This window comes from Nyctereutes procyonoides, unplaced genomic scaffold (genome assembly GCF_905146905.1).
Source record: "Nyctereutes procyonoides isolate TBG_1078 unplaced genomic scaffold, NYPRO_anot_genome, whole genome shotgun sequence".
NCBI classification, from domain to species: Eukaryota; Metazoa; Chordata; class Mammalia; order Carnivora; family Canidae; genus Nyctereutes; species Nyctereutes procyonoides.
Genome location: NW_026575139.1, coordinates 28,187,399 through 28,325,522, shown reverse-complemented (window position 1 = coordinate 28,325,522; position 138,124 = coordinate 28,187,399). Strand labels below are relative to the sequence as shown.

General features: G+C 40.4%; 3 protein-coding genes and 1 long non-coding RNA gene across 4 annotated transcripts; 2 read left to right on the top strand and 2 right to left on the bottom strand.

The window, feature by feature from the left end:
* Positions 1 to 14,465: 14,465 nt before the first annotated feature.
* LOC129495930 (disintegrin and metalloproteinase domain-containing protein 20-like) lies at positions 14,466 to 16,652 on the bottom strand. Its single transcript, XM_055303712.1, has one exon. It carries the CDS (start codon positions 16,635 to 16,637, stop codon positions 14,466 to 14,468), a length of 2,172 nt encoding a protein of 723 aa, XP_055159687.1. The 5' UTR covers positions 16,638 to 16,652.
* Positions 16,653 to 53,041: 36,389 nt separating this feature from the next.
* MED6 (mediator complex subunit 6) lies at positions 53,042 to 73,112 on the bottom strand. The gene is made up of 8 exons (XM_055304075.1): positions 73,002 to 73,112; positions 71,544 to 71,703; positions 70,196 to 70,287; positions 68,051 to 68,133; positions 67,621 to 67,729; positions 66,251 to 66,366; positions 54,057 to 54,084; positions 53,042 to 53,453 (listed from the first exon to the last, which is right to left on the bottom strand). Exons 1-8 carry the CDS (start codon positions 73,021 to 73,023, stop codon positions 53,323 to 53,325), a joined length of 741 nt encoding a protein of 246 aa, XP_055160050.1. The 5' UTR covers positions 73,024 to 73,112; the 3' UTR covers positions 53,042 to 53,322.
* Positions 73,054 to 82,515, top strand: LOC129496093 (uncharacterized). Its single transcript, XR_008661657.1, has 4 exons — positions 73,054 to 73,123; positions 79,794 to 79,878; positions 81,780 to 81,889; positions 82,403 to 82,515. It is a non-coding gene; the product is annotated as an uncharacterized LOC129496093 (long non-coding RNA).
* A 24,908-nt stretch (positions 82,516 to 107,423) lies between these two features.
* On the top strand, positions 107,424 to 137,215 carry TTC9 (tetratricopeptide repeat domain 9). Its single transcript, XM_055304447.1, has 3 exons — positions 107,424 to 107,993; positions 133,883 to 134,065; positions 136,261 to 137,215. Exons 1-3 carry the CDS (start codon positions 107,594 to 107,596, stop codon positions 136,338 to 136,340), a joined length of 663 nt encoding a protein of 220 aa, XP_055160422.1. The 5' UTR covers positions 107,424 to 107,593; the 3' UTR covers positions 136,341 to 137,215.
* Positions 137,216 to 138,124: the final 909 nt, after the last annotated feature.

Below are 138,124 nucleotides of genomic sequence, written 5' to 3'. Positions count from 1 at the left end.
CTATCTTGATTAAAACTCTCCACAGTTTAGGGATAGAGGAAACATACCTCGATATCATAAAAGCCATACACAAAAAGCTCACAGGGAATATCATTCTCAATGGGGAAAAACCGAGAGCTTTTCCCCTAAGGTCAGGAACATGGCAAGGGTGTTCACTCTCACCACTGTTGTTCAACATAGTACAAGTCCTGGCCTCAGCACTCAGACAACAAAAAGAAATAAAAGTCATCCAAATCAGCAAAGAAGTCAAACTCTCCCTCTTCGCAGATGACATGATACTGTGTGTGGAAAACCCAAAGGACTCCACCCCAAAATTGCTAAAACTCCTACAGCAAGCAATTCAGCAAAGTCACAGGATATAAAATGCACAGAAATCAGCTGCATTTCTATACACTAACAATGAGACAGAAAAAAGAGAAATTAAGGAATCGATCCCATTTACATTTGCACCAAACCCCCTAAGATACCAAGGAATAAACCTAACCAAAGAAGTAAAGGATCTGGGCTCTGAAAATCATAGAACACTTATGAAAGAAATTGATGAAGACACAAAGGAATGGAAAATCGTTCCATACTCATGGATTGGAAGGGTATTGTTAAAATGTCTATGCCACCCAGAGCAATCTATACATTCAGTACAATCTCTATCAAAATACCATTGACATTATTCACAGAGCTGGAAGAAACAATCTAAAAATTTGTATGGAACCAGAAAAGACCCCGAATAGCCAAAGCAATGTTTGGGGAAAAAAAAAAAACAAAACACCCAAAGCTGGAGGCATCACAATTCCAGACCTCAAGCTATATTACAAAGCTGTGACCACCAGGACAGCATGATATTGATGCAAAAACAGATACATAAGATCAATGGAACAGAATAGAAAACCCAGAAACGGACCCTCAACTCTATGGTCAACTAATATTTGACAAAGCAGGAAAGACTATCCAATGGAAAAAGGACAGTCTTCAACAAATGGTGCTGGGAAAATTGTACACCACATGCAGAAAAATGAAACTGGACCATTTTCTTATACACAAAAATAAACTAAAAATGTATGGAAGACCTAAATGTGAGACAGGAATCCATCAAAATCCTAGAGAACACCTTTTTGGCCTCAGCCCCAGCAACTTCTTGCTATAAATGTGCATTAAAACTATCATGAGATACTACTACACACCCTTTTGGATGGTTAAAAAATAACTGATGATACTAAGTGCTAGTTGAAGATACCAAGCAATTGGAACTCTCATTGTTGGTGAAAATGCAGTTGTACACTCGGGAAGGCAGTTGGACAGTTTCTTGTAAATTTAAACATTTGCTCACCATGTAACCCAGAAATCTCCCTCCTGGGTGGGATTGGAAAGATGAAAGTCTATGTTTACACAAATTCTGTGTACTAACTAATGTTCTTGGCAACTTTATTTGTGATAGTCGAAAACTGGAAACAACCCAGATTCCACTCAAAGAGTGAATCGATAAACAAATAGTGGCACATCTATACAACAGAATACTACTCAGCAACAAGAGGTGTGAATTCTTGATACAGTCAACAGTGTGGAGCAACCTCAAAGATGTTATGCTGTGTGAAAGAATTGATTCCATTGATATGACATTCTGGAAGAGACAAAACTACAATAACAAAATAGATCCGTGGTTAGCGGGAGTTCTGGATTGGAGGAGGATATAACTCTAAGTAGCACAAGGAAGGATGCCTGGGTGGCTCAGTTGGTTATGTGTCTGCCTTCAGCTCAGGTCATGATCCTAGGGTCCTGGGATGGGGCCCCGCATCAGGCTCCTTGCTCAGCAGGAGGCCTGCTTCTCTCTCTCCCTCTGCCTACTGCTCCCCCTACTTCTGCACTTTCTCTAATAAATAAAATATTTAAAAATAAAATTTAAAAAACGTATGGAAATGTAAATGACCTACCTTAGCCAAAACAATTTTGAAAGGAACTAGACAATTATCCTCAAAAATTTTTATGCCCTCCAGCAGCTAACCCCCTTCCTTACACCTTACCTTAAGCAGCTACTGATATGTCTGTCATTCTAGAATATTACCCATTTTAGGATTTCATATAAATTCAAATAATATGTATTCTTTTTAGCTGCTTTTTTTCACTCAGCATATTTTGTTTCAAGTTTTTATTTAAATTCCAATTAGTTAAAATCGGTGTAGTATTAGTTTCAGGTGTAGAAATTAGTGATTCAACACTTCCCATACAACACTGTCTGTAAATTATACGTGAATCAAGTTGTTTAAAAATCATGAGTTCCATAAATGGAATTTAAAAAACAAAACAGGGGCAGCCCCGGTGGTGTAGCGGTTTAGTACCGCCTGCAGCCTGCAGCCCGGGGTGTGATCCTGGAGACCCGGGATCGAGTCCCACGTCAGGCTCCCTGCATGGAGCCTGCTTCTCCCTCTGCCTGTGTCTCTGCCTCTCTCTCTCTCTCTGAATAAATAAATAAAATCTTAAAAAAAAACCACCTCATTATTAAAACAAAATAAAAATAAATAAAAAACAAAACAGAGGATCATAGGGGAAGGGAAGGAAAAATAAAACAAGATGTAATCAGAGAGGGAGACAAACCATTAGAGACTGTTAACCATAGGAAACAAACTGAGGGTTGCTGGAAGGGAGGTGGGTGGGTGATGGGGTAACTGGGTGATGGGCATTAAGGAGGGCACATGTAGGGATGAGCACTGGGTGTTATATGCAACTGATCAATCATTAAGCTCCACCTCTGAAATTAATAATGCACTATATGTTAATTAATTGAATTTAAATTTTAAAAATCATGAGTTCATATTAACATTTTCTTTCAAAATCAAAGATTATGAAATGTTATTTAGCTTCTTTGATTGTTTACTTGATTGTTTTCACCAATTCCCCCCCCCCCCAACGTCCTTCTGGTAATCATCAGCTTGTTTCTATAGTTTAAAGTCTGTTTCATGGTTTTCCTTTCTACCTCCATGTTTGTTTGGTTTCTTAAGTTCCACATATGAGTGAAATCATATGGTATTTGTCTTTCTCTGATGAACTTATTTCGCTTAGCATAATACTCTCTAGCTCCTTCTATGTTGTGGCAAATGGCAAGATTTCTTTCTTTCTTTTTTTTTTTTATGACTGAGATATTACCTCACACCTGTCAGAATGGTGAAAATTAACAACACAGGACACAACTGGTGTTGGCGAGGATGTCGACAAAGGGGAATCCTTTTAACACTGTTGGTACAAATGCAAACTGGTGCAGTGACTCTGGAAAACAGTATAGACATTCCTCAAAAAGTTAAAAAGAACTACTCGGCAACTGCAACTACGAAGTTTTTACTCAAAGGATACAAAAATACTAATTCAAAGAGATTCATGCAATGTTTGTAGCAGCATTATCAACACTCAGCATATATTCTGAGATTTATCTATGAATAGGTAATATGTTACCTATTCATCAAGACTGTATAACATCAGCATAAACAAAGACACACAGATCAATGAGACAGAAGAGAGAGTTGAGAAAGAGGTCCATGCATAAATACTCCATTGATTTTTATGGCAAATTTGCTAAGGTAATTCAATGAGGAAATGAAAATCATTTTATTTTTTAAGAAGATTTTATTTATTTATTCATGAGAAACAGAGAGAGGCAGAGACATAGGCAGAGGAAGAAACATGCTCCCCCTCGGGCACCCTGATGTGGGAACTCGATCCCGAAACTCCAGGATCATGACCTGAGCCCAAGGCAAATGCTCAGCCGCTGAGCCACCCAGATGTCCCTGAAAATCATTTTAATAGTGACTCTGGCACAACTAAATATTATTGAAAAAAAACTGCCATCATCTTTCATAGCATAGAGAAATAAACTCAAGACGCATCACAGATGCAACTATAAAAGTTAAAACAGTAAGACTTCTCAAAAAAATAGGACTTCTTAAAAAAATCAACATAACATTAGCAATGACTTTTAATAGTGTCTAAAGAGCACTAACTTAAAATAACTGGTAAATGGATTTAATCAAAAGTAAAATTCTCTGCTCTTCCAAGGACACTGGTAAGAAAATGGTTGGGCGAAAATATTCAACTATACATAATGTAAAAACACTTCCAAAGGAAGACATAAAAATTGTTAACACATGAAAAAATGTTCAGCATCATTAGTCAGCAGAGAAATACAAGTTAAACCACAATCACATACCATTACATACTCATTAAAATGGTAAAGATTAGAAGTCTGAGGGTACCAGAAGTCTGGGGGATAGAGCAATTGGAGCTCTCATCCATTGCTGATGACTTTACAACCACTTTGCAATACATTTTTGGCAGTTTCTTACAAAATTAAATAGAGGCTTATTCTAGGTCCAATAATCCTCCTCTTACCTAGCAGAAATTAAATACATGTCTACAAACACCTGTATATGCAAAATACCATTACAACTTTATTCATAAAACAGCCAAAATACTGGAAACATCCCAAAGATTTTTTAACAGATGGCTGAAAAAAACAAGTTTTGTTAGAATCATATAATGGAATACTGCTCAGCATAAAAAGGGAACAAACTACGGCTATGAGCAACAACATGGTTGAATCTTAGGGGGAAGAAATTACTGAGTGAACAAAGCAAGACTCCAAAGAATACCATTTGATTGAATTTATATGAAATTCTAGAATAGGCAATATTGTATAGTGACAGAAATCATACAGTGGCTGCATAAAGCAGAAAAGAGTAGTGCTAAGGCACACAAGGAAATTTGGGGGTATGGTATCGTTCTATATCTTGATATATGTGTATACATGTGTCAAAACTCTTCATACTGTTACACTTATAATGAATGCATTCCTGATATTATATGTAAATTATGCATGAATAAAGTTGATTACAAATCATGAGTTCATATTAACATTTTCCTTCAAAATGGAAGATTATGAACTTTTATTTGGCTTGCTTACTTGTAACTTTTTTCTCTTACATTAACGTGACTATTTTTGCTTTATCTTATACTATATATCAATACAATTAAAATAATTATACCAATATTACTATCACTTATAAATAAAAAAACAGCATTTGAAAGTCACTTGAAACAATTCTTTTATATGTATGGTTATGTCATCAACATGATATGCATTTAAGTTCATGATATACATTTTGATTAACTGGTATTTTGGGAATCAATGTTTGCTTATATGTCATTTACATGATCCTAAATTGAAAGCATATAACCGAGTCTTATTTGTATCCTAGACTGTCTCTTATCTTATGCTCTCTAGTCCCTTCTAAGTAATTATGTTATTAGATTTTGATTTATTTTTCCAATCTTTTTTTTGCAAATATAAACTAATAAATGTGCCTTTTTAAAAAAGATTTTATTGATTTATTCATATTCATGAGAAACACAGAGAGATTGAGAGGCAGAGACACAGGGAGAGGGAGAAGCAGGCTCCATGCAGGGAGCCCAATGCAGGACTCAAACCAGGGTCTCCAGGATCACGCCCTGGGCCAAAGGTGGCGCTAAACCGCTGAGCCACCCAGGCTGCCCTGTGTGCCTTTCTGAATCAATCCTCTTTCTTACAAAAAAGAGTAGCAGCATATTATATATAATATCATAAATCTGGCTTTTTATCCCTAAAAATAGGTCTTGGAGATCATGTGATATCACTGTAAGGAAATCTTGCTTATTTGTTTTTAGAGTTGTATGTATCCATGGTGTGGAAATACCATATTTTATTCAATCAGTCCTCTATGGGTAGGCATTGGTGTGGCTCCTGAATCTTTTGCTATTATAATGCCATAAATAGCCTTACACCAAAGTAATTTCATAGTTTTGAAATATATCTTTGGGATAGAGTTCCAGAAGAAGAACTGCTGGGTCCAAAGCTAAATGCATGTGTTTTCACTGGCTATTAACCAATTTGACTCCATATCGGTTTCACCAGTTGCCATTACCCCCTGCACTATATGTGAGTCTATGTTCTCTGTTATCTCACCAACAAAGTATGCTACATTTGGCAGATTAAAGAAGACTGAAAATTCTTTGGCATTCCTCCCCTCAAGACGTGGAGTCTATATAACATCCCTGTGATGGTTAATTTTATGTGTCATCTTGACAGGGCTAAGAGATGCCCAGACAGCTGGTAAAATATTATTTCTGGGTGTGTCTGTGCTGGTGAGATTAGCATTTGATTCTGGAAGAGATCAGCATTTGAATCAATAAACTGAGTAAAGAAGGTCACCCTCACTAATGCAAGTGTGCATTATCCAATCACTGAGGACCTAAATAGAACAAAAAGGCAGAGAAAGGGTGAATTTGCTCTCTCTCTCTGAGCTGAGACATCCCCATTTTCTCCTGCCCTTGGATATCACTGCTCCTTCAGATTTAGATGGACTCCTAAATCATATGCTCCACTGATTCTTAGGCCTTTATACTTAGAATAAATTATACCACCAGCTTTCCTTGTTTTCAGCTTGCAAATGGCAGATCATGAGACTTCTTAGGCTCCATAATCATGTAAGCACATAGCCTGCTGGTTCTATTTCTCTGAAGGGTTCTAATACAGATTTGATACCAGGAGTGATTCTAGAGGAACAGAATTTTAAGAATGAGTTTTCTGAATTGGTTCTGGGGTTTCTGAAACTGGCTCTCTAATCTTATATAAAGACTAATAGTCAATGGCGAACTATGTATAGAGATACATAAAATATCTGCACTAGGTACTTCTGATCAACTACTAAATGAAGGAAAGAGATAAGTGATGCTGTATATGATACTTCTGAACATTTTTTGGAAACTAAGGAATAATGCCATTGGTTGGTTGCCTCTAACATTGTTGGACAAGTAGTGAAAGAAAAGGATGAACTCAGGGTTCCCATTTCTCAGCTCAAGTATCCCATAAATGACCTAAGAGCTCCTATGTGTGCCCTGAAGGAGAATCTTATCTCCTCCAGCCACAGGGCTGAAACTGGTGAAAATCAAACACAGAACCTCATTTTGTTATTAGCTGTATTACAATGTAAGCTGAACTCCCAGCTTCACAAGGTGTTTACTGTTATAGCGAAGGCATTGATTGGGGAAGAATGAGATCCTGTAAGTGGGACTAGGGACATATGGGAAGACTCTGGTGAAGCTGGGAACATTGAACCCCTGTACTCTGATGAGTCTTCTTTGCAGGGGAAGAGCTTTTTCTACCTCCACTGTAGGTGGTAGCAGCTTCTCCATCTACATTCGAGGGGCTAACCTGGTATTACCTGAGGAAACAGTAATGATTTCCCCTGATATAACCAACATGCAAGATAGTGCTGATTCTCTTCAGGATCCATCCCCATCACCCCACTTTGCTTCTAGACCTATAACTAGAGTCAAATCCCAGAGGACCCCTAATGGTGAGATACAAAACATGACCCATGAGGAGGTACAATATGCTCCAAAAGAACTATTTAAGTTTTCTAATTTATACCAACAGACGTCCAAGGAACATGGATGGATATTGAGGATGTGGGATAACATGAAAGAAGCACAAAGTTGGGTCAGGCCAAATTTATTGATATGGGATCACTAACCAGAGATTTTGCATTTAATGCTGCAGGGGAGTTAGAAAGGGCTCTAACAGTTTGTTGATTAATTGGCTGAAACATGGACCAAAAGAAGGCCAATTGTAAATGGCTGACCTGCTTTGTTTTAATATAGAGGAAGGAGTTCAGAGGTGCAGGGAGACTGTAATGTTACAGTGTACTCATTTAAGACCTACTCATCCACACTGAGGGTCCACAGGACTAATGCTTTGAGGAATAAATTTGTGAAGGGAGTCCAGCATCCTTGAAGAGCCCATTGAAGAGGGCTCTTCAGGGGCTCTTCTCTGTAGGCTAGGCTTTAGAGTGGGAACCACAGACACTCAACTGGAAAACCTTAAAGATTGGGAACATATGGATCCCAGGGCAACAGGGCAACAGGGGCCAAGTGGCAGCACTGAACCACCAAAGATGAGGTAGGCATGGTTACCATAATAAACAAAAGAGTCAAAGCAGTAATCACAATAATCCGACTCATGCACAGCTATGGTGCTGTCTAGTTAATCATGATATTCCTAGAAGTGAAACAGAAATTCTTATTTGATCTATATAAGCAAAAAGTTCTAAGTCAAGTCAACAGAGTCTAACTCAAGTCAAAAAGCAGTGAATGACAGTCCTTCAATCAATTCCCAAGTTGAATCAGTTTAGAAACCAAGAACCTCTTGAATGAATCGGAGGCCAGGTACCCTTTAGGAAGGCCCTGATACAGCAATGAAAATTTATATGGCTAATCTTTCTCCTAGCCTCCCAGAGGGACCTATGGCCTTTTAACAGGGCTGTACATTGGGGAAAAGGAGATAATCATACCTTTCAGAGACTACTAAACATTAGCTCTGAACTGACACTGATTCCAAAAGACCCATAATGTCACTGTGCCCCTCCAGTCACAGTAGGAGAGCTTGTGGAAGTCCAGTGATTAATGGGTTATTGGTCCAGGTCTGTTTCACAGTAGGTTCAGTGGCTCCCTGAACCCATCCTATGGTTATTTGCCCAGGTGTAGACTGTATAATTGGAATAGACATACTTAGCAGCTGGCAAAATCTTCACATTGGTTCCCTGACCTGTAGAATATGGGCTATTGCAGTGGAAAAGGCCAACTGGAAGCCATTTAAGTACCACATCCCAAGAAAGATTGCAGATTAGTGCCACCACTTGAAAGATACAGGGGTAGTGATTCCCATCACATTCCTATCCAACTCTCCTATTTGGGCTGTGCAGAAAACAGATGAATCTTAGAGAATGCCAATGGATTATTTTATTGTAAGCTTAACCAGGTGGTGACTCCAGTTGCAGCTGCTGTACCTGATGTTGTTTCACTGTTTGAGCAAATTAACACATCCCCTGGTTCTAGGTATGCAGTTTTTGATCTGGCAAATGCATTTTTCTTCCATACCTGTCCATAAGGCCCACCAGAAGCAGTGTGATTTCTGCTGGTATGGCCAGAAATACATATACAAATACCTCTTTAGGGTTATAGCAACCCTCCATCCCTAGGTCATGATTTAGTTTGCAGGGATCTTGATTGTCTTTCCCTCCCACAAGATATCATACTGGTCCATTACATTAATGACATTATGCTGATTAGACCTAGTGAGTGAGAAGTAGCAACTACTCAAGGCTTATTAGTAAGACACTTGCACATCAGGGTGGGAAATAAATCTAAAATTCACTTCTACCCCAAAATATTTAGGGGTCCTGTTATGAAGGGCATGTTGAGATATCCCTTCTAAGGTGAAGAATAAGTTGTAGCTGGCTCTCCTACAGCCAAGAAAGAAGCACAATACCTCTTTGGATTTTGGAGGCAACAATATTCCTCATTTGAGTGTTACTCTAGTCCATTTACCAAGTGACCTGAGAAGCTGCTAGTTTTAAGTGGGGCCCAGAAAAAGAAAAGGCTCTGCCATAGGTCCAGGCCACTATGCAAGCTGCTCTTCCACTTGGGCCTTATGATCCAGCAGACTCAATGGTGCTTGAAGTGTCAGTTTCAGATAAAGATGCTGTTTGGAGCTTTGGGAAGGTTTCTAGAGATGAACTGCAATGCAGGCTCTTAAGATTTAGGGGCAAGACTCTGCCAACACCTTTATAAAACTACTTTCCTTCTGAGAAACAACTTTTGGTCTATTACTGGGCCTCAGTAGAAGCTGAATGCTTGCTCATGGGCTACCAAGTTACCATGTGACCTGAGCTAACATCATGAACTGGGTGTTCACCAACCCAAAAGTGGGCTTGCACACCAACACTCCACCAAATAGAAGGTATATATTCAAAATCAGGCCTGAGCAGGCCCTGAAGTCCAAAGTCCCCATTCTTGCTCCACTGTCTTCTCTCTGCCAGCCTACACATATAGCCTCATGGGGAATTCCTTGTGATCAGCTGACAGGGGAAGAGAAGACTCAGGCCTGCTTTACAGATGGTTCTGTATGATATATACAAGCACACCTGGATGTGGTCAGCTGCAGCACTGCAGCCCCTCTCTAGGACATCCCTGAAGGGAGTGGTGAAGGGAAATCCTACCAGTGGGTAGAACTTGGGGCAGTGCATTTCTCCTTGGAAGGAGAAATGGCCAGATGTGGAATTACGTAACAGTTCATGGGCTGTGACTGCATAATCAGGAACATAGAAGGGACATGATTTGAAAATTAGTAACAAAGAAATTTGGAAAGGGGGTATATAGATAGACCTCTCTGAATGGCCAAAAAACACAAACAGGGATGCATGGGTGGCTCAGTGGTTGAGCGTCTGCCTTTGGCTCAGGTGTGATCCCAGGGTCCTGGGATCGAGTCCTGCATCTGGCTCCCCGCAGAGAGCTCTTCTCCCTCTGCCTCTCTCTCTATCTCTCTCTGTGTCTCTTATGAATAAATAAATAAGATCTCAAAAAAAAAAAAAAAAACAAACCACAAACATATTTGTGTCCCATGTAGTCACCAAAGGGTTACCCCGGAAGAGGATTGTAATACACAGATAGAATATGTACAATGGAGTATTACTCAGCCAACAGAAGGAATGAAATCTTGCCATTTGCAATGATGTGGATGGAACTAGAAGGTATTATGCTAAGCAAAATCAGTCATAGAAAATAAAATATCATATGGTTTCACTCATATGTGGAATTTAAGAAACAAAACAGATGAACATAGGGGAAGGCAAGGAAAAATAAAATAAGATGAAAACAGAGAGGGAGGCAAACCATAAGAGACTCTTAACTATAGGAAACAAACTGAGGGTTGCTGGAGGAGAGGCAGGAGGGGGATGGGATAAATGTGGGATGGGCATTAAGGAGGGCACATGATGTAATGAACAATGCGTGTTATATGCAACTGATGAATCACTAAATTCTACCTCTGAAACTAATAATACAGTATATGTTAAATAAATTGAATTTAAATTTTAAAAAAATAAGCAGAACGACCCATTCTCTGGGTACCGACCTCTTTCCTTAATCACCCACCATGCCCCAATGGGTCATGAACAAAGTAGCTATGGTTACAGGGTGGCAATTACACTTGAAGCAGCAACACAGATTTTCACTCACCAAGGATGACCAGACTACAGCCACCATTAACTGACCAATCTGCAGGGGCAGAGACCAACATTGAGTCACCAGTATGTCACCATTCTCTGGGGTTATCAGCCAGCTACCTGCATGTCAGAAGATGATTCATTATATTGGACTGCTTCCATTATGGAAGGGGCAACGTTTTATCCTTACTGTATTAGACACTCTGGATACAGATTTTCCTTCCTTGTACACAATAACTTCTGCCAAAACTACTACTATCCATGGACTTACAGAATGCCTTATTCACCATCATTGTAGTCTACACAGCATTGCTTCTGATCAAGGAACTCACTTCACAGCAAAAGAAGTGTGGCACTGGGCCCATGGTCATAGGATTCATTGGTCTTACCACGTTCCCCACCACCTTGAAGCAGCTGTCTTACTGGAACGGTGGAAAAGCCTTTTCAAGACTAAGTGACAGTGCCAGCTAGGTGGCAATATCTTGCAAGGCTAGGGCAAGGCTCTCCAGAAAGCTGTATATGCCCTGAATTAGTGGTCAATATATGATGCTGTTTCTCCCATAGATAAGGTTCATGGATGGGTCCAGGAATCAAGAGTTGGAAATAGGAGTGGCACCACTTACTATTAAACCTAATGACTCACTAGCAAAATTTTTGCTTCCCACCCCTATGACTCCATGCTTTGCTGCCTTAGAGGTCTTAGTCCTGGAAGGAAGAATACTTCTGCCAGGAGACAAACAATGATTCCACCGACTGGAAGCTAAGATTGCCACGTGACCACTTTGGGCTCCTCATGTCTCTGAATCAACAGGCAGTGAAGGGAGTTATGATGATGGCTGGGGTGATTGACCTTGATAATGAAAGGGAAATTGGACTACTACTTCACAGCAAGGAAGGCAGGGTAAAAAGGTAAAGAAGAGAATCTGGAATATAGCTCCCTTAGTGTGTCTCTCTGTACTACTATGCCCTGCTTCTAAGGTCAGTGGAAAACTCTAACAACCCAATCCAGGCAGGACTACTAATGGCCCAGACTCTTTAAGAGGGGATGTTTGGGTCACACCATCAGATAAAGAGTTATGATAAGATGAAGTGGTTGCCAAAGGCAAAGGGAATAGAGTGGATAGTAAAAGATGGTTACAAATACCAGCTGCAACCAGGTGGCCAGTTATAGAAACAAGGGCTGTAAGTATCATGACTATTTCCTCTTTATTTTGTTATGAATACATTTGTATTCATATATCCTATTGTCTTCTTTCCATTTTCCTCTTTCTTTCCTTATTCCCTTATCATGTAGCATGGGATAATTAAATTTATATCATAGCATTTGGATATTGTTAATTTCACATCATAGTATTTAAGTTATGGGATATCAAGAAGAGTAAAAATCACTGAAGGGCTTTACGTTTTCTTCTGGGGAAGGGGTAAATATGTAAATGCCATATCTTACTGGTTCCGTTTCTCTGGGAAACCCTAATACAAACACCATTCCAGGGTGGGTTGTATGCACTGAACCAAAGATCTTTTCTTGGGTCTGGGAACCAAGGACTAGAAGCAGAGTGGCACCACATACCACTATTCTCTATGACCCATTAGGGTGGTCTGTGCTTCCTGTCCCCTTCAACTCTCCAGGGTTAGAGGTTCTGGTCCCCAAAAGAGTCACATTTTCACCAGGGAACAAAGAGTCCTAATGGAATTATAAGCTAAAGCTGCTACCTGGGCATTTTGGGCTCCTGTGTCCCTTCATCAATAGCAAGAAGCAGTGTCAATGGTCTTGGCAGGTGTAACCATGCCTAATCACTGAGAAGAGGTAGGGCTGCCATTATATCATGAGATACAAAGAATATGTGTAGAACCCAGGTGACCTCCCTCAATGCTTCTTGGTATTCTCCAGTCCCATTGTGACTGTAAATAGATAGATTCAGCAATCCCAGTCTGAGAATGGTGACTAGACACTCAGGGGCTTTGGAAACAAGGACCTGAGTAATGACACATGGTTATCATCCAAAGCCAGCAGAATGCAATGTAAAGGTGAGGAAAATTAGAAAGGATAGTGGAGAAGAGAAATAATAAGTATCAATTTCAGCCCCAGTACCAAATACAGCAGTAGGAACTGTGTTTCATCTCATTAACCTCCCTCTTGTAAGGTTCCTCATAGGCAGAGATGCCTATTAGAATCCTGGATAAGCTGTTCCCAGAACACAAATGGAAAAGTGGATCAGGGCAATACAAAGCCTAGACCGTGGAATATCCAAATAGGCCACTTTGATTCTCCTTCAAGGAAAGTTTGCTGAGCACAGCCGCAGGGATTACAATCAACAGAGAGCCTCCAGATGTCAGCTCCTTGGAATAGCCTCAGTTGCAAAGAAGTGTGGCCAACCTCTTGCCATTCCCATGGACTCCAGATACAGTGAATGAGCAAGGGAAGGTGTGAAGATCAGGCCATTTTGGCCCAATTCAAGACAAATCTTTCAGGCAATATTTATTCCAGAGGAGCTGGCTGCTAGGTTGGCCAAGGCTGCAATGTAGTACCATTTCTCATCACACAGCCGACTTCCTCACCTTTTCACAGTGGTTCCTCCCAATCAAAATCCTGTACTCTAAACTCTCAGTGTCTGCTTCTAGAGAACTCAGACTATCACAATGAAATAACTACTGAAAGCACTTGATAGCCCTAGGGCAAGAGGAACACAGGAAAGAAAGTGAGTTTATCAGAGTGCTGGTGATTCAAGGAGACCCTCTGCAGAGCAGGGAACAAGACTTACAAGGAGCACAAGTGACCAGCTGCTGGGCAGAACTCAAATGAGGAACTGCTAACCTCAGAGCTACAAGTCAGATCTCTTGAGGGTGCTGGTACTTCTCAGCAAGAATGAAGGTGGTTCTAAAAAGCCAACAAAACTGGAGTCCAAAACCAAACATAGCTGCCAGAGTGAATGGCCCCAGCCAAAATGACAGAGAGTAATTTTTAGCACACAGGAAAGTAAACTGCCTTCTCCCCTCACCCATCACCCTAGGTTACTTCTACTGCCCCCTTTAGGCACAGTTACCCTGAAGAGAATAGGCAAAACAGAAACGGGATCTGCAGCAGCAGATTTTGTACTTTACATCCTAAAGTACAAAAATGGGAGGAGGTTTAGAACTGCTAGACATCAGCTTAAAGCCTTTGCCCAGAAAATAGACAACATCCGGGGGGGGGGGAGTAAAGTTTTAATATTGCTTATTAACACTGAAGAGTAAGAAAGTAAATGCTAGAAATCCTTTGGTGTAATATTAATGCTTATGATCCTGGTATGAGGGGTCCTTGAATTTTTCTTTAAACAGTCAGACATGCCCTAATGTTTTTCTGCTATTAAAAGAAGAACTAAGGATTTGTTTACCGAGGCAAGAGATTTAGCTTTCCTCTTCTTCTCTTTTTTTTCCCATACAAACTACGAGAAGGCAAAATAAAACGAAAGCAGTAAAAGGAATAAGCCACAATAATGACAGGTAACCCAACAATGCCTTTGCTTCGAGCGTTGCCACGTATTCCTTAGGAGGTGGCCCGCTGTCCATACTGCCTCCAAGGCCTGCGTCCTTGCAGTAGGGAGGTGCCCATCCACGCTTGCAGTGGCAATGCTGTTTATTATTACAGACTCCATGCATGTGGCAGGTCTCATTAGAATGACAGTTTCGTGGCGGATAGGTCATATTGACACACTTCTTATGGAGGCAGATCTTTTCTGGACCACATATTGTGCCATCTTTCACTTGACCAACATCAGGTATGGACATCCCTAAATGAAAATCAGTGCCCCAGCAAGTGGTATCATTGAAGTGAAGCTGATGCACTGTAGAATGTTGGATCAGATTAGGAATCATTCCTACATTTTCACACTGCACTCTCCCACACAGAATATCAGGGCCCTCACATTTCACGTATACTAGGTTGGTGATACCACAGTGACCAAATCGATTTCCTTGGGTGTTTATTTCTTTGTAGCAACTCTGAGACGCACTCCTTGCATCTTTGCCAAAAATCTCCCTGCACTGTTTGTCATGGTTATTACATCTCCCTTCATAGCAGTAGGCATTGTCACCACAGGGAATCCCATCCTGCATGTATACATCTTCTGGGCATTGATGAAAAGTCCCATTGCACCATTCTGGAAGGTCACATTCACTGATCTGATGTCTGCACAAAGTCCCTGATGGCATTAACTTGCAGTCTTGGCAACAAATTCCAAACTGACAAGCAGCTCCAGGCTTCAGAGTGCAGTTCAACAGACAACAGGGATCATTTACACACTGGTCTGTGGTCCCACAATCACACTCCTCTCCTTCTTCAATCACTAGGTTCCCACAGTACTGTACCTTAAAGACATTCCCTGGATATGGAGGTGAGTGAATACATAATCCCTTAGTGAGAATATTGTTCCAATACTCGGCATAACTGCAATTGCTGAACCGAGCTGTCACGCTCTGGGAGTCATACATTATGCACCACGGAAGCCCACACTTACATTCTTTAGTATCATGAGTCATACCCATATTATGACCAAGTTCATGGGCCACAGTAAGTGCAAAAAGATACAGACGGTCTTCTTCAAAGACATCAACTCCACTATTAAAAAGACGATGGCATATTCCTCCAACGTAGGCAACTCCAAGCTTTATACCAAAATTTTTTTTAATGAAAAGATGGGCAGTATCATGGGGCAGTCGGTCATCAAGATTGGAAAACTTCCAAGCAGAAAAATCCCCCAAAATCTGTTCTATAGTATCAGTGGAAATCAGGTTTCTTTCACTCCAGATTTCAATCCCATTCAAAACTATTTCAACCTCCAAAGGGCTATATAAGATACCTATTATATTGACAGTATCAAATACTTCACGCTGTACTAATGACACATTACTTTTACAGTAAAGGTATCGAAAATGGTCCACAACTACTACCAGCTCAACAAACCGCAAGTGGGTCCACCAGCCCATGTAAGAATTTTGCATCAGAGTAGAATTATATGATGCCCTCAACTGCAAATGGTGTGCTATTTCCTCTTCTGTTAACCCACATCTCATAGGTGGGAACTGTGTATCACCACTGTCTATCTTATACACCAGGTGTTCAAATGTGGCAGAAAAACTAATTGGCTCAATTTCATAAGCAAGGTCATTAATCTGTAGTATTCCTCGAAAACCTCCGGAACAGGTACTGAGGGCAACCAGGGACTCAGAGATTCCTTCCACATAACCATGATAGTAGCAGTCATCAGGAACAAAAGGCTGATCCTGGAGGAGGGCATGCTGGTCCGTGTAGGTGAACACCGGGAAGTGTTTGGAAAGCAAGAGCTTCTTGACCCTCATGTGGACAATGTGTCTCTGGCCCCCAAACTTCAGGCTGTAGGAGAGCCAGCCTGGAGATTTTGCACTTCTGCCCCTGCCAGTCACCTTCAAGGGGATCACCAATTCTGGGGAGAAGTGCTGGGAGGGCCTTGCCTGAGAGTGGCCAGAAATGAACAGAGACATTCCTACCCAGAATAGCAGAAGAGTGACCGTGATGTGCACCAGGGCCTCACCCAGTGCCATTATGGAGCTGTCATCATGGAGCCATCTGTCCAGGGCAGAAAAGAGGGCAGGGTGTGGGGTGCTGCTGGTCTGGCTCCTCCCTGTGAGCTGCTTAGGGTGCAGGGCTGACATTTATGGATCTATGTCCTGGAAGAGATGGACCATCAAAGTTGTAGTGCTGCAAGTGAAAATACAAAAAAAGAGCTAGGATGGGGTTGGTGGGGTAGAGAGAATGGGACAGAGAAGAAAGTAAGACAAAGGTGATTCTTCAATTGGATTGAGGCTAGAATTAATAAAATGCCTGAGACTGTCGTATACATGTACATGTACATGTACATATACATATATATGTGGACAAAGGGTTAGAGGAGCACAGGTCTCCAGAGGAGGAGATGAAGGAGGTTGGTTATGGATGGGTAATGGTTATATACTGCTTTCTAAACATGTAAACTGACATAAAATTTTCCATATTAAAAAAGACTGGTATCTGACTCCCACATTGCTTCTCCTCTCAAAAATTGACCAGTACCCTACCATCTTCAAAAAGCATGTAGACAACCCATCCAAAAAGCACTGTTTTCTAGTCTCTTTATTCTTTATTGTACTTCCCCTGTCCTGTGTGGGACATCTTATCGAGCTCCCATTCTGCCTAAGGTTCGCACTCAAAGTAAGCCTCACTTAAGGGACATATTAATTTTGGGATGCCTCTTTCAAACAAGCCAAATTTTTATTTTATAATTCATTCTTATCTGTAGAAAAACTCTGGACATCCAAAAAAGGCAGCCATAGGAAGGAGAAACAGGGAATGGGCTGCTATTTGAGGGCAAGGCAAATAGCCCAATTGCCCCAAATCACAGCGTGCAGGCAGCAGCCTTCTCTCTACCCAGCCTAGTTGCATCATCATGTTTTCATCAAAAGAGACTCATTTTAGATGTGTAAATATAGATTCTAGTCTATATTTTTTCATGTCTGGCAAATTAGCTGAGTTCTCCAGAGAAGGGTGGATTGAGGAGCTCATACCTAAAGTCAGTTCATTAAAATGTTCAAAAGCCCACAGTTCAAATGGACTTACGCCATTTCTGTTGAAAACATAAGTTTTAATTCAAGTAAAAGTTAATTTTGCTTACTCACTGACTTTAAGTTAAAAGTATCAATAATTTAGGGGTGCCTGGGTGGTTCAGTTGGTGAAGTGTCTGACTTCAGCTCAGGTCATGATCCCTGCATCAGGTTCTCTGCTCAGCAGGGAGTCTGCTTCTCCCTCTGCCTCTCCCCATGGCTTGTGCTCTCTCTCCCACTCACTCTCTCTCAAATAAATATATAAAATCTTTTTTTAAGTATCAATTTGTTTAATATTTGAAAGCAAAAGTTAAAACAAATTTGGAGACGCATTTGAACACATACTGGTTCAGAACATGACACAAATAGGATCAGTAGTATAGAGTATGAGAAATATCTTCAGCATTATAATGTTGAGAACACTTGTATACATCTGAATACTTTTTTAGAACTAATAGATAGCTACTGGAAGCCAATAATATTAGATGAATCTTCTTAGGGGAAGTAGCTCTGCTTGAGGTGAAATCCTAATTACTGGATTTCCTCTCCATTTCTCTCTTCATGATATCCTTGGTATATGCTACAGATCTGGGACTATTAAAGCGAGAATGTGTGGTTTGGAAGAGGACTATTAAAGCATTACAGAGAGGAAAATAACCTATATTAAGTTTTCTCAGAAATATGATGTGGTAATAACAGAAAAGTTCATAGCTGAGAATTTTTGAGACATACTAGTCTGTCACCATTGCATGGCTCCAAAGAGAAGCCCTGAAGGAACACTGCATGACCATGAACTATGTGAACTGCTGTCTCTCCAAAGCCTTTCCTTTCTGCCATTACCAGCACTTCAAGCAGTGTGAGATTTTCCTCTGTATGAATCCTTAGTTCTTCTATTTCCAGCAGCTGTTTCAAATTTCTCAAATCTGTATCTTGCCAAGTCTCCTCTCATGCTCAATCACAACCTCATTTCACTATTTCTCAAACTTAGGTTACAAACCACACAGGGTCATAAAATCAATTTAGTGAGCCACAACTAATTGAAACAATACTAAAATGTTACTACATATCAGAGAGCTTCACACAGATCACTGTCACCTGCTATTACCCACTACCATAGAAGCTCTAGTAGCATTCTACTGACATTTCTTATACTGATTATCAGCTATTTCCTGAACTCCAAAACTAAAATTTATACTTTGTCTATGAAGCTAGAAATGGGAATCTGCACATTATATTTCCATTGTTATTTGGCTTCCTGAAATTTTATCAAAAAGGACACAGGAGAGAGAATAAAATGCAAAAAATAAAATAAATAAAATAAAAAAGAGGATAAGGGACTTGTGATTATCTATTTGCCTGCTGTTACTTTCTATGAATCCCCAACTCTGGTGTCTTACTCTGGTGGTGAGAGTTGGTTACCACATTCCCAGAACCAGCTCCATCAGCCCTTAACAAAAGTATAAGTACTTGATGAACAGTGTGCCGTACTCAGAAGTCTGAGTACCAGATGTTCAGAGCCATTTTCCAGTACCTTGGGCAACCCATACCAGCTAGCCAGTGTCCTTTATTCAGGTATTCTGGGCACACCACAAAGAACCTCAATATAAGCCCCATGTGTGTAGCATGTGTCTCTCTGAAATGTGAGTCACAATTCTGGAGGACCTTCTTCCAAATTCCCAAGGAACCAGTACCAGTTCAGCATGACCTTGTAAGTACAGCTATTAGCTCTACAGAAACCCTTTTCTGATTTCCTGTAACCCACATGACCTAAGCAATGCCCTGTCTTCTACAGTACAGATCTATATGAGGCCCATTATCAAAGTATCTAGTTATGATAACCCCAACCTCTACCCTTTCCCCCCCAATCTTAGGGGTAGAGCTTTTTCTTGCAACTCATACCTCTAAGTACCTTGGTGTACTCTTTTCATCTTTTTGGTCCTCTAAAAACCTTTTCAATAATTTCTTTATATTAATTACTCTTGGTGGGTTTTTCTTTTCTGGACTGGATCTTGACAGATACAGGACTTCGTACCAAGAGTACTGCCAAGAGAGACAGACAAAATAGGACTCAGATTGTATGGGCATGTCCATGGCTTTACACACTGTTGAACTCCTGTCCAATAGGGAATGCGCATACAGTGGCATCACAATGAATTAAATTACCACTCAATGTTTATTATGATGAAGTGGACTACTGAACCAAATGTGTGGAGGACCAAGTGTGATAATGACCATTAAGTACCTCAAGGACTGGTCTACTGGAGACAGTAAAGCTCAAGACTAAGCTCTCAGTTCAGAGGGCTGATAATGTTAGACCTAAAAGAATTTCTCATTTATTTTAGCCACAGAGTCAGTTTTACAAAAATATCAGACTTTAATTGTGGAGTTACAGAATCACAATGTAAGCTGAAAACATAGATTTCTCAAGACTCTAGTGGGAAAGTTAGTAGGACATTGACAGAGAAGGGAAAAAATCTTGACACTTGCAAAAAAGAATTTCAGGTAGATCTGAGTATCTGATTATCTCCATCCTCCCAAGTATCCCTGAGTCTCCTTTACCAGGGGGAGAAGCCAGACTTCTCCCGTCTGAAAAGCCTAGCCAGCTAGAGCTTGACACCCTGTAATTCTCTCTTCTGGGGAAGTTACCCTGCAAGGAGATACTTAGCCTCCTCAAGACATATTCCTACCTCCTCTATTGGCTCTAGATACAAATCAGAATCTAATTCAACCTGCTCCAGAGGAACAAATTCAGCATCTGAACTAAGAGGAAGGAACCTCTACTCCAAAATAATGGTATCTTACTAACTAATGTTAGTAAAAAAAAAAAGGGGGGGGGAGGGAACAAACGATATCAATAGCAGAAAAGATAGTTACAGAGATAAAGATATATTTAGTATGATAAAATTCAACCAGGATTTGTATTTATTTAGTAAATTGCTTCAAAACATAAAACATTGAGAAATCAAAAATAAATTTAAAAACCCAAAATCTACTTGAAGATACTAACATACTTCTCTCAGTGACTGAGAAAAATCAGACAATAAAATTAATAGGAAAAAGAAGACTTAATCAAATTAACCTGACATAAAATAGTACAGTCAATTGCAGAATACCTATTAAGTTCAACTGCACATGAGATATTTAGCAAAATGGATAATATCCATGATCATAAAGGAAGTCTCAATAAATGGTAAAAATAAAAATTGCATAATATATGTTCCTTAACTACAGAATTTTTAAAAATTGTATAGGAAAAAGAACCCTGACATGGTGCTGATCTCATGACCCCGACATCATGACCTGAGCCAAAATCAGGAGTCAGATGCTCAGCTAACTGAGGCACTTAGATGCCCCCATAATAGTTTCTAGCATAAAAAAATAATGAAAATTTAAACATGGGAATAAATTCATCAGTAAATTTGAAAATGTAAGCAACATGGGAAAATTCCATAGAAAACCAAACAAAACTTTAAAAAGTAAGAAAAACGAAATAGTTCAACATTATTGAATTGCTGAATCTATACGAACATTGAATCTATATAAAAAATATAAGTTAAAAGCAATATACCTTTTCACAAAATCTCTGGTACAGTGGGTTTTCAAAGTGTTTCTGAGGTAATACAGATGACTGGATAGTAATAAATCAGAGATATATCCTAATCAAGCCTTACTAATTCAGTTTCAACAATTGCTTCAACTGTAGTAACCTAAGAGCAATGACTGAATGTTTGGGCACTACAGGTATTTGTGCCATTCAAAGGCTTCAAAGATACAGAGATAATGATAACCAATCACATCCATATTTAACTCACCTGTTTTGCATGTGCAATCGTGTTTATCTTGAAGAATGATTATTAATTTTCCTAAACTAGACAGAGGTGATTATAATCCACCTGCTATTTCAGTTGTGATTTCTTTTACTAAACAACCCAACACAGCCAAATCTATTATGCAGCAAGTTATTAAGGGTTAAAAGTAAAAAGATAAGTCATATCACCTCTAAGATATGAAAAAGTAAACACTGCATATATTAACAAAAATAAATCTGTTGAAAACATATTAGAAGATGACAAGATGAACAGAAATATTGGATCACTATATTATACACCTCAACCTAATAAAACACTACATTAATTATAATGGAATTAATTAATTTTTTTTGAGAGACAGAGAAAAAACAGGGGAGGGCAAAGGCAGAGGGTAAGAGGGAATCTTAAGCAGACTCCATGCCCAGTGTGGAGCCTGAGGCAAGGCTTGATCTCACGACTCTGAGATTACAACCTAAATCGAAATCAAGAGTCAGACAGTTTAACTGACTAAGCCCCCCAGGGCACCTCTGGAATTAAAATTTTTTTAATTAAAAAAAAGATAACAAAGGAAGTACTGGCAAAGATAAAGAGGTATTAATCAAGGTAAAGAATATATTTAATATGAGGATCATTCCATTGTATTTCATATGCACATAATAGCAGAGCTTCAAAATATATGAAGAGTTGAGAGATCAAAGAGAAGAATTTAAAAATCCAGTATCATATTTGCAGATGTTTACTCAGAACAAGCAAGTAGAAAATAAGACAGAATTAAACAACCTTTAATCAAACTGACCTAATTGATACAGAACACTATACTTAAAAATTACAGGATATACATTATTTTCAAATGCATGTAGAGCATTTACCAAAACTGATGGCTATTCGTAGCCATAAGGCAAATCTAAAAGAATACAAATTGTACAACAGATGTACTTCTGGCTTCTGCTCTGACATGTAAAGAGCTTGAAAATCATCACTCCCACCTGCGCAAAAACAAAAGGCTAAACAAACTGAAAAAAATCAATGATCTTCTTAGATGCATCTGACAAATGAGACCGCAAGACAGACTAGAGAGGCAGGTTGATAAAGAGGATATGGATGAGCTTCTCTGAAGCAGAAGTGGCTTGAGCCAATGAGACTTAAATGGTGACTTTGGTGAACTCCTGGAGTGTCGACTAACCTCATTATTAAAAACTCTTGGGGGCTCTAAGGGCAGTCTTTTTACTGTCATAAATTTGATCTCTAAAAGCCCTACCATGTTATCATAGTAAAGAAAAAAAAATCACCAAATGTTTGACCAAGAAGAGGAGAAAAGTGACTCTTGGAAATATGGTGAAGGTAACAGTAACCATCTTGAAACACACCAAGTTGTCCCCAAAACAAAGGTCTAAACCAGCCAGAGGAAAGATTTCACCAAAGCCTTATTCAAGTTGAAGGAAGTGGAATTCTCCAACTCCAGCCCCCTCTAACTTTTCTACATCACCTAAATTTGAGGGTGGGAGATAGGGGAGCTTAAATGCCCATGTGAAGTTTACAGCCCAGGGGCATAGGACCACTACTAGACTGAGACCTAATTGAAAACCAAAGAATGCTTCCTATTCTCCCACTTCTTTCACTACATCAAAAGGGCTTCTGTATAGGTGGATTACACCTGAACAAACTATAAAACACTATTAAAGATGGAGTTTCTCAGGAAATCCTAAGACAATGTAGAAGACCAAAAAAAAAAAAAAAAAAAAGGATACTAGAGGAAACTGAAACCTCTGACATTTGCAGCTACAAGAAAAAGTAAACATAGCCTAACTACTGGTCAGATAAACACTAAAGGCCTATCTACTTCAGTTTCTATTGCCCAGATACATCATGTCTGGCTTTCAACAAAAAGTTACAAAGCATGCTAAAAGGCAAGAAAAAACACAATCTTACACTGAGCAAAGTAAGTCAATCAGAGAAAGACAATTATCATATAGTTTCACTCATTCATGGAATATAAGAAACAGAGCAGAGGATCATAAGAGAAGGGAGGGAAAACTGAATGAGAAGAAATCAGAGAGGGAGACAAACCATGAGAGACTCTTAACTATAGGAAACAAACTGAGGGTTGCTGGAAGGGAGGTAGGTAGGTGGGGAAATGGAGTAACAGGGTGAGGGGCATTACAGAAGGCATGTGATGTGATGAGCACTGGGTGTGTTATATGGAACCAATGACTGTACTCTACATCCGAAACTAATGATGTGCAAAAATTAGCTAATTGAATTTTAAAAATATGGAAAACAACCTCAGTGACCAATAACAAGAATGTGGCCATTATCATAAATGTCAAAAAAAAAAACCTTATGCAAAACCACCTGATCACTGGAAAAGAAGCCTCTCATTGTATTCAATGCTTACTAGAGGATTTTATCTGGTTCTAGGTTTCACATTTAAAGGTGGATGAAGGAGAGTGAAGGGCATCCTGAGGAAAGCCACAAGGGAACTGGAAATGAGACCTTTAAAGAAAGATCAATGATGCTGAGACTGTTTAATTTAGAGAAGAACATACTGTGGGGTGATTGAGAAATTGTCTTCAAAGGCATAACCAATTGTCCTTTGTCTCCAGAGGCCAAAACAAGAGAAATGAGTTATCTTTAATATGAAAGATTTGGGATAAATATAAAGGAGCATTTCTTAACATTGAGAGCTATTAAACTTGAATGAGGGAAAAAAACATCTCACAGTCTAAAAAGAAAAAGCAAGCATTAGAACCAGACTCAGATATAGTAGAGTTTTGGGATGGGAATTTAAAATAACCATGATTCGAGGATGCAGTGAAAAGGGAACCCTCTTACTCTGTTGGTGGGAACAAAAACTGGTACAGCCACTCTGGAAAACAGTATGGAGGTTCCTCAAAAATTAAAAGATAGAGCTACCCTATGATCCAGCAATTGCACTACTAGGTATTTATCTAAAGGATACAGTGATTCAACAGGGCATATACACCCCAATGTTTATAGCAGCAAGTCCACAATACCCAAAACATGGAAAGAGTCCAGATGTCCATTGACAGGTGAAGGGACAAAGAGCACACACACACAAACACACACACACACACACACACACACACACAGAGGAATATTACTCAGCCATCAAAAAGAACAAAATTTTGCCATTTGCAATGATGTGAATGGAACTAAAGGGTATTATGCTATGAGAAATATGTTAGTCACAGAAAGACAGATACCATATGATTTCACTTATGTGGAATTTAAGAAACTAAATTAAGAAAATAAAACAGATGAACACAGGAAAAGTGAAGGAAAATTAAAATGATATAAAGACAGAAAAGGAGGCAAACCATAAGAGACTCTTAATTATAGGGAACAAACTGAGGGTTGCTGGAGGGGACATGGAGGGATGGGGTAATTGGGTGATGGAATTAAGGAGAGCACTTGATGTAATGAGCACTGGGTGTTATAAGCAACTGATGAATCACGAAATTCTATCTCTGAAACTATAATACAGTATATGTTAACTAAGTTGAATTTAAATTAAATTTTTTTTTAAAATCAAGCTTTGGGGTTTGAATAAATTCAGATCATCTTCTACTAAAATAAAATAAAATAAAATAAAATAAAATAAAATAAAATAACCATGATTAATATGCTAAGGGGTATGACAAAAAAAAAGTGGATAATATACAAGAAATAAGAAGAAATAAGCGGGGTGCCTGGATGGCTCAGTCAGTAACGCATCTACCTTCAGTTCAGGTCATGATCCCAGGGTCCTGGGATCGAGCCCTGCATTGGGCTTCCTGCTCAGTGGGGAGCCTGCTTCTCCCTCTCCTCTGCCTGCCACTCTGCCTGCTTGTGTTCTCTCTCTCTCTCTCTCTGTCAAATAAATAAATAAAATCTTTTAAAAAAGGTAAGTAATATAAGCAGAAAAATGGAAACTCTAAGAAACAATCAAAAATGTATTAATTTCAGACAGAGAAGACTTCAGGGCAGGGAAAATTATCAGGGATAAAGAGAGACATCACCTAATGATGAAGGAGTCAATTCTCCAAGAAGACATAATAAATCTTAGTGTGTATGCATCTAACAACAGAGCATTAAAATATAAGAGGCAAAGCTGATAAAATGCAATGAGAAACAGATGAATCCATGGTTACAGCTGGAGACATCAATGTCCCTCTATCAGTAATGGACAGATTCAGCAGGTAGAAAATCAGTAAGGACATATTTGAATTTTAACAATACCATCAATCCACAGGATATAATTGCCATTCATAAAACACTTCAAACAACACCAACAGAACACATATTCTTCTCATGAACATTCACCAAGATAAACCAAATCTCATGGTCATAAAACTCATCTTAACAAATTTAAAAGAATAGAAATGATATAATACATACTCTCAGAAAATAGAATTTAACTAGAATTAATAACAAAGTAACTGGAAATCCCAGATTTGTAGAGATTTCACACAATACTATTTACATTAGCCCCCCTCCAAGATAAAATGCTGAAGTATAAATCAATTAAATATATATATAATCTATATGAGGAAAAGTATGAAATTGATGAAATCAAAGAACCAAATAAATGCAGAGATATTCCATGTTTATAAATAGGACTGAAATATTGTCAGGATGTGAGTTCTTTCCAAATGATCTGTAGATTCAACACAATCCCAATAAAATCCCCTAAAATTTTTTGTGGATATCAACAAGTGATTCAACAGTTTACATGGACATGCAAAAGACCCAGAATACCCAGCACAGTGTTGGAGAAGAGAATAAAACTGGAAAACTGACACTACATGACTTCAAGAACTTATGTAAAATCATAGTAATCAAGACAGTGTGGTATTGGTAAAATAACAGAAAAGTAGATCAAACAAGCAGAATACAATGTCCAGAAAAAGGGCCATACAAATACAGCTGACCCTTGAATAACATGGTGGTTAGTGACCAAACAGTCGAACATCTATATGCAATTTTTGACTCCCTCAAACCTTTACTAAATAGTCTACTGTTGATCAGAAACCTTACTGATGACACAAACAGTTGATTAACATATACTTTGTATGTTATACATAATATGCACTTTATTCTCAGAGTAAAGTAAGCTAGAGAAAAGAAAGTGTTTTAAGAAAATAAAAAGGAAGATAATATACACTTACAGTACTATATTGCATTTGTTTTTTAAAAATCTGTATATAAGTGGACCTGTGCAGTTCAAACCTGTGTTGTCCAAGGGTCAACTATAGAGTCAATTAATATTTGGCAAAGGTGCAAAGGCAATCAATGCAGAAAAGATAGTCTTTTGAAGAAATGGTGCTGGAACAACTAGACATCCCCATGCAAAACAATGAATATATATATATATAATATATATTATATATTAATAACAGTTAACTCTAAGTGAATTATAGACCTAAATGTAAAACACAGAACTGTAACACTCCTAAAAGATAACATAGAAGAAAACCTAGATAACCTTGAGTTTGGTGATCTTGAAACTTTTTAGATACAACATCAAAGGCACAATTCATGGAAGAAAGAATTGATAAGTTAAACTTCATTAAAATTTAAATATTTTGCTCTGCAAGAGCTTGTCAAGGAAATGAGAAGAAAAGCCACAGACTGGGAGAAAATATTTACAAAATACATATCTAATAAATTAATATTATTCAAAATACACAACTGTTAAAATTAAAATATAAAAAAACAAACAATTTAAAAATAGGCAAGATATTTAAACACACATCTCACCAAAGAAGATATACAGATGACAAATAAACATATGAAAAGATGCTCAATATCATATGTCATCAGGGAATCACAAATTAAAACAACGAGATATCACTCACTGTACCTCTATTAGAATGGCCAAGATCCAAAACACTGACACCACCAAATGACACCACCATCCTGCAAAGATGTGGAGCGCAAAGTACTCCCATTTATTGCTAGTGGGAAAGCAAAATGGTATAATCACTTTGGAAGACAGTTTGGCAGTTTCTTACAAAATGAACATATTCTTATGATACAACCCAGGAATCATGCTCCTTGATATTTCCTCAAAAAGTTGAAAACATATCCACACAAAAACCTGTACACAGATGTTTATAGTAATTTAATCATGACTGTCAAAATGTGGAGGTAACTAAGATATTCTACAGTAAGTGAATGGATAAACTGTGTTATATCCAAACAACATAATATCAGTCAGCGCCTTAAAAAAAAGAGGTATAGAGACATGAAAAGACATGGAGGAACTTAAATGCATATTACTGAGTGAAAAAGTCCATCTGAAAAAGCTGTATATTTTATAACTCCAACAATATGACATTCTAGAAAAGGTAAAACTTCATACAGTAGAAAAGATCAGTGGTTGCCAAGGTCAGAGAGGAAGAGTGAACAGTTAGAGCACAGTGGATTATTAGAATAGAGACACTAATCTATATGATACTGCATGGTAAATATATGTCATTATACATATGTCCAAATCCAAAGAATTTATGACATCAAGAATGAATCCTAATGTAAACTATTGACTTTGGATGAGAACAACAGCAATGTAAGTTCATCAACTGTAAAAAATGTACCATTCCTGTGCAGGATACCAATGATGGGTGAAGCCGTGCTTGTGTAGAGGCAGTGGGTATACAGGAACAATGTACTTTTCCACTCAATTTTGCTGTGAAAAAACTTTTTAATAAACTTTTAAACAACAATAAAATAGTATTTGGAATGAAAATAAAAACATAAATCACAATATGTGAGATGCCACTAAAGCAGTATTTAGGAGAAAATTCATAGTGCTAAATGTCTATATTAAGAAATAAAGGGAGAAACAGAGAGCAATACAGTAGAGTAGGGGACTTCAATACCCCATTTCCATCAGTGGATAGATAATTGAGACAGAAAATCAATAAAGAAACACTGGGCTGAAACTACTCGTTAGACCAGATAGGTTTAACAGACAGTAACAGAACATTCCTCCAAAAGCAAAAGAATACACATTCTTCTTAAAGGCACATGTAACATTCTCTAAGGATAAATCATACAGTAGGCATAAAACCAGTCTTAATAAATTTAAGAAGACTGAAATCATATCAAGCATCTTTTCCAATCACAGCTGTATGTTTTCTTTTTTTTTATTTAATTTTTTAATTTATTTATGATAGTCACAGAGAGAGAGAGAGAGAGAGAGAGGCAGAGACACAGGCAGAGGGAGAAGCAGGCTCCATGCACCGGGAGCCTGACGTGGGATTCGATCCCGGATATCCAGGATCACGCCCTGGGCCAAAGGCAGGTGCCAAACCGCTGCGCCACCCAGGGATCCCCCAATCACAACTGTATGAAAGGAGAAATCAATTACAGGAAGAAAAGTGGAAAACCCACAAATATGTGGAGATTAAACAATAGCTACTGAACAACTAATGGTCAAAAAGAAATCAAAGGAGAAATTAAAAAAATATCTGGAGACAAACGAAAATGGAAATAAGGGCAGCCCTGGTGGCACAGCGGTTTAGCGCCGCCTGCAGCCAAGGGTGTGATCTTGGAGACCCTGGATCAAGTCCCACGTCTGGCTCTCTGCGTAGAGCCTGCTTCTTCTCCCTCTGCCTGTGTCTCTGCCTCTCTCTCTCTCTCTGCATCTCTATGAATAAATAAATAAAATCTTTTAAAAAATGGAAATAAAACATACCAAAACATATAGGATGAAACAAAAGCAGTTCTAAGAGGAAGAGTCATAGCAATAAATGCCTGCATTAAGAAACAAGAAAAATATTGGGGTGCTGGGGTAGCTTAGTCAGTTAAGCATACAACTCTTGATCTCAGTTCAGGTCTTGATCTCAGGGTCATGAATTCAAATCCTGTGCCACTTAAAAAAAGAAAAAAAAGAAACAAGAAAAAAATCTTAAACGACCACACTTTACACCTCAAGGAACTAGGAAAAAAAAAAAAAAGCAAACAAACAAAGCCCAAAGTTAGCAGAAGAAAGGAGATAACAAAGATCAGAGCAGAAATAAGTGAAATGCAAGCTAAAATGACAACAGATGATAAATGGAATGAAGAGCTGAGTTTTTGAAAACATAAACAAAACATACAGACTTTTACCTCGACTCATGGAGAAGAAAAATGACTCAAATAAGTAAAACTAGAAAGAGATGTTACAATTAATACCACAGAAATGCAAATGATCATGAGACTACTATGAACAATTATATGCCAATAATCTAGAAGAAATGGATAAATTCCTAGAAACATACAACTACAAAGATTGAATCATGAAGAAATAGAAAACTGAACAGACCAATTGCTAGTAAGAAGTTTGAATCAGTAATCAAAAACCTCCCAACAAAGAAAAGTCCAGGACCAGATGTCTTAACTGGTGAATTCTACCAAACATCTGAAGAATACCAATCCTTCTCAAGGTGTTCCAAAAACAGAAGAGGAAGGAATATTTCCAAACTCATTATACAAGACCAGCATTACCCAGTACCAAAACCAAACAAGGACACTACAAGAAAAGAAAATTACAGGCCGATATCTCTGATGAACATAGGGGGAAAAGTCCTCGACAAAATACTAGCAAACTGAATTCAACAATATATTAAAAGGTTAATACACCATTATCAGCTAAGATTTATTCCAGGCCAAGTCAGACAGAAAGATAAATACAGTATGATCTCCCTTATATGTGGATCTAAAAGAAATTCACTGATCCAGAGAATGGATTGGCCTTTGCCAGAGGCAAGAGAGGGGGTGGCTGAAATCGGTGATGAGGATCAAAAGGTACAAACTTCCAGTTATAAGATAAAATAGTCCTGGGGATGTAATATATAGCATAGTGTCTGTAGTTAACAATAGTGTGTTGCACATTTGAAAATTGCTAAAAGGGTGTATCTTAAAAGTTCTCGTCATAAGAAAAAACATTTTTTAACTATGTGTGGTGAAGGATATTAACTAAACTTATTATAGCAGTCATTTCACAATATATGTATATGTCAATTCATTATATTGTACACTTACAACTAATGCAATATGTCAATTATATCTCAATAAAAAAGAAAAATAATAAAGATCTTAAATTGATTATCTCAACTTCCACCTCAAAAAATGAGAGAAAAAAGGCAAATCCAAAGTAAGTAGATGACAAAAAATAAGATCAGAATCTAAATCAATGAAACAGATAACAAACAAAAAAAATTAGAAGAAAACCAACGCTGACTTTTTGAGAAAAGCAATAGTATTCATTACCTCTCATCATCCTGATTGGGAAAACAAAACAAAAGAGACAAAATTTACCAATATGAAGATTGGCTGAAGGAAAATACCACAGATTCTATGGTGGTATTCTATTGAAAAGATAAGTGATAATTATAAACAATTTTATGCCTTAAAAATATTTATTTATTATTTGAGAGAGAAAGAGGGTAGGAAAGGGGCAGAGGGAGAGGGAGAGAGAGAATCTCAAGGAGACTCCCCACCAAGCACAGAGCGTGATGGGGGGCTTGATCCCATGACGCTGAGATCATGACCTGAGCCAAAATCAAGAGTCGGATGCTCAACCAAGTCACCCAGAACAAAGAACAACTTTGTTTATAAATTAGACAACTTAAGGATGAAATGGATGCATTCCTTGAAAGACAAAAACTATCAAAGATTATGCAAAGAGAAATGAATAGCCTAAATAGCCCTGTATCTTTTAAAGAAGTTGACTTTAAAATTTAAAACTTTCCCACAGAGAACTCCAGGGCCACACTGATTTCACTACTGAATACTACCAAAAATATGAGGAAGAAAAGATAATTCTTTACAAACTCTCCAAGAAAATTGAAAAGGAAGGAGTATGTCCCAAGTCGTTCTTCATAGCTAGCATTACCCTGATGTGACAATTAGATAAAAACATTACTAGAAAACAAAAATTCAGACCAATGTCTCTCATGAACATAGATGGCAAAATCCTAACAAAAGTTTAGCAATTGAATTCAAGTATAATATATCAAGATCAAATGAAGTTTTTTCTATGAATACAGTATTTGTTTGAAATTCAATGTAAGTTATTAATATTAACAAACCAAAAATGAATCATCATATGATCAAATCAAAAGATCAGAAAATCATCTGACAAAATCCAATATCCATTCCTAGTAACTTTCAGAAAACTGGCAACAGAGGGAACTTTTCAATACAATAAGGGAATCTATGGAAAAAATCTTTTACCATTAAAAGCTACCACTTTTACCCCCACCCAAGATCAGGAACAAGAAAAGAATGTCTATTGCCACTACTTCTATTGAACACTATACTGCTAAAGATTTTGGCCAGTGCAATCAGGTGAAAAAGAGAAATACAAGGTATCCAGATTAGAAGGGAGACCTAAAGTTACCTTTATTTATAGGTAATACTCCTAGATCGTTATGTAGAAATCTGATAGAATTTACAAAAAATTACTAAATAAATTAGTTTAGAAAGCTCAAAGGATATAAGATGAATATATAACAATTTTGTTTTTATATACTAACAACAAGCAACTGGAGGGGATATTTATTTACTTATTTATTTATTTTTTAATTTTTTAAATTTCTTTATGATAGTCACATAGAATGAGAGAGAGAGAGGCAGAGACACAGGCAGAGGGAGAAGCAGGCTCCATGCACCGGGAGCCCGACGTGGGATTCGATCCCGGGTCCCCAGGATCGCGCCCTGCGCCAAAGGCAGGCGCCAAACCACTGAGCCACCCAGGGATCCCCTGGAGGGGATATTTATTAAAGAATAATATTACACCACAACAAAAAATATTCTGACAAAAAATTTTTTTTTTTTTGGAGTTCAATTTGCCAACATATAGCATAACACCCAGTGGTCATCCCATCAAGTAACTTCCTCAGTGCCCGTCACCCAGTCACCCCATCCCCCCACCCACCTCCCTTTCCACCACCCCTTGTTCATTTCTCAGAGTTAGGAGTCTCTCATGTTGTCACCCTCACTGATATTTCCCACTCATATTCTCTCCTTTCCCCATTATTCCCTTTCACTATTTTTTTATATTCCTTGAATGAATGAGACCATATAATATTTGTCCTTCTCCGATGGACTTGCTTCACTCAGCATAATACCCTCCAGTTCCATCCATGTCGAAGCAAATGGTGAGTATTTGTCGTTTCTAATGGCTGAGTAATATTCCATTGTATACATAAACCACATCTTCTTTATCCATTCATCTGTCAATGGACACCGAGGCTCCTTCCACAGTTTGGCTATTATGGACATGGCTGCTATAAACATTGGGGTGCAGGTGTTCTGGCGTTTCACTACATCTGTATCTTTGGGGTAAATCCCTACTAGTGCAATTGCTGGGTCGTAGGGCAGGTCTATTTTTAACTCTTTGAGGAACCTTCACACAGTTTTCCACAGTGGCTGTACCAGTTCACATTCCCACCAACAGGGCAAGAGGGTTCCCCTTTCTCCACATCCTCTTCTCCCATTCTGTAGGTTGTCTTTGGTTTTTTTGACTGTTTATTTTGCTGTGCAGAAGCTTATTATCTTGATGAAGTTCCAATAATTCATGTTTGCTTTTGTTTCCCTTGCCTTCATAGATGTATCTTGCAAGAAGTTGCTGTGGCCAAGTTCAAAAAGGGTGTTGCCTGTGTTCTCCTCTAGGATTTTGATGGATTCTTGTCTCACATTTAGATCTTTCATCCATTTTGAGTTTATCTTTGTCTCTGATGTAAGAGAGTGGTCTAGTTTCATTCTTCTGCATGTGGATGTCCAATTTTCTCAGCACCATTTATTGAAGAGACTGTCCTTTTCCAGTGGATCCTCTTTCCTGCTTTGTCGATTATTAGTTGACCATAGAGTTGAGGGGCCATTTCTGGGTTCTCTATTCTGTTCCATTGATCTATGTGTCTGTTTTTGTGCCAGTACCACATTGTCTTGATGCTCACAGCTTTGTAGTATAACTTAAAATCTGGCACTGTGATGCCCCCAGCTCTGGTTTTCTTTTTCAATATTCCCCTGGCTATTGGGGGGTCTTCTCTGATTCCACACAAATTATAGATGATTTGTTCCAGCTCTCTGAAGAAAGTCCATGGTATTTTGATAGGGATTGCATTAAATGTGTAAATTGCCCTGGGTAGCATTGACATATTCACAGTATTAATTCTTCCAATCCATGAGCATGGAATATTTTTCCATCTCTTTGTGTCTTCCTCAATGTCTTTCAGAAATGTTCTGTTTTTTTTTTTTAGGGTATGTATCCTTTACCTCTTTGGTTAGATTATTAGATTTATTCCTAGGTATTCCTAGGTATTATGCTTTTGAGTGCAATTGTAAATGGGATTGATTCCTTAATTTCTTTTGCTTCAGTCTCATTGTTAGTGTATAGAAATGCCACTGATTTCTGGGCATTGATTTTGTATCCTGCCACCCTCCCGAATTGCTGTATGAGTTCTAGCAATCTTGGGGTGGAGTCTTTTGGGTTTTCTATGTACAGTATCATGTCATCTGCGAAGAGGGAGAGTTTGACTTCTTTGCCAATTTGAATGCCTTTTGTTTCTTTTTGTTGTCTGATTGCTGAGGCTAGGACTTCTAGTACTATGTTGAATAGCAGTGCTGAGAGTGGACATCCCTGTCTTGTTCCCAATCTTAGGGGAAAGGCTCCTAGAGTTTCCCCACTGAGAATGATATTTGCTGTGGGCTTTTCGTAGATGGCTTTTAAGATGCTGAGGAATGTTCCCTCTATCCCTACACTCTGAAGAGTTTTGATTAGGAATGGATGCTGTATTGTGTCAAATGCTTTCTCTGCATCTATTGAGAGGATCCTATGGTTCTTGTTTTTTCTCTTATTGATATGATCAATCACATTGATTGCTTTATGAGTGTTGAACCAGCCTTGCATCCCGGGGATAAATCCCACTTGGTCATGGTGAATAATCTTCTTAATGTAGTGTTGGATCCTATTGGCTAGTATCTTGTTGAGAACTTTTCCATCTGTGTTCATCAGGGATATTGGTCTGTAATTCTCCTTTTTGGTGGGGTCTTTGTCTGGTTTTGGAATTAAGGTGATGCTGGCCTCATAGAACAAGTTTGGAAGTACTCCATCTCTTTCTATCTTTTGGAACAGCTTTAGTAGAATGGGTATTGTTTCTTCTTTAAATGTTCGATAGAATTCCCCTGGGAACCATCTGGCCCTGGACTTTTGTGTCTTGGAAGGTTTTTGATGACTGCTTCAATTTCCTCCCTGGTTATTGGGCTGTTCAGGTTTTCTATGTCTTCCTGTTCCAGTTTTGGTAGTTTGTGGCTTTCCAGGAATGCGTCCATTTCTTCCAGATTGCCTAATTAATTGGCGTATAACTGCTCATAATGTGTTTTTTAAGTCGTTTGTATTTCCTTAGTATTGGTTGTGATCTCTCCTTTTTCATTTGTGATTTTATTAGAGTATTTTCTCTTTTGTTTTTAATAAGGCTGGCTAATGATTTATCTATCTTATTAATTCTTTCAAAGAACCAACTCCTAGTTTTGTTGATCTGTTCTACAGTTCCTCTGGTCTCTATTTCATTGAGTTCCGCTTGAATCTTTATTAACTCTCTTCTTCTGCTTGGTGTAGGTTTTATTTGCTGTTCTTTGTCCAGTTCCTTTAGGTGCAAGGTTAGCTTGTGTATTTGAGCTTTTTCCAATTTTTTGAGGGATGCTTGTATTGCAATGTATTTTCCCCTCAGGACTGCTTTTGCTGTATCCCAAAGATTTTGAATGGTTTTATCTTTATTCTCATTAGTTTCCATGAATCTTTTTAATTCTTCCCTAATTTCCTGGTTGACCCTTTCATCTTTTAGCAGGATGGTCTTTAACCTCCACATGTTTGGATTTCTTCCAAATTTCTTCTTGTGACTGGGTTCCAGGTTCAAAGCATTATGGTCTGAAAATATGCAGGGGACATCCCAATCTTTTGGTATCAGTTAAGATGTGATTTGTGACCCAGTATGTGGTCTATTCTCGAGAAAGTTCCATGTGCACTAGAGAAGAATGTGTATTCAGTTGCGTTTGGATGTAAAGTTCTGTAAATATCTGTGAAATCCATCTGGTCCAGTGTATCATTTAAAGCTCTTGTTTCTTTGGAGTTGTTGTGCTTAGAAGATCTGTCATTTGCAGAAAGCGCCGTGTTGAAGTCTCCCAGTATTAGTGTATTATTATCTGAGTATGTCTTTACTTTGGTTATTAATTGATTGATATACTTGGCCACTCCCACATTAGAGGCATAAATATTCATGATTGTTAGGTCCTCTTGTTCGATAGATCCTTTAAGTATGATATAGTGTCCCTCTTCATCTCTTACTACAGTCTTTGGGATAAACTTTTATTTATCTGATATGAGGATTGCTACCCCTGCTTTCTTTTGAGGACCATTTGAATGGTAAATTGTTCTCCAACCTCTTATTTTCAGGCTGTAAGTGTCCTTAGGTCTAAAATGAATCTCTTGTAGACAGCAAATAGATGGGTCTTGCTGTTTTATCCAGTCTGATACCCCATGTCTTTTGATGGGATCATTAAGCCCATTCACGTTCAGAGTTACTATTGAAATATATTAATTTAGTGTCATCATAATACCTATTCAGTCCCTGTTTTTGTGGATTATTTCTTTGGGTGTCCTCTTTCTTTTACAGAATCCCCCTTAACATTTCTTGCAGAGCTGGTTTGGTGGTCACATATTCTTTCAGCTTATGCCTATCTTGGAAGCTCTTTATCTCTCCTTCCATTCTGAATGAGAGCCTTGCTGGATAAAGTATTCTTGGCTGCATGTTCTTCTCATTTAAGACCCTGAATATATCCCGCCAGCCCTTTCTTGCCTGCCAGGTCTCTGTGAAGAGTTCTGCTGTTAATCTAATATTTCTCCAGATATAAGTTAGGGATCTCTTGTCTCTTGCTGCTTTAAGGATTTTCTCTTATCTTTGGAATTTGCAAGTTTCACTATTAAATGTCGAAGTGTTGAACGGTTTTTATTGATTTGGGGGGGGGGAACCTCTCCATCTCCTGGATCTGAATGCCTATTTCCCTCCCCAAATTAGAGAAGTTCTCAGCTATGATTTTTCAAATACACTTTCTGGTCCTCTGTCCCTTTTGGTGCCCTCTTGAACCCCAATTAAACATAGACTTTTCTTTCTGAGGCTGTCATTTATTTCCCTTAACCTTTCCTCATGGTCTTTTAATTGTTTTTCTCTTTTTTCCTGTTTCCTTCCTTGCCATCAACCAGTTTTCTATGTCACTCACTCGTTCTTCTACCTCATTAACCCTGGTCGTTAGGACCTCCAGTTTGGATTGCATCTCATTTAATTGATTTTTAATTTTGGCCTGATTAGATCTAAATTCTGTAGTCATGAAGTCTCTTGAATCCTTTATGCTTTTTTCCAGAGCTACCAGTAGCTTTATAATCGTGCTTCTGAACTGGCTTTCTGACATTGAATTGTAATCCAAATTCTGTAACTCTGTGGGAGAGAGGACTGTTTCTGATTCTTTCTTTTGTGGTGAGTTCTTCTTTCTAGTCATTTTGCTCAGTGCAGAATAGCCAAAAACGAGTTGTACTGGAAAAAGGAAGGAAAAAAAAAGAAAGAAAAAACAAATAAAAACAAACAAAAAACAAGGTGGGGTATCCTCTGGTTCTATATACTGTAAATCCCTTGACTTCCCCTAGAGCTTTCCAGCGCTGCTTGGTCAAGAACTTGCTCTTCCCTTGTCCTTCCAGCTGGTCTTCTGGGGGAGGGGCTTGCTGTGCTGACGCTCAGGTGTGTGCACCTGGGGGAGCTGCCTCGCCCACTGCCAGGTACACAGCTCGGTGGAAGCTGTTGACCCGCGAGGCCCCTGTTCCCTGGCAGCCCCACTCCGTCCCTGGCACAAGGTGGCACCAGGAGGAACAACCCCACTGGCGGGCCAGCTCTCCAGCCCTGGAGTCAGCTCCCGCAGTAACTCCCGCAGCTCCCAGTCTGCAGGGGCCTGGATGCTTGGGTGGGCGGGGGGGGGCGCTGACGTGCACAGCTCGGGGCGCCCAGCAGCAGCTGCATCCTCGCTGTCCTGTGCCCTCCCCGTCTCTGCCTGTTGTGGGGGAGCACAGGATCCTGGCTGTGTCCCTCGTGCCCTGGGCTCCGGGGCCTGCGCCGCTGAAATCCAGCTCCAGCCCTGTAGGGAGCTCGGCCGGCAGGGTGTGGGTGCTCCCTGGGCGCCCCTCCTCTGTTAGTGACCCCGGTAGCCTCAGGGCTCCACTGCCCCTCCTGGGATCCTGCCCGAGTTCCCTGCGAGCGCCTTTCCCTCCAGGAAGGATCCGCTGCAGATTTTTAAAGCTCCTGCTTCTCCGGGGCTGGGCTTTCCTGTCCTGGAGGCTCTTGCCGCCCCGCCTTAGCCCAGCTCCTCACGGGGCTCCTCCCCCAGTTGATTCTTTTTTTATTTATTTCTTTTCCCCGTCTTCCTACCTTGTTAGAAATGCAACTCTCTGTAGCATTCCAGCTGTTCTTTTTAAAAATCTCAGGCCGAATTCGTAGGTTTTCAAGATGAGTTGAAAGTGATTTAGGTAAGTTGGTGGGGACAGGTGACTTGGGACCCTACTCTTCTGCCATCTTGCCGCGCCGCCCCCCCCCCCCGACAAAATGTTTTATTTTTATAAATAATTAGCAATAATCCTGACAAATGTTGTGAAAGATCTAACTGAAAACTACAAAATATCACTGAGAGAAATTAACAATAACCTAAACATGTGGAGAAACCTTATTCACTAATCTGAATAATTAACATCATTAAGATAACCATTTTCTCCAAAATGATCAAAATCCAGTATTTTTCTTACAGAACTTGACATACTTATTCTAAAATTTACATAGAAATGCAAAGGATCTAAAATAGCCAAATGAACTTTAAAAAAGAAAACTAGAGGACTACCAGTCTGATTTCAAAACTTATTAGAAAGGAACAACACTCGAGATGGTAGGGTATTTGTGTAATAATAGACAAAAAGATCAAAAGAATAGTAGAGAAAGAACAGAAATAGACCACCACAAATATGGACAACTGATTTTTGACAAAAGTGCAAAGGCAAATAAATCCCTGAAGAAAGGACAGTCTTTTTAACAAATGGTGCTGGAACAACTGAATGGAAAACAAAAGAAGACCTTCATTCAATACCTTGTACCACATTAAAAAAGTAATCCAAAATGGATCATAGATTATCATGTAAAACCAAAAACTGTAAAGCTTCTAGAAGAAAGGTTACAAGAAATCTTTTAAATATAAAGGTTAACCAAAGATTTATTAGATATGATGGAGGATATACAATATCCATAAAAAGAACAAAATAAGTTGACCTTTATCAAAATTACAAAATTATCTTCACAAAACTTTGAGAATGAAGAGTCAAGACACAGATTGGAATAAAATATTTGCAAAGTATATATGTGCTAAAAGGCTACTCAGAATATTATAACAACCACAACATTCAATAAGAACCCCTGAAGAAATGGACAGAAGATCTGAAAATAAAAAAAAAGATCTGAAAATACACTTAAGAAGATACAAAGATGATAATAAGCACAGCAAAAGACACTCAATATCACTAGTCGTAAGAAAAATGCAAATTAAAGCCATATTATGATATTATTATATATTTATTGAATGGTTAAAATAAAAAATGTTGGCTATACCAACTTATGGCAAGGATATGGCAACTTATGGCAAGGGACTAGAAATCTTAAACACTACTGACAGAAAAGTAAAAGTAACATGGTACAACCACTTTGAAAAAACAGCTCTGCAGATTCTTAAAATATTAAACATACACCTGTTATATGATCCAGTCATTCTATTCATAAAGTTTTTATTAAGAGAAAGAAAGCTCAGGCGTACACAAAGATTTGTGCATGAAGGTTGACAGTAGCTTCCAAACTGGGAACAAACCAGATGTTCATCAACAGGAGAATGAATAAGCAAATTGTGGTATATACATACAATGGAATACTACACGGCAATAAAACGGAGTGAACTATTGATATTCACAAATACATAGATAATTCCCAAAATCATTAGGCTGAATCAAAAGCCAAGAAAAGAGTATATATTGCCTAACTCCATTAATATAAAACTCCAGAAAATACTAACCTGTATTGGTCAAAGCAGATCAATAGTATCCTGAAAGGAAGGATTACTGAGGGACAGGAGGAAACTTCTAGGGGTGGCGCATATGTTCACTATTTTGATCATGGTGAGGATTTCACAACCATATACACATATGTCAACACTTAGCAAAACACACAAGTTAAATATGTGCAGTCTGTTGGTAGGTCAAATAAAAAGCAATAAAACTTTTTAAAATAAAATTTTAAAGTAATTAGGTTAAAAAAAAGTATACCGTATTAGAGAATTTACTCTCTCTCTCTCTCTCTCTCTCTCTCTCTCTCTCACACACACACACACACACACAATTTAATATTTACCCTAGGAATTTAACAAAAAGCAACAACACCCTCTTAGTCTTTCTAGAGGGAATCCAGTTGGCACTTGAGCCCCACCCAAGTGGTGATTCCTCAGAAGGCCACCACCCAGCCTGTAGCACTGGCCGAGCCTTCCACCTATCCCTTGGGGGATCACCTACAGCCTATGCTTGGAGGCCCACGCCCTTGTCCTTTGTCTATAGCCTAAGAATCTCTTGGTTTCCAGGACCTACCAGTGGTCCTCCACACGGAGATGCGTGCCCTCTACACGGATCAGTCCTTCATCCAGGATGACTGCTACCATCGTGGTTATGTTGAAGAGCCTGCTGGAGGTCCCTGATCGTCCTCAGGACCTGTTTAGGGACCTTTTGAGGGATGCTACAGATAAATGGCCACAAGGCACTCTACCACAGGGATCCCTGGGTGGCGCAGCGGTTTAGTGCCTGCCTTTGGCCCAGGGCGCGATCCTGGAGACCCGGGATCGAATCCCACGTCGGGTTCCCAGTGCATGAAGCCTGCTTCTCCCTCTGCCTATGTCTCTGCCTCTCTCTCTCTCTCTGTGACTATCATAAATAAAAAAAAAAAGGCACTCTACCACATTTGAATAATTGTATATGACAGGTAGCAATGAGACTCAATTTGCAGCCGTGAAATGCAGCTTAATGAAAAGAGGAGATAACATCATAAGCTGATGTCAAGGCAGAGAATTCACAACTGCCCCAAAGTTCCCATGGCTGGGGGACCCATTGGTCCTTCATGGAGTCAGCTATAGTGGTGGACAACTCTAGTTACAACTAGTTGAACAGAAATGTCTCAAGGGTGACAAAAGATATATTAAATGTGATCAATTTAGTAGTTTCCATCTGTCCACATGTAGACCAACCTTCGTGTTTCTTTAATTCACTTTGCGATCTGGAACCAGTCAAATTTATCAATGTTGAACAAGTCAACTTCTTGACAGTTTCAGTAACTGGTAAAGTGTTCATCTTGATCCTCGTTTGCCACACGATTCTGGGCATCTGTTTGTGGGCTAGGATTTTTCTAATATATTTGGATTGGCTTGGATCTCAGGAATATGCTACCCTCATTTGGGGGCAGCAGTTTGCAAATTCCTCAAAGAGAATTTCTTCCATTTTACAGTAGTCATTGCTCACCAACTGGACCATAATCTTGGTATGTCTCACATAAAGGAATTCTGTTTATGCAGGAAAAACTCTGCACCATGGATGCTTATAGTACAAATACCAGAGCTTTTAGCAACTACAGTTACGGAAGTTATTTTAACCTCATTAACCACAGGGGAGTCTATGTGATAAATACACCTGCTTCTGGAAATGTTATCCCATTGGGACAATGAGGTAACAAGGTAGTGAAAGGTGAGGAAGGGTATAATGGCCAGTCAGAATGTCACTGCATAAAGGATCCTTGCTGTACCTCTAATTATAAACTGAAACCTTAAGTGGTATGTGCTTTTGGACCTTGATGTATAAAATGTAAGTTTGCTTCTTCCAGAAAGCTCTGTAGAGCATCTATCAGTGAGTGTGGCTTTCTCAAGTGGTGCAATGGTGCAAAGTGGAAATTCAAGATGCTGCCCTGAGGATGCCTTGTGGTAACAGTGCCTACTGTTAACACAAAATGGGCAACAGTCACAATAAACAATGTCAATATATTTTGGCCAAACAGCAAGGAATGCCTCCCTGAGCTGCTGTAAGACAATTAACATGCAAGATCATTTTGGCCACTGTGGTATGGTTTAACACACAAAACACACCACCCTTCAAATATTTTGTGTGGGAGAGTGCAGTGTGAGAATATAGAAACAATTCCCAAACTTAAAACACAATGAAACGCCAGGACACCTGCACCCCAATGTTCATAGCAGCAATGTTCACAATAGCCAAACTGTGGAAGGAGCCTCGGTGTCCATCGACAGATGAATGGATAAAGAAGATGTGGTTTTTATATACAATGGAATATTCCTCAGCCATTAGAAACGACAAATACCCACCATTTGCTTCAACGTGGATGGAACTGGAGGGTATTATGCTGAGTGAAGTAAGTCAGTCGGAGAAGGACAAACATTATATGGTCTCATTCATTCAAGGAATATAAAAAAATAGTGAAAGGGAATAAAGGGGAAAGGAGAAAAAATGAGTGGGAATTATCAGAAAGGAAGACAGAACATGAAAGACTCCTAACTCTGGGAAACGAACTAGGGGTGGTGGAAGGGGAGGTAGGCAGGGGGTGGGGGTGACTGGGTGACGGGCACTGAGGTGGGCACTTGACGGGATGAGCACTGGGTGTTATTCTATATGCTGGCAAATTGAACACCAATAAAAAAGAAATTTATATAAAAAAACAGAATGCCATAATTCAGGTATCAGTTCATGATACCAAGTGTTGAGGAACCAACTACAACTTTGGTAGGGATATAGCTGATACTAGACAAGTAAAAGATGGCATCTTTTGTAGTCTAGGCAAGGTATATGTTTAAGCAGGAGCTGTGTCAATTACTGGGTCCTAAACTATAACTGAAAATTAGAAAAATGTTCTAAGAGAGAAGTATGCAACAATGAAGAACTATCATAGCACTTATGGGTGGCATGAATTTACAAGCTACGGGTGAAGCTCAGACAGTGGCCCACCTCCAAGAGGCAGATCCCTCCTCTGCTCTTAACAATTCCTGACACATTAATTCTACTCAAACTCTTTTTCCTTATAACTTATGCTTTTATCAGAACACTGTTTTTAATGGAATCCCTACTCAAGAAAATATTCTTAGAACTTAAAAAAGAAATAGGATTAGAGAATATTCACTGGTTCAAAGAAAAACATCTTGGGACACTTGGGTGGCCCAGTGGTTGACCATCTGCCTCTAGCTCAGGTTGCAATCCTGGGGTCCTGGGTTCAAGTCCCACATTGGGCTCCTCACAGGGAGCCTGCTTCTCCCTCTGCCTATGTCTCTGCCTCTCTCTGTGTCTCTCATGAATAAATAAATAAAATCTTAAACAAAACAAAGAAAAACATATTTGAAAGGGAAGCCAACTGAATGGTCACTGTCCAATCATCATCCAATGACGCACAGTTCTCTAATTTAGAAAGTCTGATCAAAAGCAAATTTTCTTGGTTCCTTATGTTTAACTGAAAGATTAACAGGCAGTTAACTTCTGAAATTAAATGTCTTTTGCCTTTCCTTTGTAAGTATTCAGTTCTTTAAATTTAAGGTGACATCAGTAGGAAACCCTGAAAATGTGTCCCAATGCCTTCATATTAACACTGTAGCTACCCTCCTCTAACCAGGCATAGGGAATAACTGTGTGGCTTAATCATGGAGACAAAACATTAAATGGTCCAGGCTCCCTTTGCAATATCTGAGGGAGAAACAGTACAGGAAACCAGAGGAAAGAATGGGGCTAATACATAAAATAGCCAGAAAAGAGATTAAAGAAAAAAAAAATCCTTCATAAAGAGATATAAAAAAGCAAAAGTCATGAGTCAAAGGAAAGCAAAGGAAAATCTGCTTTCTGTTTTTATGGTTTTTATGGAAGCAGGTAATGGTCTGAAAAAGTCTCCAGTGAATTATTTTACAAAGGAATCTGGTAAGGAAAAATGTAATCTAAAATAAAAATAATATATAGGCCAAACATTATAGTTACTATCCTGGCTGCTAGAAAGGAATCCTGGTGACCCTGGCTGCCTTTAGCATCCAATTGGATGTCTGTGGGCAATAGTACTGATGAATTACCTTTCAAACATATTTGTGTGTGTGTGTGTGTGTGTGTGTGTGTGTGTGTGTGTGTGTAGTGCCAAGTACACTGTAGAGAATTGTGGGGACTCTCCTCCCCTTATCTGGGTAAGTAGACATGAGAATACAAAATTACACTGGTAGGATAAATGCTATAAAGACAGTGCACAGGAGCACCTGGGTGGCTCATTTGGTTGAGCATCTAACTTCATCTCAGGTCATGATCCTATGGTCCTGGGATCGAGCCCCACATGGAGCTCCTTGCTCTGCGGGGAGCCTGCTTTTCCCTCTCCCTCTGCCTGTCACTCCTCCCGCTTGTGCTGTGTCAAATAAGGAAATATTTTTTTAAAAAAGACAAAACCAGACCCCCTTGGACAACCTCTGGCTACCAAAGGAACCAGACCCCTTTGCACGATCTCCAACAGTGAGATAACGTCAGTAGCTGGCACCACTGAATATGCATGTAATCATAAAGTGTTAAAAATCCCTGCGCTCCCCTTACTAATTAACTGCCCTAAACCCCTTTAATAATCCCGGAACTAGGAAGAAACCTTGGAGCTGGCCTTTGGACAAAAGTCCACCTTCTCCCCAGGTGGCCAGCCTCCTGAACAAAGCTCATAATTCCTTTCCAATCAAAACTTGTCTCTTGAGTATTGGACTTTACAGCAACAAGCAGCGGAATTTGGGTTTTGGTAACAATGGTTCTTTGAAAAGATTAATATGATAACTATCAAGAATGGGGACCTAACTACAGATCCTGCAGATATTAAAAGACCACAGAATATGGGTAATATAAAACTATAAACTCTAAAATTCCCATAGAATCTCAAGAGATCCCAAATAGCCTCAATCTTGAAAGGGAAGAACAGTTTGGAGGCCTGATACTTCTGAGTTTGAAATTGCACCTTATAGGGTTAATGAGGCAAAAGTTAGCAAAAAACTTAAAGCTTGTTTTCCAGAGAAACGTCTCTCCCTAATCAGCTAGCTATTGTTTCTTTTCAGACCCCACTAACAATTATACTAGATTTCTCTGCAGTAGCCTGGACTCGAGGTCAACTAATATGGTTCTAGCTTATGAACAAGCAAGGTCTAAATCCCTTAGCCTAAATGGTCTTAGACCACAGAACAGACTGCCTACTAGCAGATGAAGAGCTATGCTCCCTAAGCCATCAAAAACCAGCCTAAGCTCAGCCATCAAATCACTGCTACCATAGATGAGCCAAGTGTTCCACAGCTGCCTCTGCTTCATTATGTTAGTCTCCACCTAAGAGAAACGCAAGCTTCATTAACATATGATGTGTGTATAGGCATGTTTTCTAAGTAAGCCTGCACAGCCTTACACCTGTCTTTATATGTGATGACAAAGTTCCCCTTTCAGAATATTCATCCTAAACCCTAAATTAAAAAAAAAAAACAAACTCTGCTTACCCCCTGCTGGGGGAGTCAGAACTTTGGAAACTATTCCCCATGATCTCATCTGCTGCAAATAAAGATTACTTTATGTGACAGCTCTATCTGGTTTAATATCTATCTGTAACTCACCAAGGAGTGAAGTCTCAATAGATCAATGGAATAGGGAGCCCAGACCTTCACATAAGCCTTCACAGATAGAGTTAAATGATTTTCAACAAGAGTGCTACGACTATTCAGTGGGGAAATGAGTCTTCTCAACAAATGGTGTTCAGAAAATTGTATACCCACATGTAAATGAATGAAGTTGTAGGCCCTTATCTAATGTCAAACATAAAAATTAACTCAAAATGGAGCACAGACCTAAGAACTTAAAACTATGGAATACTTCAAGGAAAACGCAGGGGAAACACTTGACACTGGATTTGGTAATGATTTCTTTGAAATGACACCGAAATTAAGAACTGTGCCCCAAAGGGTTAATGAGGTTAAAACTATCACCAGGGAGACCCCTACGGATACCCCTTTAATCTTATCTTTTAGAGGCAAACAACAGGAAGAGCTCCACAGGCCTAGACCAGTTTGAGACTGACCACTGACTCACACCAGAACAGATGGACCATGAAGTGTCTGACAGTTACTTCTAGTTCATTATACCATTAAAGTCTCTGCCCAACAAAGAGCAGAAACTTCATTAACAGAACACAGGATTACATGTATAGGGATGTGATTTTGTGACCAACTAACATGAATTTGCTACTTGGTGAGTTACAGATAAAGATTACGCCAGGTGGAGTTGTCACACAAAGGAAACTTTATTTGCAACAAATAGGGAGATCACAGGGAATAACTTCCCATGGGGGTGAGTGGATTTCTTTTATTTAGGGTTAGGATGAATAGGAAGGGGAGCTTTGTTATTCCATGTTGAGGTGGGCATAGGTTGTACCCACAGAATAGGAAAAAATACTTACAAATCATGTATCTGTCAAAGGATTGATATCTAGAATATATAAAGAACTCCTACAACTCAACAAAAAAACAATTTAAAAATGTGCAAACAACTTCCCTATCATTTTGTAAGATTTTTAGTAAAATATTTCAATTAAAAAAAAGATACACAAATGATACATGAAAAGATATTCAACATCATGGATCATTAGATGGGTGGGATATTGTGATTCTTATTAAGAAATATTTATTTGATTTTCATCATCTTTTTGGCACAGAGTTCCTAAAAACCCTGGGATTTCCTAAGTGAGGAGAGCCATAACAGTGCATTTCGTGATGTTATGAGGTGACGTCTGGAAGGCCCTGAGGTCATCTAAGGATGGGGGTTGGTTACCTGAATATTCAACCATGTGACTAGAGGGCTGGAATTTTCAGTCCCACCCCACCCTTAAGAGTAAAGGGGATGGAAATTATATGGTCAATGATTTAACCCATCATCTCCATGTAATGAAGCCTCCATAAAAACCCAAAAGAACAGGGGGACAGGGTTCAGGGAACTTCCAAGTTGGCAGTATACATGTGGAGATCTGGGAAGAAGAGTAGCACACCCAGGAAGGTCATACGAGCTCTGTACCCCTTCCCACATACTTTGGCCTACACATCTCCTCCAACTGGTGGTTGCTGAATTACATGGTCACCTTTCAAAAACAAACTGGTAATCTAGTAAGTAGTTTTTCCTGAGTTCTGTGAGCCACTCTAGCAAATTAATCTAACTAGAAGAGGTGGTCATGGGCACCTCTTACAGCCAGTCAGAGGCCCAAGAGACAACCTGGACTTGTAAGTGGCACCTGAAGTGGGTAGTTTTGTAGACTGAAGCCTTAACCTGTGGGATCTGACACTGTGTCCAGGTAGATGGTGTCAGAACTGAGGTGAATTGTAGGACACCCAGCTGGTGTCTCAGAATTGCTTGGTGGTGTAGAAAAAATATACACATTGGAATTGATGGCAGAACTGTATGAGGTAAATAAAAACCAAACCCACAATGAGATAACCACTTCACATCAATTAGGATAGCTAATTAAAAAAACAACAAAACCCAATAACAAGTGTTAGTGAGGATGTGGAGAAAACAGCCCTTTCACATAGTTGGCTGGAATATAAAGCTGATGCAGCTGCCATGGAAAATAGTAGCAGTTCCTCAAAAAAAAACCCCATTATCATTTTCAGGTGCACACTTAAAAGAACTGAAAGCCGGGACTCAGATATATGTACATAAACATTTGTAGCAGCATTTTTCACAAGTCAAAACATGGAAATGGAGTGGGTGGGGGGCTGCGTTGGTCAAGCAGCTGCCTTCAGCCCATGTCATGATCCTGGGGTTCTGGATGGAGCCTCACATCAGGCTCCCTGCTTAGCAGGGAGCCTGCTTCTCCCTCTGCCGCTCCCACTGCTCATGCTTCTACTCTCTCTCAAATAAATCAATAAAGTCTTAAAAAAAAAAAAGTGGAAACTCAATGTCCACCAACTGGATAAACAGAATGTATGTATATACAAACAGACAGACATACAATGGAGTATTATTTAGCCTTAAAAAGAAAATTCTGATACTGACTTGTACATAGATGAAGATTAAACATCTTATGCTAAAATAAACCAGACACGAAAAGGCAAATATTGTAGGATTCCACTTATATGAGGTACCTAGAGTAGCCAAATTCAGTGACATAAAGTAATACAGTGGTTGCCAGCATCTGGGGGAAAGGGAAAAGAGGAGTTATTGTTTAACAAGTATGGAGTTTCAGTTTGGGATGATGAAAAAGTTCTGGAGACGGATGGCAACCGTAGCATGATAACATGAATGTACTTAATGCCACTCAACTATATACTTAAAAACTGTTAAAATGGTAAATTTCGTGTTATTTATATTTTACCATAATTTTTAAAGAAGGTATAAGACTGAAAAGAAACAAAACTGTTTATTCCCAGATGACATTATCATGGATGGAGAAAAACCTAAGCAATGTACAAAAAAAACCCCACCACAACTAATAACTGAACTTAGTAAAGTAACAGGCTACAGGGTCAAATACACACACAAACAACCCACCTATACGTCTATACAGTAAGGCAAACAAATGTAAATTAAAACTTTCAAGTAAATTTTAAAAGTTATTTAAAAATTTTAAATAGTATAAAAAATGTATGTCTCAGAATAAATTTAACAAAACATGTACAAGACCTGTACTATCAAAACTCTGAGAAAAATTAAAGAAAATCTAAATGAAGAAATATAGCATGTCTGTGGTTCTGAAGATGTAATACTGGTAAAATGTCAGTTCTCCCCAAATTGATCTGTTGGTTATTCCCTACCAAATAGACCACACTCCTGAATGTGAAATGTAAAATAATGGAGCTTCTAAATAGATATAGGATCACATCTCCATAAACTCAATGAGAAGAAAAACCTCAAATAAGACACAAAAAAGTTTTAACAATAAAGGAAAAGACTGATAAACTGAGCTACATTAAAATTAAGAACTTCTGTTCATTTTTAGGCTACCATCAAGAGAGTAAAAAGGCAAGCCAGAATGGAAAAAAAATACACTTAAACACAATATACATAAGGGGTAAAAGTAAGACTCTTATCCAATGCATACCAAGAATGATTACGACTCTATAAGACAAAGACAAAACAACAAAAAACCCAAAAACAAAACCAGAAAAACGTACAAAAGACACACTTCACAAAAACATTCAAATCACCAATAATAACGAAAGGATGCTTAATGTCATCAATACCAGGAAATACAATTTTCAGCCTCAACAACACACATCAGAATGACCAAATTTTTCTTTAATTGACAGTATCAAGGGTCAACCAAGGTGGAGAACAACAGAAACTCTCATAAACTGCTGATGAGAGTATAAACTGACACAGCAACTTTGGAAAATATTTTAGCATTATCAATGTAAGTAGTATAATGGCATACTTATAACCCAGCAATTTGAGTAAAACAATAACATGAGCAGCATATGTACATTGTTACTAGTTTCCTAGGGTTGCTAAAACAAAGTACCACAAACTTTAAAGCAAAATAAATTTATTGTCTCAAAGTTCTGAAGGCTACATGTCCAAAATCAAGGTGTCAATGGGGCCATGCTCCTCCTGAAACCTATAGAGTAATTTTTCCTTGCTTCTTCCTAGCTTCTGGTGAATTGCTGGCAAGCTCTGGCATTCCTAGACGTGTAGATGAATGAATCACTCCAGTCCTTCATCTTCACATGGTGTCGTTCTCCCTTTGTCTCTTCACATGGCTTTCTTGTTTTTTTTTGTAAGGACATCAGTCATATTGGATTAGGGGCTGAGCCTAATTAAGATTAGCATGACCTCATCTTGACTAATTATATATGCAATGACCCTATTTCCAAATAAGGTCACATTCTGAGGTACTGGGGGACAGACACACAATTCAGCCGACAATATACAAAAGTACAAGAAATTCATAAAGGCAATTTTTCATAATAGCCCAAAACTGTAACAATCCAAATGTCTACTACCATCAAAATACACTTTAAAAGCTGTAATATATTTATGTAAAGGACTACTACACAGAAATGAAAATAACATGAAACAACTTTGATGAACCTCACAAACATTAAGCAAAAGAAGACATACACGAAACACTGAATCCATTTACATCAAAAATAAAAAATAGGCAATCAAAAATATACACTTATTTAGAGACGGTTACATGGTAAAAATTTAAAGAAAATAAGTGATTAACCATAAAACTAGAATAAGGGTGAACTGTGATCAGAAGGACAAGTGTTGTGATTAAGAGGGGACATAATGGAGATTCTGGGGTACTGGCAATGTTCAAATTTTTTTACTCGCATGATGATTCACACAGGTATAATAAGCTGTACTCTATTATTTGGACTACTTTTCTGTAAGTGATATTTCATAATGTAGTTGAAAGAAAAGGAGCTTTGCTGGCAAAATACCTGAAGCAAATATGACAAAGAATATCTTTATGTTACAAGTTCATGTACTTTTAAATACATGGAAAATACGCAAAGTGCAAAATTTTATAAAATATGTTGCCTTTTGTAGAAGAGGGGAAATGAGAAAATATCTATTCCTTTGTAGAAAAGAAATCTGGTAAAGGTAAACTAGAGGCTAACTGGTTATTCTAGGGCAGTACGAATGAGGTGGAAAAGACAGAAGAAATGAATGGGGGTGAGAAAGAAGGGGTGTGGTACTGAGAATCTCTTTTGGACAGCTCTGACATTTAGAGCCACGTTATTATCTCAGACACCTCAAAGCAATACTAGAACAACAACAAAGCAGAAAGAATCAGTAAGATGAAGGGGAAAACTAAAATGGAATTCAAAACAGAACCAAATGAAATGAACCATTTAATGAGTGACTAATGTAACCACAATGAAGAGGGGAAAAAAATTAACCCAAATAATTTTTAAACACAATGTCTGAACTATATATATATAATCTTTGAGCTAAAGACAAAAAGAACGCTAAGCAAATACCGAGCTCTTACATTAGATTTCTTTTTTGCAGTAGTATAGGTTAGCAATTCTAAAACTTTGTTATTCTAGGATTAAGCAAATTAAGAACATTACAAAGAAAAGAAACCAGAATTGTTATCAATGTGGAAGAGAATTATAAATATGGAAGAGAACAATAAACTCAGTGGTCATGGACTGCAATTGATGGTATCAATGTGAATTGATGGCTTTTTATATACAGACAATAGACAGATACTCATGTATGTGGATGTACTGCATATTCACTCACATATGTATGTCTATATCTATTTCCTTATTGTCAACTGAGAAGACCTAGTATGAACGACATGCCAGTAGCAAATGAGCACACAGAGCACACAGATCTAGGGTTTCCAAATGCATTTTTCACCAAAAGGTCTGAGACATCTTTAGAGAAATGGCTGACTACAGGGTTGGGGTAAGCCTGAAATATCTTACTATGCCAAAACATAAAGAAAACGCTCAATAAATGACAGGGTCATTTCAAAAGGACAGAGGAATCAGCCTGAAAGGGCACCTACTGGTCCAATCTGAGACAATGTGAGCATCAATGCAAATAATCATAGTAAAGAAATATAACTTGTTGAATATGTTAAGAATCCAAGAGTCCACAAGCCCACAATCATGTAAATAAGCTGGGAAGAAAGGAAAGCTATTCTTTATAGCAAAAAACAAACTAAAAAAACAAACAAAACAATATAGAAGAAATGATGGAATTAGAAAATGGACATTTGGCAACCATTACAGTAATAAATGACTCAGGGAAAAATGACCAATGGATGCTTTTACTGGGTAAAAGGTTGAGGAATAATAGGGAATTTATGAGCCTTACACTATTTCCCTCACATGATACCTATGAATTACAAAAGGAAAAATAGTAACTTTACAATGGAGTAACTTAACATACACTACCTTATCCAAGAGATCAAAGTTAACGGTGCCCAAAATGGGGCAAATTGACAGCATGTGCCTCCATAAGTACCTTTTCATGGTATTCCTGACAAAAGTGAGTGAAGTGAATTTAATCATGAAACTATATCAAAGAAACCCAAATTGAAAGACAGTGAACAAAATAACTGGCCAAACCCTTTAAATATCAAGTCATGAAAAACAAGGAAGATTAAAGAACTGGTCCATATCAAAGGAGACTAAATACATAAGACAACTAAATCCAATGCATAATTCAAGATATTCTTTTGCTGTGAATTTATTATTTTGCTGTAATTTCTTGGCACTACTGGCAAGATCTAAATAATCTACAGATTAGGTAGTAATATCATGCCAGCTTAATTTTGATAATTGTACTGTGGTTATGTAAGAGTCTGTCCTTGATTTTAGGATATGCACACTATAGCACTTAGGGAATATGGGCCTTATGATATGTGTAATATATATATTTATGTGTGTGTGTGTGTGTGTATATACATATATATATATGGGTGAACTATATATATATATATAGAGAGAGAGGAATATATAGAGAGAGCAATAAATAGAAAGGCAGTGATAAAGCAATTGACAGTAAGAGAGGAAAGAAAGAAAAAACACGAATAGAAAAATGTTAATATATGGGGAATTTGGGCAAAAGATATATATGTAGGATTTTTTATACTATTCCTGCAAATTTTCTATAGCTTGAAATTATGTCAAAATAAGAAGCTAAAACTCTTACCATACAAAAAAAATCAGATAGTTCATAAAAGCAAAATCAAAGATGAGAAATTATTCAATCACTTAAAATATTTTTTTGCTACATAATTGACACTAAAAACAAAAATTACAATATTCAGTAGTAGCCAGATTCTAGAGAAGTTGGCATTTGCATACTTTGCTGTTTGAATGACAACCGGTTTCAAATCTTTTGAGAAAAACCAGTTGACAATATGAACTGAAGAGTTAAAAAAAAAAAAAGGGGAGAGAGACAGAAGAGATTTCAAATTCCAATGATTCTACTAGTGGGACTCTATCCTAAAGGAAAAACACAAAATACTGAAAAGTCATTATACACAAATGTGATCACTATAGTCCTAAGTAGGATACAGGGAGAGCTTAAAGAAAACAGTCACTCATTGAAACTATTCAGTCACTAAAAAGTTTATGAAAACTAAGTAAACATGGAGAAGTACTTACAAAAGACATAGTTATACGATAAAAGTAAAATTGCATGAACAGAATAATTACAAACTACAGTTTTAAAAATGTGCACAAAGAAACTTCACAACACTGTTATAATATTAGTAGGGGGACGTTTTTTCCCTTTTATCTTTCAAATTGTCAGTAACTTTATTATTTTAATACTGAGAAGTACACAACTAATAAAAGAAAAAATGAGCTTAGTTACTCCTTTCACGTTAATCCTTTGTGTTTTACAACGTGCATCCGGAAACATTTCAGCAAGAGAAATAAGGGGAAAAAGTCATGATAAAGTGATTTATACAAAGATCTTTATTTTGTTTTTAGATGTATATAGCAGTATACATTTGAGTAAGGAGGCTGCTCAAGTCCAGTAGGGGAAAGGTTACAAAACATACATAAAAAATATTCATATCAAAAGCATGAGGATCCTTACATCCTTTCTTAAAGAACAAACACATTCATACAAATGGAAGGATTGTAGTAAAGAATTTTAAAGTTCAAGAGCCTGTCACAGTAATGAGGTATCAATAATGGGCAAGAGGAGTCTTGCAAGCTTCTCTCCTATCCATTGCTCACTGAAGTCTCATTCGTTTTTCAGGGGGGCCTTTAGTGCTCACTATCTGTTGGACGTTCTTTGTGGTCTCCTTCTCCTCAGATTTTACCGTTTCTGGTATAGGTTCTGCCTCTTTTTTTGTCTGATCCACTAGACATCAAAAGCAGGTATTTTTGGAAGGGAGAGGAAAGTGAAGGGATGAGATCAATTTAGACAATAATGTGAACGGTTCAGGCTCAAGTTCATTTAGAATTGCCTATCTCAAGTTCTAAATTTAGCTGTTCCATCAGGCAAATATATAAGAACCTATTTACAAACCTAAAAACCTATAACCCAGGAAAATTTGTGATTGTAGACAGAAACACATGACATTTAAATAAGACAATATGCATAAACAAGATATATAGTCTTTCCCAGGCTGAACAGATATTTCAATACCTGTTTTCAATGATGAAATAGAACACCTTTTTTCATACTGAGATTTGAACTAAAAACAAACTCAAATCATCTCGGCCTCTCCACACCTGCTCAATACTTACTCTTCCACTTGAATTAATCTTCTAAATACTAATACCACTATCACAGAAGCACCATCTTTTGGTAGTTCAGCAGATCTCAAAAATTAGGACTAATGAATTACCATGAAGGTCTAGAAGGACAAAAGGACCACAGCTCATCTTACATGCTACAGTTGTTACTGAGTTAAACGGACTGGTTTTATTTCAAGTTTAATAAGAATATCGGGAACCATACCTGGGACAGGCTTTTCTCCAGACTTTTGCTATAATTTTAAAAAAAGGAGGGGGGAGGAAAAAATAGGGCAGGTTAGCAAAGTTTTCTTCTTCTTGACTTCATAATTCTTATTAAAATTATACATTCATTCAAATTATATTAAAAATGACTCCATAAAGAGAAACTACTATTCCCATACCATAAAGAGTAAATTTATCATTTTCTACTTATTTCTTTGTTCCAGAAAAGACACAAAACTATAACTAGAACAAAAAGAGTCAAACATAAACAATCCTCCCTTGAACATCTATCTACATAGCCCTGTGCCTCTGCATCCAGGCTGTAATGCTTTACAAAAAGTAAGTAAAATCCAATGGGAGAGAATAATGGAGTCTTTCAAAATTCCAGAGGCTTATTTGTTTAGGAGATAATGAACTTGAAGAAAGCAGAATGAAATACAGAAGAACACTCCAACTTTTAAAGTTGGCATGTATGGGAAGCAAAGAGGAAAAAAAAAAAGTATTTTTCTATGAACATAAGGCTTCTGATGAAAGTACTATTAAAAATCGAAGTATAGGAAAGAAATGATGAGGGGATCATGAGTCAGGAAAAAGATCAGATCCTCCCATTCTGTAGAGCAGTTCTTTTATCCGATTACTGTCATCTCCCTTTTCCTATTAACTAACTTAAATGCTTTAAAACACTGTCCTCCTCCTCCACCCTCAAGGATCACAACTTACTCTTCACTTGCAGCCAATGACTCTATATCCCGTTTTTTAAATAAGAATGTCAACACCCCAAGTTCCCTCCCATCTAACTCCTTCAAACTTATTATTCCTTTACCCATACACACATACATAAATACACACACACAGTAGCTTTATAGACTTCTCCAACATCCCAAAAGAAAAATGTTTTATTTTTAAGGTTAATGTTTCCAGGTATTTTCTGAATTTCTTTCTGAATTTACATGCCCTCCCTAAGCTTTCTCATCAATTCCTAGGACTAAAGACTACAAAATCTCCTGATATCACATGTTCCAGATTCATGCTATCAACTGTGTACCAGCCCATTCCAACTGCAAGTTCTGGGATTACACTTTTTTTAAAAAATATATATATATTTTATGGAAGTTCGATTTGCCAACATATAGCATAACATCCAGTGCTCATCCCGTCAAGTGCTCCTCTCAGTGCCTGTCACCCAGTCACCCCATCGCCCCCGCCCGCTTCCCCATCCACTACCCCTTGTTCATTTCCCAGAGTTAGGAGTCTCTTATTGGGAACATTACACTTAATAAGAACAAAATTCAGCTCCCTATTATCCACTATGCAGAAAAGATTAACATAGAAAGCCCAAGGCTGCTATCCTTAGGCCACTTTGCAAGGCTGGCTCTTGCTAATGACTAGGAACTTGGATTTCAGAAGGTTCCCATCATTCCCTGATAGTGGTGGCTCACTGTGTTTAGACTGTACAACACTGTTAATGCTGAATATTTACCTCCCTTCCAGGAATGTGAATTTTGGTATGAGTTAGATAGAGTACCTACATGATGAACCCTCTTCCCTCTACCAAAAAAACCATGAGCACCAAGTCTCTCCTGGATTTCCTTGGGCAAAAATACCACACACATATTGCCTCATTTTCACTGTTAAAAGAAGAATGCACTTTGTGTAATCCCTAATGGGAAACTGAGGATATAAGCCTGCACATGGCTCCTCCAGACTCTACTTGTCTTTTTCCTTAAATCTGGCTGTATATCCTTACTATGTCACTGTAATAAATCCATTGAGTCCTTTAAGTAAATCTCCAAACATGAAAGTGCTCATGGTAACCTCCAACACACCTACCTTATCACATATCCTATGAACATATTAGTATTTAAGCATGTCTAAAGTAATCTGAAGGAACAAAGAATTTTTCTTACTTTGTAACAGGAGAGAAATACCTGGCATAACACTGAGGAAGTGAGAAATTGAGAGGGAGTTTTATTATCTGCTACTGAATCATTTGAACTATACTGGACACTGGACTTTATCTGAACATTTGAATAATGTTGTTATGTACCTAATGCACTTTCTCATCTTTTCTAGTGAATACTGTCAGACAAACTAATAGGATATGATTTCAGATAGAAAAGCAGAATGGGAGCACCTTTCTGACAAAATTTAATTAGTAACCTTGTGATAAACCTAGCTAAATACTACGGTATTCTAGCAGTTTCTGAAAATACCACTGAAAAGACATTCACTGTAAAAGGACCTGAACTCCCATCACATCAGTATCAGTGTAACTTTCAGTAGTAATGAGAATTAAAATATGGAAAAAGGAATTCCAAGGAAGCAGGCAAGACTTTTCTAATATTCTTTTAAGCACTCCTCATAGGGGTAACCCAGAAGCTCAACTGTCAAATACAATAGATAAGTAAGAAGAAGTCCTGAGCTACAAATAGTTCTGGGAGATACAATGGGTAAATAGAGTTTGTAGGAGACTTCAAGTAAACCAAGAATCTATTTTCTTCTCTAGATCTGAGAAATGTTTTGGGTAGAAGGAGCAAAGGGATTAACAATTCTAGAGAGAGCTATCTTTCTCCTAGTTCTGTTATACAGAGTTAGACATTCTCTTTGGGAGTTGGCTTTGGCCCTTGGACGGTTAAAAGAAGGTGGGGGCTCTAGAAAATGACAGTTGACGTAGGACTCCGGCTAAAACTTTAAAAGAAAAATGGGGGCACCTGGGTGAATCAGTGGGCTGAGCATCTAACTCCTGGCTTTGGCTCAGGTAGTGATGTCATGGGTTGTGAGATCAAGCCCTGTGTCAGCCTCCACACTCAGTGGGGAGTCTCCTTGAGATTCTCACCCTCTCCCTCAACCCTCTACCCCATGCGCCCATGTACATGAATGCATGCTCTTTTTCGCTCTCTAAAATAAATAAATAAATCTTGAAAGATAAATGAAAGATAAAACATAAAAAGCTCACTAAAATGATATGCAGTCTACGACCTGCTTCAAAATAATTGGAAGTAGAGAAAGAAGACACAAAACAAGACTGGCCACGTTTGACAATTGTTGGAGCCAGGTAACAGGCATATGGGGATTTCGTTCTTAATTATTCTTTCATATATTATTTTAAATTTCTATAACTTTCTATAAAGCAAAAAATGTTTTGCTTTAAGATTCAAGAGAGTCTTTGAGTTTTCTACATGGTCCAGCCTAGCTCATCAGGATATGAAAACATATGGGATTTAAGGTCAGAAAAAAAAGGCCATTTGGCTGGAAATACCTAAGAACCCAGGCACAGCAATAAGCTACTAAATGCTATGTATGGAGACTGACTGATGAAAATAGAACCCTTAACAGTTAATATTTAAAAGCACAACCTGTTTCTTTTCCTATATTCTAAATTTTAGTTATCAATCAAAACCAAGTCTAAATCTAAGCTTGATCCAAACCGGCAAAGTCGTCAAACTTTCACGCTTTGCAGACATGATACTCTCTATGTAGAAAACCCAAAAGACTCCACTCCAAAATTGCTAGAACTCCTCAAGCAATTCAGCAAAGTCGCAGGATATGAAATCAATGCACAGAAGTCAGCTGCATTTCTATACACTAACAATGAGGCAAAAGAAAGAGAAATCAAGGAATTGATACCATTTACAACTGCACCAAAAACTGTAAGATACCCGGGAATAAACCTAACAAAAGAGGTAAAGGATCTAAAATTTCTATGCCACCCAGAGCAATCTACACATTCAGTGCAATTCCTACCAAATACTATCAACATTTTTCATAGAGCTGGAACAAACAATCCTAAAATTTGTGTGGAACCAGAAAAGACCCCAAATAGCCAAAGCAGTGTCAGAAAAAAAAAAACAAAATTGGAGGCATCACAATTCTGAACTGCAAGTTGTATTACAAAGTTGCATCATCAAGACAGAATGGTAGTACTGGCACAGAAACAGAAACATAGATCAGTGGAACAAAATAGAGAACCCAAAAATGGACCCTCAATTCTATGGTCAATTAATCTGTGGCAAAGCAGGAAAGAATATCCAATGGATAAAGGACAGTTTCTTTAACAAATGGTGGGAAAGTTGGACAGCCACATGCAGAAGAATGAAATTGGACCACTTTCCCACAAGATACACAAAAATAAATTCAAAATGGATGGAAGACCTAATATGAGACAGGAATCCATCAAAATCATAGAGGAGACGGGGATCCCTGGGTGGCTCAGCAGTTTAGCACCTGCCTTTGGCCCAGGGCGTGATCCTGGAGTCCCGGGATTGAGTCCCGCATCGGGCTCCCAGCATGGAGCCTGCTTCTCCCTCTGCCTGTGTCTCTGCCTCTCTCTCTCTCTTTCTCTCTCTCTATCATGAATAAATAAATTAAAAAAAAAAAAAGAAAAATCTTTAAAAAAAGAAAAAAGAGCTTCTTTCTTAAAAAAAAAAAAAAAAAATCCTAGAGGAGAACACAAGCAGCAACCTCTCTGACCTAGGCCACAGCAACTTCTTGCTAGACAGGTCTCCAAAGGCAAGAGAAACAAAAGTAAAAATGAACTATTAGAACTTTATCAAGATATAAAGCTTTTGCACAGCAAAGGAAATAGTCAACCAAACTAAAACAACCTCCTGAATGGGAGAAGATATTTGCAAATGTCTAATCAGATCAAAGGCTAGCATCCAAAATCTATAAAGAACTTATCAATCTCAATACCCCCAAAAAGATCCAGTCAAGAAATGGGCAGAAGACATGAACAGACATTTCTCTAAAGAAGACACACAGGGACACCTGGGTGACTCAGTGGTTGAGCATCTGGTTTTGGCTCACGGCATGATCCTGGAGTCCTGGGATCAAGTCCTACTTCTACCTCTGCCTGTGTATCTGCCTCTCTCTCTGTATCTCTCATGAATAAATAAATAAAATCTAAAAAAAAAAAAAAAAGACATGCAAATAGCCAACAGACACATAAATAAATAAAACTTATTTTAGAAAAGTTAAAAATAGAGCTACCCTACCACCCAGTAATTGCACTGCTAAGTATTTATCCAAAGGATATAAAAATAGTGATTCAAAGGGACACATGCACCCCAATGTTTATAGAAGCAATGTCCACAACAGCCAAAATACAGAAAGAGCCCAGATGTCCACTGACTGATGATTAATAGATTAAGAAAATGTAGTGTGTGTGTATACAGAGTATGTATATGTGTGTGTATACAGAGTATACTATGTGTGTGTATACAGAGTATACTATGGAACATTATTCAACCATCAAAAAGAATGAAATCTTGCCATTTACAATGATGTGGATGGAACTAGAGCATATTATGCTAAGCAAAATAAGTCAGCTACAGAAAGACAAATACCAGATGATTTCATTCACATGTGGAATTTAAGAAATAAAACAGATGGATATAGGAGAAGGGAAGGAAAAATAAGATGAAAACAGGGAAACAAATCATAACAGACTCTTAACTACAGAAAACAAACTGAGGGCTGCTGGAAGGGAAGTGGGTGGGGTGATGGGATAATTGGGTGATGGTCATTAAGGAGGGCACTTGATGTAATGAGCACTGGGTGTTGTATGCAACTGATGAATCACTAAATTACACTTTTGAAACTAATAATACAGTATATGTTAAATTGAGTTTTAATAGTAATAATAATAATAAATCTAAGCCTGAAGCCTCAGAATCATCCTTAATGCCAACCTCTCCAAATCCAATCACCAAATTTAGGCAATCCTAAATCTAAATATATCTTTAATCTATTTTCTATAGCCACATAATTAATTAGAGCTCTCTACAACCTAACTTCTCTGATTCCAAACACCACATTTTCCTAAGCATCCTCTACATTGTTATTGGTTGTCTTCCTAATACATAAAACTATATTACTTCCTTGCAACTGTTTGGAAACAAGTCATGGGTCCCTACTGTTACCATCAATAGTTCTCACCTAGTCAGTGATAAGGGTCTATAAGATGAGGTAGAAGGTATTTCTTTTTTTTTTTTTAAAGATTTTATTTATTTACTTATTCATAGAGACACAGAGAGAGAGGCAGAGACACAGGCAGAAGGAGAAGCAGGCTCCATGCAGGGAGCCCGACGTGGGACTCGATCCCAGGACTCCAGGATCACACCCTGGGCTGAAGGGGGCGCTAAACCACTGAGCCACCTGGGCTGCCCAGAAGACATTACTATACTTAAGAGAGTATTATTTTTTTTAAAATGTTTTATTCATTTGAGAGAAAGAGAGTGTGAGAGAGCAAGAGCAGGAGGGAGAGGGACAGAGAATGTGAAACAGACTCTGCACTGAGCACAAAGCCTAAGACAAGGCTCCATCACCTCATGACCATGAGATTAGGATCTGAGCCAAACCAAGAGTCAGATGCTTAATTGACTCAGGCACTCCTAGAGCACTTAAGTCACTCAGGCACCCATAGAGAGCATGTATTTTAAAATGAATATACAAAAGTTGCTACTGCTTTGGTTTGTCTGTAGTGATGATAGTTCAAATACTTCAAATTACTTAATGCAGCTGGAAACCTGTTATATTTATCCAAGTGGTTATGGATTTAAAATAGCAAATATTTAAGTACTAGGCTACAGAATTAACCACAAATTCTTTTGTCCAGCATACAAAATCCTCAATCTAACCCTAACCATCTTTCATGTCTTGTATTTTTTCATTACTCTTCCCTACCACAATCACATGGAGCAAAATTTCAGAGTATTTTCTTGTTTCTACCTCACCCCCCACTCAGGTATATTGAGGTATAACTGATATATAGAAACCGCACTTATTTAATGTGTACAATTTGATGAGTCTGGACATACACATATACCTGTGATATCATCATCACAATCAAGGTAATAAACACATCCATTATTTCCAAAAGATTCTTTATATTCCTATGATTTTAGGTTTTATTGTGTGCTAAGAACATGTCACAAGAAATCCACTTTCTTACAGAGTTTTTAAGTGTTTAACGCCATCTATAGGCACTATGTTGTACAGCAGATCACTAGAACTTCTTACTCATCTTGTGTAACTGAAACGTTATATCCATTTAACAATTCCCTATGCCCCCCCCCATCCTCTGGCAACCACCACATTTTCTGCATCTGTTTCACTACTAAAGTTTGACTACTTTATATACCTCATATAAGTGGAATCATACGATACTCATCATTCTGCAACTGACTTATTTCAATTAACAGCATCTTCCAGGTCCTTCCATGATGTTGCAAATGTACAATTTCCTTCTTTTTAAAGGCTGAATAATATTCCACTATATGTATACACCACAGTTTCTTTATTAATTTATCTGTGGTGGGACATCTGGGTTGTTTCCACATCTTGGCTATTGTGAATACTGCTGCAATAAATGTAAAAATGCTTGTATCTCAAATTTCAAGCTATACTACAAAGCTGTGGTAATCAAAGCAGTATGATTTTGGCATAAAAACAGACACATACATCAGTGGAACATAACAGTTCAAAGATCAACCACATATATACGGTCAATTAATTTACAACAAAGGGCCAAGAATATACAATGGAGAAAATGGGGAAAAGATGGTCTCTTCAATTAATGGTGTTGGGAAGACTGGCAACCACATGCAAAAGAATAAAACTAGACCACTATCTTACACCATACATAAAGATTAACTCAAAATGGATTAAAAACATGAACATGGGACCTGAAACCATAAAACCCTAGAAGAAAACAGGCTATTAGCTCCTTGACATCAGTCTTGGAGATAATTTTTTTGGTTTGATATCAAAAGCAAACCTATCAAAATCAAAAATAAACAAGTGGGACTACATCAAACTAAAAAGCTTCTGCACAGCAAAGAAAACCATCAACAAAATGAAAAGGCAACCTACAGAATGGGAGAAAATATTTACAAATATCTGATAAGGAGTTAATATCCAAAATATATAAAGAACTCCTACAACTCAATGCAGAACAACAAAACAAAAACCCCAAATAACCCAATTAAAAAATGAGCAGAGGAAATGAATAAATGTTTTTCCAAAGAAGACCTACATTACATTAAACAAGTACATCAAAAGGTGCTCAAGATTCTAATCATCAGGGAAATGCAAATCAAAACCACAATGAGATATCCCTTCACAAGTATTACAATGACTATCATCAAAAAGACAAGAGATTATAAGTATTGGTGAGGATGTCAAGAGGGAACCCTGACACACTGCTGGTAGGAATGTAAACTGGTACAGCCAGTATGGCAAACAGTACAGAGGTTCCCAAAAAAATTAAAAATAGAAATACATGATCCAGCAAGCCCACTTACAAGTATCCAAAGGAAATGAAAACAAGATATTGGAGATAACTGCATTCCCATGTTTACTGCAGCATTATTCACAACAATAAGATATAGAAACAACCTACCATCTATTAAAAGATGAATGGATAAAGAAAATGTGGTATGAAATTGAATATTATTTAGCTATTAGAAAGCAGGAAATGCTGCCATTTGCAATAAAGATGAAACTTGAGGGCTATGTGAAATATACCAGAAAGAGAACATGAAATACTCTATGTATCACTTATATGTGGAATCTAAAAAGGCCACATTCATAAAGAGAGTAAAGTGATGGCTTGAGTGGAGGTTGGCAGGAGAAATGGGAAAATGTTGGTCAAAAGGTGCAAACTTCCACTGATAACATAAATAAGTTCTGGGGATCCAATTACAGCATGGTGGTTATAGTTAATAACATATTATATACTCAAAAGTTCCTAAAAGAGTGAATCATAAATGATCTTGACACAAAAAAGAAATGGTAATTATGTTACGTGATGTGATGGAGGCTAGCTAATGCTATGGGGTCAGGTGACATTTTGCAATATATGTGTATCAAATCAACACACTGTATCTTAAATGTACATAATGCTATATACTAGTTATATCTCAATAAAGCTGAAAACAAAAACTTTATTACTAAGTATTTTTTGATGAAACCGTAAATGGAATTTACCACAAAAACTGTATTACTAAGTATTTTTTGATGATACTGTAAATGGAATTTACCATCTTTAATATCTTTCTCAGGTAACTTTCTCAGATAATTTGTTGTCAGTATACAGAAAGGCAACCCATTTTTGAGTGACTCTGCATCTTGCAACTTTACTGAATTTGCTGATTAGTTCTAACAGCTTTTTAGCGGAATCTTTAAGGTTTGGTATGTAAAAAATCATATCAGGGGTCATGTAAAGAGACACTTTTACTTTTTTTCCTATTTGAATGCCTTGTATTTCTTTTTCTTGACTAATTTCTCTAGTAGAACTTCCAGTACTATATTGACTAGAACTGTGCAAAGTGGATACTGTTGTCCTCTTTCTGATTTTAGAGGAAAAACTGTTTTTCATCACTGAGTATGTTAGCTGTGGGTTTATTACATATGGCCTTTATTATGTTGAGGCACATTCCTTTCTTACTGAGTATGTTGAATGTTTTTATCATAAGAGTGTTGAATTTTGTCACATGCTCATTCTGCATCTATTGAGATGATCGTGTGATTTTTAACCTTTGTTCTGATAATGCAGTATACCATCAAGATTGATTTCAGTTATGTTGCACTATCCTTGCATTTCAGGGATAAATCCCACTTGATCATGGTACATGATTCTCTTAATGTGCTGGTAAATTTGGTTTGCTAGTATTTCATCAAGGATTTTTGGATCTGTATTCATCATAGATACTAAATATAGTAGCTTTCTTTTCTTCTAGTGTCTTTGTCTTTGGTATCAGATTAATGCCCTCATACAATGAATCTGGCAATGTTCCCTTCCTCTTCAATTTTTGAAAAAGAGTTTGAGAAGGATTGGTGTTAATTCTCATTTATTTAAATGTTGGTAGAATTTACCTACGAAGTCATCTGGTCCTAGACCTTTCTTCATGGAGAGGATTGTGATTACTAATTTAATCTCCCTACTCATTTTTGGTCTGTTCAGATTTTGTTTCTTCATGATTCAGTCTGGGTTAAGTTGTACATTTCTAGGAATTTCTTAAGGTTTTCCAATTTTTTGACACATAATTAGATATGTCTCTTGTGATTCTTTTGTTTCCATCTCCTCTTTCATTTCTAATTTGATTTGAGTTTCCTCTCTTTGTTAATCTAGTTAAAAATGTGACAATTTTGGGCAGCCCCGGTGCTCAGTGGTTTAGTGCCACTTTCAGCCCAGGGCATGATCCTGGAGACCCGGGATCGAGTCCCATGTCGAGCTCCTTGCATGGAGCCTGCTTCTCCCTCTGCCTGTGTCTCTGCCGCTCTCTCTCTCTCTCTGTCTCTCATTAATAAATAAATAAAATCTTTAAAAAAAAAAAAGTGTCAATTTTATCTTTACAAAACACCAACAGTTTCATTTTTTTCTAGAGTTTTTCTAGTCTATTTCATTTGTTTTTCAACTTATCTTTTTCATTTCCTTCCTTTTGCTAACTTGTATGTGAAAATTAAACAACACACTCCTAAACGACCAATGGGTCAAAGAAGAAATCAAAAAGGAAAGAAATAAAAATGAAAATAAATTATACCAAAACTTACAGTATGCAACAAAAGCAGTACTAAGTAAAATTTATAGTAATAAATGCCTTCATTAAAGAGAAAGAAAATTCTCAAATAAGTAATCTTAAATTTACAGATCAAGGAACTAGAAAAAGAACAACAAACTAAGGATTTCTGGTTTCTGAAAAATCTACCCATTATTATTATTAGTATGTCGACTAATTAATATGAATACTAATATCTCCATTAATACTCTTTCTTATTTCTGGTTTTGTGTGTTGTTCCCATTTTCTAGATCAGCACTATCCAAAAGAAATATGTGAGCCACAAATGCAAGATGGTAATTACATTTTTTTACTCTGCACCCTGCCCCCCAAGTCTTTGAACCCAGTATGCATTTTACACTATTATCACAGCTCAATTTAGACAGGCTGTGTTTCAAATGTTCTATAGTCACATGTGCCGAATGGATACTGTACTGTATAGGTCAAGGTGTTCTTCCCTCAGCCTCCCTCATATATACTATGTACTCTCGCTGAATGGTCAACCACAACTAACCTCCCACACTATCATGGTTACTCATATCCCTACACACACTATAATTTATTTACTTATTCAACAGACACTATTTTATCTTCAAATGCAATTCATGAGAGTTCTCTAAATTGACTTCACTGTCACACATTCCATTCTGACCTCCATTCCCTTCACCACATCACCATTCCAATAGCACATAACTCACACAGTGGAGTCAGGAAAAGGAGAAGGTGAGGCCTGTTCTAAAGTCATCCCAAAGTGTGAAAAATCTCATTTAATCTAAAACCAACCTGAAAATCTTAGTCCCCTCCCCCCACAAGAATAATAGTTTACATGATCTTGTGTGTACAGCCCTGTATATATGAACTGAGACTAACTAGAATAACGTGCACATATTCCATCTCATACTTACTTCACTTCAGGAGCTCACTGAGTAGAATGGCAGGTGGATTTGCTATTACTATTACACTAAATAACGTACTAGAATTCATATAACTTAATCACCAATATGATGGAAGTCTGTTTTTTTACTCCTCCATTTATTATGCCAAACCCTTCACCTCAAATGTTCTGTTCTTTTTGTTACAGAAGTTTTTTGTTTTTTAAGTTTACTTATAATCTCTACACCCAGTGTGAGGCTCAAACTCACAACACTGAGAACAAGAGTCACATGCTCTACTGACAGAGCCAGCCAAGCACCACTTGTTAAAAAAGTTTTAACTAGTCTATCATTTAAGGACTTAGATATCTACTACATCAGGCTGAAAGGCAGCATACAGAATAAAAACAGCATGAGTTTCATATTCTAGTTTTGTTTTTTTTTTTTCATATTCTAGTTTAGTTACCATCTGTGACACTTTTAGCAACTTTGGAATGAGAATGCAGTCTTTATGAAGATTTAAAGAGAAAATAACCTTAAAGAGCATAAAACAGTGTTAATTCCATTCCCTTTGCCCACTTCTTCCATTAAGTCTTTGAAAATCTTTCCTTTGATTCAGAGACCCTTTTCTCTCCCCTAGAGACCATTTGTAACTAATGAAGAAAATAACTATTTTTAGGCCACATCTGAAACAGTTCTCAACTAAAAATAAATATTCCAGGAAAAAGTGTCAAATCAAAGTTAACCACATGCATTTTCATTACCTGCACAAATTTGGGTGGAAATTTCTGTCTAAGGTCTAGGAGTAAAGCATCCACACGTTGTCTCTGAAAAATAGAGCTTGGTTCTTCTTTCCTTTTGGCTTTAGGTTTGACTTTATCTATTAAAATATGAAGTCCAAATCAAAACACTGCCTAGTTTGGTGTCTTACATTTTACAAATCTTTATCCGCCATGAATATACTCAAATGTCATTGTTTTTTATTTTATTTTTATTTATTTATGATAGTCATTATTTTTAATGGCTGCTATTCCAAAGATTATCCCTCCAAATAAATTAAACACAACATACAGAAACAAGTGTTCTTAACTCTTCACTCTTAAATAAAGTTAACATTTTAACATTTAAAAAACTGATTAAGTTTTTTAAGGATACTTCAGTTTTAATATGTAAGCATAGATAGACATTAAAATTTTCAAGGCTAAAGTTTTCCATAATTACCTAAATCCTATGTCAAATGATGTTACCCCTGTATCTACTATTAAAAATAAATATATTTGGAAAATCATTCATCTCACAGGTCTGAATTCCATTTAAAGGCTACTTTTCCCTCAATAATTTATTCTGAGTTGTTATTTCTCAAAGAAGGAAATTCAGAATATGGGTATACTGCTACAGACACATTTCCAGAGTACAGAATACTTTTATTGTAAAATATGGTGCAGAACCAATAGCAGACTAGCAGCTATGGAAACTAGAGGTCCTGGCATCACAACAGGTAATAACATGGAAAGATCAGAAAATAAACTGGTCACCTGGAGATAAGGCTATAAAAGCATCTCCCCTACTTTGAAATACTAGGGAAATTGAGGTTCCAGATTTTAAGAGACTCAACAGTTAGGTAAGCAGGATACATTAATCACTAATACCCTCTCTATGTTCCAAATATTTTAAAACCTTGAATCAACTTACCAAAGATTAAGTTACCTACACATTAAAATTTCTGTCTGTTCCTATGGTAACTAGTGTTACCACATCTAGTTACAGGAACTGTAGCTATGACAGTGTCACCATCCTATGAAGTTTTCTTATCTAAAACACACCTAGAGGGGCACCTGGGTAGCTCAGTGGTTGAGCGTCTGCCTTTGGCTCAGATTGTGATCCCAGGGTCCTGGGATCAAGTTCCATATCAGGCTCCCCACAAGGAGCCTGCTTCTCCCTCTGCCTCTGCCTCTGTCTTTCCCCATGTGTTTCTCATGAAGAAATAAATAAAGCCTTTAAAGAAATAAAATCAAATAAAATATATAAATAAATAAAACACACCTAGAAATCAATAGCTGTTTTCCTAAAGAAAACAGCTTCAGTCTCAGAATTACCAAAAAGGGTTCTTAGAAGGTCTAGGTGTTCTACCCACCTTGCTCTTCATGATCTTTGAAGTGCCACCAATACCCTTTGGAAGGATGATATCGACAGTATGACATAGCTTCATCAAAAGCTGATTGAATGCCATGTACTGCAGTAAGCTTTTAAAAAGAACACAAATTCTGAATTTCTCATTAGATCAACTAAAATCTCCAAAGTAAATACCCACGAAATACTACATATGCTAGGGCAGCAATTTTCCAGTTTTTTTTTCCCCCAGAACTTGAATCACTATATAGCTGGGGCTATAATACATACTTTCAACATGGACTTGGCCCATAGTGACCAGTGTTAAAGACATTTTAATAATCAACACTTCATGCCAACATATACAAGGGGCAGAAGCTTCTGTTGGATTCTTGGAAACAAAGTAGCTCGATTAAAAGTTTTCTTTAGTGTTTCAAGAATGTGAAGACACTTACCACCCTAGAGTTTATAACTGACCCCAAGTCTGGTGCTTGATAGATCACTCCAGCAATGATATAGTAATCAGCCAGTGGGATAACTGAAGCAGTGAAAATAAAAATATTCATGAATATAGCTATGCCACAAATAAAAATATTTTCATAAAAAGAACAACTAAAATTTGGTATTTTCCCATATTAAGGCGAGGTTTGGCAATTCCTATTTTTGTAAATAAACTTATATTGGAAAACAGCCATAATCATTCATTTATATTATCTAAGACTGTTATGACACTAGTTGAATAGCTATTACAGACACCCTGAAGCCCACAAAGCCTAAAATATTTATTCTCTGGACCATCACAGAAACAGTTTGCCAACTAGAGCAATGTTTCTCAAATTTGAATGTACATTTGAATCACCCGGGTATCTTGTTAAAGTCAGATTCTTACTCAGTAGGGATAGTGCATTTCTAACAAGTTCCCAAATCATCCAATGTTGTTATTAGTCAGTTACAGCTTGGGGAATAAGATCTCAGAGTGAGAGATTTAGCACCTAGGATGAAGATATCAGATGCACTGAACCTGCCTCTGTGCCCCGTTCCTGGGTCCTAAGGAATAAAACAGCTGCTAGTGAAGCTGGTACCACCTTGTATCACTTCCCATAACCTGAACCCATCATGGAAATCTTGTTCCTGGCCTTGCCTTTGTTCTAAGGTTTTTTTTTTCCCTCTGGGCAAGGATTCTAGATCCTTTGTGTTTGAAATTAAATGTGGATTCTTAACTATGGAAGCACAGCTTCTCTATCAAGTCATTCTCTGGAATCAGTACCAGGCTGAAGGTTTTTCCTAAATGTCTTAATGAGGTTATCTAATGAGGAAATGCAGTTGGTCATTTCTGGAATAGTAACTAGCTCTTTGATTCAAAGTCAAATCTGAATTCTATACTCTTCAGTGTGATTTCTAAAGCAAGTTTATGTTTGATAACATAAGTCAGGTAAAAATTTTGGCTGAATGTGTCAATGAGGATTTTCAATGGATCCTCTATGAATTTGGTACAACTGCATCTACCATGTATTTTTTAATAGAATTAGACATAGTGGACTGAGATGAGAAGTTACTTGGGATGTTCGAGGTTCCCAACAAATATTTTCACAGAAGAAATGGCTTCAATGTAGTGAGTTACTTTGTTAGTGCTTGGAGAGTTGTCCCTAGACTCTAGTGTACAAGCACAGAACTAGTGGAACTTGGCTTCTGAAACATTTCCTAAGTGGTAAATTTATGCGTGCTCTACTAGTGTGCCTCAACAATTTGTACAAACGATATTATAGTAGAAACTTCATTTCCTTCTGAGAGTCTGGAATTTTGGCAGGCAGAGGACTTTCAGCTTCTCTCCCCATGTGTAGAAGGTTCCTTATCTTTATTCCCTAATTACTATTTCCCAAGAGCAGAGGGGTGGACAATTGGATTAGGCACACCAACTCTCATTAGACCATATCTTCTCAGTGGGTTGGGGTCAGTGCTCATATAGTGCATTTGTCACCTCCTCTTCCATCTGATGATAACTGAGAGAGAACAAGCATAAAAATGAAAGCCATCATACTGAGGATAGCAGGGTGCACAGATAGAAAGCACCTTAATTGTGATTCCGAATTAACCAATCCTGGGACTGCTTTTCCTTTGGACTTTTTGTTACATGAGATAATAAATTCCTTAAGTTGTTTAAAAAAAAAAAAAAAAAGATTAGCTCTCATAAAAATTCTGGACTCCGAGGATCAAAAGGATTTTCCTAAACAGATAGGTTACACACCTAATATGTGTGTGGGGGCTGCTGGAAGGAGAATGCACTTGGTGTATCCCCTTGCAAAAAGGAAAGCAAAGGAAGCTTACACATGGATTCCTACAGTCCCACTTGATGTAGCTTTTTCCCTTACTGATTTGTCAGTGGATCTTTACTGTGCTATCATAACAAATCTTAGGTATAACTAACAGACCCATATGCTGAATCTGCGGAGTCCTCTTAGCAAAGCACTGAACATGTATGTGGTCTTAGGAATCCCCAAAACAGAACCCAATCCAAAAAAGTAAGAACATGTAGCTCAGAAGGTTAAATAAATCATGGTATTTTAAGAAGAAAATTATGCCTCAAGTTTACACATTTTTACCTTGGGTAGGGGACTGCCGTTGTTGTTTCCGAATGATAAAAAGAATGGGCTCCTGAGCATGTAAAAGGATGTATTCCACTCCAACCATTTGACTGAAAACAGAACAGACATCCAGAGATCTATGAATGACCTACAAACAACTGCGTAGAACATTCAGATTATTATATAAAAGTACAGTAACACTGTAAACCAGATTAAAACTATGTTTGATATTAAGAACTAGCTGTCCAATAAAACTGGCTATTTTCCCAGGTAGGTGGAATATAGATAAAGATTTGATTTTTAAACAACAAAATTTCTCTAAAAAAATTCACAATAAACTTAAATCTGAGTATTCACTCATGAAAGTACGTTGAAGAGTGTACCTTTCAAAAAAGACAACCAAAATACTGCAATGTTTCCTGAGACATATAAATATATGTAAAATCTAAAAATACATAGTACATGAAGACTATACATGCTTTGACCATATATTTCAACTATACATACTCAACTAGAAAACATCAAAAACCTTACCTTTGCCTCCGACAAATTTTTTGACCTGATGTATTATTTAAAAGCAAGTTGTCCTAATAGTCATAAATATTTGCCTCCTAAGAAAAGCTATTTAAAATACCTCAGAAATTTATCAAGAACCCCTCCCTGATATTAGGTGACAAATGAAAAACAATTGTACAATTGCTTCAGAAACTTTGGTGATAGCAATAAATTCTTAATTATTTAGCATCTGAAGTCTGAAGACTCTTACTTTGCAATCGTCAAGCTAAAACTTTGTCATACAAAGAAAAATCTACTGTAAGTCAGACTATGGTTTAAGACATTAAATTTGATGTAAGAGACAATAAGGGAGTGCCTGGGTGGTTTAGTAGGTTGAGGGTCTGCTTTCGGTTCAGGTAGTGATCTCAGCGTCCTGGGATTGAGCCTCACACCAGACACCTACTCCACAGGGAGCATGCTTCTCCCTCTCCCTCTGCCTGCTGCTCCCCCTGCTTGTGCGCACTCTCTAATGAATGACTAAAATCTTTGGGGAAAAAAAAGAGAGAGACAGTAAGTATAGTCATCTGGTAGAGACCAGTTGCATTGCTAAGATCACTAACTGGATCCGCATCTAAACCTCATAGGTATATTTTAACTGGACAGTAATATATGAAATTATCAGAAAAGCCTTCCCAGGTTATCAGTGCCTATGATTAACTTCTTTGAATGTCAAATTTGTACAAACCTCCCCCAAAACTCCATTTCTTCCAAAACTTCTGCTCTGTACTTCACTATCCGTAGCTTGAAAGAACCATTCATTTCAAAACCTCTAATTGACAAAGATGTTTGCTACCTTCTTACAATAACTTACTTTAAGTGTTCTAATGTCAGCCTCTGCATTTTGACCACCTCATTATTACATGTCCTGTCATAAAAAGGATTACTTCTTTCTGAAAAGTAATCCAGGACACTTCCACTGTTCAAAATGGGGATCCAGGAACTGTCAACCCAAGAGATTCCCAGCAGATTATCTATAGGAAAGAAACAAAATGATAAAGGATGAGAAAAAAGAAAGCCAATCCAACATTATTTATGCATCTAATGCAGGAGGCACAATGAATATAAAAATGATAGATCTTAACCTACATACTCTCACAGAAGACCTAAGTGTGCAAGAAAGCAATGACAAGATGACGCGACAAGTGCTACAACAAAGGCATGAATAAATGTGTTATCAGGGCATAATGGAGGGAGAACACCTTACCTGAGGGAATAGGAATGATTTTTCACAGGGTAAGGAGGAGGCAGGTTTTGGCACTACATACTAAAAAATAAATAGAAGCTCATCATGTACCAAAAGGGGGCAAAGTCATTCCAAGCAGAGAGAATGCACATACAAAGGTAGAGAAATACAGACGTATATGGTTAGAGAATAGTTTGATTAGGTGAAGTGAGAGGACTTGAAACCTAGAAAGATCTCAAAAAAAAAAAAAAAAAAAAAGAAAATCCTGAGTTTTCTTATGTTCAAAAATTTTCAAACATGTATCCCAAAGGAAACACAGTCAGAGCCACCAGTTTGAGACCTCCCAATTAGGGACAGAAATCAGTTAGGAAGCTTTTATAGAGGAGATAATGGTGTAAAAGTTATAAAGCAAATGAGAAGTAGAATGCCCTTAATTACAGCCATACAATTTCATACTTCAGAATAGAATTAACTCTTCCAATTTTTCAAAATGCAAAAAGAAAACCGGGGCTGCCCTCTCTGTATTTTTTTTTTTTTTACTGATTAAACAAATAACTGAGTACCTTTCCAATTCAGCTGCGAAAAAGGATCCCTGCCCTCAATAGTGGGTGTTCGATGGAAGGTATTACAGACTCAAAAATAAAACTTACAGAAGAAAATCTTAGGGACTCCTGCCCACGGACGCGGGGGGCGCAGGGTCAGGAGTAGGGCGGCCCCCACGCCCAGTCCCCGGAGATGAACCAATCACGTCATCACACCCCACTCTCTGCCCAAAGGCCGTCCCTCCACCCAGGCAGAACCACCCCAGTATCATCGTAGAGATACGTGTCTGCAACAATACTGCAGGCCCGACGGCTCGGGACCCAGAGCTTCTTCCACCTCCTCGGTTTTGAAGCTTGTAAGAGACCCCTGGGGAGCCGGGGAAAACGATTTTTCGCCAGATCGGAGCCTTGGGTCGTCTGCAGAAACCACTCATGCGCGCTTGGGAGTCACCACAAAGGAACCTGGATCCTGCCCCCGAGAGCTATAAACCCCCAGCCCAGGCCCCCAGCCAATCAGGAAACAACGGGTAACCGCGCAGGTTACCTCGGATATCCACCGCCGCCATAATTCCAAAAGCGCTCACGGCTCCTCCTTCCGGCGCCCCGTGAACGTAACAGCTCCGACGACGGAAGCGTCCGCTGCGGACCGCAGGGACCGGCAGGAACGTAAGGAGGGGCGGAGACTGCGCCGCCTGGGGACGGGCCTGAGAAGAAGGGGGCGGGGCCGGCCGGGGAGGCGGGGCTGGGAGCGGGAGGGGCGGGGCCGGGAGAGGGAGGGGCGGGGCTGGGAGAGGGAGGGGCGGAGCCGGGAGGGAGCCGGGGCCGGGAGAGGGACGGGCTTGGCCGGGAGAAGGAGGGGCGGGGCTGGGAGAGGGAGGGGCGGAGCCGGGAGGGAGCCGGGGCTAGGAGAGGGAGGGGCGGGGCCGGGAGAGGGAGGGGCGGGGCTGGGAGGGAGCCGGGGCTAGGAGAGGGAGGGGCGGAGCCGGGGCTAGGAGAGGAGGGGCGGGGCCGGGAGAAGGAGGGGAGGGGCGGGGCCGGGAGGGGGCGGGGCCGGGGGCGGGGCCGGGAGGGAGGTGGGAGGGAAGGGGCAGAGCCGGGAGGGGAGGCGGGGCTGGGAATGGGAGGGGCGGAGCCGGGAAGGGAGGCGGGGCTGGGAAGGGGCGGGGCGGGGCGGGACTGGAAGGTGAACTGGAAGCGCAGAGGTGAGGGGCGGGGCGAGGAGGAGGGAGCGGAGCCGGGACGTGGAGGTTGGGGAACCCGCAGGGAGTAAGCAGTGTAGGTAAAAAAAAAATAATAATAAAATAAATAATTGGAGACTTTAAGGAAAAAGGAATTGAGCGGAGTCCTGCCCCACTCCCACCAATGAGAGATTTTGTGATCTTTTAAAAAAAACAAAACCATACATTCTGATGATGCAGAGTTGCAGGGGAGCATCTTCAATTTTATTTTTTTAAATAAAGATTTTATTTATTTATTCTTGAGAAAGAGAGAGAGAGAGGTAGAGACACAGGCAGAAGGAGAAGCAGGCCCCATGCAGGGAGCCTGTCGTGGGACTGGATCCCGGGTCTCCAGGACTCCAGGATCAATCCCTGGGCTGAAGGCGGCGCTAAACCGCTGAGCCACCCGGGCTGCCCGCATCTTCAATTTTAAAAGGTCCCCCGGGTGTATCCAAAGGGCTGTTAGATTTAGGAGCTACTCTGTTCTGTTTTTCGTCCTGCCTCAATATGGGATGCTACAGAACTAAGCAGAAACAATTTGAGAGTCATTAGCTTTTAAGGGACTAAACCTATTAAAAGTCTAAACCCATGAAAGAAAGTATTTGATGCCTCTAAGACAAAAAATTCACAAGACAGGAAATATTTTTGAAGTAAGATTTTTTTTTAATTTTTTTTTTGATTTTTTATTTATTTATGATAGTCACAGAGAGAGAGAGAGGCAGAGACACAGGCAGAGGGAGAAGCAGGCTCCATGCACCGGAAGCCCGATGTGGGATTCGATCCCGGGTCTCCAGGATCGCGCCCTGGGCCAGAGGCAGACGCCAAACCGCTGCGCCACCCAGGGATCCCTGAAGTAAGATTTTTAACAAGATTATAAGAAAAGGAATACCTCTAGGTCTCTGATTAAGGATTTAACGTCCAGGTAATCTGGGGTAGGAAGCAGCCCTGTGAAGGGGATAGTTGTGTGGTATAAGGAAGCCTCAGAAAAATTCTCAAAGCAAAATGATGAGGTTATCTACAAGCAAGACACTGACTTAAGAAAAGAACCTCCAAATCTGAAGGAGCTCTATGTACAGGGATGAGGTGTGAGTGCCTACACCTCCAAAACTTAGATACTATGAGGGCTCCCCCAGAATTTAACCACAACTGAGGAGCAAAGGGAGAGGACCATGAATTAACTGTGGCTGTTTCACCTTATATCATGGAAATTCAAAATTTTAAAATCTGAGTGGAATAAAAATAGATCATGTTGCTTTGTCACATTTCAACTTTTGAACCAGGATTTTATACCTGAGGTGTTATGTGTCCCAATAGAAGTATGCACATGCACAGAGCAGAGTTTTAAAAAGACACATTTTTCCAGGAGGAAACTTTCAGGAGGGGCTGGTGGGGGGGGCTAGTGGAGAGGCCATTCCAAAAAAAGGGGGAACATCATGTCCAATAAACAGAAGTGTGAAGGTTTTTGTTTTGTTGGTTTTGTTTTCTTGGGTTTTACTAGAAAAGAAGGAGATTGGGATAAAGAGCACTAGAACATGGATCTGCAGATAATAAAACACATGGCAATCATGGTAAGCCAGACCTTAGAGCTCAGCCTTTATCTTGTAGACAGTGAGAGAAATGCAGTTAGGCTTCCATTTTAGAATACTCAAGGAGTATGAGTTGGAGGCATTTATAAGACTCAGAGCAGGGAGTCCATTTAGGAGACAGTTGCAAACCAAAGGATGTCTACACTCACACAAAGGATTGGTAGCGGAGGGAGGAGGAAGGATTGCAGATATTTAGGAGATAAAATGGGAAGGGAACTAACATAAGCAAGATGAGGAAGAGAGAGAAAATAAAAATTATTTTCAAGATACGCATTCATAAGACTAGATACCATTAATCAGGTTAGGAATGACAATTGACAAAAGTGAGTAGGTGAAAAAAAGGAAAAATGATTCATTTTTGAGCATGTCCATAACAATGTTGTACATGAAGTCTGCAAAATATTCTGTACACTAGGGTTTCTCAGCTTTTGTACTGTTGACATTTTGGGCCAGACAATTCTTTACTGGCAATATGGAGAGCTGTCCTTTGCCATGTAGGATATTTAGCAGCATCTCTATCTTCTAGTTTTTTTTCCTGGTTCTTCAGGATCTCTTAGAAGCTTAAAACAAAGGGGTTGGAAGAAGATCTGGGCTGTAATATTGTTCTACACACGTATCTCTGTAACAATGTTGGGGCTGTTCTATTTATGTAAAAGGACAGCCTTTGGGCAGAGAGAGGGTGGGATGATATGATTTGATTTATCTCTTGGGACTGGGCATCGGAGCTGACATCCTGACATTGTGCCTCACAAGCTCCTGGGCATGATTGTGAAATGGAAATGGATTTATGAGAAATGACAAGAAAACTCCTTAAAATCTCTCTTGATCTTAGAACAATGTAGACCAACTGCTTCTTTTTGTATGCTAATGTTCTGGAAATCCATAGACTAAAAAGATAAACACATGACTATGTTTTGTGTGGTATCCTACCAGAAAAGTGCTTTAGCAAGTATTAAATATGTGAATTTTCTCTCTCTCTCTCTCTCTCTCTCTCTCTCTCTCTCTCTCTCACTCTCTCTTATTTAATGAGGAAAAAGCCAGCTACTTTATAATGTAGACCAGGGCAGAAAATTACCTCAGAATTACTTAGGGGGTATCTTTGAAAGGTTACCCGGGAACCCCTGAGAATGGCCTTGATGGTCCAGGGAGAGATATGGTACCAAATATTTTATAGTTTAAGGATTGTGAGAAAATCTACACCACCCTTCATGGCAAATACCAAAAGCTGACCTGGGTTAGTACCTCTGAAGGCAGCGGTTCAAAAAATCTAATTATTAAGAATTCAATCCTAGAATCCCAAACATAGATAAGCTTAACACAGAGGGACACAGAATCCTTCCAAGAACCTCTCATTGGATTTTTATTCTCATTGCAGGACAGTAACCATGTATTCATGAGATTGTGTAGCACTAAACCTCGTAAGACTCCATGATGCATCAAAAAGCAATAGCAAAGGTGGACTAGATTGATCAGATTCCCATATGGCATTCAAAGACAGTTAACAATCCTCACACCCTTTGGGTTGTGTATGACCCTGGATGCTTGGCTAATTCCAGAGTGAAGCAAAGGAAGTTTCCCAAGGAAGATCCTTGACTGACTACTGATATGGCAAGTAGGGCCCCAACGGTGATGCTGAAAGTCAAATTGCTAAATCTCAAGTGGCAACCCCAGCAAATTTTGGGAGGGGGGTGGTTGTGGCAATAGCTTGGAAATCTGCTGGCAGACCTTGCTTTATTCTTAAGGGTCTTCAAATGGAGGATTAGATGGCTTCCTAAATAAGGTAACAGGGAAGAAGAAAATAGTAATTCCTAGATCTTATTAGTAACAAAATTGTTCATAGTATTCTCATATAGTCTTTTTAATCTAGTCTATTTCTGTCCATATATCCTCATTTCTAGCCAATAATTTTTTCTTCTCTTTTTTCATGATTAATGTTACCAAAGATTTGTCTAATTTGTATTTTTTATTTTTTTAATTCGTATTTTTTTAAGAAAAACTTTGTTTTATCAACTCGTTCTATGGTATCTTTTTGTATTTCACTTATTTCTGCTTGTATTTTTATTTTTCCTTCTATTTTCTTTGATTTTATTCTGTAAATCTTCTCCTAATTTATTGAGATAAATATTCAGCTCATTAATTTTCAACCTCTGTCCTTTTCTTAAATAAGCATGCAAGGCTATAAATTTTCCTTGGAGGAACATTTCCATTGTAAACCTCAAGATTTGATGTACAGTGTTTTCATTATCATTTGCTCTAAGTGTTCATTAAGTTCTAATTCAGTTTCTTCTTTGAAAAATTACTTATAAGTGTGTTTTTAACTTCCAAACATGTAGAATTTTAAACCTATCTTCTTGTGATTAACTTCTAACTTAATTACATTGTTCTCAGAGAACGTATTCTACATAATGCCTATTCTTTAATATTTGTTTAGATTTATTTTTTTTCTAGATTTTATTTATTTATTCATGAGAGACACAGAGAGAAAGAGAGGCAGAGACACAGGCAGAGGGAGAAGCAAGCAGGTTTCATGCAGGGAGCCTGACATGGGACTCGATCCCAGGTCTCCAGGATCACACCCTGGGCTGAAGGCAGTGCTAAACCGCTGGGCCACCTGGGCTGCCCTGTTTAGATTTATTTTATGTCTTATATGATCACCTGTGCTTAAGAAGGATATGTATCCATTAAGTGTTGAATACAGAATCTGGAAGCATGAGACACCCCAGCTTCTCAAAATTGTGTTTCCTGTTCTCTATTGTGCTAGAAGCAGCAGCCGCTCAGACCATTCCTTTTCTATCTCTTACAGCAGCTTCTCTTCCTTTGTTTTACCCACAGATTCTCTAATCCTTAGTTCCATGCCTCATCTTTTCTATCTTTCTGGTTTTTACTCTCCTCTTTAGATGATCTAATTCATCCTGGGTCTTCAGTTTCCTCTGTGTTATCATGGTTTACAAAGTAGCCTCATCCAGACCTCTCTTCTGAGTTCCAGAAACATATTTACAATGGCCAACTAGACAGCTCCAACTGGCTGTTCTGTGCCCTGGATTGCAAGACTTTCACTCTTGCCTGTTTTCTTGCTCTTAGCTAAGAAGACTTGCCATCCCTCTTCCTTACTGCCTGCGTCCAGTGTAGCATCAAGTCCTGTCCATTCTCCTCAAGCTCCTATGAGGCTCCTCCTTGGCATTGCCACTGCTGCTCTTCTAATCCCAACATCCATTCTGTCTCGCCTCAACATTGCTGCTAGGGGAGCTTTGCTTTTAAAGGTGCCTTCTGGGAAGCCCAGGTGGCTCAGCGGTTTAGTGCTGCAGGTAAGTTGGGAGAAGGCAGGCTATGGTTAATAGTACCTATATTGGCAAATAGTCCCCTTCTCTTCATTTGCTCTCTGCTGACTTGTTAGGAAATTTTCTTAAGTCCCCACGAAATGATAAGAGGTTCATTTCCACTTCTCCCCAAACAGCTAATTGCCCAGGCAATTTTAATTACACAGCAAGGTTGGATTAGATGATTGGATGACCCTCCCAATCCACTTTCATGTTACTTTCTCTTGGGATTGGCTGCCTGGTAACTTTGATACCAGGCTTGCCTTCCTAATAATTATGCTCTTTGTATTCTCCAGTAACTATCTCCTGCCGAGTTTTCCTGCAGTTTGCATTTTATTTCTAAATCTAAAATACATGGACAAAAAAAAAGTAATTTTATTTTCTTAGCACCACATATGGAATATATTTATGTTACCATTACCAAACACTTATTGGCAGAAAGAAAATTTCTGGGTTCATTTTCCATCTCCTGCCAGATAAAATGACCCGTTCCTTAACAGAGCTCTGTCCTTGTGAGTATGGATTTATATGGACCTGACATATAATGTGAGCTAATTCTTTACTTTCCTGTGCTTAAACGTAAGATTCAATGTCATTTCACAGATCCAGATTTTAAAAAGATTAAAAATTGACTTGAAAAATAGAAAAAATGGGGCACCGGGGTGGCTCAGGCAGATGTCTTGCCTCTCAGGTCATAGTCCCAGGGCCTTGGAATTGAGTTGCCATATTAGGCTTCCTGCTCAGCAGGGAGAGTGCCTCTCACACTCCCTCTCATTCTCTCTCTCTCAAATACATAAATAAAATATTTTTAAATTTTTTAAAAATCAAAACAGCAAAAATGTTTGAAATGCTAGACTTTGTAACACAGTGCCTGTTCTTGTCACCAGTTCCTGATATGAGTCATTCCCAAATTACATGCACTTGAAGAGTACCAATGCATATACCATGTGGATATACAGTATATCCATGTAAAATGTGAAACCATATTATACATGTGCTCACATTTGTATTTTATTTTGCTATTTTATTGTATTTTGTATTTTTTTATTTTATTTTGCTTTGTATTTTATTTTATTTTTGCTATTTTTTAATGATTAATATAAAATTTATTTGGACAGTGATACATCTAGTCATTATTACCAGGCTTAATGTGCGGTGTTAAATATTTGATCCAATTTTCTTTCCTGAGTAAGTTTTTCTTTTCTATCTCTGTCAGTTTTGAAAACATACCAGGAGAAGAGGGACCAGATTCCAAAATGAACTCCTAAGAATGAGGTCTCGGAAGTGGGTCTGAAATTAGGGTAGGTATTGATCAAGACAGGATCTTCGCTGAGCCCTTGGTGGCTGGGGTCGTTGTGCCAGAGCAGGTACTACTGTTTAAGTTGGGGATCTTAGGCCAACTTTGGCTTTGTGCCCTTCCATAGTTTCCCAAAACTTGTCATATTCAGCTGGGTGAAGGATATCGGGCAGGGGATCAGGTACAACAGTCAAACAGGACTTTGTATTTTAATATGCCATAGCCTAACCTGAGAACATCTGTCTGATTCATGGATAGATCACTCAAAGAAACAATTTGGCTTTTAAGTATTCACTCATCTATTCATTTTTATTTATTCATTCAGTTGTCAGTTGTGAATGGGTACAGAATGGCCTTGTGAACCAATATTGTGATACAAAGTGAAAAGTGAGGTACTACAAGCTATTATAGGTTTGTAGAAGAAAAGTCAGTAACTGTAAAGCTCCTGTGGAGCTGTGGAATAATGGGGGAGAGTTTCTATTCTTAACACATTTAAATTTGTAATTTTAGATGAGTGAAACATAGTTGTACACATGTATACACTCAAAAATGAAGCTAGTCATTCAAAAATAATTTTTACTGCAAATTATATTACCCCTCTTGGCAGAAAACTGTTATTTATATATAAAAGTTGATCAGATCTCAAAAGCTAGTTTAGGAATCACAATAAGGGGCACCTGGGTGGCTCAGTCGGTTAAGCATCTGCCTTTGGCTCAGGTCATGATTCCAGAGTCCTGGGATCCAGCCCCTCAAAGGGCTCCCACTCAGCAGCAAGTCTGCTTCTCCCTCTCCTTCTGCTGCTCTCCCTGCTTGTGCTCTCTGGCTCTATCAAATAAATAAATAAAATCTTTTTTTTAAAGAAATCACTATTAAATCTGGGCATTTGATATAGAATGGAAATAAATTCGACCTTGCTGTGTAATTGAAATAAGTCAAATTTGAAATTAGAATGAATAAGTCCAAGATGGTATTCAAAATAACACTCATGTGTATAAATTCAGTAAAAATACTTTTCTTTATATAAGCATAGCGAACATAAATAGAAAGAATTTACAAAGGTAGAGTCTTTAAGTCATTTGATTATGTAAATGTTGCTTGTTATTAATGCAAAGTACTAAATATACCTGACTGGACTCTAAGAATCCCCAATATATAAAAACTTGATCCTGGCTTAATAGTTCTTGATAGAATTAAATTTACAATATCACTATCACATGGTAGTTCCATACAATTTCTTCAACCATACTCCATAAGATACAGCTGTGGTAAATGTTAAGGCCTAAATAAACTAGAAGTGATAATGACTATTACCTTGGCCATTCAATTCATGCAAACTAATACAATTCCAAGCATAAAAGCTAGTTAAGCTAAAGCATAACAAGTCAAAATACAACTGAATTGGAGAAAATGTCAACAAATAGACATAATAGCGTCTACATATGAAGTACTTACAATATGTCAGGCACAGTGTTAAGCAGTTTTGTTTTTGTTTTTTTGTTTTTTTTTGGCAGTTTTAAAAGGTTGTTGCAATTAGCTCTCCCAACAGTCTCATACGTAGTGACTATTAAATCTCCAACTCACAGAACCAGAGGGTAGAATGGTAGTCTCCAGGAGCTGAGGGAAATAGATGTTGGTCAAAGGGTATAAACTTTCAGTTGTAAGATGAATAAGTTCTGGGGATCTAACGTACAGCATGATGGTTTATAGCTAATAATTTGTATTATATACTTGGAATTTGCTAAGAGAGTAGATCTTACATGTCTTCACTATACACACACACACAAAGGTAACTGAAGTAATGGATGTGTTAACTTGATTGTGTAAATACCTCACTATCTATACATATATCAAACCATTACATTTTACAATATAAATATATACAGTTTTTTGTCTATTTTACTTCAGTGAAGCTGGGAGGAAAAAGTTGCCAACTTACTTTTGAGAGAACAGAAGCTTGGGGAAGATAAACAAGTCACTCAAATTCACAGCGATGGGTGGTGCAGTCCAAGCTTCAGGTACCCTTACTCTCTCCCATTTTGCTCTTCCATCTTTAACGTATTGAACATAACAACTAAAATTCAAACTGGTATCAAAAGGTGAGTATGATGGCTCCTAGAAGAGGAATGAGAATGGGCACTTTGCTCTAGCCAGGGGAATAATTGGTACAAAGACACAGAAGTAGAAGGGATTTTGTTCAAAGAGAGCAGGGATATGATGCCTTGAGCATACAATGTGATGATGCTGGAAAATGAGACTGGTGTTCCAGATCTTATTTGCCTAGGTGTTTTTTGTTTGTTTTTTGCTTAGGAGTTTTGATTTGATCCTAAAGGCATTGGCTAGTCAATAGAGGCTTGGATTTGATAATGGGAACTCAGATGTCAATGTGGAGGGCAAATTGGATGCCTACTTAGCAATAGCTCCTAACAATCCAGACAAAAGTGCTGGACTAATCCAAGGCAGGAGCTATGAAAGTAATAAAGATATGAGCCTTGACGGGGTAAAAGAAATTTGCTCTGCTCCTCCCCCAGGCCCAGAGGTGCACACACTTCAATTGACTCTTGGATATGTGCAAAAAATGGGAATGGTCAGCAAAGGAATGCTGTCCTGAGTTTTTTACACATCAGTAATGCTTCCCACTGTGGGTTCTTCTTTACCAATCCAAATGGGGAATCATCATTTGTGGACTTCAGAGGAAAAGGTAATTATAAAATTCATTAGGCTTCCTGGATAAAGAATTGTAATGTCTTCCAAGAAAATAATTAAACTACCATGGGCAAAGAGCCTCATCTGTGTAATTTAAAGCAATGTAGTGGGTCATTGTTTAGTGTCTCAAATCCAGTCTACATGTAGCTAATTCATAATCATGCTCCATCTGGCCAAAATTAGTCACATTATTCTGTAGGCCAAGCAAAAATGCTGGTTTTGTTTCAGAAGTTTCAATATTTTTTCTAATGCAATCTAATGTGCATCTGGATTATCCATTCTCCTTTTCTCAACATGTTTGAATCTTGCTATAGTGAAAGGAAAAACATAGAATCTATAGCACGTATAATAAGAAGCTCTTGTTTCAAGAGCCCAGAGCCCTAGCAGAAGGGAGTTGGGATAGAATATTCTTACACCTATTTAAACAACAGGGCTCCCAAACAGATGTGGGCCAAGCTGCCAGGTGTTGAGGTGGTTCATTAGGATAAGAGGCCAAAAATGAAAATAACAAGCAAACCTTTTTATTTGCTTTCTACAACAGTGCAGGCAAGAGGGAAAGGAGGAAGACACTAACTCACTAGTGTTCTATTTCTCCCCGTGGAATGGCATGAGGCATATATCAAATGGAAGCACGAATGGGGATATCATCTCACTGCCAAGGAATTCTGAACAACAACAACAAAAAAGCTCTTGCTTTTTTATGGACTTATGGGACCACAGGAAGGAAGAGGGGAAAGAGCATGGTGTGAAAAGGTACTGAGTCCAAGTGGAGAAAACTGCCTTGGCCAAGGTCTTGGTGGAGGTGCTTGAACAGTGTATCAACAAAAGCCTCACCATAAAGGGGCCTCCAAATAGAGCTTCCTAGACTGGGAATGCAGATAGGCACATGAGTATGGCTGGCTCAAAAATGGCTTGAGTCCTTGACTGCAATTTCTTCCAGATGCACTGGTGGCATACCAAGTCTGGTGAGGGAAGAGCAGCTTCCCCCAGGAGGCCTGCCAGGCAAAGCCTTGTAATTGCCTGGATTTTTGTCCTGGAGCTACAGTCCTCTAGGTGAATCCAGGAGACAGCAGATCTGGTAGTCAATTGAGGTAGATTCAGCTGTCTACCATGCCAATCTGCCAAAGCCATAAATTGTGAATAAAGGGCATAAAGGACATTTTTTGGTCTAATGTCATGCAATTACTAAAAGTACTTGGCAGTCTTGACTTTATAGACCTGGGAATCATGAGACCAAAGATTAGACCTAGAGCTTAGAGGAGAAACTAGAATTTTCCCTTCTTGGTAACCAACTCCATTGGTTTCTCACTCATCTGTAAATCCAACTTTGAGAAGAAAGGAGAAGGAAAAAGGAGGGGTGCTCTGACGATGTCTGTCCTTCCTCAGTCCTGCAAGCACTCCACTCCCTGTGTCAGCCTTCATCACAGGAAAAGCGGACAACAGCACATATTGTGTCATTACAGAACACTAGCAAGAGTCTCCCCATCTGGCCTGGATGCAACTTACATCTCAGATGTCTCTTCAATTTGTTGCCTAATTTCCATTCTCACTGCCTCTCACTTAGACTATTGTAATAGACTTCTGGTCACTTACCTGCTTGGGGCTTATTTTTCCCACTAGAATATCTGGGAAGCAATAAGGGACACAGAATTTAAGCCTCTTTGGAAGTTACTTCTGTAGAGGTGATAATTGAAGCCCATGGGAATGAACAAGCTCTCCTAAACAGTGATGTGGGATTAGGAAAAAACCACCAAACTCTTCCACTAATGAATTAGGAAAAGAGCACACACCCTTGTTTTCATTTGTTCAATAAATAATTATTAAGAATATTTATTATTATGCTGTTGCTACACACTTGGGGTTAGGAAATTCTTCCCAGGAAATAATGAAGGCATTGGTATGGAGTTTTCAGCAAAGGCTGATTGGCAAGATGAACATGTTTTTCCAAATGGGGCAGAAAGGGGAGAAAAGATGGGAGAAGGTAGGAAAAAGGAAAGGAAATGGAAAAATGTAAACATGAAGCATCCTGGCATATTCAGAGTTTTGCAAACATTTCTCTAATATCTGGATGTTGGGGGTTAAGTGGATAATGAGTAAGATGAATGAGTAGAAGATACAGCAAAGAAGCAAATTGTAGCCCAGTCCCTGAAGCGCTTATATTCCACTGGAGAAATTTATTTTTAATTTGTGATGTTTTAATTTTAATTTTTATTTATTTTTTAAAATATTTATTCATTTATTTGAGAGAGAGACAGAGAGAGCATGAGTGAGGAAAAGGGCAGAGGGAGAAGGAGAACCAGGGAGCTCAGCAGGGAGCCTCAGACCTGCTAATCCCAGGACCACCCCCCCAGATCATGACCTGAGCCAAAGACAGATGCTTACCGACTGAGCAACCCAGACGCCCTGAGAACTTTTTTTAAAAAGATTTATTTATTTATTTATTTGAGAGAGAAAGAGAGAGAGGGTGAGTGTGTATGCGTGGGGGAGGGGCAGAAGGAGGGAGAGAGAGAGAGGGAGAAAGAGAGAGAAGCAGACTCCCAGCTGAGTGCCAAGGCTGCTGCAATGTGGGGCTCAGTCTCACCACCCTGACTGAGATCATGACCTGAGCAGAAATCAAGAGTTGGATGCTTAACTGATTGAGCCATCTGGGTGCCCCTGGAGAATTTTTCTATTTAAAGTAATGAAAAAGTCAGATTTTTGTCTTAGAAATCCCATTCTGGTAGTTACATGAAAGACAGGTTGTAAAGTAGAGTGACTGGAGACACTTCTGCCTACAGTCTAAGTAAAAAAAGAACATGGACCTGAATAGGGAAAATAGCAATGGAAGTAAGAGGAAGGAATGAATGTGACGGGCATCAAGAAAGTAGAATTTGAAGGACTCAGTGACGGAATGGCTGTGGGAATGAGAAAGTCCAAGGTGACTCCCAGTTATTTGACTTGAGTGAATGCATGCATATCATTCACTCCTCTCTTGGACCATTCAAATAGCCTCCTTATTGGTCATCAGTCTTTATCCTTTCCAGCTTATTCTCCATATTCCCATGATACTTCTAAAATAAAATTTATATATATTGTATCACTTAAAACTTCTAGTTGCTACCTACAAGTCTGCAAAAGAAAATCTGTGCTGCTTACTTTAGGTTTCTTGGCAGAGAACAGTGCAATCTCACTAAAAAACACCTGTTTTTTATAGCATACATCATAAAAGGTACATTACTGTACCTATTGTACAATTATTCCAAAGGTACTTTTTTTTTTCCATGCCCCTGTCCCCAGTTGAAGCCACTGTATCACAGACATGGGGCCAGGAGGGTGCAGGCCCATCTCTGGGGAGCGCCAGCTGGATGCAGAGGGAGGGTCTAACCTGGGGGAGAACTGCAGGTTAGAACCTGCCGCTTGGGCTTCCTGTGGCAGGCAAGCAGACCACATGTCCCCCTCTGGTACCCAGCTTCAGATACAGAGGACCCCCCTCACCCATGGCCACCCCATTGACTTAGAAGCTCATCCGAGTTCCCAAGGTACCTGGGTTCCCAAACCCATACACATTTTGATTAGTCTCTGGAAAGACAATGACAGACAGTCAAAATCCCCAACCCTATATTCTTGACAAGTTGTCTTCCTCTGTCACCATAAGACACACCAAGAAAAGAATTGCTTTTTCTTACCAACTATGGATTTGGTCCCAAACCAACATAAACACCACCTAGAACAGGCAGCTCTCAAAACTGTAGACGAAACACAGATGAAGGGGCTTCTTTGGTTCCTTACTCCTAGACTTATTCTCTAGTCATTACACTCAAATATTTGTCAGCTTAGAGACAAAGAAATTACTAAAAGTGACCCAAGGGGACAGAAGCTTCTCCCTGCCCCTAAATCTCTAAACTGTGAGCCAGAGATTTTACACTGTCAGCTGCTAGGCCAAATTCTACTTGCAAACATCTTTTGCCGGCCAATACAGTGATGCCCCCACAAAATGGCTTTTCTAAAAAATCCATATCCCCTCCCTACCATCAAAATGTGAAAAATGAATTTGCAGTAGGAGTGGGGGTGCTCAGTACCTTTCAGCATTCACCAATCAACAGGATCTAGAATGGTATTTCTCTTTAGATGGGGTATTTGGCTTTCAATTCATCATCTCTGGCCCAGTTGCCTCATGTGGGTTAAGCTGATGCTTCTCAATCATTAATGTGCATACAAATTACCTGGTAAATGTTACTAAAATTCAGATTTTGATTCAGTAGTTCTGGAGTGAGGCCCAGGATTTGTTCTCAGGTAATGCTAACACCCCTGGTCCAGGAACCCTACTTTGGTGACAAGGAATTAAGTAGATAGCATAGTACTTATATGTGCTTCTCTTTGGAGCCAACAGCCTGGTTCTGGATTCTAGTACAACCGCTTATTAGTTGAGCCACCCTGAGAGAAGTTCCTGCATTAAGTGTGCCTCAGCTTCCTCATTTACAAAATGATGCTAATAATAGTCCTCAACTCAAAGGAATTTAGAGAAGATTAAGTGAGTCATTGTACATGACAGGCCTCAAAAGACTGCATGGCACACAATAAGGAATCAATCATTGTTAATTATTATGATTCATTTTTAAAGTTATCATGGGTCACTCCCTTCCTTAAAGTTATGGAATGGTTTTCCAATGACCTCAGGATGAATTCCAGATTCTTTGACATGGATTAACAACGCCCTTTATGACCTGGCCTCTGTTTTCCTCTCCAACCCCATCTCTCTATCTTTTGTCTCTAGCAAGGCACTTTAATCTCTTCCATCTTGATCCCTCTGCCCTAAGAGTTCTCTTTACCTAGAATACCCTTCTGTTTTTTTTTATCCAGCCAACTCATAAAAACCCTTCAAAATTTAGTTGAAGCAACTCAAGTTAGTTGAGTTGGAATTCTTCCCAGACCCTTCCCATCACCACTGTGAGTTATAACAGTAGCTCTCTTCCATGTCCCCATCTCTGCAACACTTTCCACATTATATTATAATAATCAGATTGTCTCTCTTCTTTGGGGTAACTCCTGTGGTCATAAGCTTTCAATAAATGTCCATTGTGGAATTAAGAAATGAATATATGACCAATATATTCTTGGTGTTATTGTAGATCTCTTTGGCCCAAATCTTTTCATGAAGCCTCTTCTTTTATGGGTCACAGATCTTTGACTTTTAAGGATCCAGACAGGCTATAGCCCTATCCTCCCTCCCAGGGATGCACACATACTCACCACTCCATGACCCCACCAAGTAACTGGTAACATAACAGCCCCATGGGTAATATGCAGACATTGCAGTAGTTCTTGCATTTTCAGATTCCAGAATATAGCTGATGAAGGAATGGATGTGGGGCTCAATCATCAGCTAAGATACTAACCCAGATGTACTAAACCTACATTCAGCAGACTCCATTCAAATTCAGTCTAGGTGCTTTGCATAAACCATATTTGCTTAACTCATTTCCTGGCCTGGGAGACCTCTTACAAACTAGCTCCAGTCTGCCTCTCCAAACAAGTCTCACTGCCCTTTCTGTGCTCCAGGCACACTAGCCTGCTTTAGGTTCCTGAAATACCCAGCTGCCAACTGCAGGACCTTTACAGTAGATAGTTCCTTGACCTGAAATGCGTACCCATCCCACTCACTACTACTGTATACACATACAGACTTCAAATTTTCTCTGCCTCCTTGTCACCTCCAAAATGCAAGCTCCTTGAGGCCCAGACTTTGTTTTTTTGTTTCAGTTTTTGTTTTTCCCACTGCTCTATTTCTAAGACCAAGAGTAGTGCCTGGCCTGTAGGAAGAGGTCAATAGATATTTGTTAATGTTGAGTGAATTAACACTTCCTATCCTGTCAATATTTCATTGTGATCCCCATGATCACACTATCTGAGGGCAGCCTCCCTCCCCCCTTTAATTCTAGATGAGCTTCCTGCTGGGCTTGTCTGTTTGTTTGCATGGCATCTATCAGTGATTACAAATATTTCCATTTGTTCACCATTTTCTTCCCCCTGTGTTATCTCCAACAGACTCTAAGAGGGAAAAAATATTAATTTTGTTCAGTGCCTGACACCTATTACTTAGCTGATAAATATATTTTTTCTAAAGTTGTTCAGTGAAAATTAAGTGGCCAAAGAAGAATGGTGGCACTATTATTTCATTTTATTTATCTAACATACAAAATCCTACAAAGGTTTCGAGGGTCATTTGTAGCTTTAAAATAGGAAGAAACCATTAGTATTCACTAAGGAAAGTCAGGATAGAAAAAAGCCTTAGATGTCATGAGGCCCATTTTCCCTGCTCTGCAGATAAGTAAATTAGGGCACAGGAAAGGGAAGAACTTGCAGAGCTAGTTAGGAGCAAGTCTGGAAATAAAATCCAGGGGGCAGCCCTGGTGGCACGGCGGTTTAGTGCCACCTGTAGCCTGGGGTGTGATCCTGGAGACCCAGGATCGAGTCCCACATCCAGCTTCCTGTATGGGGCCCGTTTCTCCCTCTGCCTGTGTCTCTGCCTCTCTCTCTCTCTGTGTGTCTCTCTGAATAAATAAACAAAATCTTTAAAAAAAGAAATAATATCCAGGATTTCTCACTCTATATGGTTCATTCATCAATGAGGAATACTGTATACTTTGACTTATGTGCTCAAAATGAAATTAGGCTTTATGCACTGATTATTAGCTCTAGTTGCACACTACAGTCACCTGGAGATTTTAATGTAATTAGGCTAAAAATCCTGATGCCCAGGCTACAACCCCAACCAATTAAATTACAATCTCTGAGGATGGACCCTGGGCATCAGCATTTTAAAGCTCCCCCAGGTGATTCCAACATATAACCAGGATTGAGAAGCACAGTTTAAGAGGAAGAAAGGAATGTACCTGTTTTGATTCATTTGAAAATGGAACTCAAAACTCCTGATTACTATCAGTCTAACCCCCTGACCAGGGTTTCTTTCCTAACTATCAGTCCTTGGAAAAGTCATTTAAAAACAGCCATCCCCAACTTATCAGAATAGTACCAACTGTCGTGGTATGTCTGGATCAAATAGTCTTGTAAATAAGGACTTTTGAGATGATTTTCGTAGTCAAGTTCACAATAATCCAAGGTTAGGAAGGCTTACATTCTTTTTTTTTTTAATTTTTTTTCTTTATTTATTTATGATAGTCACACACAGAGAGAGAGAGAGGCAGAGACACAGGCAGAAGGAGAAGCAGGCTCCATGCACCGGGAGCCCGACGTGGGATTTGATCCCGAGTCTCCAGGATCGCGCCCTGGGCCAAAGGCAGGCGCCAAACCACTGTGCCACCCAGGGATCCCCGAAGGCTTACATTCTTAACCACTACTATTGACTGCCCCAAACCACGGAAGACTGCCTTCCTAACCTTGTTTATTGGAGAGGAGGAATATATGTGTGTGTGTGTGTGTGTGTGTGTGTGTATTTACATATGTGTGTATAAAAAAAGTTACAAAGCTTAATGATTACAGAGCGAATGTCATTTAACCACCACCTAGGTGAAAGGATAGAATGTGGCTACTCTTGTGTTTCTTCTTATCCCAACCTCCTTCTCTGCCTTGAAGGTAACCACAATCTTGACATTTATGATAATGGCTTCCTTGGTTGTCTTTATTTTTGCCACCTAACAATGCATTCCTAAACATAATTGATTTGGGGGTGTTATATAAATGAGATCATATAATAACTCTTTTTACATGTTGAGTCTTTATTTGCTTAACTTTATGTTTTAAGTTGATCTAAATGCTTATAGTTGTATTTTGTTCATTTTTATTCCTGAATAGTGTTCAGTTGTATTAATATTACATAATTTATTCTTTCTGTTCTTGGTAAACATTTGGATTGTTTTCATTTTGAGGCTATTTTGAGTAATGCTGCTATGCATTACTCTTAAACCTGTGTCCTGGTGCACATGTGTACGCAGTCCTGTAGTGTGTAAACCTCCAAGTGGGATTTCTGAGTCATGGGGTACACATGTTTTCAACTTTGGAAGAAAATACCAAATTGTTATCAAAGTAACTTATTACTCTACACTCCCACCTGCACAGTATGAGATTTCCATTGCTTCCCATAATAAGGTTTGTTTAAAAGATAGACTGCAGTTTTGTTCCTTGTCTTCTTTGGGGAAGAATCTCAAGTCTTTTCAGCTGCCTACCATTCTACCTTACACAGGTATACTGGGGCTGCTTTGGTTATTGAACTTCTATTTTTCAGCCACATTTCCTTTTTCTACTTATATTCTGTCTCTTGGAAAAGAAAGCACCACTGAATTCTTTATCAGAAACCAATTCAGTGGAACTCATAGAAGGAACAGGAAAAAAAAAAAAGAATAATAATGGAAATTTCCTGGAAAGATATCCTCTGTCAGTTTAGCTATGCTGCACAAATATCCCAGATACAGGAATAATTTTCCTTTTTCCAGGTTATAAGAAATCCAATCCACATGCCAACCAAACACACAAGTTTAACCAAGTGTTTCTCACAGATGCTACTCTAGGATTAGTAATGAGGGCTAAGCAGGTTTAGTTTGTTAGAGGATTAAGTAAACCTCAAGAATGAGAGATTCTGAAAGCATTTTTGTCTGATGTTCAGAACAGAGTCCAGCACATAGTAAGTGTTCAGTAAATATTTGTTGATTGTTCAGTGTAAGCTTTGTGTGTCAAATGTCATTCCTAAATATTTCAATGAGAAGTCCAGTGACTTTATAGGTTCTTGAATCTGTAAGGCATGAAAACTTTTGACTGTTACTATAGTCAGCATTTCAACACTCCTAAATCAAGCACCTGGCTCACTCTTCTCTAGACTACATGCACTGGCCTGAGCGTGTGATGGGTTGAAAAGTCCCAAAGATGGACTTGCCAAAGATGCAGATCAAGAGAGAACTTCAGGATCTTTCAATTTTCGATTACATGTTGATTTCACCAAATATAGGTGATTTTAACTTAAGACAGCTACAGTATACGAAAATGACATTTTTGTGTTATTATTCATGGTTCATTAAAAATATTTAGAATGTAACATCCTGTGCCAATCACTGTGTGAGGTGACAGAGAAATAACACTGAATAAGATAAAGATAGTCTCAACATTTTGATCTAGTGTGAACCTGATAATTAGAATGTGGTAATTGAGTCAGAGCCATGATGGAGGAAACAAAGTGGTCTAAGAGCATGAAAAGAGCATATAAAACACATGATGGAAATGGGGGAAGGCTTCCTGGAGGAAGAGATATTTAAGCAGAGACAGGAAAGAGAAGTGGGAGTTTACCATATGAACAAGAGAGGTAAGAAAATGCAAGGCAGAAGGAAGAGCATGAACAAATGCCAAGAGGCAAGAGAGAACAAGAAATTGAAAAATGTTCAGAATGATTGGGAGCACAGAATATATAAGAAGGTTGGGAGAGATAGGGCTAGAGCGGAAATCAGGAGCAAGATTATTGAAAAACTACATCGAGGGGTTGAGAGCTGTGGGATACTAGAGGAAGATTCTAAGGAGGCAAGTGACAAAGTCAGATTTGGATTTAGATATGTTATCATAATCTAAGCCTGAAAAGATGATGACCTATGCTAAGCAAATGATAGAAAGAAATGAACTATATTTAGGAGGTGCAATTGATAGGAATTGGTGAAGAGCCCAGGGTGAGAAGAAGGAGAATTTAAGAAAGCTAGTTTGGCAGTTGGGTGGAATGATTTACGGAGATAGAAAACATATGGAAGAGCAGTTTGGGGAAGGGGGTAGACTAGTTGGGTTTTGTTTTAGTTGTTTTTGAAGTGCTGGTGAATTATACAAGTGAAGAAGTGTACAGGGCAGATAAAACTAAGGAAAATCTATGAGTGCCATATGTAAAGTTAGGTACCCTCGCAGCCACTGAGTTTATAGTAGAATATTGGGGCTGTGTTAAAAATGTTAGAGGAAATGGATTTGGTAGATATTTTTTATGGTACCATCATGGGCTTACATTGATTTAATCTTCTGTCCTGGCTTCCTGGCCATACTTGCTGAACATCAAAACTTGTGTTTGTCATGAAGCAGATTACAACTGCTAAAATCCAGATCCTTTTCTTTCTAGGCATCTCCCTGGGCTACATTTCAGAGGAAACTGGAAGACAGTAGTAATGGAAGTCACAATGCTTGTTGAAAACAATACAAACAATGACAACTAACTGTTTAAGTATTTAGGAAAGGGTGATGCCTAATGTCCTGTATAGCTGCTGCAGGCACACAAAGAGTTCCATAAGTGCCTCCTGGAACCCTAACTCATCCCTGCAAATTTAGGTGTTCTCCCGGGGAAGGTCCAGCCTAGACTAGATTGATGGTAGCTCTTGCAGAAACATAAGTTAGGTTGACGTGTATGGCTTTTGAAACATATTAGACCTTTGAATTCAAAGCTTGCTGAGCTTCTTGAAACCCCAACCTCTTCTACATCCCCCACTCCTTTTTAGATTACTGAAGTGATTTTCTAGTTTGGCAACAAACGTCTCTGTATCTAACTCAATTGGTCAGAGATTGAGCTAAGGAGAGACTTTTTTTTTTTTTTTTTTTGGTATGTAAACCTCACAATAAGCCTATGAGAGGACACTGGGGATGAGAGAAGTTAAATAGCTTTCCCAAGGTCACGAAGCCCACATTCTTTAGCAACAGTGCTATATTGGCTCCCGTTTTCTGTCTAATATCTTAATCTTGATGGTGACAATAATTACCACAAAAAATAACTAACATGTATTGAACATTTATTATGCCCCCAAAACTCAAAATATCTTGCAAAGATTTGGCATTTCATCTCCACAACAGTTTTACAAAGCACTGTTGTCTCCACTGTTGAGATGGGGATTCTGAAGCCCAGAGAAGTTATCACCTGCTGAATGCACACAGGTAACCAGGATTTGAACACAAAAGCCTGACCTCAGAATCCTCGCTGTGATCACTCCACTCTGGTTGGGGTAACCTCTCAGGTTCCTCTCCCACCACCCAACCCCCTGCTGCCATCTGTTCAAAGATTCAGTGATCTGTTTCTGTACCATGGAGCCTTATCACATTTTATTTCACATAAGTTACACCATTAAAAGTATGGTTTTGAATGGTTGTGTTGAGTTTTCTGGTTTAACAAGTTTTTGTCTAGCTTAAGCATTGGAAGTAGTTAAGGGAGAAGCAGATAGAGCCAGAAATAGGCTGGCCCAGGGCCAAGTTGAGGTAGTGAGATTTTTCTACCCTGAAGGTGCAGAGATAGGGCTTCCCACTCCACAGCTTGGGAGACAGCCTGGTGCCTCACCATATAGTAGAAGCCACCTTTGCCAGCAGGGGTCTCTGCTTCACAAAACAATATACTATTGGCTCTTCTTTTAGATCCAGAAACAGGAGACTGGCTGGAATTTATTCTCAGTGCTCAGGAGGAACTCGAGAACCCAGATTTACCAGGACAAAAAAAAAAAAAAAAAGCACAAACAAATAAAATGAGACAATATTTTACCTTTCTCTGGCTTTTTTTTTTAAAGATTTTATTTATTTATTCATGAGAGACACACACACACACACACAGAGAGAGAGAGGAGAGAGAGAGAGAGAGAGAGAGAGAGAGGCAGAGACACAGGCAGAGGGAGAAGCAGGCTCCATGCTGGGAACCTGACGTGGGACTCAATTCTGGGTCTCCATGATCAGGCCCTGGGGTGAAGGTGGAGCTAAATCACTGAGCCACCAGGGCTGCCCCTGGCTTTTTTTTTTTTTTTTTAACTTAGAAAGGATTAGTAACAGGCAACTATAATTCCAAAAAAATTTTAAGATAGATCCTGAGTATGGTGCCCCCCAAGTCTCCAAGCTAATACACTAAACTTGGAAATGTACATTTGGCATGCTTTTTTTGTACTTGCACTCTAGCTATCTGATCATCCTCCATTTCGACAATACTTTTGTCCTGCCCTTCCATCCCCTCCCTCACCCCAATTCAGGCCTATCTATTTTGATTCTGTACTCTTCTCCAGACCTTCCCTGTCTTCTGCCTTCTGCCAAGGTACCCCTGTTAATGCTAGCACTTTGCCGGTAATAGCCAACTTGAAACAATGTAATACCTTACCTTCTCAGCAAAAAAGGTACTTGACTGTGGAACAAATGTATCAACTATAGTGCAATTTAGTGGCTGGAAAATAGAAATAAAGGAAGAGGAAAGAGAGAAAAAGGAAAGTAAATTCCTCTATGTGGTGTGATACGTGCTTTCATCTGTTACTCTCCTAATATTAGGCTTAAGAAGCCTTAGTCCCCACCAGTTAGCCTGAGCTCTGCTGAGAAAGTTCAGAGCCCTGAATCTTTGGTCTTGATAAGCTAGATATATTATACTCCCGTTACAAGATTATCTGGGAAACAAGTGTATATGAAGCTGTATGTTCATCTTCATTCTTTTTCTCCACACTACCCACCCTGTGTTAAAATACCTTCCTCCCAGGCTCTCACTTAAGCCCTGAATTTACTGACAAAACCTCTGCAGCCTGTGAGTGGGAGGGCTGGGGCAGAATGTAAAGAAAGGAAATAAATAATGTATGATAAGTTTGGCTGGTGACATATAGTTGCAACAGCAGCAGAATCTGCAGGAGTTTAAATGCAATTCTGCAGATCTAAAGAGCTCTTCAGTACAAGAGAAGGGAAAGAAACTCTGGCTGTCTTCAGCAGCTCCATAATTATAAACCCACACTTCACAGTTATCATAAGGAAACTAGCACAGTCCCACTCCAAACATTTGTGGTGGTCAAAGGTGTGATCTGAAGTGCATGAAAAGAGTTACCTGATCAAAAAAAGTTCTCAGCCTGAAATTCCCAACTCATTCATCAAAAAGTGATAGTTCCTTGGTTCTAACATTATGATGCCAAGGGAATAATATCGTATGAGTCAGGTACTCAAATTCAACTGGTTTGAGTAAAAAGAGTTCATTAAAGGCTATGGATGGAGAGAAAGACAACAGCAGGATAATGAACTAAGAGGCTACAGGCCATCCTTCCCCAGAGAGATACAGTATTAACAATATACTGACAATACTTTTATGACAACTCTAGAGACCAGATAAAAAGCTACAGCACTCAAGGCATTGTAAAACCAAGAAAGAGTTCCAACATAAAGGGTATGGAAATTTGCAGTATTTGACTCGCCCTTCCCTCATGCAGAATAGTGCTGAGCAACTGGGAGGAGATCCCTCAGACCATCAGGATAGAAACAAAAGAGTGGACCATGTGCCCAACATTCTAGTTTGTCCAGGGGTTGCCTGAGTGACTGGTTTCTATCTTGCCTGACTTGGACCATTTAAGAAACTGGTACTCATTTAGAAGCCACTGAAAACAGAGATGAGAGCATGCCAGAGCTGCAGAACCACGGGTAGACACCACAGAGAGCAATAGATTAGAAAAGGTTCGAGGTGTCCCAGAACCTGCAGCTGAGCTGATTGGTGAAAGTCTTCTGCACAAAATGAGTAGACAAAGACAAGCACTGCTGGGAGAAGTGGTTGCTTCTTTAAATGCCCAAATCCCAAGAAAAGATTATAAGGCAAACAAGAAACAAAAATAAAACCCCAGAAACTGACCCCTTAAAAAAAAATCTATGAGCTGTCCGACAATGAATTTAAAATCACTGTCATGAAGATGCTCAATCAGCCAAAGGAGAACACAGACAACTAAATATCAGGGAAATGGATAAAATGAGAATATCAACAAAGAGATGTAAACTATAAAAAATAACCAAACAGAAAAGATGGAGCTTAAAAATTCATTGAGGGGAGCTCAATAGCAGACTTCATAAAGCAGAAGAAAGAATCAGTGAATTTGAAGACAAGTCATTTGAAATCATTGAGTCAGAGGGGTAAAAAGAATGAGGAAAAGCAAAGAAAACATAAGTGCTTATGGGACACTATCAAGAGAACTAATACATACACATATTAGGTAATCCAGAAGAAGAGAGAAGGGAGTTGAGAGCTTACTTGAAGAGATAATGGCCACAACTTCTCAAATATGAGGAAAGAAATGGACACACAGATTCAAGTAGCTTAAAGAATCCTGCTATGAACAGGCACCTGGGTGGTTCAGTCAGTTAAGTGTCCGACTCTTGATTTCAGCTCAGGTCATGATCTCAGGGTTGTGAGATCAAGCCCTACATCAGGTTCCAGATAGCGTGAAGCCTACTTGAGATTCTGTCTCCCTCTGCTCCTCCCCCAACTCATGCTCTCTCTCTCTCAATAAGTAAATCTTTTTTTTAAGTGAACTATGATAAATCCAAAGAGAACCACACTAAGACACATTACAATCAAGCTGTTTAAAATCAAAGACAGAATCTTGAAAGCAGCAACAGAAAAGTAATTTGTAACCTACAAGGGACCTTCTATAAGATTATCTAATGGATTTCTCTGCAGACAGTTTATAGGTCAGAACAGAGTGGCATGATATACTCAGAATTCTGAAAGGAAAACAAACACAAAATTGTCAGCCAAGAATACTGTCTTAAAAAAAAGCTGTCCTTCAAAAATTAGGGAGAAATTAAAACTTTCTCAGATAAACAAAAACTGAGAGGATTTTTACCACTAGACCTGCTCTACAAGAATTATTAAAAAGAGTCTGAGTTGAAATCAAAGGAGAGTAGACTGCAATGAAATATATAAGATTCTCTGGTAAAGGTAAATGCATGGACAAATATAGAAACCTGTACTATTATAATATTGTACATAGAATTTAAATGACAAAAATATTTAAAAATAACTATAAATTTATGTGAACTCATATACAGTAATAAAAATAGAAGTTGTGACAAAGTAAAAGTGGAGGGGTGGTGTTGTAAAGGAGTGGAATTTTTATATGCAATTGAAGTTAAGTTGTTATGAGTCTAAAATAGAATGCTATAACTTTAAGATGTTTTATGTAATTGCTGAGGCCACAAATAAAATATTCTGTGAGATATCTAGTCAAATTCATAAAACTAAAAATGGAAAGGTAATTACCAGGGGCTGGGAGGAGGGGGAGGTGAGTTTTTTTTTAATGGGTATAGAGTTTCAGATTTGCAAGATGAGCAAGTTCTGGAGATCTGTCTCACAGCAATGTGAATATACTTAACACAATTGAAAATAGACTTTAAAATGATTAAGAGGGTATATTTTATGTTTTTTACCACAATAGAAAAAAAAAGACTATAGGAGGTGAGGGGAGAGTTAGTGTTTATTGGGAATAGAGTTTCAGTTTTGTAAGATGAAAAGATTTGGGAGATGGATGGTGGTGATGGTTGTATAATAATGTGCATGTATCTAATGCCACTGAAATGTATACATAAAAATAGTTAAGATGGTAAATTTTATGTTTTGTGTATTTTACCACAATTTTAAAAAATGCACTAAGTCCAAAATAACCAATGAGTGTGATTATATGAATGAATACACTTCAACCTAAATTGTGTTCCACTTTCCCTGGCATAGCACATTCACAATCATTACATAATATTCCCAAAGATTTGCCAATAGAAATGAATGAAATACTGCCCAAAAAACTGCTATTGGGTAGGTTACAGAATCACCAGGGCTAGATTCAGGGCTACACAGGTAAGAACAATGTCCCCAACTCATGCCATGAAATAAATGAACAATATTGGCAGCACAAGGCACTGGATACTGCCACCTGACCCCTACCACTAGATTCTGTCATTGGCAACACTTGTCAAAAGCAGTCCACACCTTGTCCCCCCATAAGACTAGGAACCAAATGAACCATAAAGTAGCAATCAACAAAATAATTTTATTAGCATATTAGCTTCAAAGCAATGTTCTAGGAACTAATGATATTGTAACACCTTAAACATGCATTGATAATATTTTTCATTTTTACAATGAGGAGGTTAAATTTACAGAAAAAAAAACCCAAAAACCTAAAGAGCTTTGAGTTTCAAATTCCTTTCAATGACCTGAATTTCACCTGACCTTTATGATAAAAATGCATGCTTTTATACATATCGTAATCAATAGTTAGCTTAACTCATTTTTAACCTAATATAAACACCCTCTGAAGTTCTAGCAAATAGCTACATACAATAAAAAAAAAACATAATACCTACTTCTCTCTTGAGGTAGCTAGCCCTCAAAATGTTCCTTTAATATATATGCCCATGTGTAGTCCCTACCACCTTGTACCAGGGTTAGTCTGTGTGACCAACAGAATATGGCAGACATGATGGTATGTCACTTTTGAGATTAGATTTTAAAAGACCATGGCTCTCTTAGATCTCTCACTCTGGGGGAAGCCAGGTGTCATACCATGAGGATACTCAAGAATCCTATTGAGAGACCTACCTGGTAAGGAATGAAGATATTCAGCCAACAGATAGCAAAGAATGGAGGCCTGCCAACATGGATGTGAGTAAGCTTGGAACTGAAAACTTCTCCAGGAGAGCCTTCAGATAATGACTTCAGTGCCAGCCAACAGCTTGACTGCAACTTTCTGAAACACCTTGAGTCAGAAATACCCAACTAAGATGCTCCCACTGAAACTGTGGAATTGTTTAAAAATAATAAATGATATTTTAAGCTGCTGAGTTTTGGGATAATTTGTTATGTAGCTGTACATAGCCAGTACATCTCTCCAGCAATTCTGTAAGGGAAATGTGTGTGTGTGTGTGTGTGTGTGTGTGTGTGTGTGTTTCAGAAAAAGCTGTTAAAATGTTAAATGCTTGCTGACACATATGTAAAATTATGAGAAATGGAAAAATGACCAATCATTTTTGATTATGTCATAATCTCACATACCAAAAGCAAAGCCCCTCTCAGCACTTGATCAAATAGGCTGCTGCCAAATAGGTAGATTTTTGAGAGTAAAAAGGTCCAGATTAGTTCCAAATAGCTTACCCTACTAACCTGAAATTTTACCAGTAGAGATAAATTTCACTGGGTCTTATAGTATCAGGTCTTTGAGAGTCTTCTGGAAAGCATAACATCTTAAAATAGCATTCACCATAAGGTCATGACAGGGAATAAAAGCTAACTAATGATTCATCTGAAGAGATTTATAACATGGAGACTATTTACAAAAGTGTGGGCATGGTTATAGGAACCAAGAAAGAATGTTGAAGCTTCCAGTGATTAGCCAGCTATGGAAGGTATTTGGGCAAAAGGCAAGAAATTGTGTTAGGAGAGTCTACTGACAGGTGGACCCAGAAGTAGGGGGGCGACCAGTCATAACTATTGTAATAAGAGGACATAGCCACCCCAGAACCATGGTGTCAAGGCAGGAAGGAAATGGGAAAGAAATGTATTCATCTCTCTCTACTCTCATCCTCCAGTCTCATCATGTGGGTGCTTTCCTTTGGGCAAAGCTGACCGGAAGCAAGAGGACAAAGGAGCCCACTTGGTACATGAGGTCAGTCTCCCAGGGAAAAAGCCAGACAGAAAAACAGCAGAGAATGGATGGTGGGGTAACAGCAGCAGAGCATTTTCAGACTCTTAAAGAATCTTAAAAATCATCTAAGCCAGTCCACCAGCCTGTGTAAATTCTCTTAGTTTCGTCCCTAGAGCAGAAGTCCAAAAATTCCAAAGGTGGCAAAAAGCATGGCTTTTTGGAGTCCAGACAGCCTTCTAAACTATGTGATCTTGGGCAAATTACCTCACCTTTGAAAATCTCAGTTTTCTTTTTTTGTAACATGAGCATCATGATAACCTAATAGGGTTATGGTAAAATTAATAATATCCAGAGAGGTGAGGAGATTTATAATACTTATAATTTAATATACATAGGTAGGTAGGTAGACAAAGTGGGGAGTGATGCATGAGAAACAAGTAATAGTAAATTCCCATTGGGAAGAATTTTGGAGGAATGAGTCTAGGGTAGAAGGAAAATTTAAGGGGGTCCCTGGTGGCTCAGTGGTTTGACGCCTGCCTTTGGCTCAGGGTGCAATCCTGGAGTCCCGGGATTCAGTCCTGGGATCCAGTCCTGTGTCGGGCTCCCAGCATGGAGCCTGCTTCTCCCTCCTCCTATGTCTCTGCCTCTCTCTCTCTCTCTCTCTCTCTCTGTGTGTGTGTGTGTCTATCATAAATAAATAAATCTTTTTTAAAAAAAAGAAGGGAAATTTAATTTTTATTATATGCTCTTTTATGGAAAGTACTGTTGGAATTTTTTCCATATATATGTACTATCTTAAAAAAAAAAAAAACCTCCCTTGACACCAACAGTCTTCCTAGTCTGTGTCTCGTATTCTGCTGCTTATTCCATTTATTCCACAACTATTACTTACTAAAATGCTTACTACTATACTAGGTGTAGGGTTCCAAAAAATTAAAATACCACCCCTGCTTTCAAGTGGCCACAGTTCAGTTGCAGGGACAAAAAAGCAGGAAGATAATCATCATGCAGAGTAGTTAAGTGTTTATTTAAAGACACACACACACACACACACAGACACTTAAACTACCCTCTCTTTGGTTGCATCTATCACATTCTAACATCCTACATAACTTGTTTATTTGTGGTGTTTATTGTTAGACTCCCTCCACTCCAGGAAGATGAGAATTTTTGCCTGTTCTGTTCATTGGTAGATCTCCAATGCCTAAAATGGTGAAATTTTTCAGTAGATGTTTGTTGAAAGAATAATTGCTATGTAACATAAAAGCATGAAAAAGGAACTACCAGAGCAAAGCATAAGGAACACTGAACTTGGGGCAACTGGGTGACTCAGTAGTTGAGTGTCTGCTTCTGGCTCAGGTTGTGATCCCAGGGTCCTGGGATTGAGTTCTCATTGGGTTCCCCACAGGGAGCCTGCTCCTCTCTCTGCCTGTGTCTCTGCCTTATATCTCTGTGTCTCATGAATAAATAAATAAAATCTTAAGAAAAAACCCCACTGAACTTGTATATGGAGGTCAGCAAGGCTTCACAGGAGAGATGACAAATCTTGAAGCAAGTCTAGTGCCTTTGACTGAAAGACCTAATATTTTAAGAGCAAGCAAATAAGAAATACAGAGAGATGAAACACACAGGAAAGTCAAGCCCCAAGGCACAGAGATATAAGAGAGAATGGTACATATACAAAATCAAACATATGGCCATAAATATTGGTTGCTGGTAGTTGTTTCTGTTGGCTGGGTGATGGGTTCTTGAGGATTTGTTATACTGTTCTTTCTTTATGTTAAAATTTTCCATAACATGAAGTTAAGAGTCAATGAATAACTAAACTCTTTTAAATGAGAGTTTTAAAAAGAATTTTAAAAATGTATGTGCTGTAAGCAGGGGGGCATGGCTATATTTACCAGCCACATGTAGCAGCAGCCAAACTGGGGTGGCAATAGGCGTGAGAGAGAGAGGTAAATACCTGACAAGGAATATATAAATCAACAGTCTTCTAACTGTAAATGACAACTCAAACTAGCTCAAATATAAAAAGGAATTCATTGGTTCACATACTAGGGAGCACAGGGTGTACCTGGCCTTAAAAACTACTGGATCGAAGAACTCTATTGATACCACCAGAGCTCTGTCTACCCTCATATCCTTTTGCCTCTGTTCATTTTTCAGATACTCCTCCAGGTGGTGGGAGAGATAGCCATTGATAGCTTCCACCTCAAATCCTCCCAACTTAAAGAACTTTTCTCTCCCAAGGACTGGATGTAAATCTCCTGGAAATCACCGATTGTCTCTATTTGGATCTGATTCCCCTTCCTTAACCAATCACTGTGGGACAGGGAGATGGAATAATATGATTGGCCAAGCCTGGAATAAGTGGTAGCAAGTTGGGGGGAGCGGGGACAAACCTCAGACACCATGATTGATTGATAGCTCCACCAGGACCATATGGAATAGGGGAAGGAAGCGTCCCCTAAGGAAGGGATGCTAGTGGATACAAAAAGCTGACATATTGGCTCCCACAGAGGGTCAAAATTGATATTGGGTATGAGAAGGTTGTGGCATGCTGAGTAGGAAAAGGTAGGGATAGGTAGAGAGGCCTTATTTTTCTAAATAAGGCTAGATTGGAATTATTAAATTAATTATTAATTATTAAAGGTTAGACTGGAGAAATTTGTTGTTTGGTTGGGGGTGAGTGGACAGATGTGGGAAGAATGAAAACACGAAGCTCATATTAGCCTCCTATGGCTAATGCTACATTTGGGCATGAAGTGGTTAAATATCTCCCATTTTTCCATAGGGGGATGACTGAAGATTGAATATGGATAAATTCTGGTGATGGAAATGCTGTAATTTTCTCAGGTAAATTGTGAAGTTGAATGCAATTAGAAAAACATCCCCAAAATAGCTTTGGTTTGGTTGGCATATGACCAAACCCTGAACAGCTTAGATTAGTATAAAAGAGATTCAAATATATGTCTTTCGCATATGCTTAGGAAACTGAGCTGAAAGGAGAGGGAAGCAGCACATGCCATCTGTTTAGGAGCTATGTAAGCTTCAGAGCCTGAAATGGTGAAAGCAGAAAAGGGGCTTTAGTCTCTTAAGACCAGTAGGCAGTGAGAAAGGCATAGGCTCAGAGAAGCAGAAACAAGGTCAGAACCCAGGACAGAATCTGAGGCCCATAAAGCCAGCAGGAGCACCATGCCTTCTGCTGTGTACCATACCAAGTGCTTGCCACCAAAATAGCTCCACATACATCTTCTCTAAGAAACCTCCCTACGTATCTCAGCAGTAATGAGCTATTCCATTAGTGGTAAGGTCATCCATAGGATTCACTGGCTCTCGCCCAGAGCTTACCTGTTAGGGATGAAAGGGGAGGTTTTGATGACATTGAGCCAAAGGACCTCAAGTAGTAGAAACCTACTGTGGGTCAGTTACCTTTCTCCCCTATGAGGTTCACCAGCACACAGTACATTCAAGAGCCATCGACAGATGAGAAGTCAAAATACTACTTTATTTTCACCTGAATAGATGCTGAATTTCTTAGTGCAGAGTTCTCTTGTGAAAACAAAGTCAGAGCAAGCAGCTGACAGTAAAGGCCTGCCCAAGCCTCTCCTTCCCCACTACACACCAAAATCTTCTCACACTCTGTCCTGCCATATTGGATCAGAAATGGAAGCAATATAAAGTATGCTCAGCTATGCAACTGAAGAAGAGAAAACAAGATGGCCAGATCCCCAAGAGCAGGCCTTGGTTTAGCATACCTATTCCTGCTGCAGGAAGTCGAAGAAAAAGCTGCATGGAGGTTCCTAGCCCTGCCCTTGTTCAATATGGCCCAATTAATTTCCTGGAATCTGACCAATCTAATGAACAAGTCCTCCCTGGGAGAAGACAAAGGTCAGGAGAGAAGGGGAGAGATGAAAGTGCTCTTTTCTCTAAATACTTGCTCCTCAAAATGTGGGCTCTGGACCAGCGGTATCAGCATCATCTAGCTTGTTAGAAATGCACAATCTTGGGCCTCGCCCTAGCTGAACGGAATGTGGGAATCGCATTTTAATAAAATCTCCAAGGGATTCACATGCACATTAAAGCTTGAGAAGTATTGAGTTTCCGAATCCTAAACCCATGCCCAGATTGTCATCCTGATCTTTGCTTGCTTCCAAAAGTATTGCTCCGCATATGGTCAAGAGTTAATGAAAGGATGTTTGAGAAATTCTCTTTGGCACCTGTTTAATTCCATGTGAAGGGAGAAGCTCATTTCTGAGAAACCAGCACACGTTCACCAGTGAGTGGCTTAGAGACAGAAGCACACTGAAGACAAGCAAACAAAACAGTTGTAGACACACACACAGCTCTGCAGAGTAGGACAGATGGGCATAGTAAATTTCCTGTCACTCCATCCCTCCACCCATAATATTTTCTCCCTTCCTCACTCATGCTCTCCGTCATCCAAGCTACTAAGAAGCTTTTGTGTTGGGCTCTCACACACAGTATAGAACCACATGCATCACATGTCTCTTGCAGCCCAGTCCTCAAACCCAAAATCTGAGAATGAGATACTGCACCACTAAGCCAGGATATGGTAGGATAACAAAAAGCAATTTGGCACAGCAGTTATTTGTCACCTTTAAATAGTTGTGACTGTCACGACCCAACGCATACCTTAGTTCCAACAGTACCAAAATCCCAAGCCTGGATCTTTGTCCAACATTTGCCTGAGTAGGAAGAGCACTCAACCCCCAATTTCCTCTCTTTGCTCTACCTGATATAATACCTTATAGTAAAAAGCGCCACAGGCTGACAAACATTTATGGATTAACAAGTCTGTCATCATATTATTAGGGGATCCAATAATGACAGGATTTAATGAATAATGATTAAATTAGCATCTGCTGAGCACTTACAATGTACTTGACCACAACCTTATAACAAGTGAGGGAATTTGAAGTTTTCAGAAATTGAATAACTTACCGAGGAAGCAGCAAAGATAAAAAACCCCGCGTACATCTTAAGTACAAAGACTCTCAACCACTACAATAATATAATGTTTCAGTTGTCAAAAAACACTGCGAACTCCCTGTGTGGGTAAAGAATCATTTTCCTTCTCTGGGGCTAATGTAAGGATTAAATGGGATTAAAGATGTTACCGCACCTAGGAAAGTAAGATACTGTAACATATAAGGTATAATTTAGTATGTTAAGATCATGTCCAAATAAAAGCCCTTGGTACTATACAAATGGCAACTATACATGTAAAAAATGTTCACGCTTGTAACTAAAGTTACCCCAGGTCGTTCAATGTACAGTTCTCATTCATCAAATTAGAAAATACTTTTTAAAGTTTAGCCCTCAAAAAAAAAAATAATGTTTAACCCTCAGTGTTGGCAATGATGTTGTGAAACTACTGTCTTGCTGGTGGGAGCTTGAGACATTTTATTTTATTTTATTTTTAATATTTTATTTATTCATGAGAGACACAAAGAGAGAGGCTGAGACACAGGCAGAGGGAGAAGCAGGCTCCATGCAGGGAGCCCAACATGGGACTCGATCCCAGGTCTCCAGGATCACAACCTGAGCTGAAAGTGGCGCTAAACCACTGAGCCACTCAGGCGCCCCGGCTTGAGACATTTTAAAAAATTGACATAATTTCTTGTAAGGAAAAATAAATTAGGACAAAATTTTAAGTATAAAAATAGTTGAGAGCATAGATTCTGAAGCCAGATTGCTTGGATTTAAATCCCACCTCCACTACTTACTGGCAGTGTGACCTTGGGAAAGTCTCTGTCTCCTGGTGTCCAAAATGGGGGTAATAATAGTGCCTATTTCACTGGGTTGTTATGAGAATTAAATGAATCATTATATGTAAAGTACTTAACCCAGTGCCCGGCACCAAGATAGCACTATATATAAGTGGTATCTATTATTTTTATTATCTTTGCATTATTTATAATAACAAACAGTTGGAGTCAATCTATCTGACCATAGAAAAACAGCTAAGAATACCATGATACGCACATAAAATGAATATTACAAAGTCATTAAAAACGAGGCTTTAAAAGACTATTTAATCACATAGAAAGTAAAAAGCAGGAAACTGTATATATCACCCCATACCACTCATGTTTGTTAAAAAAAAAAACACTGTACAAATAAGGCTGTGGAGAAAACAAGGGGTGGGAATTACAGCAAAATAGCGGCAAAGAATATATCTGGGTGATGGGGTAGGATTGGGGGTTTCTCCCCTTGGTTTCTGGACTTTGCAAACCTAGGGCAATGCTTCTAACCCTCTAACATCTTTGCCCCTTTTTAAATTTTATTTTTATTTTTTTATTGGAGTTCAACTTGCCAACATATAGCATATCACCCAGTGCTCATCCCGTCAAGTGCCCCCCTCAGTGCCGGTCACCCAGTCACCCCATTCCCCACCCCCATCCCCGCCCTTTCCACCACCCCTTGGTCGTTTCCCAGAGTTAGGTGTCTCTCAGGTATCTTTGCCCCTTGACCTCAGCCAGTTCCCAGCAGCATGTGACAGACAGCGGGCACTCAGGCTGCCTGGAAGAGTGAATGAAAGAATGGACCCTCCGGAGGAAGGGCACGGAACGGTCCTGTACATGGAAACCGGATCGCAAGCAGCCCAGCCTGATGACCCACGGTAGCAGGTGTTTTCCATCTCCAGTATCTGTGATTCATTCTGCACAGCTGCCGGCATACAGGGGCGTCCGCGGCTCCTAGAAGACAACGCCCCACACCCTCCCGTGCACGGTGTCCGGGACGCCTGGGCGGCCGCACGCGGAGACACACCTGGGCGGCGACAACCTGGAGGAGCCTCTGGCCCCTTACACGTATTAATGCCCGACCGCCACGAGCAAGCAGCTAGGGCCTGTGCTACGCCCCTTGCTCCCAGCCGCACCTCTCTTCCTAGTTTTCAAGCGGTCTATCGGGGGTGAGTCTGCATGCGTCTGCTCGCTGGTGGACCCCCTCCCTAAGCGCGCGCGCGCACACACACACACACACACACACACACACACACACACACACACGTCTCTTTCAGACTAGGCGCGTCTCCGAGGGTTGGGTTGAATGGGCAAGAACCGGGCCGTCTTTGTCATTAATCCTCCCCTCCTTCGGGCGAGCCCAGCTCCTTCCGGGTCAGCGACAGTCGCCGCCACCCCAGTCGGGCCCGCGGTCCCCCATCCCGCTGGCCCCGCGCGCGCGGACCAGGTCGCCACCGCCCGCAGGTTGCCGGAGGGGAGGAGGGCGAGAAGGGCGGGCGGCGCGCGACAGGGGGAGGGAGAGAGGGAGGGAGGGAGGGGACGGCCATCCGAGGAGGGGGAGGGGGAGGAGGGAGAGGAGGGTGGGGGAGGAGGAGGAGGAGGAGGGACAGGGGAGGAGGGGAAGGAGGCTTGGTGAAGGAGGAGGAGGAGGGGGAGGAGGGGGAAGAGGAGAAGGAGGAGGAGGACTGGGGGCGGAGGGGTGGGGGAGGAGGGGGAGGAGGGAGCAGCCTCCCGCAGCCGGCGCGGAGAATGGGAGTGCGGGGCGCCAGACCGCCGCGGGGTGTCACGGCCGCGGCCGAGCTCGCCAGGCGCGGGGCCGGCGCCCGCCGCTTTTAAACCCGGGAGGGCGCGGCGGCTGCGGCGGGCGGATCGCGGCGCTCGCGGGGCGCCGGGCGGCGGCCGGATGGAGAGGAAGGGCTCGGCGGCCGCGGCCAAGGGGAACCCGAGCCCGCCCGCGGCCGGCGAGGCGCAGCGGCCGCCTCCAATGTGCGCCCCGGGCGGCGGCGGCGGCGGCGGCGGCGGGGTCCCGGCGCGCGGCCAGGCTGGGGCGGCGGCCGAGCCCGCCGAGTTCATCCGGCGGGCGCACGAGTTCAAGAGCCAAGGGGCGCAGTGCTACAAGGACAAGAAATTCCGCGAAGCCATCGGCAAATACCACCGGGCGCTGCTGGAGCTGAAGGGGCTGCTGCCGGCGCCCGGCGAGCAGGAGCGGGACTCGCCCGCGGCCCCCCAGCCCGGCCGCCTCTCGGAGGAGCAGAGCAAGACGGTGGAAGCCATCGAGGTCGACTGCTACAACAGCCTGGCAGGTGAGCCGCGCCGCGCCCGGCCCCGGCCCGCGCCCCCGCCCCGGCCCCCGCCCCCGCCCGCCGCTGCGGAGCGCCCGCCGGCCCCGAGCTGCTCCGGGAAGGAGGCCCGGGAGGGGGGCGCTTCGGGGAAAAGTGACTTTTACGGTGATAGCTCCCCAAACTCGGTCGTCATCCCGCTGTCCCTTCCCCCTCATCCGGCGTAAATCTCACCTAAAAATAACTGGACAGACAGAAGGAGCCCCAGCCGGCCTGGCGCGACTGCCGCTGCTCCTGCTCCCCGGTGAACCTGGGTCCACATGCGGGAAGTAGCGCCCAGGGTGGGCACCCCCACCCGCCGCGTGCCCAGTGGCCGCTCTCCTCCGGGACCACTGGCACCAGAGCTCGCCCTCACCTGGCCCTCCACTGACCGCATCCCAGCGGGTACGGTCCTCCCTTCCCCACGTTCCTTCGGCCTCGGTGGCAAAGGGCAGTTCGCTGCGATGCCTTCAGCATCTTGAGCAAGATGGATTCCAGAACGCCACTTTCTTGTCTCTGAGCCTTGCTGGGGCCCCCGGTTGCCAGGTGAAGAGCGATCTCAAAGGGAACCGAGTTGGTTGGGCTTGAGCTGCGTGCAACATCCTCGCTGGCCCGGTGAAGCCCTGGTCCTCGCCCCCCAGCTGGCTCCCGGGCCTGCGGAGGAAGGGGACCCAATGTGGGGATGAGAAAGTGAGGTGTACATTCCAGAGTTCACTTCGGGGATTTAGGTTAAAGTCAAGCATTTTTTAAAAAATTAACTTTGGCCCAGGAAATGTAAAGTGTCTTAAAAAAAAAGAAAGAAAGAAAGAAAGAAAAAACAGGAAGAGCCTGGTTCTTTCCAGGGCCTTCCTGTGAGAAGGTGGGAGATGTTGGCAGGTGCAGTGGCCTTAGATTTGAAAGGCATTCTGTACTCTTCTCTCACCTCGTTTGGTGGGATTTGGGGGCATGCTCCAGCTCCTCTGGCCCAATAAAAGGCCATTACTCCTAGTGTCCCTAACCCTTGAAGTTGCCTAAACTAGCTCTGGACAGTTGGAGAGGAGTAGCTTCAGGAGAGTGACTGGGTGTGGCCGGGGATGGTGAATGTGTTTTGGGCACAGGAAGTTGGGGGATGAAAAAAAAAAATATCAGTAATTCTGCTCTGTTACCTTTGAGGTTTTTAGTGCCAGCCTGCCTCTCTGTTCCCATAATGCCATGCCCAGTATCATCTTTAATTGGGCAAAACCCATCCACTTTATCAATTGTAGTTTACAAATGTAAGGGATTAATAGACTAGTAGTAGTAGTTGTAAAAATGGTGGTGCCGATAGCAGTGCTAGTAATAACGGCAGTAGATAAAGTAGTAGCATAGCAAAGGGGGACTATCTCAATCCATCATAATGTACAGCTTGATTCTCCTTATTTCCTGTAAGCCTCTGGCAACTTGCTTCTGCCTGATGAATAGTTACAGGGGAGAGTGGCCATGGGTGGAGGAAGAGGCACTCTGGATCACTAATGCGGTGATTTCAGAGTGGTAACGGAGTCTTATATTTAGTACTGTCCATGGGCATTCTAGGGTTGCTTTTCACCCTAGGCTTTTGGCTGTTGGCCTGTGGCTAGCACTGCCTATCTCCTACCCGAGGAGTGGTTACATTTCCATGGTGAAACCAAAGATGTGTCCTTGGTCAGGCAAGCCCAGTCAGGGTGGGGCTAGGATCCAGCCAACTCCTCCACCTCCACCCCCACCCCAGAGGCACTTTGGAAAACTTCTGTGGGGAGAGAATGGAGAGTAGTAGTACATTTCCCCTCTGCTATCTTCTCCAGCACTCTCCCCTTCTTTGTATTAATAATTTGTTGTGAGCAGGGTGCTAGGCACTCTACGTACAATGTACTTTTTCATCTTTAAAACAACTGGCTAAAAGATGGCAAAGAAAAAAAACCCAAAAAAACCCCAAGGTTCCAGAGCCTTTCAATTCCAAAATCAAGGTTCTTGCGCATCACACTTTGAGCACAAAGTCACTGTCTCTAGGCCTCTCTCTCTCTCCCTGAATCCAGTCTCAAGCAGGCTCCAAAGCTCTACACCTGGAAAATTCTGTTTGGAGCTCTGAGCCCTGGTAACCAGGAGAAAGAAATACATTACCTTAGTTCAAAACTCTGATAGGGCTCTTTCTCAATATTTTCAAGTTTCAATGAAAGAGAAAAGAAGAGTAATTACAAGCTGAGCTGTCATGTCAAAGCCAAAATCTGTATCCTGTATGCAAAATTCAGTTGGGAGAAGGGATCCTGGAAGTCACCTGGAGAGGAAGTAGAAGCTTGATGTTGGTTTCCTTTGGGATAATGCAGAAAATCTGTTACTACTGTTTCAGAAATCCTAGCTAATAGAAATAATATCCTTTCTTGTTGGATTACAAAAGTAATACATGCCTTTAAAATGTATTTTCTTTTAGAAAATATCAAAAAGTTTAAGGAAGAAATGCAAAATTACTTTTTCTTTTTTGCAAAATTACTCTTAATCCCACTAAAGATGTATTTCCTCCTTGTATTTTTTTTGTGCATAAATGTAAACTGTTCACAAAGCAAGGACCTCTTGTATCCTACTTTTATTCCCACTTACCATTATATCAGAAGCACTTTTACATCCTATTAAAATATTTTAGTGAAGATTATTTGAAATGGCGACACAAAATTTTTTAAGTGTGTGTTTATGATTATCGTTTGATAGAAAAGGAAGAAAAACTATTATTGTTGTCAGAGCCAGAACAGTGCAGTGTAGTCCCTAAGATACCCTGTTCCCCTGGTGCCTGCTGATAGGAAGGAGACAGCAGCTGCACATTCTTTCTGGCAGAAAGGCAACTGACCCTTCCATCCCGGCTGCAGTGCCAGCTGAGCAGCCCAGCCAGCTCCTGGTGGAAGCAATCTGAAGACGTTTGTGCTCCCAAAGATCTGTCCTTCTGCACAGCTGTCCATAGAGAGAGATGTTTGGGGTTTGGAAGGAACTTGGACTAGTTCAGAAGGAGCCAGGGGATTAGGCTATGCTACTAAGGGCACCTCAGCACCACACAAAAGGCTGTTGTGAGGCTTCTGGAGAAAACCTAGGTCTGGTACTCTTCACCGAAGGCTCCAAATGAATAACAAGGGGGCAGCTAGAATGTGCATCATGCCGAAAGATGTTAGTCTAAAAATCCACTTGGATGACTTGAGAGGCTCACATGAAGGAAGGGTGTGCAGGCAGTTGTCAAAGTGCCCAAAAATCCATTTGGATGACTTGAGAGGCCCACATGAAGGGTGTGCCAAAGTGTCAAAGTATGTGAAATTTGACTTTCTGTTGTGGTCTGTTCTGGCTTGGAGTTCCTCCTGATTAGGAGGGATCTGGCCAGTACTGCAAGACCCCTAGACTTGATTTTACCTGTCTCATTCTTTAAGGAATTAAGACAAGCAAACAAACAAAGATGTGAGGTATTCTATTCTTTCAGAATTTCATATGACTTTGATAGTGATTGTAAAGATATTCTGACCTGCCTGGGGCAATGTAGGACTCTAATCCCTACCAAAGCTGCAAAGGAAGCTTGTATTGCCCTGTTGATAGACTGTTGTTGACCTTGAACAAGACACAGGACTCCCCTGGGGCCCTGGAATGTTTCATGCAGAATCTCTTGAAAGGCAGAGCCTTTTGCTCCACATGGTTTCTATGGGGCTGTGGTAGTCCCAGCTGGTTGTGATCAAAAGGTTGCAACATGTAATGACTTTGTTGGTATTTTCAAATGACAGTCAAGACTCAAATGCCAGGAGTGAAGATAAGTGCCAAGAGGCCGTGGCATGGGATCTGAAGGCTAGATGAGAGTCAGCTTGTGCCTCTATTCTTGGCATACCCTGTGACTTTGGTCAAGACCCTACCACGTCACTTACCCATTTTCCCATCCATTTAGAGCTGTGTTTAAGAGATTTTTGTTGTGGTTGTTTATGTTACCAAAGGGGCAGATAATATCCACTGATCTTATTTGAAGCCCCAGGACAGAGGTATGACAAGGCCTAGAGAGGTCACACTGGGAAAAGGCCTGGAATGGACATGTGTTAAAGCCATGGGACCAGGGCTGGCTATATGATTTGTGGGGCCTGGTGGAAAATGAAAATGTGGAGCTCCTTATTCAAAAAGTGGGGGTGGAAGTGGAATATCATCAAAGGTGTTAGAAGATAAAGCTTTTTTCCTTTCTTTCATGATTTCTCTCTCTCTTGATTTGACATGGTGCTTTTATTTGCTATTTAATGTCATTACAAGAAAATTAAAAATTTAAATTATTGGCAAGAATTTTACTGTTCATCCTCATGTTGCACAATGCTAATTTTAAATGGAAATGTGAAAGTACTTACCTTGTATGTGAAATCACGTAAATTACACAATTCACATTTTGTAGCTTATACAGGCATATGCAGTTTATTCTTACTAAAACAGTGAAAATGCTGACAAAACAAACTCAACTATTTTTATTTCATTTCCTTATATGCATTCTGTCTGCGTGCACTTTCCACCAAGTTTGGCTTTTTAGTGAGGAAGGGAAGGAAAAGAAACTATTCCCTACTTTTACCCTACTCTTTCCTTCCATGTCATCATTTTCAGCATAAGTGGTTGGCTAGTACAGCATGGTAACATAAGTAAGAAAGGATATGATGGGGCTCTAGGTCATTCATGCTTCTTTTTACTTTCCTTCTGTATTTGAAGCAATTTCTAGGTTGAATGGGAAGTCTGCCTCTTGGGGCTGTCAGCATGTCTGCCTACGTAGTTATAGGCCTGACGATCTTATCTAATCCTCAAGCTGGGTCTTGCTGAATTCTCACGCATTGTGGGTCCACCAAAATTTTGTGCTCATGGAGCATCATGAATGCTGTATGCAAGAGGGGCTGCAAAGAAAGGTTGTGCCTGTCTCCTCTGCTCATGTTCATGCTCCATTGTTCCATCGAACTTCACTTACAAAACACTATTCCAAAGATAAAATTGTTAGGAATTTCAAGGGAGCAACCACAGAACATTAAACCAAATACAGGACCCTTCTGACTAAATAAGCCACCCACTCTCGAAGTCACCCTCAATGGGGTACCAGAAGATGACTGTGTAGATGCATCTAAGGTGGACAAAATTAGATATAGACTCTGAGGCAGGTTCTAAAACAAAGGGTACTCAACAGAAATGGATGTGGGACCAGAGAACCAAGCATAAAGATCAATGAATTACAAATGCAAGAGCTCAGTGGTAAAAAGGACATGAATACCTAGAGACAACTGGTAACCCAGTAGCCAGAAGATAAGTTTGGAGAGTAAGACTTGATCAAAGGAAAGGGAAAAAAGAGAGGCTTCATGCTGAGATGCTCAGCCAAGAGCTTGCCATCTGGGTGAGAGAGCTTGACTGGCCAAGCCGTTGTTGCTTTGAGGCTGTTCCTTGGGCAGCACCTTTGCCAATTAATCTCTGCCTGTAAATGTGGCTTCTAAGATCATTTTCCAAGAAATGATGTGAGAATTGAAACTTGTAGGGTGCTTTCAAGGAAAGAACATTCTGAATGTAGACTTTGGGCTGAGTTTCTAAAGTAGATTCTGAAGGTCCTTCGTCTACCTGCAAGGGAAATGTGTTGGGTGGCTCTTAGCCAGAAACTCTTTAGGATGCTTTACAGTCAGAGTCCCTACAGCCAAAATACATGAGAGTGTCAAAGGCCAGGGGACTCAGCTGCAGTGAGGACAGGAAGGCCAAGATCTGGAGCAGCTAAAGGCTGGTCCCAGAGCTTTGCAAGTTGAGAGTGACCTCCAGATGGGACATTCTCTTCTTACAGCTCTTCTCTTTTACCACCAGATTATGGCTACTCCAGATAGCTAAGATCAAAACCAAATGTTCCAACCAACCAGTCATCAAGTTCCTAATTCCCAAGTGACTTTAGGAAGTCAGATATTCATGTTGGAGACAGTTTTCCATTTTCACCAAGATAATTAGTCCTGCCCCAACCACATAGCAAAAACCTCTAGCACTGACCATGGTATCAGACATAAAAGAACCAAATATAAAGCTATCGAAGATTAAAGGAGTTTAGCCATCCTGGTGGTATTCATGTGGCCTCAAAATCATTCATTAGCAATGTAAAACTCATTATATTTCTTTTGTACATATATATTTTCGTATCAGCAATAAAATGATGCCATATCTAGTAGGACCCAAACCAACAGTTCCTAGATATTTTTGAAAAGAAAGCAGGATATGTAGTGCCAAAGAAGGTTGACTTTAACTAGAAGAATCTCAGATTGAAATGTTTCCAAGCAGATCTTCCTTTTCCATTCTGCCAAAAGGACTTTAAAAGAGCATTCAAATTATAGACAAGGTTTACATGGAGGAAGCTCAAGGGACAAATGCTTCCCTCCCATCATGTTTCTGTGTGTAAAGAACAAAAGTGAGAAGTGGTGCTAACTAGCTGTCTCAAGAGTTATGTAAAATCAGAATTGCAATTTCAGACCTGATGTGACCCCAAACCTTACGCAGGTGTGTGAATTTCCTTGTTAACATTACCAACTTGGCATCTAGCATAAGCTTAGGCATGTCCAACAATAGAGGTACTCACCACCACCTAAAGTGATCCATTTAACAGCCACCACCACAAAACAACAATAATAATAATGATCATAATAGCAATAATGGCAGTAAAGTCTACCATGACAAACCCAGTTCCTAGCACCCAGTCAATGTTTCATGAATGTGTTAGAAATGAATGAAAATGCTTATTCCGACAGCTGTCTCATATTAAGAATCCAGTAAATTCTATCATTCCATGAATATTAATTATGCATTTAATAAGTGGTAGACCCTGGGCATGAAACCTATGAAGGACAAGGTCACTGCCTTTAATGAATATATATACACATACATACACATATACTACATATATGTATATAAGCATATAAAAACTATATATAAGTTATATATAATTTATAATTTAAATTATATTATATATATTTAATTTATAATATATTATATATATATATAAACTTAATATATATAACTTCATTTGATCTCACCTTGTGAGACAGAAACCTTAAGCTTGGAACAGTTAAGTCACTCACCCATGGTCACAAAGCAGTATGTGGCAAGCTGGGATTTCTCATCTGCCACTCTATAATTCCAAAGCCTGTCATCTTAACCAGTCACCTCGCGACCTCCACTTTTAGGAGTTTCTTCCTTAAAATACTAAAATTTGCCACCCTGAAACTTTTATTGATCCATCTATATGGATCAATCTTTTTTTTTTAAAGATTTTATTTATTTATTTATTTATTTATTTATTTATTTATTTATTTATTTATTTACTTATTTATTTATTTACTTATTTATTTGTTTATTTGAGAGAGAGAGAGCACACATGTGCGGGGGTGGGCAGGGAGGAGGTGCAGGGCAGAGAAGGAGGGAGAGGGACAAGCAGACTCTGCACTGAGCCAGAAGCCTGATGTAGGGCTCCATTCCATCTCACAACCCTGAGATCATGACCTGAGCTGAAATCAAAGGCCACTCAGGTATACCCTTTGCGGCAGCATAGACTACATCTCATCTCATAGACCTCATCTCATCAGCCTTGTAACAAGGACAAGCCTTGGCATTTCTAGGGCAACTCGCTTGCAGATCCTCCCATCTTATATTCTGCAGGTCCTTTTACTGTGATTGTGCCTTGTATGATTAGGAGTCCCATTCCATGACCATCCTGGATGGTTAAGAGGAAAGTGTCCTGCATTCTGTAACCAGGTCAGAATTTCCCTTTTGTCACTAGGAAGGTGACCTGAATTTGTATGGACAGAGAGGTGTGAGTAGCTGGTGAGTCACAATTTCCAGTGAGCCTAAGAGGCTGCAGTAGCTCCACCCTACTTCCTCCTCTTTTCTGTCCCCCTTGCTTCAGCTCATGCAAATTCCAGTTAAGAGGTCCTGAGAAATTTGAGTGGAAGTGTTGAGAATGAGAATTCACTTCAGCCACTACTGTCTCAATCATCGCAGACTCAATGAGGAGAAATGACCCACTAGATGATAAAATCTAGAATACCCCAAATACATTACCCTAGACCTAGTCCGTTTTAATGTCATAAGAGTGATTGGTATACCATCATTTAAAAATATTATTCAGTTTTAGTGCCAAGTGAAGTTGGACACATATTATTCTGTGTGGTGTGGAACATTTGCTCTCCTAACATCCTGGAAAGTAATATTTACTTTTTAGTTTGTGTTTTTATGACTGGCTGATACTAGGTTCTGGCTTTGTGGGCAAAGACTTCATCTCTCAAGAATCAAAAGCAAAGAATGTCCAAAGCCAGTGCTAAAGAGACCAGCTGGCCCTGTGTGTATTGGAACACTAATTGAGGTAGACTTATATGACAGCTGGTGGCTCATTCACCATACGTGAACTTAATCTGTTCACAAGATCCCTGACCTTGGTTTTCTTCTCTTATTAAATGGGTATAATCATGCTAGCTTGACTCACAGGATAAAGGCGAGGAACAAGAAGATAATGTATGTGAATGTATTTCCTAAACTATAAAGTATTAGAAGTGTAAATTAGCATTGTAAATGGATAGGGATATGTAGGAGGGAAAAAAATAGAAAGAAGAAGTGGGACCTACCCAATGAAGGAAAATGCTCACCTCCAACTTTAACAATTTTAAGATAACAGGGATACTTGAGTAGAATCCATGAGGAAAACTCTCTTGATGCCTGGTTTCTGTATTAAATATCTATCCACACTGACTCTCCCATATTGTTTCAAGCACACATATACTAAAACAGTCCCCCAAATGCTGGTTGCTTCATAGTTCACACACACAAAAACACTGCTTTAAAAAAAAATCATCTAATGATAGAGAATGGGAAGGGTGTTTTCTCAAGGCTAAGATTTCCCTGCTTCTCTTCTGACATCCCTACCTTTGAGAACACAATGAAAGCATGACTTGGTGAACAAGGAGTTGGACTCCAAGTTCTCTACATGCTGGTTCCTTGGCTCAAGGAGTCTTCTCTTCTGCAGTTTTCTTACTTACAAAGACCATGGTTGGATTTCAAGGTCTCCAAGGTCTTTTCCAGCTCTTAAGAAAGATTGTCTTCATGCCATTCTTTCTGAACTGTGTGGCCTTTATACAGAATGGGGTAGTTCTGTGGAGCAAATACAGACCAGTCTCCAGAAGCTGTTACTACATAAAAAGGTAGAATGCAGAACAGTGTTTTATATGATTCCCTGTGTAAGAAAAGATAAACTGGCATAAATGTATAGGTGTCAAGAAGATTATCTGAAATCATTCCAGTGAAGCTGTTGTTTTGTTTTGTTTTTAAGATTTTACTTATTTATTTCAGAGAGAGGGTGAGTGAGAGAGAGCATGAGCAGGGGGAGGAGCAGACTCTCCACTGAGCAGGGAGCGTGATGTGGGGCTCGATCCCAGGACTCCAACATCATGACCTGAGCAGAAGGCAGATGCTTAACTGATTGATTGAGCCACCCAGGTGCCCCTGGAGTGAAGCTGTTAACCTCACTTGAAAAGGGGACTGGGGGCAGCCCTGGTGGCTCAGCAGTTTAGCATCGCCTACAGCTCAGGGCGTGATCCTAGAGACCTGGGATCGAGTCCCGCGTCAGGCTCCCTGCATGGAGCCTGCTTCTCCCTCTGCCTGTGTCTCTGCCTCTCTCTCTCTCTCTCTCTCTCTCTCTCTCTCTCCTCTGTTTATTCTCATGAATAAATAAAATCTTAAAAAAAGAAAGAAAGAAAAGGGGACTGGGCAGAGGAGTTGGAGAAACTTTAACTTTTTCTTTTTTTAATTATTAAGACTTCATTGTTTTTAGGGCAGTTTTCACAGCAAAATGGAGGGGAAAGTATAGAGATTTCTCATACAGCCCTGCCTGCACACCTGCACAGTTTCGCCCATTATCAGCATCCCCTACCAGAGTGGGACATTTGTTACAAACAATGAACCTATGTTGACACATCGTAATCACCCAAAGTCCACAGTTTATATTAGAGTCCACTGATGGTGTTGTGTATTCTATGGCTTTAGACAAATATGTAATGACAGGTATCTGTCATTAGGGTATCATGAAGAATGTTTTCACTGCCCTAAACATCGTCTATTCTTTGCCTGTTCATCTCTTACACCCTACCCCACAACCCTTGCAACCCCTCGTCTTTTACTGCCTCCATAATTTTGCCTTTTCCAGAATGTCACAGAGTTGGAATCATACAGTATGTGGCCTTTTCAGATTGGCTTCTTTCACTTAGCAATACGCACTTAAAGTTCCTCCATGTCTTTTTTAACTTTTTATTTTAAATCTCTCTATAGTATTGGACTTTCCTAACTATAGGCATGATTGCTTTTATTTAAGAAAAATGATGACAGGATTATCTGTTAGAGAAATCATGGGTCGTTTTGCTTTCTTCTTTTTATTTTCCTGAAGAAAACCCACCTTATAAACATAATGTTTAGTGCCGTTCTGCATATTATCTATGTCTTGTCTAGCCTTGTCAGACAGTAACACCAAAGATGTCAAGCAAAATAATCCCAAGCCCCCAAACTTCTCTTAATATTCCACAGTAGGATTCATCCCCCTTTCTGCAGTGCCTACCGCCCCTATCCACACACAGAACTAGATCCTGACAGTGTGGAACCCCCAGTAGAAGGATGCCTGTCCCTCTGGACTCAGCATGTTGGTGACTGTTTGAATCTGCCAGTGAGGCAGGAAAGAGAGTTCAGTTAGAGCTTGTGATGTAAATTGATCCTGAACGTTAGTAATGTGCCTCTGGTGTTGAGGAACATTATGTGTACCCAGTGTCCAAGATTCCGATTGGCACCTGAATTTCAGAAATCCTGACCATCGGTACCTCAGACACAGCAGCCCCAACATTGGAAGGGAACTCACTTATTCACTGAATTTTTACTGTACACTTGCCATGGCTCCTTACAGCCCAAATCTAAGGCTTCGCTCTGGCATGGGGGTAGTGGGAACTGGGGTTCTAGTCCAGAGTCTACCGCTAACTTGTTCTGTTGAGTTTGGACGAATCATATCACTCTGAGCTTCAGTTTCCCCAAACATAAACAGCGGGGTTGGGTCAGTGCCCTCTAAGTGTCCTTTCACGAGTGCTGAACCATCTAGGATTTTGAAGGCCGTCTAGCTACCCGCCTCCCCCAGCCTCTCTTTCTGGGAGCAGCCAGATTAGGAAAGAGACAAGAAACAAGCTCTCTTTTATTCTAGTTTACTGGTATGTGCTGACAAATAATCATTAAAACATCCCAACTAAGATTTCCAAGGCAACCCTTGCAAATATGGGGTAAACCAAAATAAGGCACCTCACAGCCTCCCAGGATGATAGAGTCCAAAAGAGGGTCTCTGAAAAAAACCAGGGTAAGGGGTGAAGCCTATTTCAAATAATATCTGGGCTCTGGAATCTAAAACAATGTCACCAAATATTACCTATTACTGCTAGATCTTTCCAGATTATTTCAAAATTCAGACTTGGATTCTGAGCAGGCAGTCATTCACCATCAGAAACCTAGCAATGCTGGTCATTCTAGGTTAGGAAGTCCTGGTGGCAAGAAAAATAAAAAGTTTTAAGAAGCAGACTGTCAGGGCACCTGAGGAGCTCAGTCGGTGAAGCATCCCACTCTTGGTTTTGGCTCAGGGTCGAGAGATCGAGCCCCAAGTTGGGCTCTGTGCTCAGTATGGAGTCTGCTTGAAGATTCTCTCTCCCTCTCCCCCCCCCTCTCTAAAAATAAATAAATCTTAAAAAAAAAGAGAGAGAGAGAGAAAGATGCAACAGGTCTCAGATAGTTGCCACTCTTGCCGCAAAGCTAAAGATCCCTCAGGAGTCTGGGCCAGATCCAAGCATTTTGGAATTTGATTCTGGGCCTATTGCTCACCCTGAGTCAGAACTGAGCTCATTGCTCGAATGGGCCTCCACCCTCAGGCTGTGGAGGCCATCGGGTCATTGGGAACATGTGTGGACTCTTCCCTGACACCTATGTAGGGAAAAGGGCTTGCCTCCTGTGTTTGCCATTGAGTATGGGAGGGAGGGAAGAGAACACGGAGGAACAGACAGGCAGAAAACCTGCAGGGCAATGTGGCCTAATGGGAGAGAAATTTACTTAGCATAAACAGAACTAGGTTTGAGTCCTGACTTCCTATTGACCTTGGACAGGTCCCGACCTCTCTGAGCTTGTTCCCATTATAGGATAAGAGCAATAATATGTACCACACAGGATTGTGACGGTGATTGACATGAAGCGATACATGCACACATGCCTAGCACAGGGCCTGGTACACAACAGACACTTAATAAGTGATGGCTTATGTGAATCTAACTCCCACTCCAGGGGGCACTAAGAGAGGAAAGCATGCGAGATGGTAGGAAAAAAAGGACTCCACAAAGGAGGTTATTCTGGAATCTGGGAAGCAAGGGAGCAAACAGAAGAGGACAAAAGAGAGGTCAGTGGCTCCAGGCAGGGGAGGTGAGTGAAGGTATAAACTAACAGCCTTCTGTGTGGGTTTTGCCTACCTGGTGTGTTCCTGGGCCCAGGAGGCTGAGTGAACCGGTAACCCATCTGGCTTCCTTTGAAGCGCAGCAGAACTCCAGCACAACCACGGGCCCTTGGGCCATGGAGTCTGTGCCTACTTCCAGCTTCTTAGAATACAAGTTGGTCCAGGAGATGTTTAGAAACTGCTAGGTTCTAGGCAGACATGTCTCTGGCCTGAGATTGTGCAAGCGAATAAGCCTCAATTAGAGTCTATTCTCTGCCACTTTCCATCCTCTGGCCCTCTATTTGAACCAATTGAGTAGCTGAAGAACCCGGGGTCTCTCACAAGCAAGACCAGTTCAGATTCTGAGAGCCGAGTACAGGATTTGCCGGAAGAGAAGATATGTGCGGTGATCGAGTTGAGTTCCTTCAGGAGCTTAACGAGCAAGAAAGCTTACTGGTGGGGAGGGGAAATGGAGGAAAGCAAGGCCTCTCTGAGAGGGAGATATCTGTGGCAGCCTCATGCTTGCTTTGTCTGCCCTGTTGTGTCACATGCCGGGGCCGGCTTCCTGAGCTTCTGCCCTGGTGTCGGATGAGGATGAGGAAAGCCCTTGGCTCTTCAGAGTTCCACCCTTGCTCTCTTTGAAGACGTAATGGGCAGGGGGGAGGGGAGGGTTAACATTGTTTTCTTATTACAAAAATAAGACATTGTAATTGTAGGGGATATTGCAAAGAAATTCAAAGAAGAAAGTAAAACTCACTTGTCATCCAGCCAACTCTTTCCTGTTTGGGTTTATTTCCTTCCAGTCTTTCTTCTGTGTCCATATAAACATGTATCAGCTAGATCCCTTTGAGGTCTACCTTTTTCCAGTTTATTTAGGAAACAAGGAGTTTGTGACATATGTGTTGGGGCCACCGCCAGGAATCCCTAGTCTCCTTCCCTCATCCCTCAGGATGCCATTCACTCTCCCTGAGTGTCAGCTGAGGGGCAGATCTGCTTCCTTCTGTTGCTTCTTCCCTTTCATATGCCATGGTACCACCACTTCAGGCTGCAGAGTTCCTGACGGTTACAAGATACAGAGGAGTTTACATCTCAAAAACTGAATATTCAGAATTCTTTTTCTTAAAACTCACCTGGCTGTTGGACTACCAGGAGTTTCTTAGTGACTGCTGAACATTTTTGGCAGGTTGCAACAACCTACCATGCTTCTCAGGCTCTTTTTTTTACCCCCTCTCTAGCTCTTCTCTGTTTCTTAGGATCTTCCACTCTCAAATGCGAGTCATTTCAAAAGCAGAGCAGTTTTTGCATCTTTTGCTACCTTATTTGCTTCTCACTGATCTCGAAGTTTCACCTTACCCACTACAGCAGTTGATGAGGGTATTCTTAAAAAAATAATAATTTATTCCCTAAGAGGAACTCTGATGCCTGCTATTAAAATTCCTCACCCTGATATAAACACACATTTATTTTTCACAAAATTTATTTGTGCTTCACAAATGTTTACAATCTTTATTTTTCCACTAAAAACATTTTTTTGGTGTCATAAAGTATTTTTCTTCAGTATGATTTTAATGTCTGTGTCATGGTCCATTGGCCAAGGAGATTAACCAATCTCCTACTGGTGGATATTTTGGTTATTTCCCACACTTTGCTGTTACGTATGGTGCTGCCACAGAGAGGCCACAGAGGTGCTCTTTCTATTACATATGTGCCTGTTAACTAACTTACCCCCAAAGTATCTAGTGATGTGATGTTTACACTGGTGTCACAGGAGGATGTTGGGAAAAGCAATAGGAATAGGAGAGATATTGCTGGGTCGCAAAGGGGTGTCTGGAGAGGTGATTAGACCAGGAAAAGAGTCCTTTAAAGTCCAGAGGAGAACCGGATGGGATTTTGGCTTCTGAGATTTCCCTTCATCCTGTCTGAGAATTCCTGCCAGTAAGCATGACATGTATCTTGGCCAGAGCCAGCCACATAAAGATAATTTGGGGCAATGGGTTTCTTCTGTTGCTGCGTATATATTCATCATCACATTACAAATGGCCCAGCTGGCCATCTCCCATTCCAATTCTAACCCAACAAAAGGGCATTAATGAAGACTCCAATATGCAGTAATCCTGTCCTACCTTCTTCCTTCTACTTCCTTGTCTCTATGTGTATCACAGTGAGGTCAAGAGTGAGAGCTTGGGGCCAGGGGGGAAAAATCGTAAGCACACTGCCATAGCACCCAGGTGCTTCTTTCATGAACAGTGGCATCTGATGGGCACCAACAACAGGAAGGGACCTCAGGCTCTGGCTTTACAACTCTGTTGAGCAGACTCTGATATCTCCAAAAGGACTGTCAACATGAGCCTTCAACATATAGGATCTTCAGTGGGTTTTTCACTTTAATTCTCTCACCTGCCACTTTGCCACCTCAGTGCTGGCCAAAAGAGGGTGAAAAGGAAGAATATTAGTTCCTTAAAAATATCAGTATCTTTTCAACATTCTCTGTTTTCCTTATGAAGCCCCAGGCATAGGCCATGATGAATGACTCTTTATCAAATAAGTTTACTAAGAGCCTCTGCCCAACATTCTGTGGTGATGGTCAGAGGGATGCAGCATCCCTGGTTCTTGAACGCTGGTGACATCCATGTGATGAACTCAAAGGGTGGGCAAAGTAGACATCTCCAAAAACAGTGTTGCTAAAACAAGGAAAACAAAAGAAATCATTGGCAGTGTTTGTTTGAATCAAATAAGCATGTGATGGACTGGAAAAACAGAAGGTCAGAAGTGAATGTGAATGGAATCGGAGGAGGTTTAGCCCACTAGACAGAGCCACATGACTCCTGGAAGGGGGAGCTGAGGCATCAGTAGGGGAGAACTCTTGCCTGGGCACCAGGCTGGGCAAGTCTGGTATGAATGGATACTGCCGTCTTCCTGCTCTTAGAGCTTCTCAGGGCACTGGACTCCAAAAAGACCCTTAAAAATCATGGAGTCCAGGTTTCCATTCTTTATCACCAGCTCAGCTGGAGTGGAACCAACATGGGACTTGGGTTTAGATAACACTGGCTCTTTCATTACAAGTTAGATGGTCTTAGCAGGTCACTAAACTGCCTTAAGCCTCAGCTTCTAGAAGCAGGGCTAATAATATCTATTTCCCATAATCATCATGAAGGTCAAGTGAGTTGGAAAACAATATACAAATGTTAGGTGTTGCTACTTATTGAGCATACAATGTAGGCAAACCACAATGATGCCATTTTGCTGTGTGGTGATTTAAAGATGCCCTACGAGGAGTGCCTGGGTGGCTCAGTTGGTGAAATGTCTGACTCTTGATCTTGGCTCAAGTCTTGATCTCAAGATCATGGGTTCGAGCCCCACTTTAGGCTCCATGATGGAGTCTACTTAAACAAACAAACAAACAAAAAAAAAAAAACCAAAAAGATGCCCTACAGATGCTTGTCTGGAAGGGCAAAGAAGACAAATTTCATGAATACCTGCAATGATAGGCATGATCTGAGTTTGTGACTATGAAAAATAATTATATTCTATGGAAAACTAAAGGCTTAATTTGATGATTGTACCTGTAGATCTGACCTCATTGGAAAAAGACTACCCAACATGAAACCACTATCATCAGGTACTAGGAAAACAGTAATTTCCCAGCAAGTTAGAAATAGAAGGAAATTACCTGATCTTGATAAAGAGCATCTACAAAACAACTAAAGCTAACACCATACTAAATGATGACAGATTGAATGCTTTCCCTCATGACCCAGGAACTGCACTCTTGGGCATTTGTCCCAGGGAAATGAAAGCTGTCATAGCAGCATTATTCACATTAGCCAAAAAAAAAAAAAACAGGAACAGTCCAGATGTCCTTCATCAGGTGAATGGTCAGACGATGGTTACACCCACAATGTGGAATACTACTCAGCAGTAAAAGGAATGAACTATTGATCCATGCAACAACTTGGATGTATCTCAAGGGGATTATGCAGAGTGAAAAAAAAAAAAGCCGGTTCTCAAAGGCTTCACACTGTATGATGCCCTTTATGTAATACTTTGAAATGACAAAATTTTTGAGATGGAGAATAGACTAGTGGTTGTCAGGGGTTAAAGAGGAGTTGGGGATACAGGAGGGACATGGATGTGGTTCTAAAAGGGCAGTAGGAGAGATGCTTGAGGTAATGGAACTGCTTCATAACTTAACTTTGGAGGTATATAGAGGAATCTACATTTATGATAAAATGGTATGTAACTAAACACACACACGAATACAAGTAAAGCTGTAAAAATCATACAAATAAAGCTGTAAAAATCAACCTGTGGATTGTATCAGTGTCAATGTTATGTTAATATATTACACTATAGTTTTATAAGATGTTACCATTTGGGAAAGACTGGGTAAAGTGTACAGGGGAGCTCTTTGTATTATTTTTTTCAACTGTGAATCTACAGTTGATTCCACAAAAATTTCAATTAAAAAATAATACTGTGGGGATTAGTTATACAAACACCAGCTAAGGTAGGGGTTGTTTCAGGAAGAAACCAGAGACCTGTCATGTCAACCGTATTAGGATAACAGTAGACTCTCGATGGAATTGGAGATGCTGGTGGTTTTAGAACTTAAAAAAAAAAAAAAGCCTTGGTGGAAACTCTGCACTTGGTTTTGTTTGTTTGTTTTCCCTTTTGATACAGAGAAACAAGTAGTGTAGAGGGTTCTAGATCTAGAGAGTTATATAGGAAGATTCCAGATGAGAAGTAGACATATCAAATGAGCACAGTTTGGCGCTGTCAAGGCCTCACAGTTATGTCTCATGAGAAGCAAAACTCATGCTGTAAATCTGTCCAATGAAGGAGATGAGTTAAAATTCATTACGGGCAGCTGAGCATACTAGGAGGGCAGTGTGTGTAATGCTCAGGAGCACAGTCTCAGGTGCCAGATGGCTTAGGTTCAAACCTTGGCCCTGACACTTAGTCACTTTGTGACCTTGAGCAAGTGACTGAACTTCCTTGGGCTTCAGGTTCCCAATCTAGAAAATGGACAAGATACTAGAACCTACCTCTTAGATTGTTATCAAGAAGAAATGAGTTAATGCTTAGAATGGTGCCTGGCCCATTCATGCTTAATAAAAGTTTTCTGCTCTTACTCTTATTATCTTTCTAGAAGGATTGAGGAACACTGCCCACTGGTACAAGGCTAGATTCTCTTGAGCTCATCATGGAGCATCTTAGCCTTCTGCTGTGTTTCCCCATTTCCTTAGCCTGGGCTTCTGTCCTCCAGTCAGAAATCTCTAATCACTAGGAAGAGAAAAAACCAAAATGTCACCAGCTGATCATCTGTCCGAGAACAATTGTTTTCCCACATGTGCAGATTTTTTCCAGCTCTAGGACTTGGCCATCGGGGACCTGTCTGGCCTCGTGGGTAATCCTCAAACTCCTCACGGCTGTGCTGGGTTCTCAAGGTTTAACCAACTACATGGTCCTTAAGAAACTAATATCCAAAATGCTAGAACGTAAACTACCAGCTCAGGAGGTAAAGGGCCCCTGCAGGTGCCCACTGGGGACTTAATGAAAAATGTGTATTAGTGAGCTCCACCCTATTCCTTTGGAAACCTGCATGACTGGGCATATGGTCCAGGATCTCCGTGTTAAACAAGGTTCCGCAGATGATTTAATGTGAAACATTTTGTCTCGAGGGTTCTCATCAGATGTCAGACTTCTTTCATCCTGCTAGCAAGCCTTCAAGGAAAAGGTGGATAGCAACCATAATGATCTTTATGTTTATGCACTTGCAAGTTCAGTCCTGAGAGGTGAGGTGTCTTAACCCAAGGACACTCGCATGAATGCCAGTGCCAGGGACATTGTCTTGAATCAGCTAGCTCAGAGGCTCTGAAACTGGCCAGCAATTTCTCTGCTAAAAATACTTTCCTCTTCCCTCCCAGACTCTCTAATGCCCTATAGAGTCAAGATCTAGGCCTATTAATTTTCCTGCCATTGCTGGTGTTTAGAGCTCCTACCTCTCCTGAATTATTAGGACCCCAGAGGAACTCAGCTACTTTGGGTCCATCCCCTCCCCATCCATAAAGCTGTCAGCCAGTGACTGACCATGGAGCCCATTCATCTGTTTGCAGTGAGGGAGCAGCTGCAGGTGTGGGCAGCAGCACTACTCTTTGCTGTTGGGGGGTGTAGAGAGCTGAGGGTAGAACCACCTGTTAACTCAGGGCTGTTTCATGTGTAAGTGAGAATAGACCCGAGCCCCACTTCATGCCTTCCTTTAAGTCCACTTTTCTGGCTGCAAAGCTACTTTTGTCATATTCTCTGCATGTACCCACATGCTCCCAATAGAGAAAATACACCTTTGAAAAGAAAACTGATAGGTAATGCCAAGCATCAAACCTAGGCTTGGGTAACACTTGGAGCAAATGTGAGTTTATGTACACCCTCGATCATGAAACAAAAATGAGAAATCAAGAGAAGAGAGTTATTTTCAGAACCCTGAATGCAAGCATTTATGTGTGTAGAGGGGAAAACCAGCACTTTCATGGGTGGGTCATTGCAGTCCTGGATTTGGAGCCTCACAAGTATAATTTCTGTCATTTCACCGCACAGGCCAAATTCCCATTGCTCTGCCATAGGAAGACCCTCTAAATCACCCACCACAATGTCTCTGACCTATTCTTGAAAATTTGCTTTTAAATCATGCTTTAGCTCTGGGTATGTATCAGACACTGCATGTAGGACTCAAAATGGAGATTCTCTCCTGCGAATGTACATTGTTGCTGGGGAAACCATGTTTGACAAATGGTTTCCTAAAGAGCTAGCATTTATCAGAATCTGTTTCTGTGCCCAGCACTGTGTGAAGCATATAACATACATGAATTATCTCATTTTATCCTCACAAGAATTCCCAGAAAATAGGTATTATTATCTCTATTTAATACATGAGAAGAATGAGGCCAAGGGAGATTAAGTAACATGCCCAACGGCCTGGGCTAGTAGGTGGCAGAGCTTGGACCACAGCCCAGGACTGTATCTCCAGATCCACAATTGATGTTCAGCCAGGACACCCCAGAACTGGCACAATATTATATGCCTCTTTGGTTTGGCTATGACCTGTTCCAGTTGTTAAATATTCTGAGTGTTACCTACATCCAGATTCAAATTCCATCCACTTTACTACTATGCCATTGCTCCTTAAAATAAAACTGAAAACCAAAGATTTTGCCCACTTTTGAGAAATTTTCCCCCAAGTAATGTGATAGCCACTTCCTGAGCCCACCTCTCGAAGGAATAACCAGCACAGTGTATTAGTTTCCTAAGGTTGCCATAATAAAGCACCACAAACTGGCTTAAAATAACAGAAGGCTGTTGTTAACAGTTTTGGAGGCTAGGAGTCCAAGGTCAAGGTATGTAGGCTGGTTCTTTCTGAGAGCTGAGAGGGAGAGTCTGTTCCATGCCTTTCTCCTAGCTTCTGGTAGCCTAGTGTTCCTTGGCTTATAGATGGCCACCTTTTACCTATGTCTTTTCACATCGTCTTTCCTATATGTGTGTCGGTCTCTGTCCAAATTTCTCCTTTGTATAAAGAAGCCAACTGTATTGAATTAAGGCCCATTCTAGTGACCTCATGTTGACTTCGTTATCTCTGTAAAGACCTTTACTCCAAATAGGATCATATTCTAAGATACTGAGATTGAGGACTTCAACATCTCTTTTGGGGAGGATACAATTCAACCCGCAAAATGAGGCAACCTCCTTCTCCTGGCCCCAGTCTGGTCTTTCCTTCCCGCCCATCCAGCTCATTTTTCCCTTCTGGGCAGCGGGGCAACTATAGCGAATCAGTTGTAAGAAGAAAACCAATGGCTGCATGAACTTGTTCTTCTTCCTCTCATCCAGCTTCCCTTCATCTCATGCCAGTGAGTGGCATTTTGCCCAGGCAGTCACTATGCCTTCTGTGTACCAGGAAAAACAAAAACAAAGCAGGTGCCAGAGCCAGTAGAACCTGACATGTTTTAGCCTGAGGTCTCAATGTGGCTACTTTGGGGAACGTCAAACATATGATTTCCACTGTCCTGAGTACATGACTGTGCAGCAGGGTTCTCAGTTGCTGATTCTCTAGCCTTTCCTGCCATGGATTCCCTTTGTGGAGCTAAGGAAGACCACCAGCTCGTATCATAAAACCATACCCTAACCACCCAAGATTCACAGTGGAAGACTCTCCATGTACAAAGGATCATTAGACATTTACAGCCCAATTCTTGCCCCCAAATTTAACTTTCACTGTCCACCACGTCTGTCCCCATTACAAGTTTGGGGAAGGCTTTTCTCTTCTAGGACCTTTTCTCACCCATGACTGTAAGCTTCTCTAAATTCTTCACAGCTTGGCTGATTCCAAGCTGTAGCATTTATTTAAACACATTGAAAGACCCAGAGACCAGAAGGTTAATAACATTTCTCTCAAAAGGGCTTCCAAATATGGTTGTCTGGGAGCCCAGGCCCATCTTCACATGTCCGCTGTAGACATGTCTCCCCATTTTGAACCCCTTCTGCCACCAAATGACTACATCTTTGAATCCAAATATATATACCCAAAGTTGAGGCCATAGGTGAGAACAAGCTCCCTCTCCATCCAGCATGAGACCTGCCTTCCCAAATTCATAGCCTCCTCTGCTGAGACACTGACAGAGGCAGAGCTTAACTTCCTTCTGGGAAGATCTTGCCCCAGAGCCTGGCCTTGGGAATCTCTATGCGAAACCAAAACCAATACCAAAAACAGGCTCCATGTAGAGGGAAAATTGTCTTACAGAAACCCTTTTGATCACTGCCCTACAAGTTCTGAGTGTCATCCCCAACAGAAGAAGCCTCACCATAAGTAGTAGGGAGAACAGAATTCCTTTTGAAAGGGAACCAGTGAAACAATGTCGTCCTTCTATTACATGGCCAGCATTTGTATCATTTGTATTCATAGGCTGTTAGATTGAAATGGAGAGTAGAGATTATTCAGCCAAGTGAAGGTCCCCCCTTTTACAACTAGGAAACTGAGGCCCAGAAAGGGAAAGTGATTTTCATACTGTTGGCTAGTGGCAAAGGTGGGGCTAGAATTTAGCTCTTCTGATTCCCAGCCTAGTACTCTTTAAAATATTGATCCATTCCATATAGCGGAGCACATAGACTGCGTACATAAACCTTAATTCAAATACAGACTAGGTTGCAACAACGTGGAATAAATTTCTGAATCATCAGTGAATCCAAAATGGCAGTCTAAGTAAGCCCTCTTGGATGAAGGGCTCTAACCACATGAATGTAACCGTGGAGGGAAAATATTTCAGAAGTTCCCTAATGCTAGTCAGTTCTGTCTCCTAGATGCCTCTTAAATCTATCCCTCTCTCCTGTCTTTCTGCCTCCACTTGAATCAACCTAGAGAAACCATTTCATCATCTCAGAGTGACTAAGAATAAAGTCCTAGATCGTCACCATGGACCAGAGGGGTCTGGGTGTCCTGGTCTCCTCTTGTTTTTCCAACTTCCCTCCCTTTTACCCTTCCCTTCAGTCTCTCTGCTCCAGTCAGGCATGGTTCCTCAAAACTCCTTGAATAAGTCATTCTACCCCCCGCCCCCTGCTCCAACCTCTTTCTCTATTGGTTCTGCCTAGAAATCTTTTGCTCCTTTCCACCTAGATCACTGTCCCCCCACAGGACATTTTGCAATATCTAGACACATATTTTCGGTTGTCACAACTGGCATCTAGTAGATAGAAGCCAGGGATGTCATGGGGCATCCCCCTATGACAAAAAGTTCCCCAGCCTAAAATGTTTAGAGTGCTAAAGTTGAGAAACATTCAGTCTTCAGAGCCCTGCTTAAATACTGCTTCTTCTATGAAGCCCTCCCATGATACTTTATGTTGGTTGAGGGCCCCTCCCTCAGTGTACTCCCTCTCTTCCCTTCTCCTTCTCAGTCTTGGCACATGGGAATATTCGAGATAATAGAACATCTACCTTCCCCACCAGCCTGTTAGCTCCAGGACAGAACAGAGCCTTCGCCTCAACACTGACCCCAGCACTCTGTACAGGGTCCCAGTGAAGTTAGCTATTGCTTTTTCACCTTGTCGACCCTGGAACACAGAGAAAGGTAGTTTACGCAGGTGATGTGGCTTTTACCAGGGGTTACATGGCTTTTGAAAGGCTTCATGCGCAGATCCACAGATACCCATGGTCAAGAGCATAGTGTGGAGATCCTGGCAGAAAGGGATAGATATCATAATTCTTCCACCCTACTTGAGTGACTTTGAGCAGGTTACTTAAATTCTCTGGAATGGGTTTCATCATCTACAAAAGAAGCATCAAAATAGAACCCGTTTCATAGTTACCGTGAAGATGCAAAGACATAGTACAAGTAAGGTACTGAGCACCACCTCTGACATAGGCTAAGGGATTAACCAGTGAGGGGAAGCAAGGGCAAGGGGATTATGTGACCACAGCCCATGGGCCCTGGGGAGTGGACATAGGGATGCAGAAGGAACATCAGGAGACTGCCAGTCAACCTCTCCTGAACTTTCTCCACTCTAAGGATGTGCCTATAAACATCCCATCTTACCTCTCTCTTGGGCTTGTTACATGAACCCCAAATAGTTCCCCACCCAAACTACAGGGGCATCTAAAAATCACCTATAGGTAGGGCTGAGGGTAGCTTTCCAGATTGTTTCTTACCCTCTCCATCTCAGACCCTCTTAAGAGCCCTGGCTGGCACCACAGGTATCTTGCTTGGATTCCACCCCCGGCCCAGCTTTCAGGACGGCAGCCCATTTGGACCCAGGCTGACTCTAGATTTGTCCATCTTCCTGGGCTCTGCCTGTGGTGTCAGCAGGGGCCCCACACCCTGCAACCTGCCTGGCCCCACCTCCCACGAGATCTGAAACTTATTCCACCTCCAGGTATCACAGTTCCCACGGGATCTGGATCTACAGGGGAATTCAAAACATTTTCAATGAAGGATTCCCAGAATTTGATGGCTAGCCTTTCTTTTCCCCTGGGAGAGGAAGATCTTTTCCATTTCCAGGCCTCTTTGCTTCCTTTCCCCCACCACCCCACCCTCATTTTAGGCAATTGAAAGCTGTTTTTAAAAGAAACGAAGGCCCATTTCCTATACTGCTCAGGTCAGCAAACAGAAGTGTCTGTCTGAAGATGGACAGGAAGAGGTTTGCCCTGCCTGGGCAGAGAGGACACCAGATGCGGCACATGGAAGCCCAGACAGGAAATCCTTTAGTTCTGGGATCAGGTGTTAGAGCTGAGTCCCACACAGGTAGCAGTGAGATTCCTGCACAAGAACCCCTTGACAGAAACCCCTTCCCATCCGCAGAGCTGTGTGGAGCCCCAGGGTGGGCTCCAGGGGCTTGGGGGTGGGAGGGGTCCCTACAGAGGAGGGAGGAGAGGAGAGGAAAGAAAGGGAACTGGTGGCATCGGCTCAGTGGGATGGACTCTCGACTGCCAGCCCATCCTGGTTTTCTGTGACCACAGATGCCCACACCCAAGGAGGGTAGCAGCCTATCACTTCTGTCTATTTATTTGGTTTTCTCCCTTGGGGCCTGTGAAACCTGATGGGTCAGTTTCTAGATCTGGGCTGATTCTCTTGCACTTCCTGGTTCTCACACCTTCAACTTCAGACTGTGTGGTTCACCTCCCCCTCAGTCGGCAAAAAGGATGTGGGTGGGTATTTTTTTCTTGCCCAAAATGTCCAATGAAAAGTCTGATCTCCTAATCAGCAATTCTTATCTCTGGGAGTTATTTAAAGGATCAAAACAGCTGAAGGTAGACCTCTGAAGATTTAAATCAGTGACTTGCCTCTATCCCAAAGAGAGAAGGGCTCCTTCCACGTGGGAGGAATCTGAGCACAGGGAGCAGGCATCAGCCTTCTCTCCCACCACCCAGTCTGGTCTTAGCGGGAAGAGCACTTTTGCCTCCTACGTGTCTCTCTCTCTCTCTCTATTAAAAAATATTTTATTTATTTGAGAGAGAGAGAGAGTGAGCATGAGCAGGGGAAGGAGCAGAGGGAGAAGCATACTCTCCACTGAGCAGGGAGCCTGACGCAGGGTTCGATCCCAGGACCCCAGAATCATGACCTGAGCCTAAGGCAGACAGACACTTAACCTCAACCAACTGAGACACCCCGACACCCCTGCCACCTATGTCTCTTTTTATTCACTTCGAAGAAGCAGACAAGTGCCTTTCTCTGCCTTTCCCCCTCCTCCTTTCTAGTAATCCCTCCAATGTGTATAACACAATCTTTGCTCAATCCCTACTAACCATGTGTGTGATCACATGGAGGGGTACGTAGCTCAGGGCGGGGAGTTGGGGGAAGTAGGGGAGGCCACTGGGCACACAAGGGAAGAGGGCATCACTCTCCAGGGTCTCGCGAGCTTCCTGGCCCTGTAGCTGATTGCTGGTGAGAGAAAGCTTCCACAAGAGATGGTTTACTCCAAGATGGCTGATAGAAAATAGGAAGGGTCCCCACCACAGGCCCCTGCCAGCCTCAGCTGGCCATCTTTTTCCTGTGTTTCTTCCCATCATGTCACCCCTGTGTACTTCCGTCTTCTGTCCAAACTTCTCCCTTATCTTGGTCTGTTTGGGCTGCTATGACAGTAGCAGAGACTTAGGAGGCTCAAACCAAACAATTTATTTCTGACAGTTCTGAAGGCTGGAAAGTCCAAGATCAAGGTAGTAGATTCGGAGTCTGGGGGGAATCTGCTTCCTGGTTCATAGACAGTCGTCTTCTTACTGTGTCCTCTCATGGCGCAAGGGAAAGGGAGCTCACTAAGATCTTTCTTAAGAGAGCGTTAATCCCAATCATGACAGTTCAGCCCTCATGACCTACTCACCCTGAGAGTGGTGGGGAGAAGCAGACTTCCTGCTGAGTGCAGAACCCAATGACACAGGCCCCATCCCAGGTCACAGGCCCCATTCCAGGTTGCAGGCTCCATCCCAGGACCCTGAGACCATGACCTGAGCCAAAGGCAGACGCTTAACCGACTGAGCCACCCAGGCGCCCCTATAGTGAAGATGCCACTCATACTGTATTCGGACCCATTCCAACAACCTTATTTTAACTTGATTATCTTTTTATAAAGATCCCGTTTCCAAATAAGGTCACATTCTGATTTACTGGGAGTTAGGATCCAACACATCTTTTTGGAGAGGACACAATTCAACCTATAATACAAGGCTAAATAATTCACTCAAGGTCACACAGCTTGAAGGTGGGTCCCAGACCCTGGTTTATTTGATGACAGATCCCATGGCATGTACCCCCAGCATAAAGCCCCAACACTACTAAATCTTTTCTGGGCAGGGAGAAAGACCCACAGAAAGACAATGAGAGTCTGGCGTGCTGATAGCATTTTCCCTTCTCTCTCCCTGTGTCCATAGCCTGCCTGCTCCAGGCTGAGCTGGTGAATTACGAGCGAGTCAAGGAGTATTGCCTCAAAGTCCTGAAGAAGGAAGGAGAGAACTTTAAGGCCCTTTACCGGTCCGGTGTGGCCTTCTACCACCTGGGAGACTATGACAAAGCACTCTACTACCTGAAAGAAGCGAGGACTCGACAGCCAACAGGTAAGGTGGCAACTGCTGTTTTTGTACCACCAGTCTCCTCTGGCAGCTCCAAAGGCCTTCCCGTTGTGGTGCATGCTGTCATGGCCGGCAGGGCCAGGCGTGGGCCGGGACCTGAAATGAGGAGAGTCAACAGTCCATGCATCTGCCTGGGGTCTGGGTCCCGGGGGGCTTGCGTACCCCTTTTCAGAGAGAATATGGAATTCTTTGTGTTTTTTTTCCAATCCAGAATCCAGCTCTCTCCACTTAATAACTACATATTGAATTTTTAGTTAGGTGCCGTGATTTGTGCTGGGCGCCAAGGACATAGATGAGAAGATGGAGCCCCTAACTTGTAAGGATCTCACACTCCAGTTGGCAGGACAGAATAGGAATGGCTACTCTTGGTGCTAAGCTCAGCATCTCCTAGAAGGCATGCTCTGACTTCTCTGGTCAGGTCCTGTTTCTTAGAGTCTGCATTACCTGGACCATTCACTCAAAGTCATATCCACCAGCTCAGCCATTCATTCATTCCACAGACATTTATGAGCAGGTATCATGGGTCAGGAACTATTCTAGGGGCTGGGTAGATAGCAGTGAACTAAAGGAAGCTCCCACCTTCGAGAAGTTTATGTTATATCGGAGGCAGATGGGCAGTAAACAGAGAGATAGATAATGTTACAGTTAGCCGTGGTAAGTGCTAGGAAGAAACTAAAGCCGAGTAAAAGAATCAGGAGTAAAGGGGCTGCTGTTTTAGGCCAGGTGGTCAGGAACAGCTTCTCGGAGGAGGTAATATTTATTTATTTATTTAATATTAATTAATTAATGATTAATTAATTTTAAAGATTTTTATTTATTTATTCATGAGAGACACACATAGAGAGAGAGGCAGAGACACAGGCAGAGGGAGAAGCAGGCTCCATGCAGGGAGCCCGATGTGGGACTCGATCCCGAGACTCCAGGATCATGCCCTGGGCTGAAGGTGGCAGTAAACCGCTGAGCCACCCGGGCTGCCCTCAGAGGAGGTAATATTTAAACAACGAGTTTGACTTGGTGTTACCATTGTTGTTCACAGAGGTGATTTTTTTAAAAATGTAATTATCCTTCCAAGAAGAATTTAAGAACTTCAGGATCAGTTTGCAAAATATCTGAATGTCTACTCATTTCTATATCCTTAAAGAATGCCCATATCTTTATTTTTATGTGTCATCAATTTGTTCTATGTTCTATACTATAAGCAACTTGAGGATTGAGAACTGGACTCATTTAACAGAATTTTCTTGAACACCTCCTATATATGCCAGCACTGTTCTGGATGCTACACCTGGCATTTTTGAGTATTAGCCAGCATTCATTTCTGCTTCCCAAAGTGTAACATGCCAGGCAGCCCCATAACCCTCATATTCGGGTGTGTGTAGAGCTAGGCCACTGACCCACGCCATGCCCTACTCACTAATTTAATGCCTAGAGTTGGAGGAAACACTTCCATTTCTGGTGAGGCGGTTGCCTGACCTTACTGATAAGGACAAAACTAAGACAAGGAAGCAAAGTCATTTTAAACTCTTCAACTAAAAAAATTTACATTCAATTAATATTTATTGCTCATGGCATGAAGCCCTTTTAGACTTTTCTGGTCTGATCCTCACAGCAGTTTTATGAAGAAGGCGCTATTGCTCCCCAGGAGAGGCAGGCTGCAGAGTCAGCTGCACCACTTAAGCATGCGTCTCCCTGGTGTCTCAATCTCCCCAAGGGCTCAGTTCTCCCTTCTGTCGCGGCCAGGATGAGGCTCCGTACTTGCAGGATTGTGATGAGGTTAAGTAGGCGATGAAGGTAACAAGCACAAAGTGGGTGTTCAGAAATGGAGGTTGTTTCCTGCCAAGGAGACGGGAGGCTCGGAGAAGTGGGTGACGTGCCTGAGGTCGAACGCCCAAGCAGGGTCCCCACCGGCTGCGCACTTGGAGCGCCCCTGGGGTATAGGCTGCTACAGCGACAGAAGCCCAGAGAGTCCCGCCCTCCTCTCCTTCCTGTCTGCCCCCTGGGACCCAGCGACTGCAGCTGCGAGGGGGCAGTGGAGGAGAGGGCTGGAGTCCAGGCGGCCCCCTCCCGTGCCCTGGACCTCAGCGGGCCACCATCTGCAGACACACCTCTGACCCGATTCTGTGTAGACCCAACAGTTGCCCCCACCGGGTGTTCCCTAAGGTGTGTCTCTCTCCTCGCAGACACCAACGTGATTCGGTACATCCAGCTGACGGAGATGAAGCTCAGCAGATGCTCCCAGAGAGAGAAGGAAGCCGTGTAACAGCACCTCCCTGGAGCTGGAGCTGGAGCTGGAGCTGGAGCTGGAGCTGGAGCTGCAGCCGTGCGCCAGGGCGGGGACCTCCAGGCCCTGGTGAAGGGCCTCTCCTGGGGTTTGTTCCCTTCTCCCCATTTCTTCCGGCTCCTCCTTCTTCCTCCTGCTGCCCTCAACAATCTGTCCGCTCCCTGTGTGAAAAGGAGACGTGCAGATTTGGGGTCTGGCGGGTGGCCTGCCATGGAGACTCCCCTCTCTGGTAGGGAGTGAGCTGCAGAGAGGGACCTAACTTCTTCAGGGACAGCTGGAGAGGACTCTTACTCGGGCTGAGCATGCTGTTGCAGCTTTGACTTTGGCCAGTGCTTCCGACAGAGACAGAGCCCGACAGGCACAACCACCCAAAGGCTGCAGCCCACGGCCGGATCCCTCCACACCTTCCGGACACACCAGAGCATCTCAAGGCAGCCGTGACAAATCCAGGGATGAGACAAACGCCAGAAGCATTGGTGTTTGTGAATTTGTACACTGGATTCCCCACGCCCAGCCCCGGTAACCTCGCCCCCTGCCTCCCTCCCTCCACTTGTTGTCTCGCCAGGGCTGGCTTCCCCCCCCCCCGCCCCCCCGGGGGATCTGAGACTGCCAGGATTCACATGCCATTGAAGCCCACTCTCAGTGCCCTCTGGTGACCACACATACCATCCTCCCGTGCTCCCACCCAGCAGGCAGCTGTGACAGCAGAGGGGCAGGGTGAAGCGGGCCAAGGCCTGAGCTCTACACAGGTGACGGAGGGGAGGGGAGAGGACATCTAGGGGAAGGAGCATTGTATAGCCTGGGGCTTTGAACTGTGGACTGAGTGAGTGTAAATAAAAATAAATTAACAGGCAGCAATTCCTGTCATTTCTGTGGGAAGCAGCCCACTCCCTCACTGTCACTCCCTCCCCCAACTCTGAGTCAGAGCTACTTACAGCCAGGCAGGACGGGGCTTCCCCCAAAGCAAGGGGCCATTTGTCCAGTGGTAAACAATGTTGGCTGCCGCCTTTGTGCATTAGAGTGGGCTGGCGTTGTGGGGACTGCCCAGGCACTTGGCTTTGTGGGAACTTGTACAGCCTCCCTTTGATGAAATTATCTGGACTCAATATCTCGCACATAGAATGTGTTCAACAAATATTTGTTGAATGAATAAGTTATGACTGCAGACTGGCTCTCCTGCCTTAAACTAATTTTATCCCAGCCTAGTCTCCTGATATCTATGCTCTTTACGCTCTGCCATGTTGCTTCAGTCAAATACGAAACATTTACTGAGGGCTTATTGTTTGCCTATCATTGTGCAATATGCCGTGGGACATAGGATGTAGTCCCGGTCTTTAAGGAGATGGAACAGTTGAGAAATACTCATATGAGATTATCACCAATGACACCTTTAATTTATATGATGCTTTAAATTTTTCAAAGCACTTTCGTGTATTTTTTGTGTGATTAGTGAGACAATATTGTACAAATTAAAATATATACAGATGCAATAATGTTAATAGTTAGCATTTATTAAATGCACTATCCTCAGACCCTTACATGTATAATCTCATTTCTTTCCTGCTATTACCCTGTGAGATACTATTCCCATTAGGTGGATAAGGAAACTGAAAACCAGAAACATTAACTCTCCCAAGGTTATATGGCCTTAAGTGACATAGCCAGGGTTTGAACCAGGTCTGTCTGACTCCAGAGCTCTAGCTACGAACTACGCTAAAGTTAGCTGCCGCTCTACAAAGTATTATATTGAGCCGATACAATCA

Excerpts from the sequence above, each read along its gene's own strand:
- LOC129495930 (XM_055303712.1), bottom strand. The coding sequence starts at position 16,637 with ATGGCACTGGGTGAGGCCCTGGTGCACATCACGGTCACTCTTCTGCTA.
- MED6 (XM_055304075.1), bottom strand. The coding sequence starts at position 73,023 with ATGGCGGCGGTGGATATCCGAG. Across the intron at positions 71,704-73,001 it reads GGCGGCGGTGGATATCCGAG|ATAATCTGCTGGGAATCTCT; the intron begins GTAACCTGCGCG and ends TCTTTCCTATAG. Across the intron at positions 66,367-67,620 it reads CAAAGATCATGAAGAGCAAG|ATAAAGTCAAACCTAAAGCC; the intron begins GTGGGTAGAACA and ends ATATTTTAATAG.
- TTC9 (XM_055304447.1), top strand. The coding sequence starts at position 107,594 with ATGGAGAGGAAGGGCTCGGCGGCCGCGGCCAAGGGGAACCCGAGCCCG. Across the intron at positions 107,994-133,882 it reads CTGCTACAACAGCCTGGCAG|CCTGCCTGCTCCAGGCTGAG; the intron begins GTGAGCCGCGCC and ends CTGTGTCCATAG. Across the intron at positions 134,066-136,260 it reads GAGGACTCGACAGCCAACAG|ACACCAACGTGATTCGGTAC; the intron begins GTAAGGTGGCAA and ends CTCTCCTCGCAG.